Genomic DNA, 140,182 nt, shown 5'->3' with positions numbered 1-140,182 from the left:
TCTGCCAAGAGTCAAAGCCACCCCCAGGCAACAGCAGCTTTCTCATCCTGCCTGACCGATCCTGAGGTCACCTTGGACAGACCACACCTGATGGAGGCCACCTGCTTTGGAAGCTATGAAAAGCCTCTAGCTGTGCAAACCCTGACCCTGGCCCTCTTCCCCTTTCTATAAAACCTCAAAGTCATTGTCAGCCTCATGAGGACAGGGCTGAGAACACAGGTCCCGTGTCTTCCTGGTGTAGCTGCACGGATTAAAGTACCTTTCAGCTCTTCACCATGACCTTTTCTGTTTGCCATTTGTGGCAAGTGGCCTGACCTGACCTGTCAGATCCCCAGAGTCAGGCCTCTGGCCTAGGACAATGGTGACATCCAGCACTTCATAGGAAAACATGGCAAACATTTTTAAAAGCTGATACAGTACCAAAATTACAAGTAGGCCCCTGGCAAAACCAAAAACAACAGAAACCACCTCATCAGAGGTCTTTATTTCACTGCGACCTCTTCACAGAACCTAGTTTTGTTCTACAAACAACCTAAACCACCCGCGTCCTCCACACATAAGCTTATTCTGACCCCAGGTTCCACTTGGACTTCAGAAAATGCACTTTTCTGTTTGACAGGAGGCAGGTGGAGGTGTATTAAACCTTTGCATCCTCCTGGCTCAGAGCCCTGGAGAGGCAGGGCTGTCGAATGACTCCCAGGAGAGCAGAGGGTCTCAGGAACAAAGCCGCACCCGAGGCCCCCTCAGCCACCCCCGGAGACACAGGCTCCACCGGAAGCTCATTTCAATACCTGATGTGCTGAGTCTGGCTTCGCAAGACTTTCTCAGAGAAATCAACTTCAATCATGATTTTAAAACTGCTCACCATCTGCAACCAAAACCAAGCCCACGGATATTGAAGGCCTTTCTTCCTTTTCTTTTCTTCTATTTTAATCAGAAGCAGCCAGGAAACCCCCACTTCCTTCTGCTTAGTGGGATCACTTTTCCCTTTATTATTTAAATAAGAATTTCCTATGCTCCACTGGGAAACCCAGCGTTTCCCCAGGGAATCACTGAGACTTCCCAGGGGATTGTTTCCCACGATGGTCCTCCTGGTTCTCCGCTAGATTCTGCCCTTGCTTGAAGCTTTCTCTACCCTGTGCCCTGAATTAACCCACCCAAGACTTCACCCTAATTCCCTGCAACAAACACTACTTACCAAAGGGCAGCCGGCTTCCGTTGAAGATTTGGGGGTGGGGTTAAGCCCAGAGCAGAGATTTTTAAATTGAGTATCTGAATCTCCATTCTAGAAACTTTCTCAGGCCGAGTCAACAAACTTGAAATTCTTTTCTCTTTAATATGGGCAGTAATTTAGCTCAATCTCTTTTCTTAGTTCACACACCCAAGTCTGGGGCAATTTTTTTTTCCACAATAAAAAGGCTTTCTGAGCAGTTTGTTGAAGGAAATAAATTTCTTTTGCTAAAGAATTTCTGGGGCACGTTTTTAAACTCCCATCTTCACGTTTACAAGACTGCACAGAGAAACATCTGGGAAAACAGTCCCAGTGTCTTAGATGAATTCATCTTATTCCTCGACACATACAAAGGGGTGGGGGACATTTGGTGGGCAAATGGGGCTGTTATCCTTGGGGCAATGTTGGGGTCCAGGTCCTTGGTGTCCCCAACAAGGAGCAGAGCAAGACACGGAGACGTAACAGGCAGAGCACAGACTCCCCAGGGTGGAAGGGAGAGCGGCACTTGGTGAGGTGGAAGAGGGCCCAGCAAGCTGAAGGCTAGAGGCCCGGCCGGCCTCGTGCAGAGCTGTGAGGATTCCCTTGCCTACGCGGACCTGGTGGGGACCTTCCTCCCCTGCTCCCAGGGGCTATTTCGGATACCAGAGCTCTGGCAGGAGTTATCATGGGTGATAAGTCCTCAGTGGCAGGAGTTGCCATGGTAATGGTGTTAGGGGACACACAGACGTGAGTGGTGGAACCCAAGGTCAAGGGGATAATCCCACAAAACGTGCCCCCTGTGCTGAGCCCCCCATGCTTTCTTTCCCAAGAAGCACTTTACCTGCAGCCCTGCCTGGCCTAAGTGGACAGGACACGTCACATTCCTCAGCAAACTACCTGTTATCTGCAGGAGAAATGCAGATAAAGTCAATGAGAGGGACCCAAGTCACCCTGAAGGGGGAGATTTTGTGACCCTTTCCACAGACCAGACCCTGAAACTTAGGGAGATAAGGACAATTCCTTCTAATCACAAAATCTGTGAGAATTTATGGTTAAGAATCCAATTAGAGGCTGGGGTTGTGGCTCAGTGGTAGAGTACCTGCCTAGCACGTGTGAGGCACTAGGTTCAATCCTCAGCACCATATGTAAATAAATAAATAAAATAAAAGTAGTGTGTCCATCTACAACTAAAAAAAATTTTTTTAAGAATCCAATTGGAACTCATCAGCATGGGCTAAAGTAACCTAAGGGGTCACGGCAGTGGGGACTTGAAAATCTGATGTCATCCTGCTGTCAGTCAAAAGTTAAGAGGTGGACTTGGGCAGGACTCTCTGGAAACCTCTCTGGAATCCCCAATAAACAGGAGTACAGAGGCACACTGTCACTTCTTTCTAAGAGGACCTACTCTGTCCCTTGAGAGTATCCCATTTCCTTTTCCTATCCCTTCAATAAACTCATGCCAGTTACTCTGAGCAACATGTCTGAAATCCTTCTGACTTGATCGCAAGAATTGCAAGAATTCACTCTGCCTCAGTTTCTTGGAGTGCCCTATCCCTGTAACAGTGGGACTTACCGTAAACAGGGACATGAGGTCTCGTCTCCCTGTCTTGTCCCCTAGTGGCATTTTTCTTGTACCCTGCCTCTGCCATCTTGGTGTCCCTGAACTCCTACCTAACAGGGCAAAGTTGTTCTGTGTCCTAGGTGGTAGGCACTGGCCCATACTGTCTGCCTTCTGGGCACAGGGAAGGTGCAGGTCCAGGTCAGCTCAGGGTAGCAGGGCAGGAGACCAGTCCTGGCGGCCAGCGGTGACTGAAGTGCTTGGAGCAGTGCAGAGCCAAGTACCCCTTTCCAAGGTTGCTCTGCAGCAAACCCAGCGAACATGCACCTTCACTGGGACCCAGTAACAACACACCTTTGATGCTTGGAGTCTCGAGATGTGAGGGCTGTTGCCATAGCATCGTCTGGTCCACTTTGTCTGAAGTTCCTCCTAATTATGATCCCTGCAGTAGCCCTGCGACTGGTCACTTCACCTGGTTTCCTGGGGCGACACCCTCAGGCTGTTCTTTCGCCCACCTGTCCCACTGCTGCCTGAGTTCACTGCCTTTGCAGTTGCTTGACTTTTGTCGGGGCGCACGGCCAGGAGGAGGCAGCCTCTCCAGCTGAAGGCTGCCCACGGGCTGTCAGCTGCCAGCACTCCCTGCCTGCGGGGGAAGAGGGCTTTCCCCTGCGGGAGGGGACAAGAGATCCCTAGGGCACAGGAAGGCTTCCCAGGGTCTCCCGTAGGCCTCTCGGGATTCAGTGCCCGAGGAACGTCCTGGTGGGCCTGTGTTCCTGGGAGAACCTCAGAGAGGACGGGTGGGGCAAGCGGTGGCCTTCACTGACAGCTGGTCCCAAGGCTGTCGCAATGCCCTCTTCCACTGGTTATTCTGGGTTCCTCAACCAGGTGGCTGACTTGGTGGGGTGACCTAGACCCTTACCCCTGAGGAGGCTGGTCTCCTGGTCCCCTGGTCCCCTGGGTCCTGCCCAGGCCATGGCGACTGCATTTGCCATCAAAATTGGCAAGAGAGTGCTGAGCGATGCCCAGGTGGGTCCCCCGCACGCCAGATGTCCCTCTCTGCCCCATCATGTGGAGGCACACCTTCATGCCCCTAATGATCAGGTCTTTTCCTGCTGGTCTCACCATGAGAAAGGCAGGGTGACAGGCGAACCCAGAGCTCTAACCCTGTGGAGCCCAGAGCCTGGAGCAGGGAGCACCCACTCCCCAAGTGGACCATGCGGAGCACTGGCCGGCAGAGCTCTGGTGTCTGTCCCACCCAGGAGGACGCTGAACCACTCAGCAGTTGGTGACGGACAGGGCTGCTGTCTAGGAGCGGCCGCCGCTCCCACGCTCCTCAGCAGCCTTCCCGGCCTCCTGCTGTGGTCAGGGGGGTGCTTGCTGTGTAAAGGACTAGCCGGCCACTGCTGTGTGTCCTGCACTGCACAGCGGGGCCCTGGCCCAGTGCTACGTGAGGGAGGACCCCCTTCTGTGGCCGGGACCCTGGACTTCCACCGCCCATCAGGTGGGACGTTACTCTTCCCCGTCAGTCCCAATAAGTACAAGTAAAACCCTGACTGCGTGCACGCGCACACACACACACACACACACACACACACATTGAAAAAGAGCAAACATACTATTCTGAAAGGCGGAGAAAGGCGGCTGACTGGCTAGGGAGCCGGGACCCCGGGGAACAACACAGTGGTGAGCCCCTGGGTTTTCTCTTCGTCTTCTGTAGCCCAGACTAAAGAAGCAGGCAGCCCAGAAATGCCAATTGGCGCAGACAGAAAAAAACAAAAAAGCCTGTTCTCTTTCCCCCAGGCCAGGAGAGGGCCCTCCTAACAGGACAGAACACCTTTGGAAAATAGCCACTCCACTCCAGCCAGACACTCCAGAGAAATCTGAAGGCCGTCAGAGCTGGGAAGGGTGGGCGGAGGGCTTCCCACCTGCAGGCAGAACCTCCCCAGGGACGCAGTGGCGGAAGGGGGCCTGGCCACACCACTCCAGAACCAGCGCCCACATCCGGAGGGCTGATTCACTCTGGTGAAGAAGCGCGATGGAGGGCACTGCTTGGTGGAGCTGGTCGCAGCCGACCGACACCCTCGAGGGCGTCAGAATGACAAACTAAATGGCGTCATGGGGGGAGCCACCACCTCCAGGTCTGGAGCCCAGCAGGAAGGACAGCGTTTCCCCTGCGCTGTGACACCGGGTTCGACCTGCTACCTTGGATGGGCGGGGCAGTTTCAGAGGAACACAGGGGGACTTGCCCACCTCGACACCTCTCATGCCGTGGGCCAGCGGAACCACGTGAGGTTCCTGCCAACTCTCAAGTTCGTCTACTTCAGATCATATATTTGGTGACTAGCAAATGACCACTGGCTGAATCTACGGACCCCAGAGTACCGACAGAGACTGTGGGTGGGGCCTGGACCAGGACCATTCACCGTCTGGTGCCCTCTGACGCCCCCCTAAGAGAGGGCTGTAGCTCTCCAGGTGTCAGCATCAGCTTGCCTGTGTCCTCAGGCGGTCCTGGCCCCCTCCGCCCGGCGCACAGGACCTGAGTGAGCAGCGCTTAGCCCTCTGCAGCGGGGCGGGGGAATCCCTCCACTTCTGCTCCTCCTGCGTGGCGAGGCCTCCCTCCTGGCCACTCGGCTCCCCTCCAGCAGTTGGCTCTAGGTCTGAAACTGGCTCAGGTCTCAAAAGAGTTCTTCGCCGTGGATGGTGGCTGCCCTCAGCCGCCTGAGCAGCACTCTTGGTTGCTCCTGTTGTACAGATTGAGCAGGGGCCTGTCCGACTGCGGCCTTACCTCTAGGACGTCACAGGCTAGGCCCTGGCTCAGTGGCTCTCTCGGGCGGCCAAGGCTGCCACTCCGGCCTTGCTGCTCGGCACAGTAACTGCCCCCACCTGGCCTCCCCACTTCATGTGCTATCACCCCCACCCCTGCGGCAAGAGCCCCCCTCCGCCTCGGTCCTGAGACTGTTCTCCAGGCCCTCCCTCCTGACTGTTGGGCCCGCCTCTCACTTCTCTAAGCGTCCATGGTCATCCTAGAAGCAAGTTGGCCTCATGAGCTTGATAGGGTATTAAATCTACACTGCCATATTTATAAACCACCCCCGGTCAACTTTATTTCCCAGTCCCCTTGTCCTGGACCCTCCGAATCCAGTCCTTTATGACGTCCCAGCTCTGGCCAGCTGGCCTGGCATGCATGTGGGTCCTGCCGCTCCTTCTCGCTGAAGCCACGTTCCTCCCAGGGCAGGCCTGGCACGGTTGCCACGGTATTCATCTAGTGGCCAGGAGGGAGGCTGGCAGCATGTCCCTCAGGAGGAAGTGTGTAGGCAAGGGACTCGCATTGGCTTAAAGCCAGGGGTGGGGGAGGACAGGCACCAGAGTGCCCGCTTTTAATAGGAAGGGGTGGGTCACTTCTGCAGGTCCACAGGGTATAGGAGAAACTAGGAAGTCAAACTTTTCTTTTTCTTTTCGTTTTCATTATTAATCATTGTTATCTAATATGTATTTATGTGTTGTGATCAGATCGGTGTGGTTAGCCCTTAAACTTTGGACCTTTAAGACTATTGCATATTCTTTTTGATTGACATGTGTCAGCTATACGTGTTGATGGGGTCTGTGATACTTCAACACAGGTGTGCAGATCACCCTGGTCAAATCCAGCCCCACTTCACCCCTTATGCACCAGCGTCCCTGGTGATCATGGGTCCACATTCGGGTGGGCTTTCTGTGGCTCCCACGTGGGAGAAATCACGCAGTGCTTGCTGTTCCACGACCGACTTGTCTCACCGACCCCACACCCCAGGTCCAGCCACGTGGCTGCAGACACAGGAGTTGGTTCTTCAGAGCTGAGTTCTGTTTCACTGTGAATGCGCTCCATGTGTTCTTTATCCATTCATCCACTGAGGGACAAGACTGGAACTTTCCTGATGCCCAGGGTGGCCTTGGTGAGGTCGGCCCGTGGGACTGAAAGGCGACCTTCTCTGGGGCTCGGTCCTATGATGACTAAAGCCCGACTCTAACCCTCGCCTTTTCTGCACCCCAGCCACGGGAGGCGAGAGAACCTTTGCGCGTTCCTGGGTGTGCTCTGGATTTCACGCCTGGCCTTTAATTGGCACTTGATCACCTCTGGCCTTCCATTGCTTTTCTCCAAAGAGTGGGGTTTCCCTAACAGCAGTACCAAGGCTGCCGATCTGTGATTACCGTTTCCACTCTGCTCTCCAGTGTCTGATGCTGGCCCTGGCCGGCTGGTTCTGTTCCACCATCAGTCTGACTTCATCCACTGCTGGTGAAATCTTAAGTGGCACCCCTACAGCGGGTTGAGGCCATCGACCCGCCAGTCATAGGTCACCATTGCAAGCCGGCCAGTAGGTGCCCACACTCTCAAGTCCCAGTTTGTTAACTGTCTTCTTTCCTAGACCAATCCTGCCTCACAGACACAGCCCAGGTTCCCCGGCACCGGGCTCAAAGGTGGACAGATGGGAGTCCTCTCAGAAGCCACCCTGGGGCAGGGCAGGAGCAGGATGGGAGGTGGGGAAGGGGCCAGCGGTCCATTGTGAGCTGCCAGCACTCAGGGCAACTGAGGAGGAGCCTCTGTCTTGAGGGGCAAGGCAGGAGTCTGGGGCAAGCTAGGCTATGCCGTGCATGACGGCTTGGTGTGTTTCTTTTCTTGTCCTTTTTTTTTTTTTTTTTTTTTTTTTCTGGTACTGGGAGTTGAACCCAGGGGCGTTTAGCCACTGAGCCACATCCCCAGCCCTTTTTATTTTTTGTTTAGAGACAGGGTCTCACTAGATTTCTTAGGGCCTCACTAAGTTTCTGAGGCTGGCTTTGAATTGGGGATCCTCCTGCCTGAGCCTCCTGAGCCGCTGGGGTTCCAGGTGTGCACCACTGCGCCTAGCTCAGATCTTCCTGAAAAGAGCTGGGCACATCACCGATGATGCAAGTGAGGGTGGTGGTTTTGCCAATGAAGAGACAAAATCAATGAAGTTCATCTAACCCAAAGCTCATTACTGTATTATCATTACTGTGGGACGTACATTGGCTTCGCCTCCACGGTTTTGTCTCCCAGAGTTAAACAGACACATGCACCATCCTAGAAATCATGTCCTAGAGAAACTCTTCCTAGAAATCATGTCCTAGGAATCATGATCAGAGCAGCAATCTTTATGACACAAAAATAAAACAGGAGAGAAGCTACCTGAATCCCACCAACAGAGGACAAGTGGCTAACTTGTGAAGCACTCTCCTGTGGAATATGGCCCAACTACACAAACAGGTCTCCCAGCTGCCCACAGAAGCACAGATGCACCCGGGAAACATAAAGTGTAGTGGAACACAATCGAGTTGCAGAGAGCTGTCTCTAAATGCTCATTTGTAACCTCAAAAGGAAGTCAAATTAATATATAGTTTGTGCATATATGCATCTGTAGTATTACTATTTTAAAAAAAAGAGCTAAGACATAAAACTCAGGATGATGAACTCTGGTGGGAGGTGGAGAGAAGGGGGAGGTGTGCCGGTGGTGTCCATGGTGTCAGTAACAAACGGCTCCTCAGTCGGTGGTGGGTGCACAGGTATCACGGTGACCAGGCTGCATGAACATCTAAGTCCCACATCTGCCTTTGCATGAATCACATATTACAAAGTGAAGAAAATTCCTCAAGTCAGGTGGAAAATGAGACCACACTCAGTCTCATTTGCGCTTCAACATGGACTAAGAAATCATTGGGAGAATGCTTCCCAGTGTCCGAGCCCCTTTAGCTTTTCCACTCTGTGAATTTTGTTTCCACCATACCTTTCCCTGCGGTGAGTAGCAGTGGTGCCCACCCTAATGCCAAATGGGCAAAGCAGGAGTCAGGGAAGGGTGGGGTCTTCCTAGGCCCAGCACCAACTCTGGGCGGGGCACAGGTCTTGTTTGGAAAGACCTGAGATACTAAGCAAAGCAAGCCTTGGGGTGGGCCTGGGGGAGACACTGCCCTGGGAGGGGACCTGCACTGTTCACCCTTCTGGGTGGCTTGGGTCACTCCCAACAGCCTGGTTGTGTGGGTTTCAGAGCAGTCAGCCTGGAGGAGCGCTGGACGGTGATGCGTGGCCTGTCCAGTGAGCATCATGGACAGCTCTGCTCCCACAGGGGGACGGTGCATGCGTATCGGCTGCTGAGGTTGGAGAGGTGTTTTCCTGAGGGAAGTCCTGTGGTTTGATGCCACCCCGAGGCTTCCGCGGTGGCCTTGTGACCTAATCTGTGTCACTGATGGCCATGGCAGACAGGTGGGACATTTGTCCCCTTTTCCTTTTGTCATTTGCCTCTCTACTTAGCTGGGTATCTGGCCAGCCAACCCCAACCCCAACTTTTTGCAGCTAAATATGACTGTGAGACTACATTCTAGTTAATGAAATGTAAGCACATGTCCTGCTGCAAACCTGGGAAACGTCCTCCTTTCCTGCTAGCTGCAATGTGGAGGGAGGGTGGGCGCTCCAGCAACCATCCTGGGCATGAAGGAGAAGCTCTCTGCTGGAGCTCAGAGCCACAGAGGCAGCCTGGGCCCTGCTGCCGGAGGCGCACACTGCTCCTCCGCACTGCCAGTCTCTGAGCCACGTTTCTGCGAGACAGAGCGTCTGTACGTTTAAGCTGCTGTGGTTCTCCTGCCCCCTGTGGCCAATCCTTACCCGCCTGGTCTCATGGCTTCCACTCATCTACTCTAAAATTAAATCAATGCTGGCAGACACCCCCAGCACACGTTGACACGGGCAGCAATTGAACAGGGCGGGTCAAGCACTCAGTCACTCGTGCCTCCTGATCCTAACTAATTTGTCCTGGAGGATGTACCAAGAAACTATAAATTAGCATAAATCAGTGTTCCTTGAGAGAACTTATCCAAATGAACAATCGTGAGCATCTATTTTGATTGTTTTTTCTGCTTTAAGGTAGTGTCCCCATCCCCAGTCGTTTCTTCGGTGATTGTTTAAAGTGCAGGTTCACCGGCCTGGGCTACAGCACGGGAATTGAAATCTACTGGACTCTATTTTCAGCAAGCAGTAGGTCCTCCTGTGCACACTAACATCTGAGAATCCCCTGAATGCCCCTCTTTGTATCATAAGCCAGAGGCCCAAACTGCTTTCTAAATCTACCCGGGGACCGGATAGCAGCGCACGCCTAGAGCCCCAGCTATTGAGGAGGCAGAGGAGGAGGATGGTGTGAGCCCAGCAGCTTGGGGCCAGCTTGCCTCTGGCAGCACCCACATCTGCTCCGATGAAGTGGGCCTTGTGGTCACCTGTCTGGGTAAAACCCTTATGTCTCCTAAAGGACTTTATTCTTTTCTCTTCTAAGTATCAAAGACAAGACAATCTTCCCTTATATTGACAGTATTGCTTCTTCTTCTTTTTTTTTTTTTTTTGGTGCTGGGGATCGAACTCAGGGCCTTGTGCTTACAAGGCAAGCACTCTACCGACTGAGCTATCTCCCCAGCCCCAGTATTGCTTCTTTTTAGAGATTGCGAAGTCACATTCTGCCATGCTGAGTTTCATCAAAAGCCCAGTTAGGAGAAAGAATTCCTGCGATGGGTTTCCTGAGCGCATGCAGCTGCTAGTTGCTGGTTGGCTTGGTTGGTTGTTTTTAAACAGTGCTAAAAAATTTTCTCCTTGAGTGTGTTGTGACACCAGAGCTGCCTCCTTGGGTCGCACTGTTTGGCCCCTGTTTGGATGTACTTTTACTGGACTGTCCTTCAGAGTCACCCCAACAGCCTCACTGAACATTGTTTAAGAAAGAAATGTAGGAAATCTGTCATGGAGCCTCCCTGGGGAACATTTCCCACCCTAACCACGGTACTTCCTGCATAAAAACCCACGGAGAATTTGTCAGGGTCTGTCAGTCCACGTGATACTGCACGAGCACCGCTGGCTTGTTTGGCCTAAAGGAGGTGCTGAGTCCACGCCTGGCTGCTCTTCCTCCTGCCCTGATCCCCAGAGGTTGCACCCAGCCATCGGCTGCCTGCCTTGGCCCGCAGGGCGGGTTGGCCCTGCTGCGCTTCTCTGACCTCTCCACTGTTGCGCAGCCCTTCTCTTCCCGCTGTCTGCCTGTCCCGTCGCTGTGTGTTTTAATAGGCCATCGCCAACCTTTGTGGCATGGGCGGGGAGGGACGGAAGGGGAGACGAACCCAGATGCGGCGGGGCTTTCCGCCTTGATGCATCTCCGCCCGCCCGCGCCACCTGCCCGAGGGGCGAGTTTTAAAATCACATCAGAGACAATTTATAAGTAAGGGGACTATTTCTAAGATTGGGGGAAGAGGGGAGGGAAAGGGGGGGGAGAGCGAATAGAGAGGAAGAGAAAGCACAGAGGAAGGAAGGCAGGCGGAGGAGCGCGCTCCAGGCCAGCGGGCCCCACTGCTGGTCAGCGGACCCTGCTCCGGGCCATACGACGCCAAGCCCGGCCAGCCGACCCCGCTCCAGGCTCCAGGCCAGGCGACCCCCTCCGGGCCAGCCGACCCCCTCGGGTTCAGCCGACCCCGCTCCAGGCCAGCCGACCCCGCTCCGGGCCATACGACACGGCCGCGCCCCCGCGGGGCCTCGCGCGGGGATCGGCCCGCCCGGGGCGGCGTCTTCGGGTTGCGCAGATGTCCTCCCGCCTCCCCAGCACGAGGAAACAGCTCAAAGAGAAAATGAAAACGAACGAAGGGCAGAGGCGGTGCAGAGTCGCCGCCTAAGTTGTTCCTCCCGAGTCCGAGCGAGCCGCGCTGGACGCACGAGGGCGCCACTTCCCGCTGCGGGGCTCACGGCGGGAATTCTTGCGGGGCCCAGGCCGGGGGACTGCGGGTGGGGACAGGAAGCGGGGCCTCGCGGGCTGTTCCGGGCTCGGCACGCTTTCTGGAGCGACACTTGCCCCACGCACCACACCCACGGCCAGAGCCACGGTGAGAGCAGGACCTGGGCGCAGGGACGGCGCCGCCGCTGACGTCTGACCTGCAATCAGATGAATGCCTCAGCCCTTTGGGGCCTAAAAATGGAAGTTTTAGGTCCCAGAGCTGTGGGGAGACCTGCCGGGGCGCGGTCTACCCAAGCTGTGCACGGCCGGTTGGGGAAGCTCCGCAGTGCAGAAGAACAGCCATGGGCACAACCAGGTTTAAGAGAAGATTTGCACAGGTCTGAAGAAAACTAGTGGTTTTGCTTTAGACCCTTGAGGGATGAAGTCACCTCAGGGCGAAGCAGTCGGACATTGTGTACAAGCACCCTGAGATCTGTCTTCTCCCCACCTGGCCAGTGAGAAGAGGAGGTCAGAGGGAAAGGTGACATTAGAAGAGACCCCAAGTCTCCTTTGAGCCCTGGCACAAAACCTGATTGGGAGGGACCGACCTGACCCGGCCAGAAGGCGAGGTTAACATATTGAGGCTAGAACAGGCTTTGTGGTGGTTTGACTGTGCTTGTCAGGGGTGACCCACCCAAGTGTGGAAAGAGCCTCCAGCCTGCCCAGGGCCACCACCTCCCAGTGGAGGACATCCCCCAGAGCTCCCACTTCCCCAAATGTGGCTCTGGCGTGTCTCAAGGGACCTTGGGTCACTCCTGCCTTCATGCAACAAGATCAAAAGGGCAGTTCCCCACTCGGCCTCTTCTTTCCTGTCAACATGATCTTTGCCTTTCTGGGACCGACTCTCAGGACACAGTCCTAGTTGGCTCTTTCTAGCAGAAGGCCTCCCCAGTCTCCTGACCTAGCAGAACGCAGGGCATCTCTGGCTGATACTGCACAGGGCTGAACAGAGTCCTCCTCTCCAGTTTCCCCTCTGCTGGCAAGGAGGCCCTAGCACCTGCTGGCAGGGGTGTGGTGAGGGTGAAGGCTGTGCAGGCGGCCCCTCTGCCTTTGATCTACTGGCAGGAAGCAATAAAAGGGGCTTTTCACATGCCTGCCATAACCATGTTTTCCAAATTCATTCAGCCAGTACACATGACTGTGTGACTTCCCTCTCTTCCTTCCTCCATTCCTCCCTCCTTTTGTGGTACTAGAGAATGAACTCGGGGTGTACAACCCCAGCCTTTTCAAATTTTTATTCTAAAACAGGACTTGCTAAGATGTCCCAACTGGCCTCAAACTTGCCACCCCCCTGCCTCAGCCTCCTGAGCCTCTGGATTACAGGTGTGCACCACCGCCTGGCTCTACGTGCCACTTTCTAAGGACTCTGGATGTAAAACTGGACCACGCCAGGAAACCTGGGCTGGACGGCTGCCAAGTGCATGCCTGTGGGCAGCTCTCCCCTCTGGGGGATGCCCACTGGAAGTGCCACCTGCTCCCACCACAGGTTCGCGACTGAATGTGTGGGTCAGACTCCACCCCACAGACCCTCAGTTCACTCCTGCTCTGGTTCTGCCAGGAAGCTGGTGCCACGGTTCTGTCTAGGGCAGTTCTTCCCTGATTTCACCCGCACGTTGATCTGCACATGATCCTCCTTCCATGAGGGCTTAGCAAGGGCTCTCACCTTCAGCTCTTGAAATGGCTGTGGTTCTCCTTCACATACCAATCCAACAACCTCACACATCCAGGGAGACCCACACTGATCTGACCAGCTCGTCTGGGCACTGCCAGAGGAAAAAGGATGGAAAACTCCAGCACTTTGACTCTTGGAGTTCCTGCCGTGGGCATGAAATTGTTACTGCTAGGGAGCAAGACGACTGGAATCCTGGCTTCTACCCTTTCTAGCTCAACTATAATAAAAATAGTCACGGACTCAGAAGAAAACCAGACTTGGTGCCAGAGGTCCTGGATTCAAATCTCATGTCCTCTGGTTGGGGGCATATGGTACTGAGCAAGGTACTTGTGCAAACTCCAACTCCTCCTCTACTAGGGAAGCCCTAGTACCTGCGGGCAGCAGGCCTGGTTACGTGTTGCTGACCCAGACTTCCTGGATGCTGGCACGTTGTTTACATGCCCATGTTGATATAGGAGGTGCTGGGAGGCTCCTTCCTTCCTTAAGGAGCTCAGCAGCTACTGGAGAAAAAAACTGGTTCTCCTGAAACCAGCACACCCTCCTTGCAGAACGCACTCAGCTGCACGAGGCTGCGGGCAGGGAAGCCCTGTGTCTGTGGTCTGCTGCATGGGAGGTGGGGAGAAGCAGCACAGACCCACGGTGCTGGGGGACTGTCCACTGGTTTCCTTCCTGCCAGTCCTGGGTCAGTGTTCTGCACCCAAATCCCCTCTGCAAGGAGGAAGTTCCGGGGCTCCTCCACCACATGTGACCTGAGCTCAGGAGTAGGTGGGGCGGGTGGCCAGTGACTCTTGCCTGAGGGAGGGGTGGGCCAGGATGGGAGTGCTCTGGGGAGTTGGGGTCGCAGCGGGCAGGTGGGCCAGCAAGATGAGGATGCACTCAAGCATTAGCACACTGTGTTCCAGAGTGACACACAATGCAGGAGCCCTGAGCCAGCTGGTGAGTCCACGGGGTGTGCACCGTTTAACAAGGAAAACAAACACAAAAGGCCCTCTGGGCATTGCGCTGCCCCTTGCCCTCCCACAGACCTGGTGGCCTACACCGGGCTCTCGAAACATTAGTCCACTGGCCCCCGACATCCCAGTGAGATACCGGACTAATAGTGACCTTGTGCAGGGGAGAAACAGATTCAGAGAGGTCACACTTTCCAAGACCACATCGAAGTGGCAGAGCCGTGACTCTAAGCCTGGTAACGTGTTGCTGGCCCGGACTTCCTAAAGCAAGTGTAGTGGCCTCCCACCCCATGCCGTCCCCGAGTCGTTGTGGAAGTGGCTGCTACCTTTTCTTCCCAGGACTTTTCTCTCTCATAGCAACAGAAGTTTTACTGCATACATGCAGCTCAACAAAAGACTGCATTTCCCAACTTCCCTTGAGCTACAACCGTCCCTGTGATGATGTTTGGGTCAACACGAGATGGACGGTAGAAGTGGTATGTACAATCTTCCAGGCCAGACCCTGGGAAAGATGTCATGGCTCTCCTGCTCCCTCATGGCGTGGGTGCAGAATATGATGGATGGAGCCGAAGACGCCGTCACGGTGCACACCGGCTCTGAACTACTCACCTGGAGTTTTATGTGAGATAAAAATAAGCGTAAATTTAAGCCATCATATTTTGGATTTCTTTGTTATATCAGCCTAGCATTATTCAGCTAGTGTGAGTATATGTATCCAACTACAGTCACAAGGAAGGACACTGTAGGATTACAGATGTCTGGAGGTTGTACCACCAGTGTGCTCTGCTTGATGCAGAGTCGCCTGAGTTACGCCCACTGTGTTGGGCCTCAACTTCAGGCCCATGGAAGACACACGTTCACATTGAGCCAGCAAACACTATCCCTCAAAGCAGTTTTGAGTGGCACAATTCAAAGAGCGCCAGACAAGGGGCAGAGGGCCTGAGGTCTAATCCAGCTCTGCTCTCTCTGCCTTACCAAGTTACTTACGCTCTGAGTTTAGGTTGCCTCATCTTAGAGGTGGTGATGGTATCCGCCTCCAGGAAGGCACATGACAGACATTTAATACTCTCCCCCAGGCCCAGCCGCTGCCTTGCCCCCGCAGAACAGCTTGTGACCCGTGTCACAAGGTGTGACTTCTAGCACCTCCACTCTCAGCAACCCACCAGGGACAAGCACACAGGGAGTTGTGGGGAGGCACCAGCCCCCAGTAGGGAACTCGACTTCGATGAGCAGGGAGAGGCCCCGGGCAGTGCTGCCCCTGCCAGGAGGCCTTCTACCTCAGTGGATCTGTGACACGGGGGGAGAGGACAGCCTTCAGGCACTGGGAAACACCACAGTGGGGACCCTTGTGTGGACGAAGTGCCCAGATCATGATCAGAACCTCCGAACTCCGTGTGACCTCTGGGGTCCAAGGTGCCTGGGAAAGAATGGCTGATGGGTTCAAGTTCAGAGGGTTTGCAGTTCTGGTGGTTCCAGCCTACCCTGAGCAACCTGGGAAAACTTCTGCTGGACGGCCCAGGGCCGACATCAACCTGAACCGCTGCCAAGTATCGGGAGACGCTTTCTTAACAGATCAGTAACAATCAGACATTGTGGGAGCAGGTGGATCACAGTCTGTGTCCAAACCCCACAAGGAGCATTCTCGAATATCAGCTTACAGCCCTGGAGACAGGCGTTGTTCAGCTGGGGACTTAAACTCCTACCCACAGCCTCCAGCCACGGTCTTGGCCCTCACCAGACCCCCCAGGTCTCCTCTTGGATCCTAGGGCCCCAACCACATGTGTGGCCCCACTCTTCAGTGATCTGCACAGCCTGATTCCCACTTACCTGTCCTTGTCAGAGCCGACTGTCCCTCTCATGGCTGCCTCGCCCAGCCAAGCTCAGGGTCTGCAAGCAAGAGGGGCTGAGGCTCTGGGCTGAGGAGCCGAGTCAGCCCAGCCCAGCCCAGTCCTGCTGTCCCAGCTGCTTCCCCCAAAGCTCACATGCAGATTTTAGGTAAGACAGCAATGGTTTCTGCAGATCAGAGCTGCATTTCAAGAAGATGATTCTGAAGTAGGTTACCGGAAAAAAATACAGAGCACTCTATTCTATCTGAACTTTGGATTAATTATTGCACAGGACATATTTATCCTAAAAATTAGACATTCATGACCTAAAATTGGAAATTAGCCAGAAGACCATATTTTTATTTGATAGTCCTGGCAGTTCCACTCTGAAAGTTCAAGCTCTGCTCAGTCCTCCTCCCTGCCCTGCCCCCCAGTCCTGGCAAGTCGAGTTGTCCTGAGGTCTCAGACCCTCCTCCCCCAGCACGGCCCTCGGTGGGTCTCAGCCGAGGGACCGCGCTCTCCTCACTCGGTTTCCTGTCTGCAGTGGCACTGCCCCTGAGTCCCATCTTCCTGAAATGCAAATCTGACTCCCACAAAAGCCCCTGCATGGTGACCCCACTGCTGGGAGAAGCCCAGACTCCTCCACGTGTCCGTCGATCTCCATCCTCCTGACCATAGCGGCCATGCTGGTCTTTGCTCTTTCCTTTCACGTAGCCCCTGGAGAAATCTGATTTGGGTCTTTCCTTATAAATCCCAGCTATGCAGACCCAGTGTCCAGCGCTTTCTGCAACCGTGTCCCCTCAGCACACTGGCCATATCTGGTGGGTTGGAGCATGGCTTTCAGGGAGCACCTGCAGAATCCTGAGTGGGGTCCTGACCACAGCAATAGGGTCCGGGCACCCGGAGGTGAGAGGAACAGAACAGGAGCACACGGGTGCAGGCTGCCGCTCCCGGCTCTCAGGGAACTGACGACAAGAGGGGATGCCCCACTGGCCTGCAAACAGGGAGCTAGCCGGAGAAATGGCCTGACCCAGGACCTCGCCTCCCCGAAGGAAAGCCAGTCTAGAACCATGTGTCCCTCCACCCCAAACTCACCCCCTGTCCTCTCCCTGACCTTTGCCACTCAGGAAGAAGTCCTGGAAAACAAAACCCTTCTTATTTGCAGGCTGCATGCTTGTTATTCCACACACAGTAATTTCATTCGGCTTAGTGTGTCGGGTCGGTGATGATCAGGACTTTGTCCTGGATGTTTTTCAGATAAAACAAAATAGAAAAGAGAATGGATCCTTTAATTGCTACTGGGACAAATGGCTGGTTAAACAGGGTCAATGCATTTGCAAAAAGGAAAAAGGATGGAAGTCTAGGGTAGAACTGGAACCCCTTTCTGACCCTTGGACTCCAGAACATTCCAGGCAGCATTTTCCTAGCAAAGTGGCTTGCTGAGTTAAAAACACAAAGGCTGGGCTGGGGAGATAGCTCAGTTGGTAGAGTGCTTGCCTTGCAGGCCCTGGGTTCGATCCCCAGCACCACAAAAAAAAAAAAAAAAAAAAAGGCTTTTGTAGACCCTAAAAATATTATCTTAGGGCTGAGGATATGGCTCAGTGGTGGAACACTTGCCTAGCATACATGAGGCCCTGGCTTCAACCCTCAGCACTGCGAAAATAAGAAAAAAAAATGTGAAATTTTACAAGTCACTGACTTGAGTCTCTCTTAGAAATTCAAAATGCATCGCATCCAGCTCAGGAGTTCTTCATTTGTACAGACCAGCCCCCTTCTCTCCCAAGGCCCCGCACACCCTTCCCACCAATGCCACAGGCCAGGGCTGTTGTTCCACTGTCCATCACCCCAGGTAGACATGTCTGCCTTGAAGCAGGAGCTCCACCCATGCCTTCCACTCAGTGTTATGTCTTTAAATTCATCTGTCAATGTGTATGTCAGTAATTTCTTTTTATTGCTGACCAACGTTTTATTGTGTGAATATTACACAATTTGTTGGTCTTTTCTTTGCCATTTGGGTTGTTTCTTGTTTTACACTATTATGGATACAGGTGATTTGTGCCTGTAATCTCAGAACTCAGGAGGCTGAAACAGGTGGATCACACATTCGAGGACAGCCTCAGCAATTGAGACCCTTTTTTTAAAATAAAGTTAAATAAGGGCTGGGAGTGTAGTTCAGTGGTAGAGCCATTGCCTGGCATGTGAGAGGTCCTGGGTTCAATCCCAGCACACAGTTTATATGCTGCCATGATAAACCTGGGCACGCCTCTTGCTAGAGGAACCCATTCCTCTTGGGAGTTTGCCTAGGCGTGGCCCGCTGGGCCATGGAACAGATGCTCACATTTGAAAGGAAATGAATATAGTAACTCCTAATGCCACAGCTGCCAAGCCACGCAGCCAGTCTACTGGTCCCTGCCAGGAAGCAGCAGGGGAGCACTGCAGTGACAGTGGCAACCCAGAGGGTTGGGACACAGCACCAAGCACTGGTGGCATGGAGCCTGCCAGGCACTCAGGCAGTTCTGAGGCTCCCCGCAGGCCTGTCTCCCTTCAGCAGTCAGCACTGAGCCCGGGTGTGGCTGCCTGCTGAGAAGTCCACTCCAGCCAGCACGACAGCCTGGAACCTGCGACCACCGCCTGACCACAGCTGCCTGCGTCCTGACCTGCGGGCAGCAACTGGAAGTGGGGCTGAGCTAAATGGAAGTTGGGACTCGAGAGTCGACCAACAGCAGTTAGTACTTTTCCAAACCTTAATTAGCATAAGCTTGGACCAATAGCAGTGACCCAAGTGCTATGTGAACCTCGGACTGAGAAAACCTGTTATCAGATGTCCTCTTACATTGGAAGAGTTCTGTTTTTGCTCTATCTTTTTAATAAGTCTCTCTCTCTGTCTATGGATTTTATTCTTCAAATTGAGATAAGAACCTGGGGAGAAGAACTTGATGGTGAACTGCTGGGCCCGAGGCACTGGAGGGCAGAGCCCCGAAGCACAACCTGCAGCTCTTCTTGGTTACAGAGGCCTGCGTCTTACCCAGGCTCCACCTGCCAGCCCAAGAGAAACTTAGTCTTCCCTGCCAGGAGAAACAGGGGGTTAAGTTTCATCTCAGAAGTTTTTGGTTTGTCAACAACCCTAGGAAGAGACTGCTTTTAAGCAGTCCAGTAAAGTAAAATTGATCCTTTTCTATACCTAAAATCTGACTTGGGTGTCCAAAGGCCCTGAGGCTGGCTGTAAACTTTAGCCAGTATGAATACCCAGTATGCATCCCTGGCAGATAACACCTTTTATTTTCACATAATGATAGCATCACTATCATACCCAGGAAAAACAATGTGAACCTACCAACACTTACCTAAAACCCTGTGTTCAAATTTCCTGTTACATACTGGCATGGTTTAAAACAGAATCCAATGAAGGTCCACCCGTGAATTTTGCTAATGGTTCAGTCTCTTCAAACTTAGCAAGAATTTGAAACTTGATTCTCCCCTTCTGTTGGCAAGTCAGGTCTGAGCAAGACAGACCCTCTATGCACAGCTCTTAGCCATGGGCTATGCCCTCGGGTAGTGGTCCATTTCTTCTTCTTGGGTTGTTGTCTCCTGAATTTGAAGAGTGAAACCCAAGAACCAGAATAAGTAAGTGATACAAATTGCTGAAAAGAAACAAGACAAAGCTCCCACACTGCAAAACGTGACCCGACACAGTGGGCGAGTCTGAGAGTTTATGTAGCACCTGGGTTACCGCTATTGGTCCAAACTTATGCTAATTAGGGTGGGAAAGGCACTAATGCTGTTGGTCACCTCTCCTGTCCCGACCTCCGTCCAGGTCTGCCCCACTAGCACTTTTTCCCTGCAGGTCAGGAAGCAGGGGTCCAGGTCTTTGGATGGTCAAGGCTCGCTGGTTCATGGCTGCAGCGCTGCGTGGAGCCAGCTTCTGCCGCAGACGTCCACAGGTGCCCAGGCCTGGCCACAGAAGGATGACAGGTCGGTGCACCTTGGCTCGCTGCGCCTCAGGACGGCTATGCCTGCCTGTTAGGCTCCGCCAGGCCAGGCTTGCTCCCTGCGCTCCAGCCCACGGGGCCTTCTCGGCAGGGACCAGCCGGCCGGCTGGGATCCTGGCAGCCAGGAGCCCTGCCAGGTCCCTTCTCTCCCCCCACCCCCCTCGTCATTTAAGAATCAGTTCCTTAGAGCTGCCCAGGTGAACCCTCGAGGGTCCGACGTGGGCATGCGCCATCTTTCCTGCAAACCGGGAGTTGCAGCGAGGGGCTGGCGTACAGGCCGTTGGGTGTTTGCTCTTCTTACTTTGTAGGCGGCACTGTGCCCCTCTTAGTGCCTCACGCCCGGAGGGCCGCATGTCTTCCTGCCTCGCTTGGGAAGCTGCTAACACAGCTGCTGCCACCTCTGGGCCCTCCTCTCCCTCTCCGCTGGCCTGGCCGGGCGGCTGCTCCATTCCTACCCCTCCCACGGAGTCCACAGCCCAGCCCAGCACCTTGCAGCAGCCGCCCCACCCGGCACCCCCCGCGTGGCTTCGCTCTGTGGCTTCAGCAGTTCATCTGGGGCCTAATCAGAAGATAAGGCCAAAGCTGACTGGCCTCCGCTCTCCCGATGCCACTTCTCAGCCCACTTGTGTGGTTTCTAATCTCAAAATCTGCAGTCAGAACTACCTTGAAAGTCCAGCGGTTGGACTGTCAGAGCTCAGACGTTCCTGTGACCTCTCACCAGTGACTCCGGGGACTGGCCGAACAAGCCAGGGGCGTCCAGTACTGTAACTTGCTCCTTCATGAGGAGGAACACAGCAGGGTGGCTCGGCCTTGTAAAGGTGTTTTCGTTATTGACGCCAAATCTGCTTTCTGAGAATTTTTACCCAGGGAGTCGTTTGCCTGGCCTTTGACCCAGAGCAGTGCACTGATGGTGGCAATTTGTGACCAGGCATGTTCAAGTAGTTAAACATTTTCTTCTTTTCTTTATTTACTTTGAATTACTTTGAAACACACACACACACACACACACACACACACACACGTATATATAATTCACCTTCTGACCCAGTTTTGAGTTCAGTAGCATCGGCTGTATGCACACTGTTGTATAATAGATCTTTTGCCAGGTGCGGTGGTGCACGCCTGTCATCCCAGCTACTAGAGAGGCTGTGGCAAGAAGGGTCAATTGAGTCCATGTATTCAGGGCCAGTATGGGCAACATGAGACCCTGGCTCAGTAAAAGCAGATCTCTAGAAGTTTTCATCTTGCAAAATTGCAACTCTATACCTATCAAATATTCCCTCTCCCCTCTCCCAGCACTGGCAACCACGATTCTACTTCCTGTTTTGTAATTTTGACTGCTCAAAATAGAAGTATGCTGGGTGTGGTGGCACCCACCTGTAATTTCCACAACTCAGGAGGCTGAGGCAGGAGGATCACAAGTTCAAGGCCAGCCTCAGCCACTTAGAGAGGCCCTCAGCAACTTAGCTATTTTAACTTAGTTACTTTAGTTATTTATTTAGTTATTATTTTAACAAAATAAGAAAGTGTTGAGGATGTAGCTCAGTGGTAAAGCATCCATGGGTTAGATCTACAGTACCAAAATAACTAACTAAATAAATATAAGCAGAATCACATAGTTCTTGGTGACAAGCTTCTTTCACTCAGCATAAGGCTTATTCACGTTGTAGCATGTGGTAAGACTTCCTTCTGTTTCAAGGCGTCATAATATTCCACTACATGAATACAACGCATTTCTTTTTCAGATGTAAATGGTACTTGGGCCCCTTCCATCTCTGGGCTACTGTGAACAATGCTGCAATGAATGGAGGTTTGCAAATAGTTTTTGAGACTCTGCTTTCAGTACTTTTGGAGGTGTAGCCCAAAGTGGGATTGCAGGCCACAGGGTAATCCCATTTTGGGTCCCGGATAACCTCCAATTGTTTTCCACAGGGACCTTTCTGTTTCATAGTCACACCCATGGTGCACGGAGGTGCTGGGTTCTACACGTCCTTGCCAACACTTGTTATTTTCTGTTTTTCAATTATCTTGTTTTTGACAGCAGTCATTCTAAGTGGGTGTGAGGTAATATTGTGGTTTTGGTTTTCATCTCTAGGGAAGGGGACATTGAGCATCCTTTTGTGCACTGTAGGCCCTTTGTGCAACTTCTCTGGATGGTTGTCTGCTGGGTCCTTTCCTGTTTTGTTCACCGGGTGGCTCGCGGTTTCACAGTTGGGTGGTCGGAGACCTTTCTGTATTCTGGGTGTGGAGCTGCGCTGGAGATGCAAGGACATCGCCCCTGCTTGGCCTCTCCACTCCCTCATTTCCTTAAGTGTGACATGGCCCTTCTCTCCTCCTGCTTTTGTTACCCGTCCTGGGGGCCCACTGTCCAGGCATTACTGCCAAATCCATGCCTGGAAGATTTTTCCATTTTCTTTGAGAAGTTTTATGATTTTTGGTCTTAGGTTTAGGTCTTTAATCCATCTTGAGTTAATTTTTTATGCGATATAAGGTAAGGGTCCAACTTCATTCTTGTTTTTATTAGTGCTTTGTAGTTCATACACAGAGTGAGGTTCATTTTGATGTAATCATACATGCAGGGAATATAATTTGCTCCGTTCCAGTTCCTATATTGGATGTTTTTCTGACACTGTTCATTGAAGACATTTTTCTGTATGTGATCTTGGTAACCTTGTTGAAGATCATTTGGCCACATACATGGGGGTTAATTTCTAAACTCTATCCCGTGTGTCTGTCTTGGTGCCAGTTATCACATCGTTTTGATGACTCTAGCTTTATAATGTTTTGAATTCAGGAAGTATAAGACCTCTAACTTTGTTCTTCTTTTTCAAGGTAGTTTTGGCAATTTGGGATCCCTTGAAATTCTATATGAATTTTGGAGGTTTTTTTCCCTATTTTTGTAAAAAATACCATTGAGATTTTGATACTGATTACATCAAATCCATAGATAGCTTTGGAAATTAGGTAGTATGGAAATTTTAACACTACTATGCCTTCCAATCCATTAACACAAGATGTAGTTCTATTTATTTATTTATTTATTTATTTATTTTGCGGTACTGGGGATCGAACTCAGGGCCTTGTGCTTGCGAGGCAAGCACTCTACCAGCTGAGCTATCTCCCCAGCCCCAGTTCTATTTATTTTTGATTTCTCAAATTTTTCTTGGCAATGTTTTACAGTTTTTAGTGTAAGGTTTTTTACCTCCTTGGTTAAGTTTACTCCTAAGTATTTTACTCTTTTTGATGCTATGGTAAATGGGATTGCTTTCTTAACTTCCTTTCAAGATTGTTCATTGCTACTGTTTAGAAACACAACGTGACTTTACTGTTAATTTTGTGTCCTGAACTTTGCTGAACTCATTTATCAGTTCTAGCAGTTTTGTATGAATGTGTAATCTTTACTTGCCTGTATATTAGATCATGCCATATGCAAACAAAGATAATTGTGCTTCTCCCTTTCCAATCTGTGTGCTTTGTTTCTTTTTCTTGCCTAATTGCTCTGGCTAGGACTGCTGGTACCATGCTGAATTTAGTGACAGTGCTAGGCAAACTTGACTGTTCCTGATCTTAAGAGGAGAGATTTCAGGTTTCATAGCTGAATATGATGTTAACTATGAAACGTGCGTAGTTTTACTTTGTGATTTATTTTGGAGTACTAAATGTGACAGACTCTAGTCAGGCATTAAAAACGACAGCCCAGCTGGGGTTGTAACTCAGTAGAACACTTGCATAGCATGTGTGATGTCCCGGTTTTGATCCCCAGCTCCCAAAGGAAGGAGAAAGAGGAGGAGGAGGAGAAGAGAAAGGAAGGAAGGAAGAAATGCTAGCCTGCTAACCTAGGATAACTAACTGGCAACAGAAGATCTCCTTATGGGTTTTTCAGATATGGCTTTATAGAGACATGGGATATACCTGTCTTGTAAGCTATGTTCTCTCAAACTCAGGTTTCAAGAGACGTGAGTATTGTGCAGTACACAGGAAGCATATCCAACCCGTGTGACCAGCGATGAACCATCTGGTGGTCTTCCAAAGCCAACCCTGATGTTCAACGCACGGGAGCTCAACAGAGCAGCTGCTATAATGAACCAGGATGTTGAAGAAGGAGGACTTGGAAAGGAACTAATCACTTTTCTTCTAGGATCTTGGTGGCTTTAGAGACTCAGGACCTCCTAGTGTAGAGATCTTTCTGTCTGGACTTGAAGGGGAGGCAGTAGAAGGAGGAGCAACCAGGAAAGAGAAAGTCGTGCTCTGAAAAGTCTCAGAGCCACAAGAAAGGGTCCTTCAACCATCAAGGGGATGGAGCCATGACTGGAGCTCAGGAGAGCAGGAGACAGCACCTTGAGCAGGCCCCAGCTGCGTTCCAGAGCTGTGGTGTTTTGTTTCTGTCGTGCTCCATGTTCTAAGTGATAAGTCGACTTGGGTGAAAAGAGGAAGAGAGGCTTCACTCGTTTATTCACCAAGGGTTTCTTGCGGGTGAGAAGTGAACAGGCCACTGTGGCTTGGGTGCCCTGGGACACTGAAAAGTCACCCAGCACATCCTGCGCTAGAGAGCACACCTGTGGGAGTGGGGGACAAGGCACTCGTGCGTGGCGTAGGGATGCCTCTCAGCACTCTGGTCTGCTCAGCAGTGACCCTGAGCTGGAGGGCCATCCACAGCTATCACTTCCTCGCACTCTGCTTTCTCAACACTCACTTCCTTCTTACCAACCCCAGTTCTCCTTCTGGCCTTCTGGCCTTACCGTAAGCGTGGCTTTGAGAAAAAGCACCAAACAGACAGAGAGACAGACAGACCCAAGACACAGCCAGAGAGAGCGCGTGAGCCCTTCACAGCTGCAGAATTAAAACAAAAACGTCAGAGGAACAGAGTGTTCCAGCTGATGAACTTCCTGTCCATGTCTCTGGGGAGCAGGGGGAGGGCTGGATCTCAGACTGGGGGAGGGGGAGGGCAGGGGCCTGGCGGGGTGGGACTTGCCTTTCCCGCATGGTCACCCAGGTCGGGGCCCACCTGCAAGGCGGAGATGCACTCTCTGAGGCCGGCCGTGGTCAGAAGAGGCCTGGGGCCACTGGTGCACCCAACGTAGAGCAAAACAGGATGTTAGCTCAGCGTGACTGAGCCAGGAGATGCAAATTCCTCCCCTGCCCACCCTCCACCCCCAGCCGCTGCACCCACACCTCCCCACCCGCTGCAGAGCATGTCTGCCTCCGGTGACTCCATGTCCTTTGCTTTCCGGCCAGTCCTGTGGTGGGGGTCAGTTTAGTTCTCAACTCTTTTCATTCAGGTTTCAGACTTTGGGTCATTTTGACTAGGGGTCCCTTACCACATCCCTGGGACTGAGACCATTACCCAGTGAGGAAGTGAGGGTGGACGATTTGACTTCTGCAGGCGCGTGCGGTGGCCCCTGGGTGCCCACACTCACCGAGCCTTTGGCCACAGTGTCCACGGGCCAGCATCTGGTATCTCCCTCTCCTGCTCACTCTTGCCCCTTCTCTTGCTCTTCACTGCCACCAAAGAGCCCCTTCCTGTGCCTTGAAGGAAACAGAAATTGCAAACCAGAAGTGATTCTGCTCAAGTTCAATTACCTTCAAAATGCAAATATCACTTCTTTTTACGGGGTAAATGCCAAGCTTGAAACCCCCCAGAACAGCACTCTGGGTGTGGCCCCCTTTCCCGTGGAGGGAGGAGGGGCTGTGTTGACCACTGTGTGAAGGCCGCCTGTGCAGTAGGGGCAGGGGCTGTAGGCCAGGGACGCCGAGGCCGGCCCTCCCCACAGGCTCCGGAGGCTCCTGGCGCCTTTCTCATAGGCTCCTTCCACCCGGAGCCCCGCTGTCCACTGTCCACCTCGCCACCAAGCACACGGAGGTGGGCTTCCTCTGCCTCCTGCCCCTGGGTCTTCCTCGGCCACCCCTTCTCTGTGGACCTGGCCTTCCTCAGGACCAAGCCCCAGTCAGCTGTGCCTGGCCTCGGAACCCTTGGCAGTGTATCCAGGTCGCATTCTGCTTCGGACATCATGGACCTGTGGTCACCTTCTCAGATGAATGACATTCATAAGGTGGGGCTCCTGTGCGGCCTCAGGGAGCCAGCAGCACCTGGCACCTGCCAAGAATCCCCATATCAGGAAGCAGAAAAGTAAAGGACGGTGTCTGAGTTTAGGCAAGGTACTAATGATGCCGTCCAAAACAGCAAAACCACCGAGAAGGCTCAGGCACCAGGTGCTGTGGGAGACTGTGGGATGAGAGGAGGTGGACTGGCAGGCATGAGCTGAAGGGGGGCAGCGCTGGCACCTCCCTAGGAGTCCTGTACCTGGAGCCAGCCCAGGGCCTCACCACTGAGCCACATCCCAGCTCTTACGTTTTGTTTAGAGACAGGGTCTCACTAAGTTGCTCAGGGCCTCTCTAAGTCACTGAGACTGGCTTTGAACTTGCCATCCTCCTGCCTCAGCCTCCCAAGCTGCTGGGATCACAGGTGTGCACCACCATGCGGGGCTCTGTAGACCTTTATTGATGCACTAACTCTGGGTGACGTAAAATAGGTTTCCAAAATGAAGAGATACTCTTGAAGAAAGTGAGATCGAGGTATGAAAACTTCCCCTTCCTCCTCCTCCTCCACCTCTTTGGCAGGTGCGAGCAAAAAACACAGAATGGCCTCCAAACTTGGAATATCCAGGAACCGAAGAGAAAGGGACATCCAAGGACCATCCCACGGAATACAGGCGCGGAGAGGCAAGACAAAGACAAGTCCTTCCTTAGAGGCTGGGCTGCAGTCAAGCGACTCACTCATAGGAAGAAATGGGTCACAAGCAGGAGGCTGTCCTGAGAGGCGGACTTGGAGTCCCACGGTGGAGGAGGCTCTGCGTGCTGCCAGGACCTGCCCCTGGGTGTCACTTTTCCTTCCTGAGAGCGTGTGGCTGCCCTTCCTATTGCTGCGGCAACTGTGACCCGCGTCTGTCACACTTGCTGCATGCTGCACGTTCTCCCAGCAACCCTGTGTGGTGAACCCTTTATCCACATTTTACAGATGAAGAATCTGAGGTCACGGCTGGACCCAGGAAGCCTGGTGCCAGAGCTGACCCTAAGCGGCTGTGCTACGCTCCACGTTGCAACTCTCCGCTCTTACTACATTTTTAGGTGGGCATGCAAGAACTGGATTACAAAATGAATTATCTACCTTTTTGCAGGGGGATAGCGTACGAATATTGGTTCATCCAACATGTATTGATACCAAATTCGAACCCAGTACTGATCATGGAACTTTAAGACAGAATGGACTGGGGCCTCGTCAAGCGTGGAGTTTAGCGGAAGATACAGTAAACAGGTGATTTAAAAACCCTCACCATGACAGGAACAGGAGAGGCAGGAGTTGGCTCTTGGGCAGTGCCTCTCTCCCAGGTTCCAGGTGGTACCTCTTCCTAGGGGCCACGCGGAGAACTGAAGGACTGTGAGAGGCAGCTCTCTGCAAAGCAGGGGTGGACTGGGGGTGGGGGCTAGCCCATTGGGAGACCCAAAGGCTGCAGGGAGAAAGCCTGGGGGTTCTCTTGAGGGGAGATAAGCGCTGTCCCTCAGGGAAGGGCGTGAGTCCTGCAGAAAGTACTGGGGAGCCGAGGTGTTCCAGAGGAGAGCAGAGCAGGACCTGGGGGTGGTGGGAAGGTAGAGCTGGAGGCCCAAGGACGGTTAGGAGCTGCTCCGCCCAGAGGTGAGTTGCTTAGACTGCAGGAGGTGGCAGGGAGCTCCCAGCAGGATCACAGCCCCGACTGGCAGAGAGAAAGGAGGAGCCCAGAGACTCCCAGGTTTCTGCCCAGAGCAGAGGGATGCTTAGCAGGACCACCACAAGAGGGAAAAGGACACTAGCAGGTGAGGACAAAGGTTTTTAATGATTTTTGCAAATGAGCGCTTTTCCAGAGTCGCACACTGGAACACAGGGTGCAGAGGACTTCGCTCTGCCTGCTGTCCCGAGGGAAGACGGATGTGCGCAGGCTTCCTTATCAGTGTTGAATCGCTGGGGAGCCTGCCGCTGGGGCAGGTCCCTGCCCAGCACCAGAGGGCGACTGGGCTGGCAAACGCCCCGCTCTTCACCCTACTAACAAGGGCTTCAGTTGTGCGTGGCCTGGGTCCCTCAACAGATCCTCGTTTCTCTACGTGTCACCCCGCCTGCATTCTAGAAAAATCGGTTCCTTTTCTTTGTTGAGAATAAGACAGGAAATGGTGGTCCATATCACCTGCGGCTCTAACGTTAGACAGCAGCGAGGTCACTACAAATTCCAGTGATGACTCTAGTTTTTTCAATTTAATTCTTTTCCGTTCTCAAAGGACATTAGTTTCCAACTCCCTTTTCCGCCTGCCACACATTCTCCCTTCTCTCGGGGGTGTTTCTCTTTCTGACCTTCCCTGCCGATTTCCATCTCCCCATCTCTGCTGCTCGGTTTTTGCTTCTGTGTCTGATTTTGTCCTATTGTAAGTTTGTACCTATCTGGATCAGCTGTGTACCTTCAGCTGTAACAACAACAATAACAACAAAAATAACTCAACAAGCTTAAACTATAAAGAAATGTATCACTTCCCATACCAAAGCCCAAGGGAAAGTCCCTCCAGGGTTGGTCTAAATTTAGTACCTCAACAAAATTATTGAGTTCTTTATTAAATGAATATTTACTGAGTGCTTATTTGTGCTTGGCCTTGACTTTGGCACACAAAATACATACCAAGAAAAAAAGAAACAAAAGTATCTGTGTTCACAGAGTTTTGCCTCGTGGCAACAAAGTGGCTGCTTCAGTTCCAGTTATCAGGTAGGATAATATTCCTTCTTGCATACCTCTTTATCATAAAAGGTAAACATTTCCCCTGCACAGGGGAAATGGTATTTCCAGAGTTGGCTTAGACTGTTCAGGATTCACCTGTTTGTTGAAACTAAAAAAAGTAACAAACCAACCAACAAACAAACCCCACAAACACTCCCTCTTGGTCTGGGTGGGGCTCACGCACAGATGCTTTTTCAAAGTTCCCCTGGTCATCCCAATTGACAGCCAGAAGTGGAACTGGCGGGCAGGTGGCCGGCCGGGCACACTTTTTTAGGTCTGAGGTTTATACGTTTTTGATAGATCTGCCCACTTTCTCTCCTAAGCCTGGGATGATGCAGCAGACGGGGAGGTAGCCCTTGGGACCTCTGTCTGGTCCCTTGTGGTTTTTGCCAGCTCTTGGGCCTGGGGGGTGGGACCTGCGGCCCTGCCCTGGCTGAGCCTGCCCGGGCTCCCCAGAGCACCCAGCTGACTGCAGCCTCCATCCGCACGTCCAGCTTCCTCACTCCAGTTCGGGCCTCTTTTCCTTTTTTAAAGAATGAAATATCCCCCCAGAATTATAAAGGCCCATGGGTTTACTGCAACCACTGAACCAGCACAAAAATACTGTGGCAAAGAAGGATTTGGACAACACTGCCCACCCCTCCTCTGTCATCCCAGAAGGCTGCCCCTCTCTGCCCCCACCTCCTGACAGCGTTGCCAGCCTGGGTCCCCCCTGTGGAGGTGGAAAGGTGGGGAGGAAGGGTGCCCAAGGGGCAGGGCAGGGCAGTCCAGAGTCAGGAGGCCTGGGGCTCAGTTCTAGCCTCCTCCCCACCACCGTTTTTCTCAATTTCCTAGTTTGAAATAATTTTAAACTTTGAGAACAATCACAAGAGTAGTATAGAGTCCACCCAGGACTCCTGTTGGTTTTGCCAACTAACTTTGTAATTGTTTTAACACCCTCTATGGTCACAGGGCCCTACCCGCAGCCCTGCCTTAGCCCAGCCACCTCCCTCTCCAGACCTCCCGCCTGCCGGGCTTTCCTGACAGGACTCTTTGGAAGATTACAGACCAGTCACGCTGGGGAACGGCTTCCTATTTGGTTTTTCCAGCGTTTCCTCCTGATTAGATTCAGGTTATGCCCCTTTGGTCATCAGAGAGTAATGGGACCTTGCCCTTGTGTCCCATCAGGTAGCGTGTGACGTCCATCTGTCAGGTTGCTGGTAGCGTTCACTTTGATGGCTTGATGCATATGGTGCCTGTTACGTTTCGCCTCTGTAAAGTTATTTTTCCTCGGTTGTAATCAATGAGTAACTTGTGGGGAGAAATTCAGTGAAATCCCACGCCTCGCCCCCGCCCTCACCCCCTAGACGTAGCACCCAGTGTGGGTCCTCTTCTGAAGCACCGTGGCTGGGCAGTGGGCGCATGGCCGGTCCCCACCTCTCCCCCTTCGCTAGCTGGTGGAGTGCAGTTAGCTTCGCCTCCCACTTGGCGCACTTGCTCACACCCTGTGGCTGGTGGACTAATGCTGTGTCAGTTCTGACCCTCTGCTAGCACTGCTTACCTCAAAGGCTCTGCTGTTCCACGGTCCCGCGCAGGAACCCTGCAAACGGACTTCTGTTTGTTTCAGCACCTCCCATCACGCAGGGACTGTGTTCTGATGGTCTGGCGTGAGAGGTTCCAGGTTTTCTCACTCCATACCTGCCCCCCCCCCCGTAGCAGCCACACGCAGCCCACACCCCACTTTCTAAATAACATTCTCCATGCACAGAACAGGCCTCCTTGGGGAAAATAAAGGCCTGAAGCATCCACAGATTTTGGTATCCAAGGTGGTGGAGGGGTTCCTGGAGCCAACCCCTCCCCTAGATACCAAGGAACAAATGCATGTGTGTGTTAACATTTATAGTTATGAAAGAATCTTTGCTTTCTTGCTCTGAATTTTAAAAATAGATGATCAGCAGAACAGTGTGGCCACGTAAGAGCTGATGCAGCTGAGCTTTTACAGTTCTGATTGAAAACTGATTCTGTCACTGCTCGTCATGGCCTTTGATGATCTTTTCTCCCACTGGGCCCTTTCTCCCATGGAGCCCCCGCCTCAGAAAGGCTCTGTCTTGGATTTAAAGGTAAAGATTTTGCAAATTTGCTTCATTCATTCATTCTTCCAGGTATCTATTTATCAACTATTCGCTGGAAGCCTGGCAGGTGCCTGGGGAAGCCAGTGGTTATGGCCCTGGCAGGTACCTGAGGAAACCAGTGGTCATGTCCCTGGCAGGTGCCTGGGGAAGCCAGTGGTCATGTCCCTGGCAGGTGCCTGGAGAAGCCAGTGGTCATGTCCCTGGCAGGTGCCTGGAGCCCAGTGGTCATGGCCCTGGCAGGTGCCTGGAGCCCAGTGGTCATGGCCCTGGCAGGTGCCTGGAGCCCAGTGGTCATGGCCCTGGCAGGTGCCTGGAGCCCAGTGGTCATGGCCCCACACAGTCCCTCTCTGGTGTGCCTTACTCTTAGTCTGCACAGCCCTCCGTTTATTGCTTGGCTGGCTCAGACCATCAGGGCATGTGCAGGGAGGGCCCAGGGACTAAGAAGGAAGTGGACCCTTGTGAGCCCTCCAGACCCCACAGAAGGGAGGCACTGACTCCTTAGACAGCCACTTTCCCTTCCCCTAGTTGTCACCTCCTCCCACAGAACTGCTGCTCACCCAGCAAGCCCCAGCTGGGTCATCTCTGTTCTGGCTTCTGGGGGTCTCCTAGAAGTCAGTTCAGAGGAACACATACCCACAGCCACTCACCCACTCCCTGTCCCCGTCCCTCCTCTTCCCTCCCTATCTTCCGCTGCTTCCTTAGGCAAAGGTCTCCACCTGGGCCCAGATAGCGCTGGAGCAGCATTTGGGACCAGAAGCATGGGAGGCTCCGTATTTGCTTTGTGTTTCCCAGGGGGGCCTGCGCAGGGCGTAGAGAGCAGCAACAAGGCACCTTGGGTGGCTGTGGTGTGGTCGGAGCCTAACGGTTGGTTTCCTTTGGGTAGGCATTTCCTCCCTCCTGTTTGTGAAGCCAGACACCTGTACAGGGGCTGCCCATTGAGAGCTGAGAGCAGGACAGGTTGAGGAAGAAGGGAGAGGCCCAGGGTCAGAAGACATGGCTGATGATGACGCTCCAATTGCCAGCTCAGTCCCATGCCTTTAAAAAAGAAAGGGCAGAGTTATGAGCACGAGTGTGCATCGCAGCGCCCCTGCTCTCACGCTGCCGGCTCTGCACAGGCTTCCTCACCTCGGCAGCTGGAATGGGAGGGGCTTCCCATGAGTTCCTGGGATGAGGGTGCTTTTGCTCCAGAGTACCTGGCTCTAAGTCACAGGAGTACCAGGCTCTTATCCATTTGAAACTTATTATGAAGCTGAGTATAGCTACTCTTTCCAAAGCACCTATTACATCGTAAAGGTGAGGAAATGAGGATCAGAGGTTCAAGAGTTTAGGTGACCTGTCTAGGGAAACACAGGCAGAAAGCAGCAGGGTTGGGTTCAACCTTCCATCTGCCTGTTTCTGAAGTCGGGGTCTAACCCCGATGCTCAGCTGGATAAATGAACTGGAGACCACCCTGGCATGAGGGCTGCTAGCAGTTTAGAAGCCCAGACCTTAGGAGTTTCTATGACAGGAAGGTGGTCACGTCTCTAAGGCTGGCACCCAAAGTAGCAGCTGAGGCGTCTGAAGCCGGGTGCTGCTCGGAGAAGGGTAAGGGCTGGGGCGAGTTCTCAGCTCGTTCCTTCCCCAGTGTGTCCTGTCTCCCTTCACAGCACCACTGTCCACCTCTATGAGGGCCCCCTTCCCTGGCTGAGTTGAGATCAGGGCTTGGGGACAGGTTAGGGGTAAGAATGCTGCAGGAGGACATGGGCGCTGCTGCCAGCCAAGTCCCTTCTGCTGGCAAGCCTATGAAGGCATCTCCCCTTTCTGCCCTGGGAAGAGGGTCCCAGGATGGCGCCTAGAGCTGTGGCCAGCACATAAACGGGCAGCAGAGGATGACCTTGGCACTAGTTCCAGTCCTGTGTCCTCGCATGCTGCCTCTTGGCCACTCAGAGGGCTGGGCCGGCCCTGGGGGAGGGTTACTAAGCCGGGCCTTATGGGAATGGGATGTTTAGGATCTTGCCCTTGCTATATTTACTGGGAATGGAGGAAAGGCCCTTTGGAATTCCCACAGAACCCAGAACACGAATCGAACCAGCTTGGAGGAGAAGTTTTCCAACAGCAGGCTTGGAAAACTTTGCTCAGATTCCTTGGTTTTCTCCTCCTCCTCCTGAAACACAGGTCCATGGCAGATGGGCAGATGGATCGTGTGGTTCCCACAACTCGAGGATGCGGAGGCATGTCGGGGAAAGGTGGCCCTGTGCTGCACGCGCGGCCGCGGTCTGCACAGCTCCGGCAGAGAGAGCAGCCGCGGCCTCGGGGACCTCGGCCGAACCCCAGGTGTGACGGTAAATGCAAGGAGGAAAGAGGCCGGAAGGATGGGCATGAAGGAAGGAGAGGGACGCAGGGGAGGAAGAGCCGCCGGCGAGCCTCACCCCCAGGCGCGCGGGAGCCGCAGCGGGGCGGGACGCGGCCGGCGAGCGGGCGCGGCGGCTGCCACCTTGTTTGGGCAGCCCGTGGAGTCGCCGCGCCGAGTCCCGCCCGAGGAGGGACAGCGTCTGCTTAGATCTGCGTCTAAATTTAAACGCGCTCGCCGCGCTCCGCCCCGCCCTCCGCCTCGGGCCTCCTCCCCGCTGCGCTCGCCCGCTCGCGGCCAGTCCTGCGCCTCGCCTCGCCCGCCGCAGCGCGACCGCTGGGGACATGGAGGTAAGGAGCGCGGCCCGAGCCCGCGGGGCGACCTGCCGCACCCCCGGGCGGGCGCGGGCGCGCGGGGCCGCGGGAGGCGCCTCTGCGGGCGCGCGGGTCCCCGCCGGGCACTTCATGCTGGACGGAAAGTTGGGTGCGGCTACGGCTGGGGACAGGCTGAGCGTGCGGCGAAACACCGGCGGGCAGGCAGGAGCCCCGGGCTCGGAGGTGGCCTTGAAATGCAAACAGCTGGCGTGGAGGCTGGCCCCTCTGCTGGTGCGGGGCTTCCCTTTTGACTTGCAGAGTGGCCTTTCGGGAGTCCATCTGTCCTCTTCTTAAGTCCCTCTGTCCCTGTCACATCTTTCATAACTTTCTGAAAAGCACCCCTGACCTGGCGGCCGGATGACCTCATTTGTAGTGAGACTCCAGGCTCCCCGGATGCCCCTGTCTTCTGAGACCATGTCACATCCAAGGGGAGCTCCAGAGTCAGGCCCAGGCTCCTCTGACTGCTGGGAGGAGGGCTGGGGACTTTCTGTCCTGCTCCAGTCTTAGGGGGGTGCGGGGCCACCACCTTCCACAGGAGGAGTGGCTTCCTCTCTCTACTTCTGGAGACCTCTATAAGTCTCCCCCTGGGAACAGACACCTACCATTTCTCCTAAATCAACCTTAGCCAGACCTGGGGCTTTTGAAAAGAGCAAAGAAGAAGCTGCAAATGTCACACAGTTTTGAAGGTGGTTCCCACTGGTATTGAAAAGAAAAGTGTGCTCCCCACTGGGCTGGGGGCGGTTCTCTCACTAGCCAGGTGCTGAGCCTGAGCCCTGGCTCTTTCCTAAGCTGGAGTGCTGCTTGCCTTCTCTGAAGGGACCGTGGGTTTGTCCTGGACGTTCACCTCACCCAGTTGTCTTCAAGGAACAGGGATCACCTGGGAGACTTCAGGGACGGAGGGACCGTGGGATCCACTGGGTTCTGAGAAGGACACTCTGTAGACACATTGCAAAGCAGAGAAAATGAGATGTGTGTGTTGGGGTGCACACACAGCAGAGCTCAGTGGAGGGGGTTCCCAAGTCTATTCAAAGACCCTACTAGCTCAAAGCAACAGGATTCTTTTGGGGCTGGCTACTGCTGCAGGGCAGAGGAGGGACGTGGCCCCTGGGGCCTGGCTTGTTGGACTAGGGGCCGGCAACTAAAAAAGTTGTGGTAGATGCAAGCAACCTCCTCTTGGAGGAGTAGGATGCTCCCCATCCTCTTGGAGATGGGATGCGTTAAGCCTGGTGGAAGGTGTTCAGTAAGAATCATGCCCTTTCTAACCCCTTGCAGAATGAACTGGACTTGAGAGGAAAGCAAATTTATGCTTAAAGCAACTTTGAACTTCACTCTAGTAAAGACACTGAAGGGCTCCTTCCATTGGGGTACTTTCTCCCCCACTTATTTGAGGAAGGAGCAGTGGGTGGCGGAGACCCTGAAACAGTCAGCTCAGCAATTTCCTGTGCGGCTTGGGGCTGGGTGCATGAAAAGGGAAGACCCACCTCTGGGAACTGAGAGATGCAGAGAACTCCCTGGGGTGCTGGGGGCCATGAGGGACCGGGGGATCCCTCAGCCTGCCAGGAAGCCTGGCAGACCACCCAGCAGTTGGGAATGAGCGCCTTTGAAGTTTCTGTCAAAATCACCTGAAAAAATCCCCTGCAACTGCTCGCACTGGTGAAGGAAGTGAGGGGCAGGAAATGACAATGCTTAACCAGGAAGTCGGCTTGTCCTGGTGGGCATGGCATGTGGGGTGAGCTTGGGGATTCTGAAAATCTCAGGTTAAGCCCTCTTTTGAGAGGTGAAGTCAGCTCTTGAGACATGAAGGAACTGCTGTGTTGGGAAGAAGCTGAGTTATGTTCCTTCCATACTAGGAATTCAAACCAGACCTGTGAGGCTCACTCTGCCTCCCCCCCCCCCTAGAACTCTCTTACCTGGCAGAAGCCTTTGGGAATTTTTTTTTTTTTTAAGTCAGTTCTACCTCATTGGCAACATCGGTCCTTCTGTCAGCCTGCAGTTGGCCCTCTGGAATAAATAAGGTGGGGTGGCTGCTGTCTGACCCCTGCCTTTGACACCCACAGCCTAGTAGGATTCCCTGTGTCCCATCAAGTGTGTGCTCAATGAGTGGCTGCTCAGAGCAGGCGTTCCACAGGAGCTCAGAGCAGCTGAACCTCAAAGCAAGCCTTCGAGGACGGTGAGAGGAAAGCCTGAGGAACAGGTGCAGGCAGAACATGCCCCTCTGTTCAGGAGAGCTGGCCAGTGGCTAGAGGGGAGATCAGAGTAACCTGGGGCCACTGAGTCACACCAGGTGCTGGCCCTGCAGGTGAGTGAGGGCTGGAACCAACCCAGGCCACCTGGAGGAGGGAAAGTCCCCTTGCCTAGCTGTGTCCCCAAAATGTGCCTTTTTCTAATTTGTACAGAGATTGTCTTCTCTAGAAAAGTTTCCATGCGACGTTATTGTAGATTCCAGGTGTAAGCGTTATACTGTCCTCTCAGCCCAGAGGACAGAGGGGTATGGTGAAGAAGAAACTGGAGACTTAGCACCTCAAGTTTAAATTAATATCCTCAGTTCCTTATATGCAGCTTGCAGGCCAGCCGGTGTGTCTCGCCTTGGATTCTGCTCCCTGGGCAGTAGGAAACTTGCAAAGTGTTGCATCAGGAAGTGGCCATGAGGTGGCAGGGGTGAGAGGAGTGAGCAGGGCCTTCAGGTCAGGGAGCCCCTTCCAGGAGAGTCCAGGTATATTCTGACTTCTAGAGACACAAGAACAGAGGAGATGGCAAGGAGTAAAGCCCATGTGCTGCAAGCGACCGTAGAAACCACTTCTGGGTTTGAGCTCACCAAGGTACCCAAAAGCAGGGGCTGTGTGCAGATCTGCAGGTCTTCGGAGATTAGCACAGCGCACAGCCTCAAATCACAATGCTCAACCCAAGCTGGCTTGACAGTTAGCAGAAACTGGGAGCCCCTTCCCCTCCATCTGCAAGCCCTCCCAGATGTCCTCAGTCTCTAGTCTCAGGGTACTCTGGGCACCCCTGGGCACGCGCAGCACTGTGACTGTCTCCTGCCTGGCTTTCCCCGAGGCAGCTGGAGGCAGGGCCAGCCTGATGTAGTCCAGTGGCACCCTATAAAGACTTGCTGGATGAGTAAACTCGTTGCTGGAGGTGACACAAAGATCGGATTTTTTTTAATGCAGGGTTAGGTATGCTGGCTTTGATTGGTCTAGGCAGACATTCCCACTGCTCCATGAGAAATACAGACTCTTACAATACAAATGTGAGGCTTCTGTAGAAAAAATAATAGGTGAAGTTATCATAGATGGGAGCCCAGAAGACATAGGTATTTAGTAAGAACTGCTGGAAACGTTGAACACTGAGTTTAAATTAGTATTCTCAGTTGCTTATATACAAATTGTAGGCACTGCCAAATAGCCTGCGGGTGCTTGAAAAAAGTTTAATTTTCTCTGCCTAAATCCTTCACTTGTTCAACTAAAGAGTAGATAACGTGAAAATTAAACGTATCTCCCCACAACACGTGTCTGCTGTTTAGTTGAACAAATGAAGGGTTAAAATCAGTGAAAATTAAACTTTATCACCACTGAATAAATCAGGAATTTCTGGATGGGGACAGCGAATGAGCCTTTCTTCCCTGAGGCATGCCAGGCTCCTCCTGGATATTGTCTTCCCCTGCTTGTTCAATATTCGTTGAGCATTTATTATGTGCCAAATCTTTAAAATGTTACTTAAAAATATAGAGCCTGTCTTTTCATCCTCAAGGAGCAACAGTCCTGTAAGGACAAGGATGCGCGCTCAGGTTCACCTGACCTGTTCACTTTGCGATCTCTTTTCACTTGTGCCTTTTTACCTTAATAAACATTTCCTAACACGTGAAAACGCGTCTCTAGGAGAGGGGACTCCAGCCTTAGTGAACACGATGTGAGAGGCCCCTCAGGCCCCCACTCTCACTGCCGACCGCCATTCCTCCCCGGCTCCCCTCGGGGAGCTGGCTGCACCAGGGGAAGGCAGGAGGCGGGACCGCGGGGCGCCCTGGCTGGCGGGTGAGCCCGGGGACAGGTCGCAGAGCCCTCCGTGGGAAATCTGAGCGCCGGCGGCGTCTCTGCAGCGGGGGAATCTTATCAGGGCCGCAAGAGAAAGTATCTCGGTTCCAGAGGAATCTGAAGGCAGCTCCGCCTCTCTCCACTGATAACACCGGGGGTCTCAGAGCCAGCCAGCCCACCCCTGCCAACTCCCTGGAATGGAGAGGTCACAGAGCTCTGGGCGGAACAGGACGCTCTGACTGCCCCTGCCGCGTGGTAAGAGGCAGAGAGGTGTGCTGAGGCCGCAGTGGCGGCAGGGTGCAGCCGCCTCCCACGTGGGGAGAGGGTCAGCTGGGCCTGGAGAAGTGAGTCCCGGGCTGCACCTCAGGCCCAGCCTGCAGGGGCTCATGTGCAACTTCCCTCTCTGAGCCAAAGACCACACATTAATAATGCTGGCAAAGTAGGGACTTGGCCACCCTCAACCGCATAGCCCTGGGACCCTGCAGGAGCTCCTCTCCCAAGGCAGTCTACCTAGGCCAGACCTGAGAGGACATTGCCCTGTCCCTTGGTCTTTGGGCAGTGAGTGTCCCACCTATTTCCTCTTGGGTGCTCTGAATACTTCTCTCCTGGGAATCGTGGTAACACCCTGTAAAAGTGATGTCTGTGGATGGATCAAACCCTGTTCCAGGGAAAGGGCCTCACTGCCCACCCAAGCCTCAGAGTCTCCAGAGGAGAGGCAAGGTGACAGGCAGGGCCTTACCCTGGAAGGGACCCCTCCGAGATGCCAGTGAAGCTCGTCCCTAGTGCCTAGGGTAAGGGGCTCCCAGCCAGATGCTGAGAGGGGGACACTGAGAAGCTGGTCCTTGGAGCTGACATGATCCCCATCAGAGAAACGGGGATGGCATCAGAGATGTCCTTTCGAATGTGTTTGCACTGTCTGTATTCCTGCTGACGCTCCATCGGGGCCATCCCCCTGGCCTGCGGGTTGAGGTCACAGCTCTTTCCCAGGCTGGACTTTTCGTGGTCAGTTGGTGGCAATATGCAGGATGCCACACACCGGCATTAGTAGATTCAGCCAACACCAACACTCCCTGGGCCCTCCCCGCCTGCCAGGCTGGGCATCCAGACCAGAGTGTATCTGTCACCTTGCTGGCCATTGAAGAGCGTGCAGTCTAGGAGGGGAAGCACCTAAACAGGATGCGACCTACCCGCAGGGAGGAGGGGCATCCCAGCCAGCCTGGGGCCCACCCGTTAGCCATGGCTGCCCGTTGGGTGTTGAGGGAGGAAGAGGAGTCAGCCCGCACAGCCCTTCGAAGGGTGGAACTCCAGTCAGAGGGTGTGGCGAGAGCAGAGGCTTTGGTGCAAGCAGTGGCACACAGTGCTGGGGCACACAGCTCGTGCCTGGGAGGGGAGCCCCATAAGTGCATTTGCGGTGGGAGGACTGGATGGGGGACATGGAGAAGCATCAGGTGCTGTTGCTGCCATAAAAGGCTCTCTCTTCTATTTGGGGAAACAAAATATACGCACATGACATGACATAAGAAATACAAGGTACTATCTTGATGAACTCGGAGGTATGTGGGAGTTCAAAGCCAGCTGCTTCTGTAACCGGGTGGGGACACCCTGCCTCAGCTGGGGTTCCTCTGCCAGTGCTGCCCTCCCCTCCTGGCAGCCCTGAGGGGCTGTGCAGATGGGGGACGAAGTCCAAAAGTGAGCACACTCCTGCCGTGTCTGCACCCAAAGGCTTCTGGCTGAGAAGTCGATTTGAAGTAGGTTCTTGGCCCCACGGGTGTCCCAGCCGGGAGCTCTCAGGTGGGGACACTGAGAAGCTCTGGAAGTTGGAGCTGATGTTCAAGAAATGGGATTGCATCGGAGACGTCCCCAGCCTTTGTTTCTGGACTTTATGCAAACCCTGCAAAAGCACCCTTGGGCCCCTGAGCCAAGTAAACCACACACACACAAGCTCCTGTCCCCACTCACAGCCCCCGAAGCCCACTCATTCCTCCCAACCCAGGGCCTCACACAGGCTGCGCTCACGTCTACAGTCGAGCTCCCCGGCCCCCGCCTCTGCACTCTCTGAACAGCCAGCATGTCTCCTCTGTGCCCAAGGCAGCCCAGGCCTGAGCCAGGTGGACCGAGGAGCAGCAGGGACCACAGACATCAGCCCCCGCCCAACAGAGTGGAGCAACAGAAACAAGAAGCAGAGCCGCAGCTGCCATTGCACAACCAGGCACCCGCCCCACAGGGCACAGAGAATTTCATCACGCAAGGCTTCTGCCTCCTTGGGGCCTCCCTGCTAGACCCCCACCCAGTAGTGCACTCTAACAATGGGCTAGACGGATCCTTCTCCCCATCCCCATCTCGGCCTCCTGAACTACATTCCCAGACCCCGGCTTGTCGCGTGTTCGAGATATGCTCTGATGGATAGTGGATTTTCTTCTGAGCAGGCTCATGGACACCGTGGGAGAGACCTGAAAGCCTGTCATGGGGGTACTTCCTGTGGCTTGCTGAGTGCCCACCACACGATGTCTTGCACAGATTTATGGTTTTAATCTCTAGGTGAGGATGCTGAGGCTCAGAGGTTTGCCCAGACCTGGAAGGTGATTAGTGGAACCCTGTTCTTTCCCTGGCTCTTCTCTGAGGCCCTGTGGTCCCTGGGGAAACCACAGGCCCTGGCCTGGCCAGTCCTCCTCGGCTCACCCCAAGCTGTGGCGGAGGCTCGGGGCTGGAGCCTTCACATCTGGATTGACTCTTCACCCTCATCTGCACCTCTGTCAGCCCCCCGAGGGCCCTGTGCGTCTCTGGGGGCTCTGGTGCCACCACCTGAGGCAGGAAAGGAGGTGGGTCTATAAGGGGGTGTTAGGGTCCAAGCATTCTGAGAACGGGGGCAGGGACTTTAGCACCTTTTCCTCACCCCCTCTATCTTAATGAGGAGGATATGAATGAAGCCAGTGGCCCAGCCATAGTGACGGTCTTGTCCCCCACAGCATGCTACAGGATGCTGTGGACCCTGGTGCCTAAGTCGACCTCCCGGCTCTCTGTGTTGCCCTCTCCGGGTCCTCCGAAGCCCTCCACAAGCCTGGCGTTCAGCTCTGCAGGTCTCCCGTCCAGCACCACCCATGCGGGTGGACGGGGCGAGTGAACAGCTTTCATTGTCCTTTCTAAGCGAGTGTCAGGAGGGCTGGAGGGCCCAGCCCGGGCAGCCCGCACCTCCCTTTCTACCAAGGGCCTTTCTCAGGGCCCTGAGCCCCTCTGCCCAGTCATGCTGAGGCCCTCATGGAGGCCTTTGTCTGAGTGTGAGGAGGAAAAGAACCAGAATGGTTCCAGACGGATTTCCGTAGGGCAGACGGACGGGAGACTCGGGGAGATGTCCGTGCTCTGGCCAGGTGCCACAGTGCTGTGCAGAGGAGGATCCAAGCCAGCGGGGTTGGCAGGTGTGTGAGTTTGAACAAACAACCACCAGCTGGCTGGCTTAGAATGACGGAAGTTGATTCTCTCCATTCTGGAGGCCAGAGGTCAAGGCGTCGGCGGGGCCACGTGCCTACAGAGCTCGAGGGAAGACTCAAGCATGCGCCTCTTCTGGTTCCTGGTGGTTGCTGGCTCCTGGACTTATGGATGGTCACGTCACTCAGCCTTTGCCTGGTCTTCTCCTGTGTTCCTCATAGGGACATGTGTCACTGGAATAGAACGCTCACTGACAATTCAAGTTGATCCCCTTATCTCTAAATCTTTACGTGGGCAAAGACTTTCCAAATAAGGAGAGGAGGTCTCTGGGGTGATGTGGAGCAGCTCCACGGGGGGTGCAAGCAAATGGGAGGAGCTGCTCGAGATCACCTAGTGATCTGGTGAAGGACCAGGCCCGGTAATATTTTAAAGTTACGTTTTGACCTCATTCAATATGTTGTTCTCAAATACCTGATTCCCTCATTGATCAAACTTTCATGCACTTATTTAAAGATGTCTGCTGAGAAATTACCAAGTGTGGATGAATAAGTCACAATATTTACCCAGGAGACCCGTAGATTCTGGAGGCAGAGTGAGGAACTGAGATGAAAGGAAAGGTCACAAAACCAGAGGATTGTAAAGGTCTCCGTCACAGAAGGACAGGAGAGGCCCGAGCTGCCGTGACGTGCGACGCCATGGTTTTAGTAGCTGAAAGAGAGGGGTTATTTGCTTCTCGTATGCATGTCGTACGTCTGTTGGGGGCTGGGGGCTCTCTCCAGGTCACTGTTTGTCCTCCCTGTAGGACCCTAGTTGATGAAGCAGTTACCGCATGGAACACGCCTGTTTGCTGTGGCAGAAGGAAGTAAGTTCTGCAGGACATGTGGTGGCCATTAAGTGCTTTCTCCTGGAAGGGACAGAAGTGGCCACGCAGCTCCACTCAGTACAGGGCTGGGAGGACTTCACGAGCGTCTTTAGTGCCTGGCAGAGTCTGGGAAGACCTCGCAGAGCAGCCAGTCTCTGAGTTGGCCTGGACATGAGACTGTCTTTCTGACCGACCTGGGGGAGGCTGAGGAGGACACTCTGGCCTCGCTCCGCTGGCCCTGTGCTCTTGTGGGAGCACGTGATCTTCCTTATTGCCGTGAGAGCAGCTGCACAGGCACAGGGTGCTTTCAATGGCACAACGCCCACTGTTCTTCATGCTCGGGGGGATCTAGAGGCAGGTGGGCTTCACCGGGAAGCCAGGGGTGCACATATATCCCATTTCTACACCAAAACGCACCAGAGAATTACAAAGCCATTAGGTGCAGTCGTTGAGGCCACCTGTTGACCATCCTGGGCCACCAGCTCAAGGGCCATGCCATCAAGAGGTGCAGCTTCTAGCCCTGGCAGTGCCTGGGATTTGGAAATTTCTGCCTCTTGTGCTAAGTTATCCACAGGCCCTTCCTATGTAGAGGCTCCCCACGGTGAATGGGGACTCGGCGCCTGTTTCCCAGGTGGCATTACGTGGCTCTTACAGTCCCATCCTTTCCAGAAGCCTCATCATAAGTCCGGCCTCTTGTGCTCATGGGAGGGTTCGTGGAAGTCAATCTGCAGGCCATGTTGGAACCAGGCAGTAGTCAGAAGGACAGGGCAGCCACAGGCTGCCTGCTGCCTCTGCTCCCTTGGCTCACAGGTGGGCTCGTGAGAGGCCAAGGGGGACACTGTGAAGAAGAGAGATGGCAAGACCTGGGTTCAGGTCCAGAGTGGTGGTCAGTTCCTTCGTCTCTGAAACTGACACCTGCTTTGCTGACCTGACAGGCTGTGTTGATGAGAAACTAAGAGCACGTGTGCAATAAATTAGATAATTTATGAAATCACCTTGAGAAGTTAAGCTGTCTCACAAAACCATGGTACCGCTGTAAATTCCAATTAAACCAAAATTGTAAACAATTTCAACAGCCCTGAGGGAATCCTCTAGTGGGAGGCGGCAGAGGTGACGCTGATGACTGAGATCCAAGCAAGGGCCTGGGAGGCTTCAGATGCTGGACAGGGAGGCAGAGGCCTCAGATGCAGGACAGGGAGATGTTCTGCAGCAGAAGAGAAGCGCGGATCTGTGCAGTGGAACCAGGCACTGCTCTTCTACCACTCTGTCTCTTCAAAGCACTTTCCTGTACCGCCTCTGGACTCTAAGCTCTGAAGCCCCACTGCTGGCCATAGCGTCCTGTGATGACCGTAGTGTGCACTCCACATGCTTCAGGAATGAGGGTGGGATGCAGCTGCACAAGGCCACGTGGAGAGGCAACACGAGACTCTGCACAAAGGGAGCAGACCCCAGCCAGGCAGCTCCAGACCTGCTTGCATCTCGGTTTTCAGGTTGTGAAATGGAAATGCGGATAGCACCTACCTGGAGGGTCCTCACGAGGGTTGGCTGAGTCAGGGCTGGTGTAAAGTAGGTGGTCGAGTGGAGCCAGGCACACAGTAGGTATAGTAGGTTCATCGGCATTGGAGAGAACAGCCCAACCCCCAGCTGCTGTCGGTGCAGCTCTGCCTGGGACATGGGATGGACAAGAGGCCATCTGCGTCCTTTCCAGCCCAGGAGTCTGGTAGAGTGCTCAGTGCTGCTGGCAAGACTCTCTGCACTTCCATGGGACACTGGGCTTTGGGGCAGGGCTGGACCAGAGCTTGTGTCTCCTGCATCTGTCCAGACTGTATCCTGGGGAGCCCCGGCATGGAGTAGCCAGTCAAAGCTCAGCTCACAGGGCCTGGGCTTCCGACTTCTCACGTAAAGGAAGCACTTCATGTTTGCTTTGGCAGAGTTGAATCCCCTGCATCACTGCTCTTGCACTTTGGGGCCTTTCTTAAGTACAATGAGGGTTGTTTGAACACAGGCTGTGAAGCCTCCACAGCGGATCTGGGCCAAGACAGCTGCTGGGTAACCAGTAGGAGGGTAGCACACATAGTGTGGAAACGGTGGACAGAGAGGTGATCCACACGCTGGGCAGGCAGGAACACGGCATCATGAGATTCCTCGTGCTCCTCGGAAGGGAGTGCACCTTAAAACTGATAAGTTGTTTATTTCTGGAATTTTTCATTTCATATCTTCAGTCTGCGGCAGGCCATGGGTAACTGAAACTGCAGAAAGTGAAACCCTGGCTGAGGGGTGACCAGCATGCAGCTTCCCGGCTTCCCCCTGCGCCTGCTCACTGACCTGGTTTCCTGGGCCTTGACCTGTCTTCTTCCCCACGGAGGGTAGAGTCTGAGCTGGCCGAGATAGCTGCTGGGCCTGGAGAGTGAGGCGGGTTCACACCAGAGCCATGGCAGACGCAGCGGCAGCAGTCCCGAGCTTCCGGTGGGTTTAAGGGTCAGCATCCGCGTTCGCACAGGGCATTCTCCTTCCTCAAACAGTCACGCTGCTTGTACAACAAAGGATTTTTTTGCTAAGATGAATTCAGAGCCACCTTGCGCGAAGCCTTCTCATCAAGGACGCTGGGTCTTTCCTGAGGAAAGGAGTCTCTGGTGGCAGGCCACAGGGCTCTGTCCTTGGCCCTGATTCGTTAAAACATTTTTGTTAATGACTTGAATGAAAACTAGAAAGAATCCAGATGACCCGCAGCTGGAATTGTTAATATGATACATGACACACTCAAGTCAAAAATGATTTATGTCGGATGAGACACCGGGCCAAAACCAACAGAATGAAATTAAACAGGGATGAACGGGCTTTAGGAAAATTTCCTGCACCAGCGCCCGACCGGCCTGGCCTGGAAGTACCCGTGCATTTTCAACCACTCCACGGATGCAGGGGGCATACTGAACGCACGATGCTGGCTGCCCGAGAGTGAGAAATGAAGGCACGGTGTGAGGTGGAGGGGCGTGACCAGGCCCCAGAGACGCCAGTCGCAGGTCCCGCAGGCGCGGCGGGACAGCACCGCCTGGAGCGGGCATCCCCGCACCGCAGACAGCTAGCGACAGTGAAGGGGTCAGAATGGAGGGGCTCCTGAGTGTGGGCGCGTGCGCACACGTGTGCACGCGGAGGGATCGGGCGAGCAGGTGGCCTCGGCCCCAGCGTCCGCGGAGCAGGGCCGCAGAGGCCAGGAAGAGGCGGACGGCGCATGCTTTCCCCAGGCTGGAATGGGGTCCTGGAGGGCAGGGGTCAGGGATCACCGAGGGCGCCGCCTGACCCTGCGTACCGTGAGCGTGCCAAAAGGGAGGACGGCCCTGCGGCACCCCTCACGTCGGGGAGGCCCCAGGAGGACTCAGAACAGTGACAGAAAGCACCCTGCTTAGGTTCCCATGAAAAGGCCTGTGCGTTTTAGCTGACCACGAACTTTTTTTTTTTTTTTTTTTTTTTTGAGGTGCTGGGGATCCAGATGTAACCTCAGCCCAACATTTTTTGAAAAGGGACAAGAAAAGAACTCAATCTGAGACTTTATTTTCACACCCCAAATGCAGGATTTGAGTCTCTCTTCCTGCCCAGGCACCCCTGGACGCTCCTCGGGTCCTTTCCCCCAACTTTCTCTCCAGCTCTGAAAAGGATGCCCCAGGGACACGGGAGCCAGTGGACTCCGGGCTGTGACCTGAGGCTGGGGAGTGGGGTAGAGACACGTCCTTTGAGTGCTTTCAGTGGTCCCCAGGCTGTGGTCCTACAGAGATGACTTATGAGCCCCCCAGCCATCCACTGAGAAAGTCTAAACAAGGAATGTTCTGGTTCTTATTTCTTAAACAATGATCAAAGTGTAATCAAGAAAAAATCCTTGGCGCATGCCTATAATCTCAGCCACTTGGAGGCCGAGGCCAGAGGATGGAAAGTTTGAGGCCAGCCTGGGCAACTTCATAATCTTGTCTCTAAACGAAAAATGAAAAGGACTGGGAATGTGACGGTGGCAGAGCACTAGGCTGGCATGCATGAGGCCTCGGGTCCCCTACCCCGTAATATAAATACCGAAAACATTAATTTGTTATTAAGATAATCTTGAACATTTTCAATCATCCTAATGCAATGACTGTTTTCTTTTTCTCTCTTTCATTTAAGAAAAGGGAGAAATGGACAATTCCACTAGTGTAACTACTTTCAACTTTGTGCCTTTATTATTTTTAGCCACCCACGAGTCTTACATAATTTGAGTCAGTATATGCGTAAGTCTGCACTCTTTACTTCATGTTATTTCCAATATGACGTCCTTGTTCTGCATAGTCACCTTGTTGTTTTAAATGTCTTCTTGATATTCTATTATACATATACACCATCCTTTATTGAGTTGCTTTTCTATCTTGGGCCATGGCATTGGCTTCCACTTTCTCCTCGATATAAATAACCCAGCTATAAACAGTCCATGTGTCCTTTTCTTCTTTTGAATGATTTCTTTGGAAGCAATTCCCGGGAGTGGAATTATTAGGTCAGAGGATATGGATGTTTTTATGGCTCTCCATGAGTGTTGCCGATTCGGTCCTGGCTTCTTCCTTCCTTCCCCAGAGGCTCCCCGCACAAATTGCCAGCTCAGCGGGATGTACCAGGAAGGGAATGTGAGGTGAGAGGGGCCCAAGAGCCTTTTCCCCCGAGGCATTGCTGCCAGCTGGGAGGGGAGCGGAAGAACGGGTGTGGACACCCTGGGAAATGAAGCCATCCTCTGGCACTTCCCCCAAGCATGGGCCACTAGGGGGAAATGACATACCAGTGGGGGCAGGGACAGGCACTGACAGGACATGAGGACACAGGAGCCTCTAGTGGGGCAGGAATGGAGCAGAACCTGAGTGTTTGAGCTGGCTTTTAGGTGATGGCTTGCAGTCATGGGCAAGCATGGTCTGGGCTGGGAAGGAGAAGCAAATCCCTGGCTCACTGGCTTGCCTGAGAAACCTTTAACAAGCACCGACGACGTCAGGTTCTCTGCTGGGAACTGTGGACACCTCAGGGAATGAACCTTGGCTCCTGCCCACAGGGGCCTTGCAGCCTAGTAAGGAAGGCACACAGGCAATGGGTGATTGCAGCCAAGTACTGGGCAGACACAGATCTGCGCACGGTGACCTGGGCATCCTACCTGGAGTGGAGAGGAGTCGGGGAAGGGGAGGCCCCCAAGGAGGTGATCCTGGGCTCAATCTTCAAGGATGAGGAGGAGAGGTGTAGCAGAAGGATGTTCTAGCTGGCGGACAGAGAAAGTGTGTGTAAAATATGACCTGATTTAATGGGGGACCACGCCAGACCTCCAGAGCCTCTCTGGGGCTTGATTTGGAAGGAGTCGAGATTTCTACATAGCTGGCATTGGGGGACAGTCTAGCTACAAGGGAGTCACCTCTTGGTGTCACATTCATTTTATTCCTGGAGCAGGGGTGCTGGGAGTTACATGACCAGACTTACATTTTAGGAAGCTCACTCTGGCTATGGATTGGAGAGAGATGCCATGGAGGCTTTGTGGAGGCCGTTCAATCATCCACACCAAGACCAGGGGGCGGGGCTCCAGCGGGGACCAGGGAGGGAGGAGAAGAGGGAGTTCGAGAGGAGAATTCTCACCTAAAACCTGGCTGGACCAGGGCAGGCAGCATGGTTCCCAGGGGGCTGCTCTGATGGGGATGCCCAGAGCACCAGGACGTTTAAAAAGCAGACAGGCCAGGGTGGCGTTTCTCATGTCCACGGCGAGAAGCACCTGTGTCTCCCGGGCACCTGGGAAGGTGCATTGTGTGAGCATGGTGCAGGTTGCTGGAGGAGAGCCCCGGAGCCCTCAGGGCGCTGGGCCACACTCCATCGCTAAGGCGCTGTGCATCTTGGATCAATGGTGCAAGATTTGGGAGCCTCACCGGCTTGATAATTCCACCCCCGTCTGGCTCACAGGGAGCATTAAATGACATAATGTACTTACAATCAAGGACTTGGAAAATGTGTGTGTGTGTTGTCACCACTGCATCTTGGAAAATGCAAGGGATATGCCAAGGGCTCCTCAGAGCCAGTGCCTGGAGCCCACCCTGCCCTCCATGCCTGCGCCCGCTGGGTTTGTGTAGATGCGGCCTGGAAAGAGCCCCAGGCGCAGTGCTGCAGACCGGCTTCCTGCTCCCGCCCCTTCTTCAGGCTCCATGAGCCAACACGGGGTGCCGTGCGCCCTCCGGCCCCTCTGCTGGGACCCGGCCTCCACCTGTGGTCCTGCAGCTTTCTTCCTCTGGGGCTCTTACTCCCCAGGCGTGGTTCTTGGTGGGGAACCATGTCTGCCCAGCCCAGACAGAGAAGGGCCTGGCTGGAGCATGCTACATGGGCCAGCACGTCCTTATCAGGCCTCTGTCACCCCGGGGGACCAGGGGCCGGCTCCAGCAGGCTGCGCGCCCCCTCCTCTGGGGGTGGGCCCAGATGTTTCCTCTCAGCCAGGCTGCCCAGGCCTTTCTCACAGCAGGGCGGCCCCTTATCATCTGGACTAGGAGCTGGGCCCCTTTAAAACTGAAACTTCGCCCAGACGCTCGAGGGTATTTTCAGCCTGGCCCGGTGGGGGTGCAGCAGCAGCCAGACTGGAGCCAGGGGCTCCTTCCAGGTAGGCTGGTGGCATCCCTGCAGGGACGCGCGTTTTCCACTGACGCTGTCCGACTTCGAGGCTGGCGTGGCCCAGTCCTGGTCAGCGTGCGTGCCCGTGCGGTAGGGGTGGTTGGCCGCAGCCTCGCCGCGTGTCCAGCCACTCTTGCGGTTCCACAGGGACCTCGGCACTTTAGAAATGGAGCGTCTGTCACCTTCAGCAGGCACATGCTGGTGTGTTACCCCGGTGCTTGGGCCTGGCAGCGCTTCTCTAAGACCTCGTGCTCGGCCTCTGACTTGGGTTCTGTGCAGGCCGCCCTCCTCACTTCTGCAGGTGTTCTCTGGAAACAGAAGGGAGCCAGGCACGCCGTCTCGCCGGCCCGCGTGCCGTCTCTGGACAGGCAGAGTCCTCGGCGTGCCTACTGCGGCCATCCTGAGGGCTGGTTTCCCGGGGTGCCAGCAGCTTTGGCTTTCACCGTCGCACATGCCTGTGAAGTGGCCGTGCCACAGTGCCCGGGTCACCTTCCCTGTGCAGTGCCGCCAGGGTCACACACCCTCCTTCCCGGATGCAGACCCTGAGAGGGCTGTCTCCTCACTCCGGGACGCCCCTGCTTTTGCTCTCTGGCTGTGCACGAATTTCCTGCCTCTGGACCTGGGCTCTCCCTGGGCAAGTGTCCACCCTGGAGGACGTGGCCTCTGCTAACTTGTCTGTAGGTGAAGGCAGCAGGGCTAGCTGGGTGGATGTGGGGAGAGTTTCTAAAGCAGCCAAGCACGCCCCTGGTCCTGTGCTACCCACAGGGACACAAGGCCCAGCAGCATGGAGACATGGCCACAACACGAGCCCCCGCCGTTTTCCAGAGGCTGAGACTTGAAACCAGCAAACAGTCATTGCACACCTGTCACTTGCTGGGCACGCTGCTAGGAGTCTGGGGAAGCCGAGGTGAAGGCTGCGGTACCTCGGTCACAGAGGTCAGAGTCTGGCGAGAGGGACACACGGGTCATGTTAGCAAAGCAGATGCTACAGGAGAGGCTCTCAGGGGTGGTTGTGATTAATACCCAAGGAAGAGGTCCGTGGGGGCTTCCCAGAGGAGGCAGCAGGGAGCTGGGTCTTGGAGAGGAAGAACTATTTGGATGGAGGCGTAAGAACCCCGGCATGTGAGGTGGAAAATGCATGGTGTTCAGAGATCACACAGCGGGAGGGACCGGGCCTGGAGTCCGGCTGCCAGGGCTGAACCCCAGCCCCACCAAAGTTCAGAGGCCGCCGTCCACAGCCCGATGGTCAAAGCATCTGACTGACTTGAGGCAGGCCGTGAGGGTCGGAAAAGCTGGTGTCCGTCACATGCCCCGTGTGGCACATGGCAGGGAACACTCAGTAAGTGCTGTTGTTTGAGAAGGTGCGACCTCAGGGGAGGGAGAGGTCTAGAAGGTAGAGTCTGCCTTATCCCAAATACTTGGGACTGGAGTGTTTTTGATTTTGAAATTTTTTCAGATTCTGGAATATTTCATATACATACCTTGAGAGATCTTGGGGATGAGACCCAAGTATCAACATGAAATTCATTTGTTTCACATACACTAGGCCATAGGCAATTTTGTGTGATAACTTCTAGAGTTCCTTCGTCTTGGCTGTGGCCCATTATGCGAGGTCTTCCCTCAGGTGTTGTGTCTTGTGAGCATCAGAAAAGTTTCAGATTCTGGAGTTTCGGGATTTTCAGATTCCGGATGCTGAGCCAGTAGGAAGATGCTGTGCTTGTGTAGGAGGTACCACACAGCAGGTAGACCAGGAGAGGACATGACTGACTTCGAGTTGAGAAAGATCATTTGGACTGCAGAGGGGGGAATGGACACGAGAGAGAAGAGTGGAGACAAAGAAACCAGGGGGGGTGACCGTGATTTCCCCCACAATGGAAGGAGAGAGAATGGCAGCCTGAGGGTCAGTGGCCACAGTGAGGATGAAGAGGCCAGAGCAGAAATATACATGAAGGGTAGGACTAGGCTTGGTGACCTACTGGATGTGAGGAGCCAGGAGGCTAGATCTGATGTTTCCCAGCTGCTGTCCCCAATCTGCCCGTGAGCTTAGCCACGTCCCCCAACCTTGACCTCGCTGGGTGGGGTTGTCATCGCTGCTCTTCATGGCTCTGAGAGACAGACTTCCTGGGGTTGGGGAGACTGGAGGACAAACACAGGCCCCTTGTATCCAGAGCTGGATGGAGGATGCTCCTCTCCCCAGGGAAATGAGCTCAGCTTTCCTCACCCTCCCTCCCAAGCCTGGAGACTTGGCACCTGCTCCAAGACCCTCACTGACCACCACACTCAGGCATCCGGACGTCTTGAGCTGCTGAAGCGGGTGGTCCAGGCCCACCTCTGCCTGGGAGGGACGGCCCCAGGAGGGGTGTGTTTTGCAGAGAGGAAATGGCTCAAACCAGATACCACTTTGTTTGTTTTCCCTGTGAAAAAATAGAGACCATTTTTCCTCTCTTCTTTTTATTTATTTATTTTAGGGATCAGGCAGATATTTTTAATTCCTCTAATTTCCTGTTGTCTACAGGTGTTTCCTATGTACTGCTGTTGGGAAGGACAGAGCCCATGACATAATCAGCTCTGTTCCTGAGATTTCCAAAATCCTAGCTGTGGCCTGTGTGCCATCTCAGCTCCCCCGGGCTAGGCCATGAACATGCCAGCCACCTGTGGAGCAAAACAGGGCTCCCCTTAACACAGGTGGCAGGCCCCGACAGTGCGATTTGGAAGGTAGAAGTTCTCAGGCGCAGCAGTGTCCTGTGGCTGCTGAGTCCCTGGTGAATGTGGCGTTCATGACAGAGCAGAAGCATCATCTTTGCTTCTGACCCACCAGACAGCTCTCCCTTCTCCACCCAGTGGTAGCAGCCCTGCAGGACAGGCGGGGAGGATGGGTGCTGAAAAGATGGAATGCTCGTTCATTAAAAAAAAAAAAATGCTTTGCATAAGTGAAAACTAGGGAGAACAGTGTGTTCTCTGCGCCCCCAGAGAAGCCCATCATGGGAAATCCTTTTGTAAAGTGAAGAAACTATTAGGAAAACAGCAGTACTCTCTCCCAACTTATTTGTTTACCATCTGCGTGGATTTTTGGAGCCTCATGTCTGTCTCTTAGAAGGAGTGGAACAAATATTTACGGAGCATTTTTATTCCGCAGCTTATCTTTGAAAGCCTCATGGTCATTCTGCGAGCTGGTAATTCTGACTCATTCTGCTGATTAGGAAACTAACATCAAGGAGTCTGGTGGCTGCCTGGGACAGAGGATGCTAACCCAGGTCTTCTCACCCTGCCTGGGTTCTGTGTTAAGATTTGGTCCTCCTTGGATGTCAGTGAGAAGTGGGAGCTTATTTGATATTAAGAACAGAAATAAAATGATGGGTATAGAATAATTAGAAATGAACTCATAGAGTAAACCAGAAGCCACCACCTGGAATTGTCTAGAAAATGGCAGGGTGGGATGAAGGCATTCTTCCCAGAAATCAGGAGTCACCAGCAGGGCCCTGTGGTGACTGCCACCCACCCACTCAGATTCTCCCGTTTTTTAAACATCCAGCTGATTTTTTAAAATCTTCTCTTGAAACATCAGAGCATTTGGTGATGCTGGGCCTTGACCCATCTTTTGAAAAATGACCCACTGTGCACGTGCGGATGTGGGCTGGAGCTGGGGGTGTAGCGACTCAGGTCACCACCCACCCACTCCTCACGCTGCCCACCTGCCTCTGAGGACCCTGAGATGGCAGCATGCCCCCCAAGATGGCCAAGAGGGGAGTGGAAACAGCTGCACAGGGTCCACAGTGTGGACCCCACACTGGGGAGGCCCCTGCCCCATCCCCTCTGAGGGGCCGTGGCTCCCAGGTGTCCAGCAGCGATCTCAGACTGGCAGCTTCTGCTCGGAACTTACACCGCTGAGTCCTGGAGTGGAAATGGCGACTCCTGGGGACGCAGGCTGGGAAGTGCCCGGATGGGAGTCCACGCAGACCAGTCCAAGACCTACGGAGATCAGGCTGCGGCCTGGTGGAAAGCACCTGTGTGCCCGTGTCCTTCTGCTTGTCCTGGGATTTGCCTTTTCTGAGTCTGTGGTGAGGTGGAAGGGGCCGCTGGGCTTCACGTGGTCATTTTCTAGAGCAGAGGGCAATGGGAGTGGAGAAGGGACAGCGTTTCGGAAGGAGTCCGGGCCACTGCTAGTGGGGCCAGCTGGCCTGGGTTTTCATGAGCCTCGGACTTCCTCACGGAGCTTCAGGTGGCATAGATTTAAATTTAGCAACAAAATATCTCTGTAGAAGCATTAGTAACCCTCCTCTCCGCCTCCCTTCTGGGCATGCCTGCCCTCTCCCCAGGCCCCTGGGACTTGGTCTTGAGGTCCTGACATTTTGAGGACGTGGGGTGTTCCAAGTGTTTGTCCTCCTGCTCAAGCCAGGCTTCCCAGAGCAATTGGAGAGCAGAGCTTGAAACTCTCATTCCAGCCTTTCAAAAGCTTGACTTGGTATTTTTCATCTTGTAATATAGCTTAGCAACTTGCCTTATAAATCAGCTCTACCTAGTAGAGTAGGAAGGGGCAGGGGAGGGGGGAGGGAGGGAAAGGGGGGTCCTGGAGAGTGAGACGGACCGAATCGTGTTGTGTGCCTGTGTGAGTGTGTGACAGGGCATCCTGCTCATGTGTATAGCTGTCATGTGCCAGTGAAAAATAAAAAGTCAGACTACAGCTGAAAACCCAGAAGATGTGTGACATATAGCACAGACAAAGTGCAAAATATGACATGCTAAGAATTCTTAACTTTGGAAAGAATGAAAAGCCCAAAAACCTGAGAAAGAAAAGTATGCAAAAGAGAAGTAGCTGAGTCACAAAAACATGTAAAATCATCTTCAATCATATGAAAAGACTCCACTTATAACAAGACAAAACTAAATCCACCCTGAGGTACCGTGTCTTCCTACCTTCCAGACTGGCAAGAAGTTAGATAGTGTTCGACACACCCGGGGCAAGGCTGTGGGGACACAGGTTCACTCACACGTGGCTGGGGACTCGCAAAGGGCACCATCTCCGTGGCGGGCATCAGTCAACCCGCCCAGTGTACACACGCACACACTGGGGTTCCTAGCAAGCCCACCTGGGAGAACCCGCCCAAGAGCTGCGCATCCGTCAGTCTGGACGTACAGGAGCACAGGATTATCACGGCAGTGCCTTCGTAACTGTGAAGTGCTGCAAAACGGCCTAAGTGTCCGCACATCAGAGAACAGTGGTGTGCAGCGTGGTCCACCCCTCGGTGGATCAGCCAGTGGTGGAAGGAATCCCGGTGTAGTGGTGCGGGTTGATTTCCGGTGTAAGTGGAAGCGAGATGCTAAAGACTTTCTGCAGCGTGTTTCATGAACATGTGCACAGGGTAGATCTAAGAATGTGTCAAAAATGAAAGAAAAACAGGCCAATCGGCTCCGGCTTACTTGTGCACACGTTTAAGTTCCCCAGGTAGAGCCCGCGGCTGCGGCTGGGCCTTGACAGCAGTACTGTTCATTCAGCCGCTTCCCGACTGGCTCCGGCCCGCCCGCCTCCACCACGCTCTTCTGGTGCTCTTCTAACAGACATATTGACACAAGTGTGCACACTCGCGTGCTCACACACGCACACCTAAGGTCAGGTTCTTAGAGGTCGCTTCTCTAGCCAGCTGGCCTTATACTCCCTGCCCGCCTCTTACTGTTCTCACCAGGCTGGTGAAGTTGGTCGCTGTCATTCATTCTTCCTAACAGTCCATGATGGCCCATATGCAGATGCATGCAAGCCACTTCCTTCTGCTGGGTCTTCCTTTCTCTCCTGGGTCCTGCTGTGGTAAACAGCTGCCCACGGCCTCCTGCCCTTAAACCGCCAGCCTTAGAAGGCTGAGGGCAGGGCGGGAGGCGAGGCCTGAGGGTTGGGTGATCTCATTTCATAGATGCTGCGGGATTTCTTTCCCAGGAGGCTGTACCCCTCGCATCTCCTCCTGCAGTGCCGGAGGGCCCCTCCCCTGCTCCCAGGGCTCCTCCCCTCCTCCTCCCTCCCCTCCCCCTGCGGCCTGATAAGCACAGAGATCTCAGGGTTAGGTTAACTCTCATGTCCCTGGTGTATTGTTCTTGTCGTGGGAGAGTGCCTACGTGACAGATGCCACCTCTGCTTCCAGAGCTATTGTTTTCTTCTCATTTCATTTTTACCATAAAAAAACTCTTCATTTCCACCGAAAGAAATTTTACATTTTTAAATAGTGAGACAGGTATTTGTTTGGGTTTTTTTGGAGGAAAGTTCTGGAATTTCTTAGTTAAAAAGGGAAACATTTCACTTTTTTTCCTTTCGAATAGTTTATTGTTTAAGAATTTTATTGGTGCATTATAATCACACGTAATGGTGGGATTCGTTGTTACGTGTTGGCACGTGCACAGCTTGGAACAACATAATCTGGTCGATTTTGTTCCAGGTACCTCTGCTTCCCCTCCCTCACCCCCTCCCTCCCTCTGGTCCCCTTCCTTCTACTGGTCTCTTATCCTACAATCTGTTGTCACATGCTCTGTTTCAGCTAAGCAACCTCAGTTTGTCTTCAAAATGTCACGAACTCCAGAGCCCCGTGTGGGAAATCAGCAAAGCCACCGGTCCCCAGGACCACGCGCCCGTCCTCTGGTCAGATGCTGCCGCTGACGCCAGTCTGGAATGTTTCTGTCTCCAGCGCTTAGCCTCCTCTTGTCTTCTGTTCCCTGCTGCCCCTCCCCCGTTCGCTCCTTGGAGGGAAGGTTTCCTTCCATTTTCCCACCTCTCTTCTATATTTTGCCCTTTTCCTCCAGTGGAGTGGAGGTGGAATGTCCCTGCTCCAGGACCTCCCAGAGTGGCAGACCCCTTCCCTGTGGTCTCGCTGGGTTGCTCACTCTTCCCTGGACTTCCGGCCTCCCTCCAACAGGAGGGCGGCATCACCGAGGGTCTGGTTTGGGCCTCCTTTTTGCAGTCTTGGTTTGCATGGTAAGAATTCGGGACAAGTGTTTTCCCTTAAAATTCTCGCCACACTTACCCCTCAGGATAGATTGCAAATACCTTGACTTCGTGTTTAACAGCTTGGGTTTAACTGAGCACATGTTGTGCTAAACATCTCACCTGTGCCTCCTGTTGGATTCTATATGACCTGTGGGGGCAGGCAGTACTGTCCCCGCTGCACAGGAGAGGTTGCCTGCCCTGGTCACACAAGGATCTGAAGGAGCCCACAAGTCAGACTCTGTCCCCAGAGCACTGCCTGTCCGCCCCTTCCCTCCCCACTCTTCCCCCGGGTTCTCAGCGCGCTGAGGCCCGAGCTGCTGCGCGGCCAGGACCCCGCCTCACAGATGCGCCTTCACGTGCTCGTATTGAGTCCACCTTTGCTTCTGTCGGCTTCCACGGAGTGGGGGCCGTGGCTTCATTTCTCTGTAAACCCCGATCAAATGAGGCTCAGTCAAGACTCCTAGGGATCTCAAATCTTAAATCTCACTTGCTCTAAAATACGCACAACTGTGAACCTGCAGAAGTCCTGCCTAATTTAAGGTGATTAGCAGGTCCTAACCCCAACACCAGCCAGTTCCCGGTCATCTTAAGTAAAATCAGTGTGAAGAGAACAACAAATATGATTTTAAAGGCATTTCCATGCACAGTACTTCACTCATAATCATAATGATCTTCTGTGGTGGACACATCCTCCTGTGGCAGAGGACGAAAATAAAGTCCAGAGGAGACAGTTAGCTTGTCCTAGTCCCTGCTACAGGGGCAGATCCAGGATGCACTCCTGTGTGCGCCCACACACACGCGCACACCCTGCTGCATCAAGCCAGCCTGTGCCTCAGTGTCGGGCTGGCCACAGACAGTCAGCACGGCCAGTCCGGCCTCGTTGCCAGTGCTGTGCTAACCTTGCGTGGGTGTGAGCACATTTCTGTCCTCTGCTTTCTGTGGGGATCCAGAAGGTCCTTTTGCAATCCCGATCCTCTCTGTGAAGCCAACTGGAGGCCACTAAGAATGGAGCTTCCTCTCCTAGGAAAGCCACAGCAGCCGCCATCCTGGGCTCCCGGAGTCCACTCAGAAGGGTGGGGCAAGTGCTGCCTGGGCTGTCCACACCTCCACTATGGATTAAAACAGTTTTTTCAATCACCCTGTGGGGCCCTGTTCAAATAGCTGCATGAGGAGCAGTGATTTCTGCGGCTCGGTGGAGAGGGGACTGTTGGGACTGAGCATTAACTCCTGGGCTGGCGCCAGGGGACCTCCGGGCGCTCTCCTAGAGGACCCTTCCTGGCTGTCCTCCGAGCAGCACAATGTGCACATTGGGCACCATGCAGCTTAACCTCTGCTCAGAGCCTGGGAACCCCGCCCAGAGCGCTGCCCAGAGGTCAGTGGGGTCCGTGGAAAGCCCTCCCTGGAGGACCCCGGTCCCCTTGCAGTCCTGCCTTCTGTGCGGGTCCCTCCTGCTTCAGAACTGGGTTCTTCAGGGGCTCCGGCTGAGCGCGCCCTGGGTGCAGCCACTGCCGACGGTAACAGGAAAGCGAGCAAGATCTTCATTCCCTCTTTCATGACTTCTGATAAACAAGAAGTGAAGGGCCCTCTCCCCGCCCTGGGCAGCAGTGAGGCTGGACTCCCACCCAGCCTTCTCAGGGTCCCCCGCGCTCCCCCATCGCGTCCCCTTTACCATTGCTCTCCTGGCCTTGCACCCTACTCGGTTCTGATGTCCTTCGTTGCTCGTTCTGCCCGCTTTGTCTCCAGAGGCTCCTGGAGGCCCGAGCCTCCCTCCTGCCTTCTGAAAACGCCTTTCCAGAACAGTTACTGAGCCCAGCTCGCCACGCGGCGGAAGGCCCTGAAGCTGCCCATTTTATCTGGGTAGGGGAAGAGGCGAGGGCTCCCTCCTTGGGCTCGGGGCGGGGAGAGCCTGCACTTTGAAGGTGCTCTGGGATGTGCTGGCCTTTCCGCAGCACCCGTTGGTCCCAACCTGTCTGAACTTAATCGGGTCACCCAGCTCCGCTTTCTGCACAGAAGAGAAACCCAGTCTTTGCAGTTTTCTTCACATTGAGTTAAAGTTAAAGTATAAGCAGCCAGCGAGTAGAGGGGCCCCGGGAGCCTCCTCTGGGAGGCCATCTCGAAGGCACTGCATCTTCCCTGCCCTCCAAGAGAGACCGCGCTTGCCTGCCCAGGGACCGGCCCCGGTGGGCACAGGCAGTGTCCCGGAGGCCTGCTCGGCGCCTGCTCAGCAGCCCTTAGGCCCAGGCTCCCACGGGGCAACCATCCCCCTCAAGCTCAACGGGCAGGGGCAGGCTCCACCTCACCCAAACCCGGTCACACCCCCGGGCCCCTGCTGGGGGCTGTCCTTCTACGGCCCCTGGGGCAATAAGCCAAACTCCCCACCTGAGCAGGCTTCCCTCCCAGGGCTGGTCCTGCCCCTTTACCCCACCCGAGCCAGCATACACCCCGTGACCCCAGCACCAATGTCCCTGATAGCTGAGCAGAGTGGCCCCAGGCCAGAATCACACTCCACCTGGCCAGCTGCTCTTCACCTTGACTCAGAAGCCTCCAGTTTGTGAATTCCTCTGACGCTAAGAGGCAGTGCCAACCCCTCTGGTCTGCCGACTTGTTCTGCAAGTTGGGAATGAACAAAACTTGGCAGTAGCAGATCCCTACCACCCCCTGCAATTCTTCAGGGCCACACTGGCACCCGCCTGGCATCCCCACAAAGAGTGCAGGGGAGCCAGCTAACCGTACGGTGTGCCGGCGGGCACTTGCGACCTCGACGGCAGTCGCCGAGGTGGGGGAAGCTTCTGGGCACTGCACTGGGCATTTGCTGGAGTGGTGAGCAGGCTGCTTTAGGCTCAGAAAAGTCCTGCGGGAGAAGCGTGTTCTAAACTTGTCTCAGGAGTGGACGGCATTGAGTCTGGGGGAGGTCAAGTGTTTTGCCTGAGATCACAGGTGTAGGAAGGGGCAGGATTTGAGTGTGCACCCAAACCCTCCAATCAAACACCATCTCCCGGCATCCTCGTCCCTGGAGAGGGTGTTGTGACCCACATCTCAGGGACTCAAAGCCATTAAGTCAGTTGCCCAAGATCCCACAGCCCATAAGATGGAGAGCGGGATTCGAACTCTGGCTTGTCGAGTCACCCATTCTGTTCTCTCTGCTATGTTGCTGTGGGAGCCCCAGGCAGGATGGAAACGGCTAAATGTGGTCTGCTCCTGGCAGGTCTGGTCCCAGGTCTGCTCCCTGGGCTCCTGGGGCTAGCACACACGAGAGGGAGCACACCTCGCCTTTGTACGGACAGTGATCAGTGCTTTAAAATGCTTAGCTACCTTTACAGCCTGAAGCGGACATGCAGTAAGATTCGCCCGCTTTAGTGCACAGCGCTGTGAGTGCTGAGCATGTGCGGTCACACCACTGCTTCTAGACACCAGGCCCCGTTCCAGGTACTGAGCCTGTCCTCATGCCAAGTTCCTCCTGCCCCTGAGTCGACTCCCCACCCGGCTCCACCCAGGCCCAGGCGATCAGTGACCCGCTCTGTCGTTGCAGTTTTGCCTTTTTAAGGACGTTGAGTAAATGAAATCATGCGGGCAGTCTGTGGTGGCAGCTTCCTCCACTTGCCACAAAGCTTTCGGGGTTCGCCTGGGTGGGTGGGTCGGCCTCTGCCCTCTCACTTTGAGTGGCCTTCTGTGGTGCACATAACACAGTTGGCTTGTCCATTCCTGCCAGGTGACCTTAGTCCTGGGCTAGGAGTCGTGGAATTTTCCTGAAGATCTGTATGCCAGTCTTCATGTGCACATATGCCTTCTCTTCTTCTTGCACCTGCAAGTGCAATCGAGGGGTCCTTTTGAGGATGTCTGTTTAACTTCGGGTGAAGCTGCCAGAATATTTTTTTAAAGTGGCTGCACACTTAGCACTTCCACAAAGATGTCCTGCTGTAGGCCAGGCAGCAGACTGGGGCTGGGGACATGGATAAGACATGCCATCAGGGCTTCCGTAGGAGACAGGCTTGCAAACTGGGGACCTGGTGAGCGCTCTCCGAGTCCCAGCTACGCAGGCCCCCTTCTTCAGTTCCTCTTGTCCCCTCTGGCCAAGGCTTTGTGCAAACGCCTCGTGGGGTGCTCTCAGCCACCTCAGTCCCCTCACACGCACACTCCTGGCTTGGCTGGGGTCCCTTCTACTTGACTCAGTGTAAAGATCTCACCTTGGGGTTGGGCTCCCTTCTCGCATAACCTCCGAGTCCTTTCTGCCTGTGGCATTTGCTGCCCTAATAAGTGAGACTGAAGTTAAGGTGGCCGTGTTGGTGGCATGCCTCCCAATGGACAGTGACTAGTTAGGAAGGGACCTGGGGCAAGGCACGGGATCCAGGAAGAAGCAGTGGCTGAGTCAGAGGACCTCGAAGCACAAAGAGGGGCCAGCGGTTTTGCTGAGTGGGACGGGGGCACAGGGGCTCGGACCCCTCGGGTTTGCTGGAAGTATCAGCAGCACGACTCAGGTGGTCCGTTTCCCGGGCCATGTCCTCTGTACAGCCGGGATCCCAGAGATTCTTTCTACGGTGTCGTACGGGGTTTTCTGAATGTAGTTAAACAGGTTTGTGAACTTCATAACTCAGGTTTTCGTTCTTCTGATGTTATTTGAATCCAGTTATTTTCTTCTGCTTCCAAATTAGATGCTTTCACATGTGATTCCAAATATAATTGAGTATATATTCCAAATTGATTATATATTCCAAATATAATCATATGGTGCACATGAGGAAGTTTCTTCATGTTTGCTAATAACCTAATGACTCTGTGACAGCAGCCAGGGGTGGGAGTGCATGCCTCTACCTTAGCTACTTGGGAGGCCAAGGCAGGAGGATTGCAAATTCAAGGCCAACCTGGGCAACTTAGCCAGACCCTGTCCCAAAATAAAATAAGAAGGGTTGGGGATGTTGCTCAGTGATAGAGGGCTTTCCTGGTATGTATGCGGCCCTAAGTTCAATTCCCAGCCCTGGGGAAAATAATATTGGAAGAGCTTCCATCTGTGAGGTTAGGGCTTCTCATCTGGAGTTTTCAAGGACTTGTGGTCACTTTGATCACGTGGCCATATTCTGGAAAACCATCAATGCAGTACATATTGATTAAGTGGAAAACGTTCCTCTTCCTCCCTCGCCTCCTGCTCACATGACCTCAGTGGTGTGAGGAGGGCCTCAGTTGTGCCCTGGGCATCTGTCCTGCCTGACCTGTCCCCTCCAAGCCAGCCCGGGCCTCTGAAAGCAGGTGCACTGCAGCAGAGCCAGGCGCCCTCGTGGTCCTTGCCGGGCTCCTCCTTACGCTACACGTGACAGTCGTCATTCATGGGACAGATTTGCGGCTTCTGAGCAAATGTTCCTGCCACCACTCACTCGGTGAGGCTTTGGCAAAACCACCTAACTGCTCTGTGCCTCAGTTTCCTCAATCGATAGGGTGATTCAGTGACTCCCCTCTCGGGTACAGTTGTGTGAGTCAGGTGAGACCGCCCACGTAGAGGGCTGGCCTAATGGTGGCTCCTGGGATCCTATCGGGATTCCTTCTGCCTGTGACCTTCACCCTGGAGCCAGGTGTAAATGCCATGTCCTCATGATGCCCAGCGGCTCCTCCCCTGGCCCCTGTCCACCTCCTCCACAGCCTTCCCACCCTGCCAGTCTGCAAGCCCTCCCACCTTGTAACACGGCCAAGCTTCAACCTCAGGCTGCTCTTGTCCCCCGCTACAGTGTCACCTCCAGGGCAGGCACCCGGGGGCCTCCCGTCCTCCCCACTGAGCATCCGGCTCCAGAGCTGCTCTGCTCAGCCAGGAGGGAGGGCTGAAACAGGAGAGGCCACAGCTGACTGGGAGGCAGGCCTGGCCTTGGGGGCTTGCTCTAATCTTAGAAGGCAGGCCTCCTGTGGCTTGAAGGACGAACGTCCCAGACCCTGGACACACACACTGTCACCTGACTCCCGCTCAGGCAGCAGGAATGGCCCCAGCCAAGGGTGTTTGTGCAGGGGCTTCAGGTGTGCAGCACGCCCAGGACCCAGGCAGCCTGGCTCACCAGGCGTGTTACTGAGCTAACCAGCGTGAGGGCAGCACGGGGAGGGAGTTTCTGGACGTCCTCTGCACAGAAAGGAATTACACATTCCCTGCAGGTGCCAGCGAGGGGTCCGTCCAGATCACAAGTGCCCCTGTACTGGGCACTCCCCACTCTTCCTGTCTGCCCTCGACAAGCAGTCCAAAAGCTACCGGCCCACCAGACTGAAGTCGCCCTGCTTCTGCCTCTGGCAAGAGGAAGAAGAGAGAAATGTGGCCCAGATTCCTGGAGGCTGCCGGCCTCTCCTCCCCCGGCCCCTGTCCACCTCCTCTGCAGCCTGCAGGCTCGGCCACTTGTAACACAGCCAAGCTTCAACCATGGCCCTGACTCTGAAGTTCCCCAGCAGGTGCTCTGCCCGCCACCCCTCTGAGCTCTCATCCTGTGGCTTGCCATCTCTCCTCCCAGCCCTGCTCCTGCCTGGGCTCCTCTTCTATGCAAGTGACACTCCATCCTGCAGAAACAAGAGCTGGAAATTCAGGTGGCGGCTCGACTCTTCCCTGTACCTACTGGTCAGTCACCCAATCTGGCCAGTCTTTCCTCCTGACTTGCCCTGAGACCTTGCTAGTCGGCTTTCCAGCACTGTACTGGACACTTGAGATAATCAACTTACAAGGAGGAGCGTGTGTCTGGCTCACGGTTTAGGGTTTACCGTTCATGATTGGTGCCATCGCTCTTGGGCCTGTGGTGGAAGTCCATGGCAAAACGGCTCGCCCTGTGGCCCAGGACAAGAGAGAGGACAACACCAGGTCCCACGGTCCTTCCTAGAGCCCACCTCCCTGTGACCCACATAGTCCCCCATGTCCTGCCCTCTTAAAGCCTCTATAGCCTCCCAGGAGTGCCAGGCTGGGGACCAAGTCATTAACACATAGGCCTAAGGGACAGTCCACCTGTGGTGAGTTCTACTAAGGCCTCCATTTCCGTGACTCTTGGAGTCCTATTAATGACCTCTAGCTCCTCCGACCCCGTGCCAGTCAGTCTACCATCTGCTCTGATTCCTCAGACTCCTGAGGTCAACGGAATGTCGGCACCAACCTCGGCCCCAACCTCCACCTGAGGCCACCCTTAAGACCTCGACTCATTTCCAGATGGGCCGTGTGCCCGGGGTCACAGCTGGGCCAGTCTTCTGCCTCTGCTGACTCCTTGGTCTCCATTCCCCTGCAGCCTGTTAGACCATGGGGGGAGCCAGCCACACCTGGCCTGCTCTCTGGTCCCCAGACTGGACCAGGCCTGGCTGGTGGCTATTCCCTCCCCCTCGGAAGGCGGCCATAGACTCTTGAGTCTTGCTCTACGCACAGTGAAAGGGTCTGTGAACGGCGGGAGGTGTCCACACAGCAACGGGAGTTATGCATGAAGAGCAGCGACTCCAGGCCCTTGCGTCCCGGCCAGAGGCTTCCCTCCTGCCCTCACCCCAGAGGTGACCCACTCTGTTCACTTGCTCCCTCCCTCTCACCGGCCCTTCCACCCCCTCTTTCTAATGCAGCTCCCTGCTCGCCTAGACCCGGGCCAGCAGACTCGCCTCAGAGGGTCTGCGCTCAGAAGGCGGTGTGCTTGTCGGCTGGCTCACTTTTTATCTTCGGTTTCATCTTTATCTTCTGTGACAAGGGCTGTGGCCTCCAAATGGGCCTCCCTGCCTCATGCCTGCCTCCCCTGCCCCCAGCCCGCCCAGTCCCCACACTGCAGCCAGACAGTGCTGCAAAATAACCCGATGGCTCTGCTCTTTTGCTTCAAACCCTCCAGGGACTGTGGAGGCCCTCGGACCCGTCCCCTCCAGAGCCCTTGGCACTCCGCGCTCCGGCCTGTTTTCCTCCGCAGCCTGTCTTGCCCTCTGGCCTGGGAGCCCTGCTCCAGGCAGAGCTTCCTCCCCCTCCCAGTGATTCCCGGCCGTGAAGCCTTCCCGTGTGCCCCCGCTGGAGTGCCGGATCCGCACAGCTTCCCGTCCAGCTTGGCCCGGTTGCCCTTCCTCCCAGAAGCTGCTTGGTGCCCTGGCCAGGTCGGGAGCTCCCGTTGTGCATTTCACCCTGTGGCTCCAGATCACAGCAGCCTCCACTCTGTCTGTTCCTCCTCCCCTCCTCCCTGGCAGAGGGCAGTGGTTCCCAGCGCCATCTCTGCCGTCTCTGGGATCAGCCCTGCTGCCCGAATTCCTGGCTCTCAGTACTGCCTGCAGGCAACGCACTTGCAGGCTCCTTTGTCGCCATCTGTGTTCACATCCTGCTGGAGTGTGGGTGCCAGGGAAGAGCAGGGACTGTCTCTTCTTTCCTGCTGCACCGTTCCCGAGCTCAGAGCACCCGGGGCTTCCGAAGGCTCACAGAGGTATCAGTGCCCGTGGCTGCTGTAACAGGCTTTCACCCCTAGGGCTCACCCGATGCAGACTTAGCACCTGATGGCTCAGGAGGTCAGAGGCTCAAAGCAATTCTCAGGGAGCATGTTGCCTCTAGGGAGGAGCCCTCTGGCCTTGAACTTCTAGAAGCACCTATGTTTGGCAGGCTTCTGGCCTCTTCCTCAGGGTTCCAAGCCGACGGCAGTGGCCGAGTCTTTCTGACTTCCCTCACTCTGACCCTGACTCTTCTGCCACCTCTTGCACTCTAATGACCCTGTGATTATAAGGGGCCCACCAGACAACCTGGATGAACTGCCTGTTGGTTTTTTTTTTTCATTTTGTTTTGGTTTTGGTTTTGGTACCAGGGAGTGAATCCAAGGGTGCTTAACCATTGACCCACATCCCCAGTCCTTTTGTGTTTTATTTAGAGGCAGGTTCTCACTGAGTTACTTAGGACCTTGCCAAGTTGCTAAGGCTGGCTTTGAACATGCGATCATCCTGCCTCAGTCCCCGCCCCCAGCCTCTGGGAATACCGGCCAGTGCGTCTGCGCCCAGCGTGACCTGCCTGTTTTAAGGCCCGCTGCTAGAAATAATTCCATCCGCAACCTCAGTCGCCCTCAGCCACATAGCTTAACTAGTTGGCAGGTGCCAGGGTCACTGGAATGCACTGAAATACCCGTCCTTACGGTATCTGCCTCGAGTGGTCCTTCTGGAGCAGGTCCTGGGCCCCACCCCGTCGCCCCTGCCGGAGGAGAGAAGCCAGCCTGCAGCACGGCCTCAGCCACGGCCGTCACTGGGCACTCCTCACGTTCTGAGTGGGCACTTGAGGCAAGGCTGGCACGGAGGACACGTCCAGAAGTGCTGGCTGTCGACATTGCGACCGAGGTGCTTCTCACCGCTGCCTCTGTGAAGCTCCCTGACCCACCGCGATCCCTGGCCCAGAAGCCCCACAATCCCAGCCGGACACCCAGGAGTCATCCCGAAGCCCTGGGTCCTTTCCTCCCCCTGCACCAGGCGTTCCCGCACTTCCACCCCCAGGTCCTCCTCCCCACCCACCCCACCTGTGACAGCCTGGTCCCCTCCACTGTCACCTCTCAGCTGGACCTTTGCCAGGACATGCCTCCTGGTCTCTGCTTCTGCTCATCCATCCTCCACAGATGACCTCTTGATGGCAGGTCACGTCCCTCCTTGAAACCCCCAAGTGGCACCCCTTTGCTCTCACAGGGTTGGCAGATGCTTGTCTGTTCGGGGTGCACCTGTCTGCTGTGGGCTTCTCCCTGGAAGGGCGACTCTGGAAGGGCAGGATTTCTGTCTTGTCAGTGTCAGCCCCAGAGGCTGGAACAGCCCCAGAGACGGTTGGGATCAGTCTTCCGGGAAGCAGGAGAGCAGGTGCCGTGTGCGTTGACGAGGAGAGAGCCGGAGAGCCAGGCGCCAGGTGTCCCTGCGCCGGTACTTACTAACCTGAAGAGCAAGTTACCAGCCGCTCCGCTGCCTCCCTTCCAGAAGTGGTCAGCCTCAGGGGGACACACTCAGTCCAGCCACACGTGCCCTGGGTCAGCAGGGAGGGAGAGTGGACCCACATGGTCCAGTCCAGGGCCTTTCCTTTCACCTCCAATGGTGGTGCTCAGACCCTGGGATGACTCCGGAAGTTAGAGGAAAGGGAAGAGTTAAAGGAATTGGGAGCACCCAGAGAGACCCCGCGCTGGTCTGAAGTGACGACCTGGGGGCCTCAGAAGGGATGGCTGGCCATCTCAGAAGGGCGTGCACCTTGCAAGATTGACTTGAGGTCCTCAGCAGTCCTGGAGGACGGAAGGAGCACCCACCTTCTCTGTGGTCCTGGAGGACAGAAGGAGCACCCACCTTCTCTGTGGTCCTGGAGGACAGAAGGAGCACCCACCTTCTCTGTGGTCCTGGAGGACAGAAGGAGCACCCACCTTCTCTGCGGTCCTGGAGGACGGAAGGAGCACCCGCCTTGCAGGCTGTGGGTTCTCTGGCCTGCTTCTCATGAGCGAGAGAACCTTCCTTCTATCAGGGGCTCCGCGGCCCCAGCAGAGCCTCTCATTGCTGCCCAGGCCGAGGGCCCAGTGCCTCATTTCCCTAAGCGAAGGCCCAGAGGCTATAGACACCTGGACCCTGGAGGAGGCGGGTGGAGTAGCAGGGCAGAGGCGGGGACGGAGGAAGAGCGTCACTGGCTTCACAAAGGCCCTGCTGTGTGGATGGTCACAGCTTCCAGACCCTGTGTCCTCCACAGGCCAATGCGGGAGAGGTCCATGCCTCTAGTCACAGGGCCCCTCGATTCTTTCAGAAGAACGCGCGAGAGGAATGGAGAGAAAACCCTAGAGGCGATTTTCTTCTGGCCTGGGCACAGTGGGCAGCGCCCACCGGCATGGAGTCTAAGCCGGCCGGTGCAGCCAGGCTGGCGTGGGGAGAGAGCAGGCAAGGGGAGGAGTGTCGGGGACGCGGAGACTGGCCCAGGAGAAGGGACAAGCTGAGGTTGTGGGGGCACGAAGACCCAGAGTGCGGCTGCAGCGTTGGGGGCTGCAGTGGCCCCAGTGCCCAGACCCGAGCTGAGGGGGTGCTTGAGCATGAGGTCTGGAGTGCAGGCCCTGACCTGGCAGGCTGGCCGGAGGCAGGAGGGGCGGAGCCAGCCCTGATGAGCTCCTCCCACACCGGCCCGGGCTAGGTACCTTGTGGGCCAGGGGCTGGGGGTCTCGGGAAAGCCTGGAAGTAGATGGGGACCCTGAAGTCCTTCCCAGAACCAGGATGACAGTCCAGGTGAGAGTCTGGCCTTCCCAAGCCAGCTCAGGGCTGAGACAGCCACTGGCTGGGGACAGAACTGGACGGGCGAGGCTAGTGGTTTGCTGCCAGAATTGCTAGGCAGAGCCTTATGCAGGCGGAGCCGCCAGCCCCTGTCCATCCCCCAGGCCACGCGTCCTCCCCTGCACCTGTGCCGCCCAGTGGCTAATAACAATTTGAATCACATCGCGCTTTACAGTTTTCAAGGCGTGCTCCTTAGCTCTACTCCTAACTGATGTCCATCGCTGTGTTACCAGGTGTGAGGTTCAGCTGTTCCACAGCTTCCACGTGGCTTCTCCTATGTGACTAAGGCCAAGTTACTTGTCCTGTCCAGGCTCTAATGTGCCCAGTGGGCAGCAGGCAGTAATCAGTCTCCCGCAGCATGGCAAATGCCTGGGCTCACCAGACCTCACCCAGCTCTGGCGTCTGGGAGTCTAAAGAAGACCCAGTCCCTGGGCTCCGGGAAAATAAACTCAGAAGTGCTGGTCTTCCCTGCGACCCAGCTCTGCTGCTCTAAATGCATCCAGAAGCCTCACAGTCCTCCTGCCCAGCCCCTTGCCAAGCCTGGTTTCAAGACGGGGAGTTCCGGAGGAGATTGGTGCCGGCACTGCTCTATTTTTAACTGGAATGTGTGCTGCTGCGGCACCCGCGACGGGCGCCTGGGAAGCCGAGGTAGATTGCGCTGTCAGCAGGACCCGCGGAATAAATAGCCGTGGACAGAGGCTGATCCGCTATGTGGGCAGGAAGCTAGACAGATGGACCAGCCGGTGGGCCAAGAGTGGCTGGGTTCGCCACACCCCTCCATGGCTGTCCCCTGTTCCAGGAGGACGAGGTTTTGGTGTCTGATGTGGCAGGTGTGAAGTCCAAAGCGGTGTGAGCCCTGTGAGCCTGGCCCCGTGGGGCGCTGCCCGGGCGGGCCTTGGACGGTTTCCAGCGCTGGAGGAAGTCGGGCATCTTCAGGAGTCGTGAATCTTCTAACCTCTAGTGAAGTCAGCCTTCGGCATTTGGGTTGGAATGCAGGTGAACTGGAATCACGGCAGGCAGCAGGAACGAGGCACCTGCCTTTCCCCTAGCAGAGCCTCTCACGGGCCAGAAGTTCTGTGACCCCGTGGACGTTCCCACCTCTGAAGGAATCTTCTCCAAATCGCCCCATTTACTTAACTCACTGCCACAAGTTGGGGGTGGGGTTGGTGGGAGAAGCCTGAGAGCCTGCAACACTTGTAGCACACACAGTAGGACTGTGGAAATGTGTCGGCCCTGGGCAGCCGGTGTCTCCCGCTGCTGGAGGGGCCCTGTCATTAGGGCCAGAGGCCCATGCGCAGACAGAGAGGGACTTTCTCAAACTGCCGCCAGGTCCTCCCAGCTTCAGGCTCGACGTGGGAAGGGAAGTGGCAGAGGGAGTTTGCAGTCTGTAAGAAATGGCCCTGTGGGGACAAGAAAGGAGACGCCTAATCCTGGGACTGGACATGTAAACGTCATTGAAACCAGGCGTCCGAGGGCCGTGCGTACCGAGGTGGAGGCAAGGGCCTTCCTAGGGTGGCTGACTCGCCCTGCCTCAGGGACACAGCAAAGGGTGTCCTGGGCACCTCCTGGCCGCAGACATGACAGTGGTCAGTGACCGGAAACAGGCAGGCGCCATGACAAGAACCCTAAGGTACTTGCAGGGCTCCGGGCCTTGGCCTGACTTGCCCCCTGACCCACAGAGCGGCCCTGCGAGGGGCACACTGCTCTCCCTGTGGAGGCAGGAGGGGCACGACAGTGCAGGGGGCGGCCGGTTCTCCCCCTGCACGATACCCGCCTCTCAAGGCGTTTTCTTAATTCGGTGGGTGTCTACTGAACGACTCTTTGCCCAGGCACTCAGGTAGGTAGGGCAGTCAAGCCCCATGTGTGTTAAGATGCACACGAGGCATTTGCTCACCTGCTTCCTACAATCCCAGGCCCCTCTCTCTAGATGCACCGGGCCAGCCCCCATTTTTCAAAGTCGCTGAACAACGAAGGGAGACACTATGCAGACAGCCCTTTTCTGGGTCCTTGAGAATGAGAATCCCTGGCCTGTGTTACCTCCCCATCCCTGGGCCCCCCTCCGGGACAGGACCGAGCTTTATTTGCCCCCAGGTCCAGGGAGGCATATCCAGGGCGGAGTGCATTGCAGATATTCAGGGAACGTGTTGACTGCTTGCTTTGTAAGTTCCCGACCACAGGCGCAACCGCAGAGCCTGTACACGTGGTCACGGCATTCCTGCACGTGGCCACCAAACAAGTGCCTCTCGCAGCGCCGGGCGGACACTCTGCAGGGGCGAGTGCACACTTGCTGACCCACTCTTGCTTCTCTTTGGTTTGCCAGGAAAGGCCAGCAGAGACAAATGCCAATGTGGACAGCTCAGCGTCCCCGTCGGTGGCCCAGCTGGCCGGGCTGTTTCGGGAGCAGGCAGCTGCAGCCACGGAGGTGAGCTTCCCGCTTCTTATCTGGAGGGGCTGGAAGGGGGCGTCTGCTCAGGCGAGGAGGGAGAGGAGGAAGGCTTGCTGTTGCCAGATGAGGAAGAGAAGGCAGGGTCCCTCTGGACAGGAGGAGCGGGCCGTCAGGGAGCGGGCCGGTGCAGGGTGGCTTACGCTGGGCTGGACGCGGGCGGCCAAGGGGGCTGCTCTTCCTCTTGCTTCCCACTGATGCAGACTGAGCACCGGCCAGGCTCAGAGTGCCGACGTCCCCACCCCCAGGAATCAGGAGCAGGGCCCGGTCGCCCTTCTGAGCTGAGAAGGAAGAGAGAACTTGGGAGGAAGCCCTTCCCAGAGGAAGCCAGGGATGGGGAGGGGCCCGAGGAGGAAGCGTGGAGCGCACCTGGCTTGGGGCGAGCGGGCTCTGCCTCAGGAGAGCGAGGGCAGCAGGCAGTGTCCAGGCGGCCTGCTGGCCTTCTCACGGCCACTCTTTTGACCTTCGATTTTCTCAACTGAAACATGGAGCCAATGATTTCCAGAAGCCATAGTAATGTCCTAAAGGACAAAGGCGATGACCTCCGAACAGCCGAACAGGCTGGCTGTGGCTGTCCTCTCGAGATGCCCGTTCATCAGGGAGTCAGGGAAGCAGGGTGTTGTGCAGGGAAGGAGACGCTGACTCCACCCTGTGGGGAGAGTCCTGCAGCGCTAGGCAGCCCAAGGACTCCGGCCTCCTCCATCGCCTGCTCCAGGCCGCCTCGACTCTCCTGCCGGCCTCCTCCAGGCCTTCCTCTTCCTCCCTGTGGCCTGATGGGCTGTCTCTCTCTGTCTGTCTGTCCGTCTGTTGCCCTCCCTCTAGACACCAGCCTCTAAGCCAACAAGAAGGAAACCACCCTGCTCCCTCCCCTTGTTCCCCCCCAAGGCAGAGCTGGGCCAGAACGGTGAGCAGGTAAGTGCGGCTGGGCCTGGAGCAGGTCCCCAGGGGTGTCTTCCTCCTTTCAGGCCTCAGCAGTCTGTGCAGGGAAAGTCTCCATTCCATATCCGAGGAGGACTCTCTTTATTTTTTTTTTCCTGTTGTGTTTATTAGTAGTAGTGATGGTGTGGGGACTGAACCCAGGGCCTTGCACGTCCTGAGCTACAGCCCCACCCGGCATCCCTCTTCTTTCTGCTTCTCGGATCCTTTGCTCTGGAATCTAAGTGCCTGCTGAGCCCGATATGCTCTGTCAGGCAGGAACTCCACTTTTCACACTTAAGAACCTCAGCCACGGTGGCCACGTATCACCACCACACCAGGGTCAAGCTTCAGGAGAGCTGTGTCCTGGTCCCAGGACGGGCGGGCCTCAGGATAAGGTGTGGAGAAGGGGCTGTGCTGGCCTCAGGCAGAACTGCTGCGTGAGAGAAGCTCGCGGGTCCCCCACAGAGCAGGCCAGCCATTATTCTGGGCCACCGAAGAAAACCAGAGCACCAGGAGCACAACGCCACCAGCACAATGAAGGCTCGGGCGGACAGACCACGCGTGGGTCCCCAGCCCTGGTGCAGCGGGAGCTGTGAGGGGAGCCCTCGCGCCCTGTCCCACAGCACAAGGACCTTCACTGCTTCATGGCCCTGCCAGGAATGAATCCGCACCTGCCGCCGTCCAGCCTGAGAGGCCCCCAAACAGCCAGTGAGCGGAGGCAGTTCTGCTCCCGGCCCTCTTGGGCCACCTCTGCTGTCCTGCCCTCCTTCCTTGGGACCAGCACTTGGCGCACACCCTGAACACCTGTGTGAGCTGGGCAGGCCCCGAGGGCCTCGATTCAGTGCAACTGGCCTGGACGCTTTCCAGCCCTCTTGCCAGCCCAAGGCTGAGGAGCAGAAGTCCATCCCAAAAGCAGAAACTGGCTGCAGCAGCTCAGGAGCCGGAGGGCTGGGCCCAGCTGCTCTGAGGGGCCCGCCCTCCTCCAGTGCACGGGGTCTCGCTCAGGGATGGGGACCCTGAGGCGTGGTTTCTAAAACACAGGGTTTCTGCCGGGCTTCCAAGTGCTAGCGTTGGGTTCTTGGTTCCGTGGGGTTACTGGCCTAAGCTGTGACGAGATCCCTACGGCAGCTTCTCCTACAGAGCGCCAGCTTCCCCCGTGACCTTCCCCCTCGGGACTTGGTGTCTCTGCTGCTGTGCAGCAGGCTGGCCTACCAGTGTCAGTGGGTCCTCTGATGACCTGGGCTTGCCCCAGAGGTCACCACACCACACTGACTGTTTCTTTATTCACAAAGTGAGGACAAAAATGCTAACCAGAGAAATCCCATAGGCTGGGGAAGCGTTCGCCAGCGGGAACAAGAGCAGCACAGGTCGGGTTCACGTGTTGGATTTATCAGCTCCGTTTCGGTGACTCTGTAGAAGCAGGCCTAGAGGATCTGCCCCATGGGGCAACCATCTGGAAGTCAAAGGCATACCGCCAGGTGCTAGGGAATGTGAGGGCAGATTTGAGACTGGAAGTCCTGTTTGGAGTGACGGGCTTCTTGCACATAGGAAGGATACTGTTGCCAGGAATCAGCAACTTTTGTCACCTTGAAATTCATACTGAAATAAAATGGGTAGCTAGTTCTGCCCAACTAGATTGGGTGGAGGCTGCTGGCCACGCTTCTCCCGTGCTCTGGTAGATGCCAGAAAACTTGGGGTCTGCCGGAGGGGGACCCCATTAGGTGCCCTCCTTCCTGGGAAGTGCTGGGAAGGGCCACTGCATCCCTCCTTTTTTTTGAACTCGGGGTGCTTTACTACTGAGCGCCTTCTTATCTTCATTTCTGAGACAGGGTCTGGCCAAGTAGTCCATGCTGGCCTCAAGCTTGAGGTCCTCCTGCCTCAGCCTCCCAAGTCACTGGGATCACAGACACATGCCCTGATCCCTCTTCACCCCTGACCCCTCCCCATGCCTGTTGGGGCCCGAGGCCATGGGGTCAGCCCCTGGACAGGGTCTGCTGGCCACAGGGCCCCTCAGACAGGCAAGGTAACCAGGAGGCTCCCCTTGCTGCAAGAACCAGGAAGTTTAATGCAATCCCAGATCCAGCCTCATCTGCTCATAAAAAGGCTGAAAATCGCTCCCTTATGAAAAATTATGTCCACAACTTCTGGGCAGTATGGACATGATTGGCATGTAAGCACACACAATACACATGCGCCCATGTGAGGTGGTGTCCCCAACCTGTGTCCGCGGGCCTCTTGTCTGGAGCACCTTGTTAAACTGTGAGGGAAATGCTGCCTCCTGCTGTCGGTCGCAGGAACTGCAACAGCGACAGAATTTGGCTTTGGTTGGAATCACCAGTGCTTTTTGGCACATGGACGGGCCCCCAGTACTGTCCTGTGGCTAACAGCTAGCACTCATTGAGTTTCTTCTGCCTTCAGAATGCAATGTTCAGTCAGGGAAGCACGTATAGCATTACCTAGAGTGAGCTCTGAAGCAAAATTGCCGCAGTTCCTGAAACGGCACCTTCAGACACACATTGCACCACAAAGCACAGCCGCTAGGGACCTGCCTACTGGGACTGGGAGCTCCGTACCCACCATCCAAGGCTGCTCTGGAGCCCACCTGATGTGGAGGCAGAGGAGCAGGGAGAGTCCTCGGCCTCCTGCATTCCAACCGGCCTGTGCAGAGGAGCTGCGGCCAGTGGATTCACCTGGCTCGCGCAGTGCGAGGAGCAGAAGGGAGCGTGTCCCCAGCCCCAGTCGGGGATCGTCCCTCTTCAGCACGCTCCCCCTTGGCGATGGGCCTTAAAGGTGACAGGGGATCTGTTGAGTCAGTCTCCCTCCTGCCATCTCACTCCATGGCCGCTCAGACGCCCCTGAAGCCAGGCTTCATCCTCCTATGGATCAGGTAAACTAGTACCTGGGTGAGGGGCAGGCAGGACACCTTGGCCTGAGCTCTGGGAAAACCCCTTCCATAGCTTGGAGAGTCATCTTCTTCACCAGAGTGTCACACTACGGCCACCCCATCACCTGGCTGCAAGGAGTCGATCTTTCCAGAAATGTAGAATCCAAAGGCAGACAAGGTCCCTGACCTGTGACGGACAGCCCGGGGCCTGTGGTTAGAGTGCAGGTCAGCCTGGACGGCTGCCTCTGGGGCAGCAGCTGAGCCATCCTCACACCACCCACGAGGGGCTGGGGACACAGCAGACAGGCCACCGTGTCCTCTTGATTAAAATGTGCTTTGGGAAATGATGCCGTCTAAACAGTGGCCCCGCAGGAGCGGAGGAATCTCAGCAGTGGCTCTCTACTGAAATCCCATCCCTGGCCTGCAGTTCCTCAGCCCCCCAGCAGTGGATTCCCCTTGCTGGAGGTCACAGGTGCAGACTGGGTGCCCACAGATGCAATGCGGTCATTCTCCTGGCAGGGGAACCCCTGTGTTGGGACTCTGTGTTGTGCCTCTGCCCTGTCCTAGGTTCAGGTGCTCTTGCTGGTGCTGAGATGGGGGAGCTGGACTGGCCTGGCCTGTGAGCCGGGTGGGCGGTGGAAACTGAGCGGTGGGGTTGGGAAGGCAGCGTCTCCTCCTGGCTGCCTCCCCGGCTCTGGCCTCCACAGAACCCGCCCCCTTTCGCCTCTCTCACTTGCTTGTTTTGGTTCATTTGCTCCATAGAAATCGCCGCCCAGTGTCAGCCACCCTCCCAAGATCAAGGTGAAGAGCTCGCCCCTGATCGAGAAGCTCCAGGTAGGTGCAGGGTGCACGGCCTGCTGCTGGCTTTCTTCCAGCTCCTCCTGTCATCCAAAAGCTGCATGTCTTTGTCCTTATTGTCACCTGGATAGTTGGCCCCTGGAACCAGTTAATGACCAAATTGCCCTAAAGAAGGAGACTCACAGCCTTCACCCAGGGCAAAGGTCTGTCAAGGACCATGCCAGGCGTGGAGTGGCCAGGCAAGGGGGTGCCTTGAGAGTTTTGTGGGAAAGTATGTTTTAGCCTCAAGAAACACTCCGGGAGGACGGAGCCGTCCGCACGCCGCTTCAGCCCTCCTCAGGCTGCAACAGAGCTGCTCTGCACTGCGGCGGCCTGGCCAGAATCCAGAACCCTTGCAAACTGCACCCACGGCTGGGCTGGCCCGTGAGGTATCCAGGAAGCAGACGACTCTGCCCTGAGCTCAGAACCGCATTGGGGAGACAAGATTTTCACCCCTGATGCAGTAAAAGACACGGGAGAGAAACCAGAATCTCCGTGTGTTGTGGTCAGCTCCTGATGGCCCAGTCGGGGCTTCCAACCTTCCTTGGGGACCTGAACACCCTTGTTGCCGGGGACTGTCCTAAACTCTAGGAGGCTCGGGGCTCCCAGGTACCCTCCAGGGATCTCAGAAGGCCTCAGAACTCCAGCGTCCCTCCTGGCAGTCAGCTGAGGGGGTCACCAGGATCCCTGCCTCTGCCCTCTGCACCCCCACAGCGCTGGTCCGAGGGCCAGAGGTCAGCCCCCGAGTTCTGTACCCCACGGTACTGCTCGTTCCCCTTTCCAGTCACTAACACGGCAAGTTCATAATGAGGGCTGCACGGTTCATTGTTGAGCCCTGTTGAGAATATGTCAGCGAGAGTGTGGAGACTCAGCCAAAGCCCAGGGCCTCTGTCGGGAGCAGGCGCCTCGTCAGTGAGGGTTTCCTCTCAGGTCCTCCTGGATCAGTTAGAAACTCTGATTTTTCTGCACTAGAATGTCCTCTGTTCAAAGTTCAACTTTCTTCGTTGTTGTTGGTTAGTAAGAGCCACTTAACCTGCAAGCAGCCACAGGGGGGACTTTCCTGTGGGAGAGCGGAGGAGGGGAGCCCTCCTTAACAGCCAGGCCAAGCCGCTGTGCCCCGAAGTCCTGAGCTGGCACCCGCACTGATTCCATCGGCATCCATGGGCCAAGTCCCCAGCTGGGTACTGATTATGTGCTGCTTTTTTTTTTTTTCTTTTGGGACCGGGGATTGAACTCAGGGGTACTCCACCACGGAGCCACATCCCCAACCCCATTTTGTATTTTATTTAGAGTTGGGGTCTCACTGAGTTGCTTAGTGCCTCGCTGATTTTGAGGCTGGCTTTGAACTCACAATCCTCCTTCCTCAGCCTCCTGAGCCACTGGGATTACAGGTGTGCGCCACCATGCGGAGCTGTGCCGCTTTTTGACACGGCTTGGGCTCTTGGTGTTGCTTCTTCACTTCAATACTTTATCAATTTAACTATTCCCACGATTCATTCTTGCCTTTGACATTCTTTCTTACAATCACAACAACAACACTGCTCTCCGAAAGGTGTTTAGCGCTTTGTATTTTGCAAGTCCTAAGTGCACAGAGGGTTCTGCAGGGCAGTCAGCAGGGCGTGCCTGTGAGGTACGAGCCAGGAGCTAGAGGACCCAGCAAACAGGGTCCCTATAAAGACTGGAGCTGAGCCTAAAAGGCGTGGAGAGATGATGAACCTGAGTCTCAGAAAGGCTACTGGGCTTGCGGAAGGTCACACAGCTGCTGTGAAGTGGAGTCCAGTATTTGCAGTCAGGTGAGTCGTCATGGAGAACGCATGGACTTCCGGCTGCTCTGGCCTGTCCCTGCTCTGCGAGGTCTCACTGCTGCCTGGAGGACACACAGCACGGTGACCTGGAGAAGAGAGGATACTCCTCCGCTGGAGCCTCCTGCTCTGCTCCTCCTCGGGAGTGGGTGGACTGGGGTCCACCACCCTCCCTTACTGACTCAGACCCCCTTGGGCTTCAGATACCTGTGGATCACTCTCCCGTAGTGGTCCTCGGCAGGGTTTGGTCCAGACACACCTGCATCATGATGCCGGAGTGAGGCACGCGCCAGTGTGTTCTGCTGCGGTGGCCCCCACGCTGGCCGTCCACTGGCTCGGCTCTGGGAGCAGGTTCTTTGCTCTTGTCCCCAGTGTGCCCAGTGAGAACAGATCTGACGTGCCCAGCTGCGGCAGAGGTGGCTCTGCGTGTGCTCAGGGGGTCTTCCCTGCGTAGTCGCTGCTGCTAGTGGCCTGGCTGAGTGGGGACCAACCTGCTGTGAGGTCCTGGGACCTGCGGGCACTGCTGGCAGCTGCTATTTTGGCTACCAGTGGGTGTGGTCCGGCCCCTTGGCTGGGGCTGCGATGGCACTGCCTGAGCGTTCTGGAAGAGAGTGTGGCAAGCCCGGGCGCAGGAGAGGGCGGGCCATGCGCCAGGAGCGTTGGCCGGGAAGTGTCAGGAGAAGCGGGAGTCCCACCAGTTCTAAGCCCAGGTGGACGCTCTACTCTCCCCCACCCCCACTTGAAACCCCTCACCTTTTCTCAACAGGCCAATTTAGCCTTCGACCCAGCGGCTCTGCTGCCCGGGGCCTCACCCAAGAGTCCGGGACTCAAGGCCATGGTGTCGCCGTTTCACAGCCCCCCCTCCACCCCCAGCAGCCCAGGTGTGCGGCCCCGGCCTGGCGAGGCGGAGCAGGTGCCTGTCAGCTTCGACCAGCCGCCAGAAGGGAGTCACCTGCCCTGTTACAACAAGGTAAACTCCGGTTCCCAGGTGCTCCACCTGCCCAGTGACCCTGCATGTCCCCTCCCTGCTGTTGTCCTGGAGAGGAGGACCAACCCCTCCTTTGCTAGTGATTCCTGAACTAAGACCACCCTTCCTCCAGCCACCCCTGTCCTGTCCTCTCCTGGTCCTTGTCCCTGTGGCCTAACTGGCAGTCTGGGGATGGAGTGTGCTCTGCTGTCTGGAGAGAGCAGTGGGAATCCAGAGTGGACCCAGCTGCACAGAAAGGTAATGCCAGAAGCTGGAAACAGCAGTGAAGAGCCCACTGTGACTCACACAGAGGGTGTCAGGGTCCCTAGGACTCCAGGACACCCATTCTGACTGGTGAGGGGGCAGGCCTGAGCCCTGCTTGGGAGCAGAGTGGACGTCCCCCATCACAGGGTGCAGCCAGGCACCCAGTGGAGGGCTCTGTCCTCCGGCAGGACACCCGGCAGGGAGCAGCAGGGAGGCAGGGCTGCTTCGGGGTCACCACACCCAGGGGCTTCTGACAGCAGCAAGGGAGCGGGCCCAGGGAAGTCCCCCCGAAACAAGAACTGATTCCAAGCCTCTGAGAAAGAATGGGATTGACAAATACCAAAATGTGAATCATGGGAAACAAGATTTACAAAAAATTTAGTGTTAAAGGAGACATCACTTCAGCCAAGTAGGGATCCGATCCGAACTTTTCAGGCCAAGCCTGGGGGCCAGATGAAGCCTGATCCTGAGCCCCACATGCTTTTGACACAGGATCATTTCCGGCAGCTCAGTGGAGCTGCTGAGGAAGGGCTCCTGGCGGCAGGGGCCTGACGCCCAGGAAGCGGAGGACGGCTGCTCAGCTCTGCCAGAATGAGCCAGCTTTGAGGGACGGGGCAGACCCGGCAGGGCAAGAGGAAGCTCCTCGCAGCTGTCCAGCTCAGCAGGGCCAGGCCATCTCCAGACCTCAGCCCTCTTCTCTGGTGGCTCTCCTTTGTCTATCATTTTCAAAATGTTGAAGCGTGACTCTTACAAAATAGAGCTAGATGGTATTCGATCCGTCGATGTAGGAAGAAATCAGGAAATGATGAGGTTCACTCAGAGAGCATTTGAAGAACTTTTAAAAAACCTTCCAGTAAAACTGCTAAGTTACACACCAAACTGGTCAGCACCTCACAGTGGTGTTCAGTCACCTTGCTTCGCTTGACAGACAGCACCTGCAGCCTTGGGCCACAAAGGCCCCACAGCTTCCCCTAGGAAGCTGAGCGGGCCAGGTGAGTTCACGGAAGGATGAGCATCCTCCTCTGGGCCTTTGTCACAGGTTTTGGATGACTTTTCTTTATCCCTTTCTCCAGGTGCGGACAAGGGGCTCCATAAAAAGGCGCCCTCCCTCCAGGCGGTTCCGAAGGTCTCAGTCGGACTGCGGAGAGCTGGGAGATCTCAGGGCCCTGGAGGCATCTCAGGAGAATGGCACCAGGGAAGAGAACGGAGATGAAGTGTTCACAGCCTCGAGCAAGACCCCAGGGGCGCCCCCAGCCAGCGAGGGGGCAGAGGGCGAGGGATCCACGAGAGCCCCTGGACCGGCAGGGAAGCCTCCTCCAGGGACGTCCAGCAGGACAGAGAAGCAGGAGGAGAAGGCCAGCACCCCAGGGGAGGCCAAGCAAGGCGAGAAGGCCGGGCAGAATTCCAAAACCGCCAGCCAGGGCCCAGCACAGGAGGCCCCAGAACCTCCAGGAACAGCGAGCCCAGAGAGAGAGGCTGGAGGAGGGGGCCCAGTGCAGGAGGAAACAGCTGGCGAGGAGGAGAAGGCGACGTCCACAGAGGAGGAGGTGGAAAGGGCCGAAAACCAAGAGGACAGGCCTGGACACAAGAGCCAAGATGCCGAGGAGCCAGAGCAGGGTGCTGTCGGGGACCAGGCCCCACAACCTCCTCCTGAAGACCTGAAGGGTAGCGATGTCCCTGCGCAGGAGAAAGGCCCGGGAGAGCAAGAGAAGGGGGCAGCTCTGGAGCCAGGCTCCGGCCCTGGTACTCTCCAGGAGACCAGCAGCAAGATGCCCACGGTAGGTGGCCAGGCTTGTTGTTCACCTAGGGCCAGAGAGTGCCCGTCACATGCCCTGTGCTGTCAGTCCCGGGATAAATCAGCTCAGTATGCAGAAAAAAGGCGCCTGGCCCCCGCCTCGTGCCGGCTGAATTGAGACGGGCAGCGACGGTGGACAGACAGGTATGGGAAGTGAGTCTCCTTCCACTGGAGGGAGCCGCCCTGGCACCATCGGAAGCAGGCCCACCAGAGCCCAGCAAGGGTCGCTGAGGCAGAGCCCTGGGCTCACCGCTGTCGGGGGTCCAGAGGTGAAAACGGGGTGCTCCTCCAAAAAAGGGAAAAGAGAATAAGAAACTCAGTCTAGCAAGTCTGCCAGGGGCTCCTCGGCAGGTTGCAGGGAGAATGCGGAAGCGGGCGAGACACTCCCAGGGGACCCCAAAGCACCAGGGACCAAGGAAGGTAGGGGGCGGGCAGGGGCAGGAGCGGGGACCCTTGCAGTGAAGGCGGCATGTGAGTGGGCAGTTAGCAAGGGAGGCCCTCTGTGCCATCCACTGGCTCTCAGGCACCGGGCTCCTGCTGCTGGAGCAGGAGAGGGCGCCGTCCCCACCCTCCCGCGGGGGCCAGCACTTCCGGACCTTCCACCGTCCTCTGGCTGTTCCCCTCCCGACTCCCAGGAAGCCCATCTGGCACTCACCTGTCTATGCTTTAGGGACAGAACCAACCCTAAAAACTTGGGAAATTCCCCCCCAAAAGCTCACTGTGCTGAGGGAGTAGCGCCTGCCTCCTGTGTCCAGGCCCCTGGGTTCAATGCCCAGCGCCACAAAGACAAAGGAAAAGAAAAGTTTGGCAGGACCCCCGCCAGTTCTTGGCATCCCAGCAGCTGGGCACCCCGTGTCCCCCACTGCTGGCTGTGCGTCCTGGGCCCACTCATCCACCACGCATCCTCGTAGGAAGCCTCCCCTGGTTCTGCTCCCACCTTATGTCAGGCTTTATTTCTGTTCCGGTACAGCAGCAGGGGTGGATGCTGGGTGCGGGGTCAGTTTGGATCATCTAGTCTTGGCTGGAAATGTGGTGGCTTAAAACATTAGAAGATGCTTCCTCACTGTTCTGGGGGCAGGGCTCCAATATTAAGATGTCCACAGGGCCGCTCCCTCTGGAGGGCCTTGGGGCCGCTCCCCTCCCCTCCCCTTGGGCGCTCTGGCTGGCTGATGGCCGACAGTGTTCCTCAGACACAGGTGCACTCATTCCCACCTGTGAGCTCCATCTTCCCTTCCACGGCTCATCTGGAACACTCCACCTCCCGCCCCTGCATGGCCACTACCACCCGCCAGCTCCAGCTTAGCTGACCCCCCCTCGCTTAAACCTGTCTGGACCTCAATCTCAGAGGTGTCCACCCCGCCCATCAGTCACTCGGTCCCACTGTGTCATCATGGTGGGTATCACAATATGAGATTCTCATACCAGGGCATACCTGGTACTTTCTCCAAAACTTGGAATGTAAAAGGTTCCTAAAAAATATTTGTTGAGTGAATGAATGAACTTTAAAAGAGGTGAGAAAATTGCTCAGCTAGAGCGATGATCCCTTAGGACAGCACTGCAGGTGGAAGGGAAGCCGGTGGCTTTAGAGCTCCCCAGGAGCCCTTCCGCTCCATCACGCACACTAGAGGGGGACAGAGGCGGGACTAAGACCCCGAAGGTTCAGGTTCAGGGTTTCGGACTGTCCGTGAAGCAAAGATGCTTCAGATTTCCTTAGGCCTTTCATTCGAAGGGAAGTACCTTTAGATGAGATTTATAACGAACAATCTAGATTTAAAACCTCTGGAGCTCTGCAGAGGTTTTACCTCCAAACGGCAAGTAACTGCCCAGTCTTGGTCCTTCTCGGGTCCAAGCGGTCCCCAAGGTGCCCACATCTGATTATGCTCAGGTAGAGGCACCTGCCTCGCCAAGAGGCCTTCCCAGCTCACTGACAGCAGCTTCCCCCCCGAAGTGCTGAAAAGGTACGTCGGATTCAGAGCTAGCGGGGCAGGGGCTCGCCTCAGGGAGGTCTCAGGGAGGAGGCTTCTTGCAGCCTCCAGGAGCCTGGGCAGGCTCCAGGGTCTCTCTGAAGCCTTGGCACATGCCTGGCAAAGCTAGCAAAGCCCAGGCCAGGGGAAGAGTGGCCCCAGCACCCACCCAGGGGGCTGTCCCAGACAGCAGCTGCACTGACCACCAGGCTTCTCCTTTCCTTGTCCATCACTGAGATGCAAAACCTCGACGCCAGTTCACCCAGTCGCCTGGGTTTACAGAGACGAAAACCAAGGCTTCATGAGGGCCCAGGAGTTGCCCAATGTCACTGACTTCAATCAGTGTTGACAGATTGGGACCTGCTGTGGTCATCAGCGCAAACTACCTGCAAAGCACCTCTGCCCCCACGCAACTCTAATCCACGAGGGGCATCGCCTCCCACCTTCTCTCAACCCTTTCCACCTGGTCAAGGGCAGAATCAAAGGGCCCAGGCCCTAGTGCAGAGGCATCCACCCGTGAGGGCGGTGCTGAGGGAGGCCCTTGGAGCTCCCCCCGGCTCCCACTGCCCTGGGTCCTCCCTGGATCTGGCAGAGGCAGCACAGCCCACTAAGTGGTGCCTCCTGCAGAGACTCTAATCCTTGTCTTGCACCTTGATTGGCAGAAATAAATCGGTCAGATAAACTGGTTCTGATTGCATGAATGCAATCAGCATTTAACAGGCACCAGTCATCCGTACAGTCGTGGGGAGACAGGACGCAAAATGGAAAAGACAGGAAAGGCCTGCCGGTAGAGTCAAGGGGAGGCTACCCTCCCAGGGTGCTCTGCGGAGCCCCGGATGGAGCGCTTTGTTTTTCAAGAGAAAGCAGGGCAGGTTCACAAGAGACCAGAGGCCGAGATGTGAGAGGGTCTCCGAAGGGCCAGCTCCCTCTTGGGTCACCCCTCACGGGCATTTAATATCTCCTGCCAGAAGGAGCCTTCCTGGGGTTGCAGCCTGGGCTGCTGGGCCACTGGGGGAGCGCCGGAGGAAAGAGGTGCTGGGAGGAGCGTCCCCTGCCACGGAGCCGAGCGCGGGCCGCTGAGCGCGGGCCTCCGTGCCCACTGCCTCCGTGCCGGGTGGGGAGCCTAGCTTTGCCACAGACAGGCCTTGCCAGAGGACAAGCCGGAGGCTGGACAGGCTGGCGTGGGCCGCTTCCTCTCCCTGCTCCAGGCTTCGTGCTTTGCACTTCTGCCTGGAACCCTTCCTCCTCCGCTGAGAGACACTGCCCTCGAGCGCCCGCCTGCCTTCCGAGCTCTCTGGGCAGGTCCCTGGCTGCTCTTCCTCAGCCTCCCAGACACTGGGGCAGGTCGTGGGGACTCCACTGATGGCCCTGTCCCTTCAGTTCTCGGGCACATGCCCTGCACTCCCACTCCGCCCTCCTCAGCCACGGCCCTTCCCGGGGACCCTTCCCCTGCTCTCCCTCCCAGCACTGCCACAGGCTGGCCTGTCCTTCTCACCTCTGTGGTGGCCACAACTCCCACCAGAGCTCTTGGTCTCCAGACCAAACACGAGCTCCAAATTCATCTTCCTAAAATACCACCCCTGTTGTCCACGCTCCTGCCCCAGACCTTGTTACTGCTGCTGGGGAAATCGAGTCCTCTGCTCTCCACCTACTGAGCTGGAGTCCTCGCCCTTTTGTCTTCCCACTGCCTCACGGTGGGACCCAGGGCTGCAGCCAGCCAGCCTCTGCGCCCACCGTTCCCCACCGGCAGCTGGCCTCTCTCCCCTGCTCTGCTGTCCTTCGGCGGCAAAGCCTCCACCTCCACTGCAGCTGCTGCAGACCTACTGGGCCCAGCCCTGGCCACTGCACAGCTCTGTCCTCCCTCCTGGGCCTTCCTGATTGTCCCCAGGACAAACACCCTGGCTCCTGCTGCGTCTCCTTGGGCACATTCATTAAAGTCTCCATTTCTCAGCTAAGAGTTGATGCAGACGAGGCCTGGGTCCCAGTCCAGCTGCTGGCCTGGAGGAGTGAACAGGGACATTTTTGAAGAACAGCAAATGAATCGCTACTTGGTTGTCCTACTTGGTGTTTGCAGGGCTGGGCTTCAATCTCAGGGCCTTGCACAGGGCAGGCAAGCGCTCTACCGCTGAGCTGCACCCTCGGCCAAGCGATCTTTTCTTTTCAGTTCTCTGTGATCTTTTTCCATGTGTATGTTGTCACAGAACTTTGAGCGATAGTTCAGGAAAAGGAAATTGAATGGGAACCACCTCTTAGTGGAGGACTCAAGCTCTGGCCCCTGGATTTACTTACTAGCTGTGTGACCCAGGGGAATCCACTTGCCCTCTCTCTGCCCCGTTGTCGTGCCTACAACACAGAGTTGGTGGGAGTGCCCAGGTCATTGCTTTTGTGAGGACTGAAGGAGTGGGTGCCTGTAAGGATGGCATCATGGTCGCCATTGCCCCCACTCTCCATTCTGCACGGGGCATCCCCAGGAGGCCTGCCGAGTGTCCAGACTGCCTCTGGCTTCCAACTCATCCTTTTCCCCCTCGTTACAGGACGACAGCCCCTTCCAGGATACTAAAATGTGAAGAAGAGCTCGGGTCCCCAGGGCAAAGCTGCTAGAGACAGCTCTTTGGAAGTGACAGCAACAATGGTAGCAGCAGTGAATGAAGCCGTCACAGAAGCAGAAGGCACTGTGTCTGCAGCCGGCAGGGGACACAGGGTCCACTGCTTCCTGGCCCCCATGCTGAACGTTCCCTGGCAGGTGAAGAGTGACTCCAAGGGCAACAGGCCTATCAGCTTGAGTCTGTGTCATCTGATGGACTCAGTCGGTGCTTAAAGCAATTGACCCCGAGTGGTGACAGCCCCCAGCAGCCCACGGGGCCCTGGACACCACCCTTTCCCCCTCTCCTTGCAGCCCAAGCTGGCCAGATGCCACCTGTGTAAAGTTACAGCCTTTTCACTGTCCTAAGATTTTCATGGTTCTCAAATGTCAGTAAAAATTAATTTTAGGTGGACGGAAACAAAAGAAAATCGTCCAGCTGAAAATAGAATTACTGTAAGTCATAGAAAGCCTTAAATCGTGTCAAGGCCCTAGAGACGGCTCTTCGGCTTGCTGCAAGTGTGAGCTGGCCAGCCAAGTTTGAAAACATTGGACCCAAAGAGATAATTATTGAAACCTTAGAAAGCTTGCCGTTCCGAGCTCAGGAGCTTTCCTGTCCCTGATTCTCTAGCTGAGACTCCAGCAGGTGCTGGCTCCGTGCACTGCCTGCTGCCACCAGGAGGGGGCCAGAGGGCCTCCCACAGACAGGCAGGTGGCCGGAGGAGAGCCGCGTGGGCCGATTCCACCCTGCGAGGCTGTTGGTGACCCTCAAGTGCCCACTGGATGTCTGCAGGAGGAGCCTCGAGTGCCAGGATCACGTCCCCTGCGGAAACAGCCTTCCTGGCTTCCCTGTTCGGAGCCTTTCCAGAACCTCTGCCCACGCTTCTCCCTGACTCACGCAGTCGGGCAAGCCTGGTGGCGTTCGCTCCAGCCCTGTTGGAGAGAGTGTGAGGGCGCCAGGGCCTGGCCACCGCCTTTGACCTGTGCCCCCGCCTCTCACGCCTGCCAGCCTTGCTCCAGTTTGGTGGCTAGAGCCTCAGCTGCTGGCGTGTCAGCGGGAGCCCCTGTTCTGGAGGCCTGCAAGGCACCCAGCCCTGACGTCACAGGCCGTGCCAGACAGCAAGGCCCGATGTCACCAGCGGTACCTCAGTTTCCTCATCCAATTTAGAGTTCTTCTAAATCCAGCATAGTGTTAATATTTGGGATATATCTATTTTTTTCAAATTGTTTTTAAATAGTTTGTAACTTGTAACAAATTTGGAACCTGGCTGAGCCTCCTACTGTCATTGCTTCGATAAACTCTGGATTTTAACAGAACCGGGGAGGTGCATGTGTCCATTACTTTGAGGTCTCCATGCTGTCCATCCGTCTCTGTCACCTGTGACTGGGGTCTGCTCACACGTGGCCAGTTCCTGGGGGATGTGCACATGATCGTGCATGTGTGACCGGTGGCCTTGTCCTCTGGCCGAGATAGGTGTGGAAAGGAAGGTCTTGGTGGAGAAGGCGTTGTTCTTCTCAAGGGTCTAAACCTGGTGCAGAGGAGAAAGGAACCGGGGAACGGCAGGCGGGTGAGGCGCTAGAGCGGGCCTGACGGTGAGGCCCCTTCCCACCCTGGCCCTCGCCAGCCACAGCGTTTGGTCCACGTGGGAAAGCAGTGCCCCCTTCCCAGGGCACGCTGACTGTCGAGGGGCCTCTGGGCAGGGCTCCCCCAGGGGCAGAATGCCCCTTTCTGGTGCTGCCCAGAAGTGTCATCTCTACCTCCCAGAGCCCCCGTGACCAGAGCCCCCCTGACCAGGCCTTGGCCTGCCTGGCTGACGTGGGGATTTCCGACTGGGGATCACAGAAGCCCATCAGCGTCCAGGTGACACCAAGTCAGAGCCAGGCCAGGAAGACCTTTTCAGTTCCCTTAGAGGCTAAAAAAGGAAAACCGAATCTTCCACAGCAGGAAGGCAGGAGAGAAGAGTCGGAGTCCCCCTTCCACTCTCCTTGTAGTCTGCTCTGACTTCAAACAGGGGCCTTCCTTACTCCAGAGAGGGAGCAAGGAAAGAAATCCAGAGGCTGTGAACAGACATGCCGGTGATGACAAGGGCGCCTTGCTGCTGTTCGAGCCGCATGCGGGGCACAGCGACTCTGTGACCACCAGGAGCCGCAGGCCTCTGAGCCCCACGCTCTCACGTGGGAATCCAAAGTCCAGGCGGCTGTGCAGACTGGGACCGGGACTGGCCGGGTAGATCCTCCATAGATACCTGTCAGACAAAGAAGCGCCTGAGTGGGAAGGAAAGCGGTGGACGTCTTCTGACTGGGCTCTTCCGATCTGGAGAAGGTCTGATGCCACTGAACGCGTGGGGACAGGAGCCCAGCTCAGACTGGTGAGGAAGGCAGAGCTCCGTCCCGATCCCTCGCACACCTCTCCACCTCCGCGCACAGCTGGACGTTCGCTTGGGGCACATCGGGGATCTCTCTTGGGGCTCTGCTTTACTCTCTGTGGGGCAATGGCGTGGCTCTGGACTGTCCCTGAAAGCTCACACGTTGGCAACGCAGTCCCCAGCATGGGGAGGTTCCGGGTGCCTGAATAAACTAGCTCAAGGTGGGACCCAGTTAGGGGGCAGTAGGTCACTGGGCTGGTCTAGTCCCCAGCCCCTCCTCTCCCTTCCTCAGTTTCTGGGCTGCCGTGAGCTGAGCTGCTTTCCTCTCTGTGCCCTCGGCCGTGAAGTGTCTGCAATGGAGTCAGCTGACCATGGACCTAGACCCCACTGTGGTGTCTGCAATGGAGCCAGCTGACCATGGACTGAGACCCCACCGTGGTATCTGCAACGGAACCAGCTGGCCATGGACCTAGACCCCACCATGGTGTCTGCAATGGAGCCAGCTGACCATGGACTGAGCCCTCTGAAACCATAAGCCAAAATGCACATTTCTTCCTCTAAGATGTTCTTGTAAAGTATTTTGGTCACAGTGACAAAAAGCTGACTGACACAGACTCAGGCAGGCTCTTTGCAGCCTGCAAAGCCAAGGGCAAAGTCCACACGTTCCAGAACTGCAGAGGCCTCCGGTAGCCATGATGCTCGCGCGCCTGCACCTGAACCACCACATGACCAAGGAGAGGCAGGATGTGGTGTCCGCTCCTGCAGCCAGGCACAGGTGAGTTAGTCCTGTTCCTCTACACGGACTGTGACTGGGAACAGGTGGTTTGCAAAGTGTGGTTACCAAAGACACCATGGTGGGCAGGCAGAAAACGACTGGCCCCAGCCGGCCAGCACCCCAAGCGCTCTTCCATTGTTTGATTCAAAGTTAAATTTTGCTTCGTTCTAGGGAACTTTGGGCTTTATGATCCAGGTTAAAATGGCATGAGCAGAATGTCTCACAAAGTGGGATCAGCTGACCACGAAGACGTCACCAGCACTGGACCAAATCAAACGCCACTCAGATAAAACGGGACTAGGTTTCATGAGCCACCGAGGAAACCAGCCGTGTTGTCCTGTGTGATGATGTGCTGCTGTGTCAGTCACCTGAGCTCCAGGAGGCACAGGACCGTGCCACCATTACCCCTCACTGTGCCCCGTGCCTCTCACCTAGCAGGTGCTCCCTAGGGAGTTGCCAGATAGCGGACGGCTGAATGGGTCTCACGGCGGGAAGAGGGTGTCCTCAGACTCGCTGCCTCGCTGCGTCCCAAGGCCTCCCTTGTCTCAGCCCAGTCCTGTAAAATGTCAAAATTAGCAACTGACGTCCCTGGTGTCTTTCTTCCCAGTCAAAAGGCCAAATGGAGAGAGAGAGAGACAGAGACAGAGACAGAGAGAGAGTGTTAGTTTTGCACCTCCCTGTCATTCACCCCTTGGTGGGAAGAGCAAAGGGCACAGAAGTCTTGGGGAGGAGACCGCGTCTCTGGCTGCCCACTCTCCCCGTGGCCCTGGCTTCCAGCAGCCCTGGCCTCCCGACCACTGTGGAGGCTGAAGAAAGAGCATTATTCCGGTTCTGCCCTCACGTCCTGTCCAGGAAGCTGTGGGAACACTCCAGGGAGCCCCCTGTAGTCAAGCGGGCAGGAAGCTGTGGCTGTGCTCTGAGACTCAGAGGAGGAGCTAGTGACAAATGTGTGACAGGCCTGGCAGAAAAGGGGCGTCTGCAGAGTGAAACCTGCTCCTGCAAAGCAGGCAAACGGCTCTTACGCCCCTCCTGCTGCGGGCGGTGCCGTCTGTCCACCGGAGCTGGGAGGCCTTGGCTCTGGCCCAGCCAAGGAGATGCTGGGAGGGAAAGAGGGTGCAGGCGCACGAGGAGGCCGGCCAGGATCCCAGCTGGGTGCCCTGGTGAGGACTGGGACCTTTCACTGTGTAGTCCTACCTAGAAATTTAGGGGAATTCCTTGAAAGTGGGTGAACCTGTAAAAGTCATTGTCACACATATCGATTCCTTGGTTTTGTTTTTATTTTTTTGGTTTTGGTACCGGGGACTGAACCCAGGGTGCTTAACCTCTGAGTCACATCCCCAGTCCTTTTTTTAATATTTATTTAGAGACAGGGTCTTGCTGAGTTCCTTAGGGCCTGGCTAACTTGCTGAGACTGGCTTTGAACTCATGAAGGAATAGTGGAGTTACACCTGGCCAGCCTTCGAGAACAGGATTCTAGAATGGTTACATGGTCCGTACTCAAAGGGTGGGTGTCAGCAAGAGGCCGACGGTCCACCCTCCAAGAAAACAGTGCTCTTCAGATGCCAGGGCCTCTGGCCCTCCTTGTGCTGCTGGACTCCCCAGTCAGAGCTTCTGAGTGGTGTCAGGCTCTGCCCCTTCCTGACCACGCCTGGCCTTGCGGGAGCCACACACCCTTACTGACCTCTGGAAGCAGGGTCGGGAGAGCACACCAGGAAGGTTTTCCTCATGACCCAGACCTTATGTTCACATCACCTCTATTACCTCATGTGCTCCCCAAACTTAAATCAAGCAAAAATGTTTGAGTGAAAACTGTAGGGGCCACGGCAGTCCAACAAGGAAGGCAGCAATGGAGGCTCGCGGCAGGGTCAGGAACTGCAGAGGGAGGCATGAGGCACACCTCCGGAGAAGCACCACTGAGGGAGCCAGAAAGTGCGTTTAGTAAAACGTAGCTGAAGCAGTTTCAGAACAGTGGCGGGGAGCCGGAGAAGGCCACAGGTGTTCACCCAGATCTGTTTCCGGTAAGTTGGGACGAGGCCTGGAGGGGCGAGGCCAGTCTGCCCGGCGACTGCCCCTGGGGTCGGTAGCTCAGGGCTCCACAGCAGCAGGCTGGTCTGGGCACACAGGCCGCTCTCACCACCCACTGAGCAAGAACAGCAAACTTACTGCTGATTCTACTCTCACTCCCAAGGACTGGCCATTCCAAGCAGGCCAAGTCAGCGCCTCTGAAACCCAAGTTGGGGCCAAATTCAGCAAACATTAGTTGTGAAAGTCGCCAACTCCCCAAACAAACGATTGAACAGCCCGTTCTGAGCTTCAGTAACACCACCCAGAGTCATCCTCACCGTCCTCCCCTCCTGCCCTGGGACGGGGGCTCCACCAGCGGGCGACAGCCCCATCATCCTGTCTGTCTGATTTTAGAGTCTTGCCAGGCAGCAGAGGCTGACCCCCCACCTGTCCTCCTGCCGCTACTCTTGCCTGACCTCATCTGCGCCTCTCATATGTTTGGCCCCAAGCCAACATTATCTTCAGTAATTCCTTTTATAATATCACTGTTCTCGAAAGGTTGTTTGCCACCAAAACCCTTAAGTGGAATTAGAAGACTGAGTCATGGGTTTCAAAGTTCTCCAAGAGCCACTGATCCTCTTCCATGTTTTCGTCTTGCTTGCTAAACAACCGGGTCAAGCTCCTTGGTGATGAATTGCATCAAGAGCCAGTGCCAAAAAAAATAAATAAATAAAAATCACACTCACCAAAGTAGTCGAGGCTAAAGTGCCCATCCCTTTGACCATGCCAACTCGGGGAGTATAGCCTTGGGAAATGCCCAGACAATGGAAAAGGTCATACACAAATAGGCTAATTGGACCATGCCTATCTCAATGCAACTTTGGACACCAGTTGTTTACCAAATGCAATAGAAGAATAAAGAAAAGGACGCTCCCTTGTCCTGCTGGAATAGCTGGAAGCCATTACAAATAACGTTAAATGGATGGGAAAGCGGGCAGAACAGCAAAGGCACCGCAGGGATGCTCTGCGCAGCCGGACAGGCCTCCAGCTTGGCCTTGGTGCAGCTCAGGCAGGGCCCAGGCACCATGTCAGATGCAAGGCTGGGGGAGACTCGGGCTTGCCCTGAAGTGTCGCCTCTCTCCCCGCTCACACATCACCCAGCCAGCCCCAAACTACCAAAGCGAGGGCTAAGAACAATATCCTGCTTTCAAACCTCGGTCCAGTAGGAGGACAGAAGCGGAGAGGGGGTGGATGCTTTTACAGTCACTCAGGGTACGCAGGCTAGACAGGCCACAGTCCTCGCAGGCGTGGGCCCTGCACCAGGACCATCGGGTCTCTGCATCTCCTTGTTCTCAGGTGTCCTCACTTGTATTTCACACTGCCTGCGGGCTTGAGCACTGGCTCTGACCTCCTCTCATTAAGTGGTGCCCCAAGAGCCACATCATCGAGAGGGGAAGGAGGGCAGGCAGGGCAGGGAAGCTTCTGGTCAACAGGTGGGAGGGCAGCCCGGTGCAGTGGTGCACGCCTGTTATCCCAGCGATTCCGGAGGCCGAGGCAGGAGGATGGCAAATTCGAAACCAGTTAGCAAGCAGCTAAGGGAGGCCCTAAGCAACTTAGCGAGACCCTACCTCAAAATAAAAAGGGCTGAGGATGTGGCTCAGTGATAAAGTGCCCCTGAGATCAATCCCAAGTGCCCCATCCCCAAAGAAGTGAGAGGGCAAAAAGACCATCTGGATCCCCCGGCGACAGGCAAGGATTCCGTGCACCCAGTTAAAGGTAGTCTAAGGATGGAAGAGGACTTTGGAAGTCAGGGGCCTCTGCCACGCGGCTGTCCACCGCCAGGCGCAGGGGCAGGAAGCGGTCTTAGTAGGCTCAGATTTGTGCGCGGGTGGAGAAGACCGGCTCCTTCAAGCCACCAATCCTCCGCAGCCCCAGCCCCATCAACCGCCGCTGCCCACGTTCGCGCACCTACCCAGGTCGCCTCCGCTTCTGCTTCTTAGTTCTGTGACCTTAAGTGACCTACCGAACATCCCTAGGCCTCCCTTTCTTCCTCTGAGAAATGGGGCAATAGCAGAACCCACGGGTCGACCGGGCTAGCGGAGTGCACGGAGAGTGCAGTAGCCCGCGTGGGGCTGTCCCGTCCTCCGGCACTTCGCTCACCTCCCTCCCTCCCGACCAGGACACGGTGCTTTCCTGTCCTCGCCTGCCCTCACCGACACGCCCCGGTGCACCGGTTCACCCGGGGCCCCTGGCTCCAGGGGCGGCGAAGTCCCTGGCGAGAGTCGCCGCCAGAGTTGCGCGAAGCCCGGGTGCAGGGGTCCCGGCCGCTCCCCGGGGTGCAGCGCTGGCCCGGGTGGAGAGGTCCCGGCCCCTCCCCGGGGTGCAGCGAGGGGCCCGGGTGGAGAGGTCCCGGCCCCTCCCCGGGGTGCAGCGAGGGGCCCGGGTGGAGAGGTCCCGGCCCCTCCCCGGGGTGCAGCGCGGGCCCGGGTGGAGAGGTCCCGGCCCCTCCCCGGGGTGCAGCGCGGGGCCCGGGTGGAGAGGTCCCGGCCCCTCCCCGGGGTGCAGCGAGGGGCCCGGGTGGAGGGGTCTCGGCCCCTTTCCGGGGCGTCTCGGGCCCCGCGCGGTGGGAGGGCTTCCACCCTGGAGCTGAGCCTCCGCAAGCCCAGCATCGCGGGCCGGGAAGCGCGGCGAGTGATGAAGCTGAAGGGCGGCGCCGGGAGCGCTGCTGCCGAGAGCGGCTCGTTGGTCTAGGGGTATGATTCTCGCTTCGGGTGCGAGAGGTCCCGGGTTCAAATCCCGGACGAGCCCAGGCTTTTTCTCGAGCTCCAGTCCTGCATTGAGGACGATTTTATTTTCCTCGCACAGCCCGTTCCCGAGACTCTTGGGGCCCCACCAGCTCCGCGTCGGCCCCTTGCGAAGCTCGATCAAGAGCTGAGCTCGCACGGTGGCCGGAACCCTGGGGCCCAGCGCAGGGCCCAGCGAACAGGCGCCGCGCGCGCTCCGCGACCCGCGCCCCCTGCTGCGGCCCGGAAGGCCTGCGGGCCGCGGCGCCCCGGAGTCCGCGAGCCAGGGCGCGGCCCGCAAGGAGCACGAACAGGTCCGGCGGACCCCGCCGGGCGCGCCGCGCGCCGCGGCACTCGCGGGCGGAGGGCCGGGCTTCACGGAGCTGGAATCGCTAGCGAACTTCGCACGTTTTAGTCACTCGAGTTGAGGACGTGTCGGTTGTACGTTTCGCTCGACCCTGAATTCATTGCCTTTACCTACTTATTCCCCCAAAAGTCAATTCCGGTGTGCAAAAGAGGGCTCGTCCGGGATTTGAACCCGGGACCTCTCGCACCCTAAGCGAGAATCATACCCCTAGACCAACGAGCCGCCGCGAGTCTCGCCTTTCAGTCATCGTAAAGGAAGCTGCAGCAGTTTAGTTAACGCGCCCCCGCGCGGTCATGCGCGCTTATACTCTTTAACAGCTTTTTTTTTTTTTTTTTTTAATAGATCTCCAGTTTTTTATTTTCTTCTTCCCCTTTTGCTCTTCGAAAATAAGTAACAAAGAAAGCAACGATGTCATCACCAGTGTAATATTGACCTCATTTCGAAATCCATGATTCTATTTATATTCATGGCTAATAAATTGCACGAGTGGCCCAGTGGCAAACCCCTGACGCTCCGCTCGCTGAGTTTCGGGTGTTGCACTCGTTCTCTGTCCCTTTAGGTAAGATTGTTGATTTCTCCCAGATGCTTTTTAACGCTAGGGTTCTGAGTCTCACCTTCTTGCTTTGTGCATTGCCACGCCTACGTTCTTAGTGTTCTCTTCAGTAGGAGAACCTAGCTGCTTTTGGCCTCAGACTCGGACCTTCCCATAAAAAGATCTTTCAGCATATCAAAAACAATTTATGTGGCATATGATTGGGATGAACCTGGTCTCCTCTGATTTATCGGAGGGCAAGACACCCAGCACCGACACCGAATTTTATTGTATAACTTGCAACCAATTGTGTAATTTTTGCCTCTTGTCCCAATATCTTTAATCAGATGTAGAAGGCCTGGCTTCTTACCTATATTTTAAATCCTTAAATACTTTGCAATGAGGTTGACCATCATTACCAAAGATGGGACTCAATGAATAATTCTGAAGGACTTCAATTTGTCTCAAATTCCTTATCAATACTGAATCGTCAATTTACCACATCACTAACAAGAGAGGAAACAAGTTGGGTGACTATCCAACAAGTAGACTCATTTATTTCACCATTCATTCACTCATGTTTGTTCATTGTTCATTCATTCAACAAACATCTGGTATATTCTGTGCTGGACAGTGAATTGTTAACTTTCTTCTTATGGTCTGACCTCAGAAAATCACAGCTGGGGAGTTCTAACTTTCAGCCTCCACCCTGTTTTATTTGAAACTGACTTCAATTCTTGGGGCTCAAGGCAAGAAGGATAAAAATACCCTTTAAAATGTTAATGAGGTCTAGATGCCAAGAGAGTTTATCACCAACACCTAACTGGGAGAAAAATGTGCCCTGGATACCTAAGGCGCTTGTCCTTCTCCCTAAAATGAGGAAGCCACAGCGTGCAACTCATGAGGCAGAGTAACCGGCCACTCGGATTTCTGAAAGCCTCGTATCCACAAGCAAGGAGGACTCGGTGCTCTCTTCCTCACTGGAATCTAGAAGGGTTATTGTCCTTTTAGGGTTTTTTCCCCCTTTGTTCTTCTCTCTAGTGACTGAAAAGGCATTTTTACTCCACAGACTGGATACTCGCACGTCTCATTTGTCCCTCACAAAGATGCAGGATGCTGACAGTAACAAAACTCGGAATGTCCACTGCCCATTTTCAGTGGGAAGTGTCCATCTCTGGGTAGGCAGAATGTCTGACACAGGCCAGAGTGTGCTCTTCCCGAGAATCGGGTCCCGTGAGGCAGGAAAAGGGAATCTTGAGGAACCCTTCCTGCTGGCTGCACTGGTGGTACATCTGCTGTAACAGTGAACCCCCCTCCCCCCAGGACCTCATTACTCTTGTTGGCCTAATTTGCTGTCTTGAGCCCAGGAGAGGCAGAAGCTAGAACCCAAATTTTCAAATTCTTGAATATTTCCAACAAAGATGTTTCTCTGAACTCAGACCTTTCTATAGGATTGTTAATGAAATTGACTGGCGTCAGTCAAATCTTTCTCAGGGTGGCCTGGGATTTGTCTTTGACTGTGAAAGGCAACCATTGAGTCAAATTCTCAGTGTTCCTGCTATTGCCACCCACTGATCACACCATTCCAATTTTCTTGTGGCAACAGATCTTAAAGACAAGGATAGAAATTAGGACTGTTTTTCTCTTGATTGTACTTCCCACCCAATTTATATGCTGTCCTGTCGTTCTTTTGAAATGTCTCAAATCCTGTCTTCCTCTCTATTCCACGGCCAACACCTCTCTTCTCTTGCTCCGTCTCTTGTAGTGGTGACCATTTAAAAGTGCCACTCTGGACCACCTACAGAAGCTGTTGGAAGTCTGGCCACAGCCTCCTTTGCCACCACTCCCTCTCTGCCCTTTCTCCCCGCCCCCCAAGTTCCCAACCACACATGTATGTTTTCCTGTTTCTCTGAGTTTGCTTTTTCTGTTTCCCCGGTGAACTTCCGTCCATCCTCAAATGTCACCTTGAAAGTGACACTGGCGTGAACCTTCCCCAGACTCCCCTTGGGCCAGTGCTCCAAAGCAGAGGGCGGTCTGGGTGTGTTGGAGTACATCACAACCTGCAGCAAAGCTCCAACCCCAGGTGTCCTGGAGGACCGGGCTGGCCCTTGGAGGTCCCTGTTGGCCTTACATTCCCCCTTTATTCCTCCTCCTCTTCGAGCATCTTGGAAGGAAACCAAGTGCACAGGTAGAGTGCACACGATTAGGTGTCTTAATCCTCTGTTGACTCTCCCTTTGCATCCTTTCTGGTTTATTCCAGACACACTTCAGAAAGACCTTGCTGCGAGAAACAGGACAGAATGGATCGGTTTGATTTCGCAGTTTTCTCATTAATGATAAGGTAATTGTGAGTTTGAGTTTGCTGAAGTAGGAAAACCAGCAGAGACGGACTAGACAACACTCTCAAGTGAGAGGCTGCATTTGGGGTCTGTCACCACTCCTCCTGCGCTCCTCCTGGTGGGTTTCCCTCCCTCGCCCCCTGGGCCTCCACGCGGGTCTTGCCTTTGCTCCCTCCATTCTCATCCTTCCTGTGCCCGGTGCCTCCACCTCCCCTTTCGTAGGCTACTGCCTCAGGATTCTTCCAAATACCGCAGCGGAGGAAGTGGCGGATGCTGCTCCGAGGGGCTGGCCGAGTTGAGCAGGTCAGTAAGGCGGTTCAGAGCCCCTTCCCGGCTTGTGTCCACGTGCAGAAGCACAACGAAGCAAAGGCACGGCCGCGTGTGAGCTAGGTGGCCGGAAAGAGCTCCGATTCCCAGCCTGCCCTGCCGCGAAGGGGCCAGAGGAGAGGCTCCCCGGGGAGGCTAGGGCAAGAGGGAGGCTTCTTTCTAAGCGGGCAGGTCTCTCAAGTCACAGCACATACACTACCCAGTCCAGGCAAAGGGCAGACCTTGGGGGCAGGGCGGGGCGGGCAGAACCCGAAGGCCCGTATGGGAGGCCTGCAGCAGAGGTCTGCTGGCCCCCGCACTCCGACTCTTCCTTTTTTTAGCTAGGTGAACTGCCTCCACCCTAGCGCGGCCGGGAGAAGGCGAGCAGGGCGAAACGGCGCGGCCGGCCCGGGAGAAGCCCCGCGGCGCCGGAGACAATGGGGCGCTGGGCCAGCCCCGCGGGCAGCGGAGCGCTGGACCACGGCACTGGACTCCGGCCTGGCTCCTGGCCGCAGGGCCGCGGCGCCGGGGAGGGGCGGGGCGGGACGGGACGGGACGGGGCGGGGCCCGCCGTCGGGAGGGCTGACGGACCGACGGCTCTCCCAATAGGGAGCCGCGAGCGGCGCCGGCGGGCCAATGAGCGGGCAGCGGGGCGGGGCCGCGGCGGGACGGAGGCAGCGCCCACCCGAGCCCGGCGGGGAAGCAGGCGCTGGCCCCGGCGCGCGCTCTGAGTGGTCCCGGGGGCGGGGGCCCTGCGTCGCAGGCCGGCCCCGGGCCTCGCTGGGGACCGGTCATCTCCGCCCTGGGGAGGTGGCGGAAGGCGGCAGTCTCCCTGTGGGGCCTTCCGTTGGCTCGCGTCCTCGAGAGCCGGGCGGTGTTGGCCGTGCAAGGCCCTTTTCCAGCGCGCTCGCTTCCACCCTGGAGCCCGCGTGGTGGAGGAGCCCTGGGTCGCATCTCGGGTCTGCAAAGCACACGGAGAAACCTACCTTGCTTCTGGGCTAGAAGGAATTCCAGCGAGGTGACCTGGCTTAGCAGAGTGTGGTGGAATCCACGGCGATTCCAGAAATTGTCACCGTGACCTGACACCCTTAGAGCCTTTAAAACGCATACTTTTAAAAACAAACTCTCGGGGTTTTTTTGTTTGTTTGTTTTGTTTTTGTTTTTGTTTTTTTCTCATCAAATATCCGGACTCAGGTTTAGGGTAAGCCTCAGCCTCGGTTTAAGTGAATTGGATGAGTCGTTTTAGGAACATCTTAAGTAGTGTCTGCCCCAGATCTTTTCCTGTTTTGTTGTTCAAAGCAGAGTACTTGTTGCTGTCTCAGAATTTGGTGAAGTAATGTTTGTAAAGCTGGCCGACTGCTGAGAAGCCACAGGTCTTTCCATTCATTTTGTTTTGCCAAACATCAGTTGCATCACGGGATCTGAGTATGAGAGCTTAACAGTAATGTGTCTCACGGAAGGGTCCTTAGTGGGGTCCGTGGAGCCTGGGACAACAGATGGAATTCTGCTGGATTGCCAACTGCTCCTTTTCACCGCTGGCTCCAGGGGCTCCAGCGGCTGTGAAGTAGGAACTGAAGCCCCGGCCCTGCAGGGGTTGACAGATGGAGATGCCTGCTGTGTATGTAAGACAGGGGCCTTCTGTGTTTGCAGCTCTTCTGAGGAAGAGAAGATTAAGTGTTTGTGGTGGGGGGATGGATGTGGTGGTGGTGTTTAATCAAGGAAGTAAACTAGTAGATATGAACCGAAAACCAAGGCCTGTCAGAAACCTCGTGTGCTTCAGACAGAATTATTACCCACAGAAGCACTTACCACAATCTCAGCTAAAATGCAGGGTAACAAAAGTAGCAGAAGTGGAGAACACATGGAATGAAGTGTTGCCCGTTCTAGAGTAAGACATAAAGCCAACTAAGAGTTGTTGTTGTTGTTGTTGTTTGAAGCACAACTGAAAAGCAGTATTGAAAAAAATCACCAAAATAGTAGCCATCTATACATTGGACACATCTCTTCAGTTAGAGAGATGAATGCCAATATGTGGAAAGCAGCTACTGTTGCTGGTTAATTTTAGAAAACGGTTGAATTTTTCTTCTTGCCAAATCACTTTTTTCTGGTTGTGAACATTACACATAACAGTTCCTCTCTTACTGGAAGGCTAATGTTGTATCTCCACCTTTGAGATGGATTCTCACTGTCGCCCTGGCTGGCCTTGAACTCCTGGACTCAAGTGATCCTCTTGCTTCAGCCTCCCCAGTAACTGAGTCTATCGGCATGCATCACTGAGCTTGGCCAGAAAAAGCTTCTCAAGCCTGATCCATGCAGTTCCTCAGCAAACATTTATGAAGCACCTTTGTCTTCTAGTGACTTACAGTTCTGTGGGAGAAACACCGATAGCTACCATGAAAGTCTCTTGGTGCCGTTGCACAGTGGGAACTCGAAGGAGGGGCATCATCTCAGACTGAAGGTCCGGCTGCTGGAGGATGGAGTAGGCCCCCGGGAGGAAACTGCACCCACCCATAGTGGACTGACCTACGGGTGGGTCAGTGTGGTGAGAGGCCGAGGTGGGAGATCCAGCCAGAGGCCACACTCACCGGGAGCCTCACCTGCCACCCCTAAATCCAGTGAAGAGTGGTCAGAGTGGCGTGAGGCCAGAGGAACCAGAGGGCTGGTGTAGCTCTCCAGGGGAGTAGGATGAAGACCCCGGAGAAAGCTGTGGGATCTGGGAGAGGACGTACTGATGAGCCAGCGTGGATGTGGATCTGATAGGAAGTTGATTTGGAATGGACTTGAAATAGAAGGTGGATCACATGACTGTAGTTTTGGGCTTGGAAGCTGGATGTGTTCTGGAAAGGGGGACTTTTTGCAGATGAAGAATGTGAGATGGGGGCTGGGGAGATAGCTCAGTTGGTAGAGTGCTTGCCTTGTAAGCACAAGGCCCTGGGTTCGATCCCCAGCACCAAAAAGAAAAAAAAAAAAAAGAATGTGAGATGGAAGAACAGGAAGGTTGGGAGAAGCCCGTGGAGGTTCATGTGGCATGTTAAGTCTGAAATGCTGGCGAGTGGTCCAAATGGAGATGTGGGAGGCATTGGGTTCTGGAAGTGAGGAGAAAGCTCAGGTTGGAACTACAGATTTGGGAGGTTCATGTGATCAGCAGTTAAAGCTGGCATTGCTTGGACGAGGTCATCCAGGGAGAATGCGTGGAAAGAGATAGGGAGGGCCAAGGGTAGTCCAGGGCTCAGCAGAACCTGGGAAGGAGGCTCTGAGGAAGAGAGAAGCCGGGAGCGTCCGGTGTCAGACACCCAGAGAGAATGAGCATAGAGAAAAAGGAACTGGGTTTCCTAGGTGACCCTCAAAACTCTGTGTAATCTAGTTTCTGCCACTTGTGACTTCAGCTTGTGTCCCTTGCCCCCTGGTTCACTGGGTTCATGCTATCTTGCCCTTTGACACTCTCCACAGGGCCTTTGCACTTGCTGTTCTTACTGCCTGGTATATGCTTTCCCCAGCTGCCCAGGGCTGCCTCCTTTGCACATGGAGGTCTCAGTGTATCACTTCTGGACCACCCATCTCAGGAAAGTTACTGTTTACTAGCCCTTTTAGTTTACGTCTTTATTATTATTTCTATTTTATTTTTCTCCTTTTTCTCCATCAGAATCTAAGAGATAGTGTCTGTCTTCTTTATAGACAGTATCCTTAGTGCTTATCACAGTGGGTATAGTAAATGGTAATAAGTGTTTGTCAATGTGAGGCATAGACATAACGTGACAGTTGGTCTGTGACTTGTAACATGGTTAGAATTTAGTTTGACACATAGTACTCAGCAAACGTTTGTTGAAAGAATTTTTTCCAAGTGTGATTCCATGCAGTCTTTTCTTTTAATTTTGGTACAATGAATGCTGTACTACTGAGCTACATCTCCAGCCTTTTTAATTTTGAGACAGGGTCTCATGAAGTTGCCCAGGCTGGCCTCGGAACTGCCATCCTCTGGCCTCAGCCTCCCGAGGCATCAGGCATAATTATAGGTGTAATTTATTTTCACTCTTTAATTACCCTTTCATATTTCTTCAGAGATTTAAGGAATAAATTAACATTCATAGACCAAACACCATGATTTTGAAATTAATACATATTAAAATTATTTTTGTTGTTGTCCTTAAGTGTTTTTTGAATAGAATTCTTCAGTTTTTTGATGCTTCTTTACTGAATTTACACTTAGACTCTGCCTCTGCAGTTGAAAGACCCCAAGTCTTGTTACCATTTCCTTGGCCTTTTATGCCTACCATTTATGTGGGCGTAGCATAAATAGCCTTTACAATGTTCAGGTATGTTCCTACTATCCCTATTTTTTCTAGTGTTTTGAGCATGAAGGGGTGTTGTATTTTGTGGAACGCTTTTTCTGCGTCAATTGATATAACCATATGATTCTTATCCTTAAGTCTATTGACATGATGGATTATGTTTATTGATTTACGGATGTTCAACCATCCTTGCATTCCAGGGATGAACCCCACTTGATCACTTGATGGTAGTGCATGATTTTCTTAATATGTTTTTGGATATGGTTTGCCAATATTTTGTTAAGGATCTTTGCATCTATATTCATCAAGGATATTGGTCTAAAATTTTCTTTCCTTGATATGTCTTTTCCTGGTTTGGGTATAAGGGTGATATTAGCTTCATAGAATGAGTTTGGTAGGGTACCCTCCTTTTCTATTTCCTGGAATACTTTGAGAAGTATTGGAATGAGTTCTTCTTTGAAGGTCTTGTAGAACTTGGCTGAGAATCCGTCTGGTCCTGGGCTTTTCTTGGATGGTAGGTTTTTAATGGCTTCTTCTATTTCATTGTTTGATATTGATCTGTTTAAATTGTGTATGTCCTCCTGGTTCAGTTTGGGAGGAGCGTATGTCTCTAGAAATTTGTCAATGTCTTTGGTAGTTTCTATTTTGTTGGAATACAGATTTTCAAAGTAGCTTCTCATTATGTTCTGTATCTCAGTGGTGTCTGTCGTGATATTTCCTTTTTCATCACGAATTTTAGTCATTTGAGTTTTCTCTCTCCTTCTCTTTGTTAGTGTGGCTAAGGGTTTGTCTGTTTTGTTTACTTTTTCAAAGAACCAACTTTTTGTTTTGTCAATTTTTTGAATTGTTTCTTTTGTTTCAATTTCATTGATTTCAGCTCTGATTTTAATTATTTCCTGTCTTCTACTACTTTTGCTGTTATTCTATTCCTCTTTTTCTAGGGCTTTGAGCTGTAATGTTAGGTCATTTAGTTGTTGACTTTTCATTCTTTTCTGGAATGCGCTCTATGCAATGAATTTTCCTCTTAGTACCGCTTTCATAGTGTCCCAGAGATTTTGATATGTTGTATCATCATTCTCATTGACCTCTAAGAATTTTTTTATCTCCTCCCTGATGTTTTCTGTTATCCATGTTTCATTCAATAGCATATTATTTAGTCTTCAGGTATTGGAGTAATTTTTATTTTGTCATTGATTTCTACTCTCAGTCCATTATGATCTGATAGAACACAAGGCAGTATCTCTATTTTTTTGCATTTCCTAAGGGCTGCTTTGTGGCATAACACATGGTCTATTTTCGAGAAGGTTCCATGTGCTGCTGAGAAGAAAGTGAATCCACTCGTTGATAGATGGAATATTCTATATATGTCCATTAAGTGTAGGTTATTGATTGTGTTATTGAGTTCTATGATTTCTTTGGTTGGTTTTTGTTTGGAAGATCTACCTAGTGGTGACAGCGATGCATTAAAGTCACCCAGAATTATTGTGTTGTGGTCTATGTGATTCCTGAAATTGAGAAGAATTTGTTTGATGTACAGGGATGCACCACTGTTTGGGGCATAAATATTTACTATCGTTATGTCTTCCTGATTTATGGTTCCCTTAAGCAGTATGAAATGTCCTTCTTTATCCCTTCTGACTAACTTTGACTTGAAGTCCACTTTATCTGATATAAGGATGGAAACCCCCGCTTTTTTACTGAGTCCATGTGCCTGGTAGGTTTTTTCCCATCCTTTCACCTTTAGTCTGTGGATGTCTTTTTCTATGAGATGAGTCTCTTGCAGGCAGCATATTGTTGGGTCTTTCTTCTTAATTCATTCTGCCAGTCTATGTCTTTTGATTGATGAATTTAGGCCATTAACGTTCAGGGTTATTATTGAGATATGATTCGTATTCCCAGTCATTTGGGTTTATTTTTGGTTTTTAAGTTGGCTTGGTTTCTCCTTTGAGTGGTTTTTCTCTAAGGTAGTTCCTCCCTTTGCTGACCTACATTGTTGTTTTTCATTTCCTCCTCATGGAATATTTTGTTGAGAACATTCTATAGCACAGGCGTTCTATTTATAAATTCTTTTAACTTTTGTTTATCATGGAAGGATTTTATTTCATCTTCAAATCTGAAGGTTAGTTTTGCTGGGTAAGGATTCTTGGTTGGCAAACATGTTCTTTCAGAGCTTGAAATATGTTGTTCCAGACCCTTCTAGCTTTTAGAGTCTGGGTTGAGAAGTTGGCTGCTATTCATATTGGTCTCCCCCTATATGTAATCTGATGCTTTTCTCTCGCGACCTTCAAAATCCTATCTTTATTTTGAATTTTAGACATTTTCATTATAATGTGCCTTGGTGTGGATCTGTTGTGATTTTGTGCTTTTGGTGTTCTGTAAGCCTCTTGTACTTAATTTTCCATTTCATTCTTCAGGTTTGGGAAATTTTCTGATATTATTTCATTGAATAGGTTGTTCATTCCTTTGGTTTGTATCTCTGTGCCTTCCTCAATCCCGATAATTCTTAAATTTGGTCTTTTCATGATGTCCCATAGTTCTTGGAGATTCTGTTCATGATTCCTTACCATCTTCTCTGTTTAGGCCACTTTATTTTCAAGATTAAGTATTTTGTCTTCATTGTCTGGGGTTCTCACTTCCAAGTGGTCTAGTCTGTTGGTGATGCTTTCCATTGAGTTTTTTATTTGGTTTATTGTTTCCTTCATTTCAAGGATTTCCATTTGGGTTTCTTTGAGAATCTCTATCTCTTTGTTGAAATGATCTTTTGCTTCCTACAGTTGCTCTTTGAACTGCTTATTGAAGTGATCATTCATTGCCTGCATTTGCTCTCTTATCTCATGCTTTGCTTCATGAATCATTTTAACTATATATGTTCTGAACTCCTTTTCTGACATTTCTTCTACCATACTGTCACTGGATTCTATTAATATAGAATCTAGGTTTGTTTGGATCATTTCCTTCCCTTGTTTTTTCATGTTGTTCATGTATCTTCCCCTCTAGAAGTGCTGATCTGGGTATTGCAGATTTCCCCCTATAGCCTTATAGTGGCCCTATAGGTTTCCAAAACCCTTTCTTTAAGGGGAGATCAATATTAGCAGTGCCCAATTCAGACACTATGCAATCCTAGACCAAATAGCCCCTATGAGGACAATAACAAAATTGTCATAATAAAAGAATGAAAACAGAATGAGTTCAAATATTATCTTCAGTAAAATAAACAGATTTGCAATAAGGTCTGCAGTTTCTAATGGAGGACAAAGAGGATGCAGAGGGATGTAGAATGTGGCTGTATATATGGAAGTTCTAGATTAAAGAAAGGGTGAGAGTGAAATTAAAAGAAATTGGGTGTTAGCATGCAAAAAAGGGAGAAGGAGACTCTGAGGGAACAGGTAAACAAAAGGAAAAGAGAGCAAGAAAAGTAAAGAAATGAAAACTTAAAATTTTTCAATAAGGAGAAAAAAGAAAATCTACAGTGTAACATTCATATACTAATGAAACCTCCCAGTGTTCAGTAGCCTGATGCATGAGAGGTACCTGACAGTGAGCTTCAAGCCTCCAGCAGGCGTCTCAGGATGGGATTTGCCCCACCTAAAGATGGGAGCTACGGCTTCCAGGATTATCCAAGATGGCCTCTCTGGCTTCAAAATGTGTTGGCAAATGGGGAGCTGCAGCTCAGGGTGTGGATGTGGTGAGCTGGGGGTGCTGGGGGCGGGATGCGGTTGGTCAGGCAGGGTTCCTGGAGTTCGGGTGTGTTTGGTGTGTTTGGGGGATCCTGGAGGCTGGGTGCAGTTGGTCTGGGGTCCCGGAGATAGGACGCAGTCAGTTGGTCTGGGGGTCCTGGCGGCTGGGAGCAGTCAGTCAATTGAGGGCCCCAGAGGCAGGGAGTGATCGGTTGGGCTGAGGGATCCTGGAGAGGGGGCTCAGTCAGTCCGGCCAGGGGTCCTATGGGCCTGGCTGTTCATTTATTATCTTTTTAAATATATGTGATTGCTATGGTTTTTTAAATTCACTTAAAATTTCCCTTGGTCCTGTGAGACCTTGTAGAGAAAATGGAGTCTCGTTTAAGAGCGCTTTCAAAAAGTGAAACCAGGGCAAGGAGTGAGCAACTTGCAGGAGAAACTTAGGGGTCTGGCAGTGCCCCCGTTCAAGGACAGATAAGCTCTCTGCCCGAGAACAAAACAAAAACACTTAGAGACATCTGGTTTCTGCTCTCAAGGCCTGGCTCCTGGCCAGATCCAGGTCTGGAGACCAAACATACTGATGGCACTGAGCCCAGTGGCTCCAGACAATAACTTTACATGTTTACTCCAGTGTATTTAAGAGAGATGGGAAGAACTCAAAGGTGACAAGACTGCTTTCTTTGGTTCTGTATGCTGTGAAATGCCCGTGATGTCTCTCCAGTGCTGAGTTGGTATGCTACCTGGGATGGTTTTCTTTTGTATATACTTTATATGTCTTAATAAATACCATCTTTTCCTGTACGGCTTGTGTTGGTACATTCAGCGGATCAGCCCATATAAATTATAAGTCTGTGCACAGCCACGGGAAATATGTTCCCAGACAGGCCTTCATCCAAGATGATTTTTTTTTTTCATCCAAACCCAGAATCATTTTCAAAATGATGTTACTTGGTGACGACGCTGGTCTGTTGTCAGGCTTGTAGGTTAGATAGTTTCTTAGCAATGGCGACCCAACTGAACAGGCTCTGAACTTGCAATGCACATTTCCTCTGCTGGGAATCTGGTACTCCACATAGAAATCTGGGGAGTTATTATGTTATTGGAACCATCTACAAATTGGTTTTGTCAAAATTAATAGTGTATTTTTTTCTTCACACTTTAAGGACAACACACAGGATAGAGGTTTCTGGTCAATATTGTAGTGCTTGAGCTGGAGAATTTGAATCCCAGAGCTTATCCCTCCTGCCCCCCTTGTCCAGTGATAGGAGTGGCAACCGACTTCATTACACTCATCAGTTCCTCACAAATGTTCAAGGTTGACTGCAGAATGCTTGTTCATCAGGCATGAGACCCTGATAAATCCCCGGCACCGTGAGGGAGAGCTTTTGAGGAACTGGCCTGTACGACTGTAGACACTTGGAAGGCTAGAGTCTGCAAGGTGGGCTGGCAGTCTGCAGACCCAGGGAGGAGCTGCAGTTCAGTCCGAAGGCAGTCCTCCAGCAGAGGTCCTTGGGGAGGGCACACCCTTACATTTACTGATCGGATGAGGCCCACCCGCAGTGTGGAAGGTCATCTGCTTTACTTGAGGTTCACCAATTTCAATGTAAATCTCATTCAAAACTCAGCTCTGCAGAAACATCGAGAATAATGTGTAACCAGACATCTGGGCACTGTGACCTGGCCAAGTTGACACATAAATTAACCACCATACTAGAAATGAGTAATGAAAGTCAGGCCCTAAGTGTAGGTGTCCAGTTGTAGGTTTCTGGTGGTCTTTGCTGTCTCTATTTGAGCACCTCCTGTTCACCTCTATTAATCAACCTCTGTCACCAGCAAGATGCCTGCCATAATCAACTTAATAAGGGAGGGGGTTTGTTTTGGCTCAGGGTTTTAGACGTTCCAGTTGCTGGTTGCTTCCCTCTGTTGTTCTGGGCCCTCCGCAGTGGCCCAGTCGGTCAGGGCGGGAGTGCAGGGAGGAGGGAGGCCCTCACCTCCAGGTGGCCGGGAAGCGAGGAGACGGTGGAGAGCTGGCTCCCAGCCTCTCCTCCACGGGCACACCTTGTCCAGCTGCCCTTCTCCACCAGGCCTTGCCGCACAGCAGTCCCACCACCTCCCCATAGCACCAGAGGCTGGGGACCAGGCTGTCAGCACATGGACCGTCCAGGGACATCCCAGGTGGGAGCGGTGACTCCTCCACTCAGTGCCACCTGGCTCCTGCCCCCCTCACCTACTTGGCACTTTGCTAAAGGCAACCTGATATTGCCAACTGACCCGCCCCAAGCCGAGGTTGCCTGATTGTTTTCCTTGACCTTGTTGACCACGGATCTTAAGTGGTCCCCACCTGTGCCCAGTGTTGACCTACTGACTTTCTTGAGCCTGTCCTGCTTTCAGCCCTTGGCTTGCTGCCTGCACGTCTTTGCTGATCCCATTCAGTTTGCCTTAGAGGGCACATGGGCAGACACAGAGCCTCAGTTGGGATTTGTTGATAAACATGCCCCTGGTGCTCCGAACTGCAGGTTCCCAGCCAGCTGACATCATCTTCAGACACAGACAGCTGCGGGTCCAGAGCCACTAGGGCTCTGTGTTCAGACGCGCTCCTCATCGCCCTCTCCGGCTGTCCTCCAGTCCTCTCCCCTGGGTACCATCTCCTTTCCTGCGGTCTGCGTGCCTGTCTCCCAGTCACCTGAGCCCCAGACAGGGTCCATCCTAGAACGCTTTCCTTCCTTCCTTCGCCCGGCCTCCCTCATTTCATTAGCACCTTGCCAAATGTGCCTCCACCTCTCAGCCCACCCCTCCTGTCCCTTGGGCTTCGACAGCTGTCAGTCATTTTAAGTTCAGATTACTGTAGGAGCCCCCTAAATGGTCTCCCTGAAGCTGGTCATGTTCCCTTCAGATCTGCCCCTCTGCCTCTCTTGTGGGCAGCCTTACCTGGGCCACTCACTGAGCTCCACATCGGTCCCATTCCCCCAGGATGGACCTGGATCCTTAGCTCGACTCAGGTCCTGCCATGTTTCCTGTCGGCCACCCCCTCACACGTCTCTGACGTTTCCCACCTGCTCTGTGGGTTGTGCTGCTGCCTCCTTGCTCTTGTTCTCTCCTGGCTATCCTTCCCGTTGACCTTTCCCGTCAGCCATCGGGTGGAGTCTCAAGTGCGCTTGGCCTTGGGAGTCAGAGTGCACAGAGACGAGCTGAGCCCGCCTCACGCCCTCCACTGTCTTGTGGAACGGAGCGAAAGGGCCACACACAGATCCTGTTATTCGCTCACTTCCATTGCTATTTATAGCTGGAAGTATATTAATTTTTCTTACATTTATTCTTCTGTGGCTTTCCCACTAGAATATAAACCTCTAGTGAGCCCTCGGAAAGTGTCTGGGACACGGTGGGAATTCAGTAGGTACTTACTGGATGTGTTTATTGGTGGTGCTCAGTGTTGCCATGCTTTGTTGAAGTTGTTACAAGAAAGTTTTTCAGTGGGGAAGTTTTTGAATCTGTACTCATTTAAGCAGCCTTAGATTGTAAGGTGGGTGGTTCACCTTATGCAGGTGTGGAAACTGAGTTCTAGGCTGTGCCAGGGTACCCAGGAAGCCCCAGGGGGCTGGCTAGCATGCTGGCCTGGGAACCACAGCCAGGCCCTTGCTTGGTACCTCACTCAGTCTGGACTGACCCCTTCAATGGTCATCTCCCCCTTGACCACCATCACTTGCAGGCAGCCCTGGCCCCCGAGCACCTGCCTGACCACGCTGGCCCTCTCCCCGACCCCTCTTATCTCCTCTGACCCGTGTCATGACCAGGAAGTGTGCCAGCTCGAACTCCTGTCCCTCTCTCCAGCGCCAGCCCTGTCCCACCACAGCGGTTCCAGAGCTCTGGTGACTTCTGACCCCTCCCCACCCTCTTGTTTGCATCAGTCGCCTCCTGGCTGGTCCCCTCTGCCCAGCCCAGTGCACAGTGCATGTTCTGGTCACTCCCGGGCGTGCCTGTCCCCTGGCTGTGCTCTCCTGGCGGTGGGAGGCCAGCGCCTCTCTGCCCAGGGCTTTGCTGCTTTGCGCTGCCTCTGCCCTCGAGGCCCTTACTGTGGCACAGACGTGCGCTGGAGCTTCCCTCCGTCCCACAGTCCACCTTAGCCTCACTTCCAGGCTCCGGACCTCAGCACAGCGTCCCAGGCATCGTATGCACTCCAGCCTGGCACGCACCTCTCCGGTCAGGGTCGCCCGTGGACTCCAAGCCGTCTGACCCGTGGGTCCTTCTGTGTGGTCCCTCGGCCTGACCTCTCAGCCCTTCTCACCCCCTGGCTTCGGGACACCAGTCCTCTGCTCCTCCCCTCTCACCATCTGCTCCCTTGCGCCCGCCTGGCGCCTGGCGTGATCCCTCAGCCCTGACCTCTGCAGGCGGATGTGCTCCTGCTTCCTCCAGCTCCTGCCCTCAGCCTCCGCTCCAAGGGAGGGCATCTGCTCCTGCTCCTTCCTGCCACCGTGCAGGTAGCCTCCGGTGGGGCTGCCCCGACCTCTCCAAGCTCCACATCTGCACACCCACTTACTGCTTGACTTCGCTTGGATGTGTCATGATGTCATGGACACTTCAAACTTAGCACTTCCAAAAACTGCAGGTTGCTTTCCTTCTTTCCAGTTTTCTGGCCCTGTGCTCACCTGTATGTATCCTGTCACTCGGGCCGGAAGCCCAGGAGCTTTCCTTAAGATTCTTCTCTCGCATGACCCTCCACCTGAGAAGTCCTGTCTGACCCAGTTCTCTCTTGCCATTCCCTCCGGTCCAGTGGGCTCACCACCGCATTGCATGGTACTGGAACTCAGCCGTAGCTTCTTCTTCCCCTTCTTTAATTTAATTTAGTTTTTGAAACAGGTCTGACTCTTGCCTGGACTGGCCACAAACTCCTGGGCTCAGTCAATCCTCCAGCCTCAGCACCCCAGGTGCCTGGTGCGGTGGTTCCTAAGCTTCCTTTTTTATTGTAGCAGCAGGAACTGTTTAAAATCAGATCCTGTCACTTTTTTGTTTAAAACCCTGCAGTCCTCAAAATAAATGAATAACATCCTTCAGTCCTACCAGATTATTCTTGTCGTTCATAATATCAGAGCCCAACATAAGTGTGTGTACGTTGTTTAAATGCAAGATTATATGATTATATGCAGATGCTTATTTTTTTTTTTTGGACCAGGGATTGAACGCGGGTCACTTTACCACTGAGCCACATCCTGAACCCTTTTTATTTTTCACTTTGAGACAGGCTCACTAAGTTGCTCAGGGCCTCAGTAAGTTGCTGAGGCTGGCTTTGAACTTGCGTCCTCCTGCCTCAGCCTCCTGAGCCACAGGGATCACAGGCCTGTGCACCGTGCCCAGCCGTTTCTTCATTTCTGTCTCCATTTTTTGCTGTTTCACTTCCAGTCTTTGGTGTGTCCACCTCCAGCAGATGACAAGCAGCGTTGTGTTCTCACTGCCAAGACGCAGAGCAGCATGGGCTTATGTTCAAGAACTTCCCAGTTCATGGCTGTGGGTTCCCTACAGTGTCCCAGGCAGTGTCCAGATGGATGGTGCCCCTCCCCCTGCACCCCAGACAAGGGCATGAGAAGGGGCACCAGAGGCCTCAGTCCCCGGGGCAGCGGGGCGTGGGGGGCCAGCACCTGGGCCCATTCTGCAGGATCTTCTGCGGCTGCGCAGGCATGCAGCTAGTGGATCACGCAGGGCCTCACACTCGAAAGGCTCCTGAGCCAGCTCGGGTGTTGTCTTAAGCTTCTTCATGATTTTATCTCTGTGTTTTGCACGTGAGGTCTGAGGGGACCATGGAGCACGCGCGGGAACTTGGAGTGGCCCCGCCAAGCCGTGCATCCCAGGGATGAGTTTTGGGGTTTTCAGCCCGTGCTCTCTGCCCTTGGTTCCCTGGGCCCCACACAGCCTTCCACCCTAGGACTGCTGCCTTTCCCCTGGGCGAGCAGTCAGCCCACAGGAGGGAAACCCATGTCTGCCCCTGTCCTTTGCTCTGGGTTTGACACAGGCCCAGCAGGGGCCTGGGAGGATCAGGGTCGGGCGTGCCCGGAGCAGCACAGCAAGTTAGTGGCAGCTCACTCTCCAGGAGCTGTGCGCCCTGCTCTCCTCGGTGCCAAGCACTTTTCCCCTTCTGGCTTGGGCTCCGCAGATTATAGAGCCATAGACTGTTGGGCGACTGGTAGCACGTGCCTCGGGAAATTTGGGGGCAGAAGTCATATTGCCTTTGCTCTGGGGTCCAGAGTTGGGGTGTGGTCCATCCCTCGTGCTTTATTCTGGAGCAAGCCCCAGATCACTCTCTAAGGAGAGCGCTGCCCCTGCTACCAAGGGCCATCCCACCGCTCACTTCCCACCTGCCTGCCAGGGCCAGGCCATAGAGGTGGAAGGTGTGATTTGGCACCTGGGTGTTTACAACAGACTGTTACAATGTTGTATTGTTATGGGGCACAACTTAAGAACAGACCGACCACCACTGAGAAGTCCGAATTTGAGAGTCTTTATTAAGCTGGCCAGCTGACTGTCTCACTGACTGTCTCACACAATGCCCCAAAAAATGGCTATTGGGAGAACAGCCCCACAAGGTTGTAGGGTTTTTTATACCAAAAATCACATCAATCATAAGTGTCTGTTGCTCTGATTCAAAATTACAAACTAACATCAAGAGATCATCGACAGAGGGGGAAGTGGGTCAGAATGACCCTTACCTAGGTACAAACTAAAGAATGGTTACTAACATCCACACAATTACCGTTTACATGGTACATTGGTTACTACATAGGAGTTGCCATTGTATATTATTAAACATGTCATGCTAAGTAACTGATGATGGGCACAGAGGCGGGGTGTTCCCATGGGAGAAGCTTCTTTCCTAGATAACATGGAGTCTCAGAGCAAAATGGAGTCTGTTTAGTCATTTCCCTTAGAGTCTGGCCTAGAACATTCTCATGGAGCCAGATCTGTCAGCCCATCACAGTATCAGGATGCAGAGCAGCCCTTGGTAAGCCACGGACATCACGCAGGTAGAGAACACCACCGAAAATGTTTGCAAAACCGCGTTATCAGGAGCGCAGCTGCAGGCGTGGTTACCTGTGAAAGGTTGTGAAAGGTTGTTTCAGTGACGTGCTCTCAGTTCCCTGAGCTGCGCCCTGCTTTGCCCTTGGTTCAGCTTGACCAACCGTCAGGCTGAGTTCCTCACACAGGTGTTTCCTGTGCGGTCCGCTGTAGTGTTGTGTCAGCACTGAACACCTGTTGGACATTTCTCCCTCTGGATGGCTTTTGGCTCCTACCTTTGCAGGGAAGGTGGATCTCACTGGGCCGGGCGGCGGAGGCCTTCTGCCCTCTACTTACTGGCACCTAGCAGCCTGACTGAAGGCAGATGAGGACAGCCACTGCTGTGGCAGGTATCGCGAAGATGGGGCATGTCCTGAGTCCCTGTGGACTGCAGTGACCAGGACCCAAACTGCTGAACTCATCATGGAGTGCAGTAGTTGCTAGGAAGGAGGAGAAGCTGATGCCTGTCTCCGTAGACATTTTTTTGGTCCAGAACCACGCTGGCACACAAGTAGACCTAAATGTCATCGCAGCCACGTATTTATCAAATGTATATGGTAGAGCACTTGCCTAGCAAGGGGAAGGCCCTGGGTACCATCCGCAGTGCTGAAAAATAAATAAATAAATAAATAAAACAAAAAAACATATGTAGAGCCCCTACTGGGCCGGTACGATGCTAAGCCTTTGTGAACGTGAACTCATTTTGGTCCTGTAATTAGCTTATGAAGTAGGTACTACACGTGGCCCTTCCCTGATCTGAAATGCTTGGGGCCAGAAGTGTGACCAGAAGATTTCAGGTTTTTGTGTTTTGTTTGTTTTTGGATTTGGGGATATTTGCATATGCACAGTGAGATATCTTGGGATGTGCTCCCAGTACAGACATGAAGTCCACTTATGTTTCACATCCACCGTGTACATGTAGCTCGAAGTGATCTCACACAGTGCTTTTGAGCTCTGTGTTCTGACTCACCTGTCACTGGAGGTCTGACATAGGATTTTCCATTTGTAGTGTCATGTTTGTGCTCAAAAAAGTTTCACATTTTGGACCTTCTTGCATTTTGGATTTTTGAATCAGGGTTGCTTGACTTGTACTCGAATGCATTGACAGTAAGAGAAGAGGCTGAGGTGGGCAGGGGTTTTGCCCAAAGTCACAGGTCATGTTTTGTTGTCTCCGGTGGCCCTGTGTCTTCCCTACTTGCAACACTTGGAGTTTTCAGGAAAAACTTCTAGATTTTTTTTTCTTAAAACTTACCTTACCAGTGGGGCAACTTTTGATGTGCAAAACAAATAATATTCACTAGAAAGTATATCTACACACTCCCACACCCACGCTCCCCCTTCCTCAGTGCTTGGGCTGAACCCAGGGCTCTCTACCACTGCACTGTGTCCCCAGCCCTTTTTATTTTTCACTTGACTTAGTGGTAGTGTCCTGCAGAGCCTGGCCTAGAACTTGGAGTCCTCCCACCTCACCTTCCCAAGTCTCGGGATGACAGAGGTGCGCCCCTGCACCTGGCTCTTCCTCGTATATTTGGATACAAGTGCCTTACCAGATATTTTATTTGCAAATATTTTTGCTATTTTATGGAAAATTTTTCCAGTTTTCTTGATAGTTTGAAGCACAGAAGTTTTAAATTTAGATTAAGTCCAGTTGATCTGTTTTTTTCTTTGTTGCTATGCTTTTGGTATCATAACTAAGAAACCACTGCCTAAAACAATACCACAAAATTTTGCTCTTGTGTCTTCTAATTTTATAGTTATGGCTCATAACAGTAGCATCTATGATAATTTTTGTTATGTTGTCTACAGTTTGCTTTTTTCACTTAATACTACACCTTGGAGATCATTTCATACTGGTGCTAAACTTCCTTATTTCTTCTTCCTTCTTTGGATGCTTGGGATTCCCTTGAGGGAGTATACCATTAAGTTTCTTAAACAGACTGGGTGTGGTGGCACACACCTGTAATCCCAATGGCTTGGGAGACTGAGGCAGGAGGTTCACAAGTTCAAACCCAGCCTCAGCAACTTGGCAGTACCCTTAGTAGCTCAGCAAGACCCGGTCTGTAAAATAAAAAGGGCTGAAGATGTTGTTCAGTGGTTAAGCGCTCCAGGTTCAATCCCTGGTACTAAAAAAAAGGTTTCTTAAACAGCCCTCGTTAACAGTCATTTTTGTAAATATTTGGGTTTGAAAGTTATTTCAAAATGTCAGCGTGGCTTGAAAAGTTATTCCATTATAACCTCTTCAAAATGCAGTTTATACCACATGGCAGACTTGGTTGTTCTGACAGTTCTTGCCATCCAGAGACCTTTGGTAGGTGCCAGCCCTCGAGGGAGAACGACCCTGAGGAATTCAGGAGCTTCATTCCATTGAACATTCAGAGTGAGTCGGGTGCAGAACATCAGTATCTGAAAGCGCTGGGGACTTGCTTCTGGGGGATGGATGTGCCCTGCAGCGCTGTGGTTCTCGGACTGCAGTTCCGGATGACTGGACTCTGCACTGGTCTGTTGCCGACTCTGTGTGTAAATCAGATTGGTAACAATCTTGGCTTGGAGCAATACCTCCAGCCACATAGTGAGCCCTAAAATATCCAGAGAGTATGAAATGCGAGTTTCTTCATTAAGAGGAAGTTTGGGGGTGGATTTTGAAGTACGCCAACACTTGACTGATCTGCAGAGGCTCATCTGACCACGGGAAGTGGACAGAACAGGCCAATGGGAAGCTAAGATTAATGTGATAGGGTCCATCCCCTCAAGCCCTTGCGACTTGTAACAGTTCTTCACTGAGAGACTGCGAGCTCTTATTTTAGGCACTGGTTGTGTTAGCTTGATAACACACAAAAGAACTTTGGAATTCTTCAAATCTTATTCCCGTTCAGTAGATTAACCATTCAGGGCTAGAATTTTTTCATCTGTAAAATGAACATGCACTAAGTTCGTTTCCAAGCCTGTACAGATTAGAGAACTTACTTAGGAGGTCTGTGTGGTGCACACCTGTAATCCCAGCTGCTTAGGAGGCTGAGGCTGGAAGGTGGCTAGTTTGAGGCCAGCCTGGGCAATCTAGCCAGACTTTGATCTAAAAAAAAAAAAAAAAAATACTCGTTTTTAAATGTTTCACTCATTTATTTTGTGGTACTGGGGATTGAACCCAGGGGCGCTCTACCACTGAGCTACATCCCCACCTGTTTTTATTTTTTATTTTGAGACAGGGTCTTGCTGAGTTGTCCTGGCTGGACCGTCTTCCTACCTCTGCTTCCCGAGTTTCTAGGTTACAGGTGTGCGCCAGCCACCATGCCTGGCTAAAAAAGACAGATTTTAAAAATGAACATGAGGAGGTACCCAGGGGGCAGCTTGGGAGGGTGCTGCAGACCCAGTCCACATGCTGCAGATGGTAAGAAAGTGGAAAGCATTTCAAGAAACTCCGGACGCACAAGGCAGGGATAGCCAGAGAGGGGTAATGGCAGCCCCGGAGGGCTTCACTGAGTTCTGTAATGTTCCTGATGTCCTTGTAAGTTCCAGGTGACCAAATAAAGGTTAAATGAAAAACTATCATTTTTATTTTCTATTTTTATTTCAATTTAATTTCAGATTTAGAGAAAAGTCGTCCAAGAGTTGCAAAGGATGCCATCTGTGCTTCACTGATGCTGCACATGAACATCTTTTCCAGCGGCTCGGTCTCCCTCCTCCTCTCCCCTCTCTCCTTGCTCAGCTGCAGAGGGGCTGCCTTCTCCCAGATACTTAGTGTGTGTTTCCTGGAGACTAAGGACATGGTCTTTCTAACCGCAGGGTAGTGATGGAATTCAGGAGTGATACTGGAGCCGCGGTGCTAGCTCACATTGCCATGTCCTGACTGCTTCCTGGCAGCCCCACAAAGTCCAGAACACGTGCTTCCTCCCGTCCCGCACTCTCTAGTCTAGTCTGGGCGCTCCTCCATTCCATCAGCATGGCTGTGGTGTTGATAAAGTAGACCTTCCAGGAGCAGAGCCGTCATTTGATAAATATCAGCTGGAGTGCCTTCTCACTCATTATGTCAGAGAAATCAGCCTTTGTGATGCCCACGTTCAAACATCCTCCTACACCAAAAGCCGACCCACAGGCTCATACATTGTTATTTTATTTAAGATGAGTTTCTCCCACGACTTGTATTTGTCCTCTATCAAGGGTGTAATAAAAGAAGCAAAAAGGTTTTCAGAAGAGATCGATTCCAAGAGCCACTTCCTTTCCTCTTTTTTCTGTGTATCTTCCAGTCTCGAACAAAATCTCCACTTTTACTGTATTGCCTGCCTAAAAATCCCGAGGTTTCAATTCCAGCTTTTCATTTAAGCTTAGCCTCCCCCTTCAACTTAAGAGCTTTCCTCTCTTCAGCCAAATTAATCTACATAATTTGCTTTCAAACAACGTATGTTTCTCCGTCTCTGCAGAATGCCTTTCCAGTCTATCTTGATTCCTAGAACATTCCAGATAAAATCAAGTGCGTCTCCAGAAGGGATCCTGACCTCTTCATTTCTCGAGTGTGACTTCAGCTACATGTGGTCTACTTGCTACCTTAGGAACTTCCACAGGGAAGACAGTGTTCTATAAACAATAAGTAAAAGAGACCGGGCAGTCCAGGACCCCTCTCTCACAGGCTGTTTTCCTGTGTCCTGCATGTTGACCAGACCCTGCACACAGCATGGACACATTTTTCAGGATATGTTATGTATGTGCCCATGTGTGGTATCTAATGAGATTGCATCCCCCATAGAACCCAGCATTTGTTAGCTATTCAATTAAGAGAGATTTTATTGACATCTTTTATAAAAATATTTTTTGGTTGTCAATGGAACTTTATTTATTTATTCATCTGTTTATATGTGGTGCTGAGGATTGAACCCAGGGCCTCGCACATGCCAGGTAAGCACTCTACCACTGAACCACAAGCCTGGCCCTTTTTTTTAAATTGGGGATTGTACCCAGGGATGCTTTACCACTGAGCAACATCCCCAGCCCTTTTAAAAAATTATTATTTTAAATTTTAAGACAGGGTCTTGATAAGTTGCTAAGACTGGCCTTTGAAATTGTGATCCTCCTGCTTGGGCCTCCCCAGGTGCTGGGATTGCAGGCATGTGCCACACCTGGTTCATTATCCTTTTGTTCTGATGAAGCCTGTATCTCAATAGGATGGGGGACAGATGTTTCCATTCCTCGTATTTTACATCATGTCCAAGTGTGAGTGTTTACACTTTGAGTTCTGATGAAACTGGGTTCCTTTACCAGGTTTTTCTAGGAGCGAAAGAGCACTTCACTGGGATTAGGTGTCCATTTGAGGGCAAATTGTTTCTTTATTGTAGTAATACATGGGTGCTTATGTTTCAGTAACCGTAACTTCACGTCACAGGGATCCTCCACATCTGCCTGTCACTGTTCCATCTGTTTTAAATGCTCGAGAGCTGGCCGGTCATCAGCAGCTGGTGCTGGGACACAGGCCGAGTCAGGCTCCTCGCCTGGAGATGGGAGTCCTGGAGGAGTTTGAGTTAACTGCAGAACTAGTAACCAAGGGGAGTTAGCTGCAGTAGATGGTAGCCTTGTCCTGTGCACCAGGAGAGCCTGGTACGGAGGCAGAAGGGGCAGCCAGGCCGGGCTTCAGCAGCTAGGCAGGAGGAGTCTGGAGCTGCTGTGGGGTTTTAGAGGCCAGCGAAAATGAGCATCACGTGGCCAGAGGAATGTGGAGGGAGACAGCAAGTTGGTGCCAGCTCTGAAGAACCAGTGTTCTAGACTGAGACTGAACTCTGTGAAGCAGAGGAGGAGCTTTTCAGCTGGGCTTTGAATAAGAAAAGTGGTACCAACAGATTAGCATTAAATTGGAGTTCATTAAGGACCCGCTCCAAGGACAACCCAGCAGTGGACCAACTCCACGAGTGTCCGTAGCTCTGAGAGAGATGAAGTATCTCCTCCCCGTTTAAGTCACTTCGCCCTGTGTGGTGAGGGTGCCATTAGCTGTGTGTCGCCGTCAGGCTGCCAAGTAGAGGTGGCCGTCAGGCCCTCTTCAGGAGAGTCCTTGCGACTGTGCACGGTGCTCTGGGGCTTTGCGTGCTTGGTGCATACTACCTTTGCTTCCAGAGTACTTTGCTAACATTTCAGTCATGACGAAGAGCAACTTGTGGGATGGGGTTGTGTATGTCATTCAGGGACTTCGGAGACCGCTGCCACCTAACTCGGGACGCAGTGCATTCTTTAAAGCGGCAGATTTTCGTCCTTTCTCTGTAAATGTGTTACTGATTCAAAGGTAGTAGAGCACTGCTTTGGTCTTCGGAGAGCTCAGGTCCTCGGCTGCACTGAGGACTCACTGTGCGAAGCTCAGGTCCTCGGCTGCACTGAGGACTCACTGTGCGAAGCTCAGGTCCTCGGCTGCACTGAGGACTCACTGTGTGAGCGTGCCAGCTTAGCACCCCTGCTGCAGGCGTGGTCTTGTGCAGGAGCGTCGGAAGTTCCCACACCGCACTGGTGTGCTGGAGAGCGGTCATGGGTTTAGAATCACCCCAAGGCCTTAAAAAGATCCCAGTGCCCAGGCCAATCCCATACCAATTAAGTCAGGATGGGAGGAGGTGGGGGGGACCCGGCATTGGATTTTTAAAAATTGTTTTATTTTAGAGCAGTTTTAGGTTTACAGTAAAATTGAGAGGCAGGCACAGAGGTGACCCGTATTCCTTTGCCTATATGCATGCCGTCCCTCCCGGTACCAACACCGCACCAGGACAGGACATTCAGTACAACTGGCACGTGCTGACTCCCAGAGACTGTAGGGGCCCACACTTGCTGCTGCGTATTTCATGGATGCGGACCACCGAGTCGTGATGCTTCCGCCGTTACTGCCGTTACAGGTATCACAGAGAATGGCTCATTTTTCAGTGGCTTCAGTAGGCATCAGTACTTTGAAGGTTTTCTCTTTGTTCTTGGCCATGTTTTGGAGGTGAGGAATGACCTGTCAGTCTTGGGTGTGCTCTCCCGTCTCCTCTTCTGTCATCTGGTAGTGGTTTGCACTGACCTCTTCTGACCCGCTGTACGCCCAGGATCTGGGAGCTCGGGGAGACAGGTGTCGGGTGCCGTGGTTGGTTTGAGGAGTCTTGTGTTGCCGCTCCAGCCCTGGCAGGTGTGAAGTGCGACACGTGCTCAGCATATGCTGCGGCGGCTTATCATAGTAAGATAATCTGATTTCATACCCAAAGTGCCTTACTTTCATCTGCTAAGATGAGAAAACGCTTGGGTGCCTGGTGCAGACGGTTGGGCCGTGCCACCGGCGACCCTGACACCCGATTGCCACTGACATGTGGGGCCCCTAGTCTTGTGCGCAGCCCCGTCCCGTGTAACTGCCCCGCAGCCAGGGCCAGGACCCAGCTGCTGAGACTGCACTGTAGGAGTCTGTCCCCTCTGGGCTGTCAGGACATGAGGGCTGAGGCTGAGTCCCAGCTGGTGTTGAAAGAATGAATGGTTGATGGAGAAAAGGGAGTCACAGGAGAGCTGAACAGAACAGACACGAGGCCAGGAAGAAACACCAGGACTTCACAGAGCCAACTGCTCAGCTCCGTGACTGGCCCAATCCAGGACCTTTGGACATTTCTCATTTCAGAAACAGAAAGGTCTTTGTTGGTGCAGAAGAGGTTGAGGCTGGAGCCGTGACCAGCAGTCACGGGAAGGAGTTGGTCTGGGCTCGGTGACCCTGTATGCGAGACTTCAGGAGATAACCCCCCTTGGCAGTCTCCTCAGAGGACCTGTCCGTGCCTCCCCCACGACACGCAGCTGCGTTGCTGCTGGCACTGTGCCGAAGCCTCTCGTGGGGGAGCAGGAGTGGTGTTTCAGGGCTGAGCTTATCTGAGTTTAGTTTGATAAGTTTTATTCTGCTTAATTTTTTTCATTCATTTGTTCAGTTTTCCCAGAATTCCCAGCTATTTGTTGAACACGTCAGGAAAGGCCAGTGTTCGTCCAGCAGTAAGGGTACACACACTGGTGAGCGGGGACACGGTCCCTGCCCGTGGATGGCCACAGACGGCGGTCCTTCCTGCAGAGTGTGAGCCGACAGGGAAGGACGGGGTCGGGGAGCACAGGGTGGGGGCTCAGGGCGGACGCCAGGAGGGACTCGCTTTGCAGTTGAGTCTGAAGCTGATTTCAGACAAGAGTGCAGCGGAGCCGGTGCAGAGTTGGTTTATTGATCCGCCGGCCTCACGGGACGGGGTGTATTTTGTAGCCCCCTCCTTGTGCCGGTCAGCCTGGGGAGGTGGGAAACGGCAGAAAGGAGCCTGCGTCAGCTGCAGGGTGGGCCAGCTCCCGGGAGCAGGGCTGCAGATCCCATGCTGTGACTGGAGCTTCCTGGAGTTCTAAAGGAGCTCTCTTGTCACCTCACTACAGTCTTCCCTCTCTCTTTGAAAAGTTCTTATCTTAAAAAGAATATGCACATGCCGGGCGTGGTGGTGCACGCCTGTAATCCCAGCAACTGGGGAGGCTGAGGCAGGAGGACCACAAGTTCAGACCCAGCCTCAGCAACTTAGTGAGGCCCTAAGCAAGTCTGAGAGACCCTGTCTCTAATAGAATCTAAAAAAAGGGCTGGGGATGTGGCTCAGTGGGTAAACCCCCCTGGGTTCAATTCCTGCTTCCAAAACAAAACAAAAAAAAAGAATATACTCATGAGAGACAGACAGGCTTACAGAGTGGACCTTGAGGTGAGCACTGTGCACTCCCTGCTGGCCTGGGAAATAAGCCCTGCCAGTCTGTCCTTCACACCCGGCCCCCGGCCCCCAAATCTGTGTTCAGGGTCTCCTCCATTCCTCTCTTTTAGTGTGTTTTAAAAGGCCACGTCTGCACTCGCTGGAGATATCAATGTCAGACCATCACAGAGTGCCAGTGGACTGGGCCGGGGTTCATAAATGGCTCCCTCATGCAGTTTTAAACAGCGACCACCTCAGAGTGCTTCGAACCATTTTCCAAACAACATCCTCTTTCAGTTTCAAGGAAGTAACAGGACCTGTTAAAAAGAGAAGGTCTTAGGGCTGGGGAGATAGCTCAGTTGGTAGAGTGCTTGCCTCTCAAGCACAAGGCCCCGAGTTCGATCCCCAGCACCGCAAAAAAAAAAAAAAAAAAAAAAAAAAAAAAAAAAAAAAAAAAAAAAAAGAGAAGGTCTTCACAGAGCAGCCCACTGCAGGTGGACCAGGCCACGAGTGACAGGGCATCGGCTCAGCCAGCTGGCGGGAGGTCCTGCCTCAGCTGTGGAGGTTGGAGGTGTGATTTCCTCACGGCCGTGCTGCTCCAGCACATTTCCAGTGACCTCACGGTGTGAACGCAGCATTACTTGGAGGAAGCTCTTCCCGCGGGTAGCTGGGAGCCACATTGCCTTGGTATGACTTACCCATTCAGGGTATTGGAATGGGTCACGTCAGGAGGAAGCCTCTTGGGCGGATCATTCTTGAATTTGCTTTCTTATGATGGATATGGTTTTGTGTCCATGTTTTCTTCATCCTCTTTTTTCTCTTGAATGTTCTGCTTCTCCATCCACTGTGTAGGAACATCAAGCTCTGGGTAGCATCTGGTCGTGATGGGAAGCCCTGCCAGCTGGCCCTGTGGACCTGTTGCCTGCTTCTTGGATGGCTTTGCAGGTGACTCTGGTTGGGCTGAGTCCTAGCTTGGGTGGCACTGTCACTAAATGCTTCCTGTTGGCCATGGAGTACACTTCAGAAACCCTGCTGTCTGGACAGCGCTAAGAGCGGGGTTGTTTTGGCTTTGTGTTCCTGCTCTAAACTCTGGCCTGACTCAGCAGGCTTCTGCTCCTGGGACAAGCTTACCCAGGGAGAGAGAAAGCCACCCACGTTCCCTGCGGAGGTTCACCTGTGAGCTCATGAGTGAGCAGGACCCACAGCTGGCAGGTACGCACTTCCCTGACCCTTCAGTTGTCATTTCATTTCATTTCATTTCCAAGGCAGTTGGTTCTCCCACAAGTCAAAGGAAGCTTGCTTCTTCCATTGTGAGGTTCTGGGCCACGGTTCTAATCCGCGTCACAGCCATTTTTGCAGCTATGCCATAACTCAAATCCTAGGCTTGAAAAGAATCCATTTTGTGTCTTATTCAGGCTGGGATTCCAGCCTTTAGTGACACGGAATGTGGATTAGAACAATACTTTCTGTATACCTCAGTTTCTTTATATCTGCATTTTAGTCATTTTAACTAGCCCCTAAACCTCCCTTTTGTGGCTCTGAGAGGAGCTGAATCCACAACAATTTTACTATGTATTTCCATAATACTCAGTCACTTAAGAAGGTGGGGCGGGGCTGGACCAAGCACACCATTCCCCAGTGTTTCAGAAGCCAGTGAAACCATCCCTTAACGCAGGCTGAGAGGGAGACCTGCTGGCAGTTTCTCTTTCCCGCGCAGGAGAACATCTCTACGGAGATGCCATTCACGCTCATGCACACCCGGTCAGAAGTGTCGCAGTGAGCTCAGGGAAAGCACTTTGGACTCTAGAAACTGCTGGGTGCGGGAGACCACGTGCACCTTGAAGCAGGACTTTCGGCCAGCACCTCTCCTCCCAAGGCCCCCAGTCTCCCTGACCACAGCATTCTCTGTCCTGAGGTACCTTTGCCACTTCATCACTGGTCACCTTCATCACATCAAGCTGACCAACATGGCTGTTGGAGCCCGCGTGAGGGGTGACGGTGGGAGATGAGGTCTGAGAGGTGCGGAGGACTTGGCCACAGAACGTAAGGACTGAGCCCATCCCGATACGGGAGCCCTGGGAGGGCTTGGAGCAGAGAGATAGGGTCTAACTGTATTCCACGTGGTCCTCTGGCCTCCTGGCGGACCATTGCTGTGAAGTGGGCAGCACTCGAAGCAACAACACCCTCGGGAGCTACTGAAGCAGTCCAAGAGCAAGATGGTGGCAGTGTGGACACGATGCTGGCCCTGGGGGCAGGGAGTGGGCAGGCTCCAGTTAGGGTTCTAAGTAGAGAGCATCTGTTTTGCAGGTACCTGTGAGAAAGAGGAGTCAGGAACGGGTTCCAGCCCGTGGAAGGTGGGTCGCTGTTTGCTGAGAGGGAAGATGGTGGGAAGGCACGCTCAGGGCCGGAATCAGGAGAAGAGTTTGAACTTAAGTCTGAGCTGCGTCAGTCCATCCAGGTGAAGCTGCTGAGGGGCGGGGCGGTGCGCAGCACGTGGGAGCGCTCCGGAGTGTGCAGCTGGATGAGGAGAGGACTTTAGTTTAGTGGTCAGGGAGTGATGGGATCTCGGACACGAAGTGGTCAGGAAGACCCGGGAAGGAGCGGCCGTGGGTCAGAGAATTGGGGGAGTGGGATGCAGAAGCCAGACTGGGGAAGGATGTTTCAAGCAGCGAACGTCGGGTTCCGTCAGCTGTGGCAGGTGGGTAGTACGACGAGCTTTGGGAATTGACCTTTGCTCTAACCACCTGGGGGTCGTCACAGCCCCTAACAAGGAGAGCCTCAGTGTCATGGTCAAGTGAAAGCTCAGGAGAAGACAGGAGACTGGCACAGTGAGCCGCTCTCGGTTCTTCTAAGATGTGTAAATAGGGCGCTGTAGCTGCGGGGTAAGATGTTTACCCTAAAACTGGAGTGAAATTGTGACTATGGTACTTAAATGGCTGGCAGTGCTGATTCCATAGCCAAAGAAAAGTTCAGGAGCAAGAGGGGATTGCTGGACCAGTGTCCTCAGTGGCAGGGGCAGAGGCTGCAGGTGGCTCCGCAGACGCCACCGGGGTGCCCGCGGAGGGAAGGAGGACCTGGGCAGATGCTGGGAGGTGGGCAGAGGTGGTGTGGGGCGTGGAGAAGTTCTCTTCCAGGTGTTTGGTTTCCGCAGTGAAACAGGAAGTGCAGTCGTTAGCTTTGCATGAGAAGCTGGAAGAGGTGGAGATTTAGAGGGAAAGCTACAGAGTAGTCCTCCAGGCCTTGATCTTTCCCCGAGAAAGGTTGCCTATGGACTTCAGAGACTGGCAGCCCATGGAGAACGCTAGTCAACCTGGCAGGGAGAGCCAGGGCTGGTAACCGGCTCCTTCCTGCGGTGAGCTGGTGAACTATGGTCTTGTGCGTCCTGCCTGGTTCTGAACTCCAGTGCCTGGGGCTGCTTTTCTGCCTGCCCACAATGGCAAGGAACTTCTTTTGTTTGCTTCTGGTTTGAAAGAAGGGCTTGTTTTGAGATTTGGACCACAAGTAATAATCTGTTGTTCCCTAGAATAATAATCCACCCTCTTTTAGCAGAAAAAGATCTGCTTGATGCAGTGTTGCTATCAGTTCATTCAAAAGATCAGCCAAAAGTGCCCATTGTGTCCTGAGAATAAACATTTGGAAGAGGGTTGGGAGGACTGGGGGTGCCCTGTTCTCCCTGGACAGAATCATCCTTAAGGCCCCAAGAAGATTCTGAAACTGACCGTTGACCCGGTGACAATACCCCTCCTTTTCTGCCTGTTACATTCTAAGAATAATCAGAACACTGTGGATATTTTTTACAAACAGTTTCTTTGAAAATATCTTATTTTGAAGGGATGGGTGTTTTTAAGAATTTTAAGGCCAAATACGTTTCTTTCTAATCATCTAGTCTGTGCGTCTGTCTTTGAGTGACGATTCTCACTTTAGCAGCAATCCACAATATTTCCTGCAGTGCCTCCGACTGCAGATCCTGAAGGAGAGCCGTTTTCAAGCAGCAGGGGCTGGACGTTGTCCTCACTGGGTCCTGGGCTCAGGCTGCCTGAGAAGCCTCCGTGGGCAAAACGCACGGCTGGCACATTGAGCTGAGCTGCGCCTGCAGGACCTGTGTGCCTAACGGGAGCTCCAAGGCCAAGGATGCTGTGTACCTTTCTGCCTCAGGCCCTTCATGGTCAGGACCAGCAAGTAGCAAACACCCGTAAAACGGAGTGCTGTCTTAGAATAGTCCAGCGCTCTCAGTGGGCGGTGCACCAGGCAGGTCCGAGGCTGCCGAGAGGAGCAGTGTGCCCTTGCCTCACCACGACAGGCCGCGGGGCAGCTGCAGCCCCGAGTGGGTGAAGGAGAACTCTGGACGCCGTGCGCCCCGGCCTGCCTTTCCCAGCCTCCCTTTCCTTATTCATGAAGTTCCAGGTGTCTGCAGGAGTGAGCGGGCGAGCTGGCTTCCCACGCGTCTCAGGGTCTGCGCGTTTGAGCAGAGCACGCCAACTTTGTTCCACAGTTTCTTGGTAAGTTTCTTGGTAAGGTAGCTTTGGAAGACAGCGGACGGTCCCCTCTGGAAGAGAGGACACACTTGCTTATCGTCCAGTGTCGTAAAGGCAAGAGTTGGGCGTGCCTTCAGCCCATTAGAGAAGACTTGGACTGGTCAGGCGTGGAGGTGCACACCTACGGGCGCAGCTGCTCAGGAGGCTGTGACGGGGGTCACTTGACCAGCTCAGGACCAGCTGAGCAACAGCAAGAGCCTGTTCACAGACAAAGACCTGGCTTCCCTCCTGGGCTCCTCAGCAGTGACGCAGGCTCTGCCTGTGCAGCATCCGCCCGACCCTCCAGGCCATCCCTGGGGTCTTGGAGGCAAGGGGAGCAGATCAGAGCAGGCTTCCTGCTGCCTCCTAAGTAATAAGGCCTTGTCTCTGAGTCTTCCTCGTGGGGTGAAGTCTTCCCTAGAAGGGCCTCCCATGCCCCACCCGGAAATGTGTTCGTTTGGAAGTGGGTGGAAACCTCAGACCCCTCACAGTTCTGACAAGCATTAGGTCATCTTAAATGTAGGGTGTGTAGTGACTAAGTGGCAGTAATAGTTGTTTCATTACTCCGTGGTGGTGATCGTTCGGGCCTTATAGAAGGTGGGCAGCCTCCAAACTGAGGCTGGAGTCAAGCCAGTGGAGAGGCCCCAGGGTGAGCATGACTCAGGTGTCGCTGTGGAACCGCAGGACGGGGAGCAACGTGTGGAGCAGGTCGCAGCAGCCATCGTGCGTTGCCTGGGAAGCTCTTGCTGTGCAGCTCGTGGCAGAGGGCGCAAGGGTAGGAGCACAAGCTGTCTTCGCCGACCCCTTGTCATGCATGGGTCCATCCTGAGGGCGAGCCCTCACTTCCTGAGGCCTCCACGGCCCCTCCTCACACTGTTGCGATGGGAGTTGAGTCTCAGGCAAGGGTCTTGGTGAGGACAGAACCGTTCAACAGCAGCCTCGGTCGAGACCAGCGGGTAGAAGAGGTTTACAGGAGGGAACAGGCTTGTGGACAAACAGCCCCGCCTGGTGAAGTGGCGATCGGGTGGGAAGGTGGCACGCGTGGGCGCTCACGGAGTGGAGGTGGTCGTGAGGTCAGGATGCAAAGGGTGACCTGCCATGTCCCCGTGCCCAGCACCCCATCCAGGTTCCTCACCCCGTCTCGTTCCTCACCCCGTCCAGGAACGAGAACGAAGGCTGAGCGGCACCTGGCCTCCCGCAGGCCTTGCCTTTCTTCCAGCACTGGGTTTGAAGGTTTCCTTTGAGAAAGTTCTGTGCTAAAGCAGAGAGCGTGAAGAAGGCTAGAGAAGCGGCTCCGGCGGACCCTCCGAGGCCGGCGCGCGCTCTGCTGCGTGGACTCCCTGGCCTGAGACCCGTGCTGCCATCTGCATTCCTCTGGGTGGGAATTTTGGGTGTGTGGTGAGGAGGATGGAACCCAGGACCTCCTGCGTGCCAGGCAAGCACTCTGCCACCAGCCCGTCCCCAGCCCAAGTGAAGTCTCCTCCCGAGCCTCTCACCACGGGCCTGTCCCAGACTCCAGGGGTTCTCCCTGAGTGCGCCCCACCGTTCTCTGTTCCGATTGCAGTTCTTCTAGTCCCAAGGACAAGTGTACCTCGGCAACTGCCCACCTGTGAAGGAGAGAGTCAGCTGGGCTGGAGGCCTCGGCAAGACCCAAGCGTCGATCAACACAGAACATGTGAGTTTATTCCCAATGGCGCCTCCTTCAGAAACGTCAGGAGCCCTCCCAACGTCGCTGTCCAGCCTGGGCACCTCAGGCTCTGTGTGGTGGAGAAAGGTCCGACTCCCCATGTTGGCGATCACGCTCCTGGTAGATGCTCAGAGCCCTCCGAGGAAAGGGAGGGTTGGGGCTGTGGCTCGGTGGTGGAGCAGTGTGCAGCATGTGTGGGCCTGAGTTCAGTCCTCAGCACCAAAAACTAAATAAAGTAGAGATGGTCAGATTGGGCAGAAGTCACCTTTGTCAGCCGAGTAGATGGTGCACACCTGTAATCCCAGGCACTCGGGCAGGAGGCTGGGGAAGGAGGATGGCAAGTTTGAGGCCAGCCTAGGTGTCTTAGACACTATCTCAAAATAAAAAATAAAGATTGAAAAAAGGCAGCAGCACCCTTTGCCTTCCCTGGTTATCTTCCAGGTCGTGTTTGTGCCCTTTCCTTTAGATTTTCAGAGGGTAAGTTATTTGTGGAATCTGTGTGTCCTTGGCCAGTGGCGTGAGACTTTGGGGTGGGTTCCCTCGCGAAGTCTGCGGTGTCACACATACTACTGAGGAGGGCAATGTCCCGGGCTAGAGCTTTTGCCTCAGATGCTCCTCCAAGTTCCTGAGCCCTCGGAGGTCACAGGTGACCCAGTGTCACCACGGTGCCGCTTTGCTCAGGATGGGAGATGCTCCACTTCCAGAAGCCCCGGGCCTATCCAGTGCTGCTCTCGCCATAGCCCACGGGAGAGGCTCTGTCTTCAGCCTATTCAGAGAGGAGGGTCTCAGGGATTCAGAGAGCGGCCTTGAGCTGAGGTGTTCACCTTCTTGTGTCCACTGTGTCCTCTTGATCACCTCCATGGACATCTGAGTGCTTACGCATTGCTGGGTGGCTGGCCTCGGGTGGCAAATGCAGAGACCAGCACCCAGTGCTGCCCCCAGAGACTGTCTCTCAGGTGTTCAGGTGACTTCAGGCTCTGCCTTCAGGTAGAGAGGGTGTCTGTGGGTATTCTGGCAAACAGCCCTGGGATGTTCACGTCGACAAGCCCCACCGTAGGGGTGAGCAGCTGTCACAAGCTGGCGCTGACTTGGGACCGGCTGATGGTGTCAGCCTGGAGAGGGTTTCTCACGTGGACGTCTGGTCTCTAGTCTCAGATGACAGGTTGATCTTTCCCCGTTTCTGACTCTAAGGGCTCTGATTGCTGTCCTCATAGCTTTGTGACAGAGCTGTGAGCGGGGACACGGAATCTTTGTAAACCATCCCATGGGTTCTGTGACCTACAGGCATCATCTGAGAATTGAGCAGTATTATAATTACTCTGGATGAGTAAGTGACTCGTGTTATTTCACCAGAAGAAGAAAAGGACACGAGCTCTCCAAGAAGGAGATTTTAAACAGAGGCTCCCCAGTGCCAGGCATGTGCCTTTGGTCAGCGCTGTTGTGAGCACTGAAGACTGAGTAACAGGAACCCCGTGAACAGTAACCGGCAGCAAGCAGCTGGTCAGCTGGTTGTCCGGGGCTCCAGCGACGACGTCCTTGCAGGCACAGATTCTTCCCCTTTTGCTATTGGCCCGTCCTCAGCACGGAGCCGGAACAGGCTCCATCCCCCAGCCCCATTGTCGGAGTGTCAGGCACATGCTGGTAACCCCACCCAGTCACCCGCAAGGGGAGGGAATTTTGACTGGCTTAGACGTCACCCTGCTTCTCCCTGAGGGGCAGGGGAAGCAAAGGGAGGGTGAACCACAGAACCAAAAGCCCTCCCAGCACAGGGTGGGCGGCCAGGAGGTGGAGGCGGGAGGGGCTGCGTGGGGAGGAGGTGAGCCAGAAATCTCCCGTGAAGCTTAGTTTTGACAAGGATTGGTTTAAAATGATTTTTGTGCAAGTACTTGGTTGGTAATTGGTTTTCTAGATCCTTTCCTGGACATGGTTTTGCAAATGACAGGTAATTTTGGAGAACGGTGATTGGGATTTTTACAAATTTGCCAAGCCTCATACACAGACAGGGTAATGTCTCCAGAACCTTGGGTGCATTCTCTCCTCTCGGCCTCACGGAGTTGAATGGGCTGTGCTCTTTGTTGCCCCTGTAGAGCTGAGGCTATGGCCCGGTCACTGAAGGAGGTCAGTCTTTAGGGGCAGGGCTGATGTCACTCATCCGTCTGGTCCAGACGTGCTGGTTCTGTCCTGCTTACCACCCAGCTCTCCTCAGTCCCGTGTTGATTAGTGTCAGTCCCTTCGCCTCAGAGAGAACCACGGTGTGTGCCCCGAGACCTCGGCTCAGTGACCCCGCCAGGCACGGGGAGCCAGCCCCTCGGGGCCCAGAGTCAGACCGGGGAGCTCCCTACCCAGCTAGCCGCGGTGCCGGCTCAGGCGTCAGTGTGTTTGCAGACTGGTCTCTGCTCTTCCAGAAAGAACCCTTTCTTCCTGGACCTTCTCCACTGTGTTTGTACTTGGGAATAAGTTTGATACAAATAGAATTCAGAGGTGCTTTTATCTCCAGTTGTCACTTAAAGGATAGATCTATGTGGGGCCGTTCGTTTCTTGAAACATTTCCCGTACGTAAGGCCTGTTTGTGTGGGGTCCATATTTGAGGGAAATATTGAAACAGCATGTGAAGGACAGTTAGGGGTGTCTGTCTGCGGGGCTCGGCGGGGGAGCCCTTGCCTAGCACACACCAGGCCCAGGCAGGCCCGCTGCCAAAAGAAGAGATTCACCCCTAAAACAGGTAGGCTAATGTGGGACTTGTCGTGGTCCCTCTCCTTATTTATTCTTGCATACCCAAACCGCCATGTCTCAGCAATGGCAGGTTCATTTCCAAGTTGATCTTGTTTCATGGGATCCTCCACCGTCCTGAGCAGTCTTATCAGCCCTCAAAAGCCAGGTCCATGGGGGGCCGCGGTACCTTCAGCTTCTCAGCACTTGGAACCAGACCTCCCAGAGCTCTGTAGATCCAGCAGGACCCCCGCAGAGCCCAAGCTCACACACACCCCTCCCTTCCTCTGGCCCCGGGCCGAGCCGTCCCCACCCTGCCGAGTTGTAGGCAGTCAGCTGACCTCAGTTGACAGGTCCCTCACCTGAGGCCTGTTATGGACATCCCCAGGGAGCAGAGGGAGTGACCTCAGACAGCTGAGCAGCCTGAAGGACTCCTCCCCAGGGGTCCCCAGCACTCTGCAGAGGCCTGGGAGCCGAGTCCTCTCCTGAGAAAGGCCTCCGGCTCCTGGCGCCTGCTGGTGGTCAGGTGCCTCTACCGCTCTTCTGGCGGCCTCTGCTTTCCTGCGTTCCACTCCCGAGTGCCAGGCACCCACTGTGGCTGAGGCCGCCATTTATTTGGCTCAGGCTGTCCTGTCGATTGGGCAGGACTTCCGTCTGGCCAGCTGACCCGTGCATCTGCGGTGGGCTGGCGGTCTGTGGTGGTCTCTCGTGCAGTGTGACAGTTGGGCCACGTGTCTCGGGTCACCGGCAGGCTGGCCTAGGCTTGTTCGCATGGTGCTGGTGGCTGTGCGTGTCCCAGGAGCAGTGAGGGAGTGGAGGCCACGAGACGTGGAGGTCCCGCTGTGACAGTGGCGATGTCACTTGGGGCTCATTCTGTGGGTCAGAACAGGCCACAAGACTGACCTGGATTCCAGGGGTGGAGAAATAGATTCCTGCGCTGGTCACAGTGCAGAGGGTGCAGAGGGTGCGGCTGCAGGGAGCGCCACCCTCCCGCGGGCACACCCCACACCTCGCGTGAGTTTTGCGCAGGGCCCTGTCGAGTCCGCGGGGCTCAGCGGTGGGAGCCCTCTCCTCCCCGCCTCCTTCCCTGTCAGTGGATCGGCTTCTGTGCTCCGCGCGGCTCTAGGGTGCAGAGAAGGTCTCTGTGGCTTGGTGTGGCCCGGGGTCTGTTCAGCAGGCACCGCCCGGAGCAGCGGCACCTGGGCTTTGACCGGGGCTCCTCCGTCACTCGCTCAGCGTGTTTAGATTGTGTCTGTGTAAGGAGACGCCCGGGTGAGGACAGCTCGTGGTGACTAGCGTGTGTGGAGTGCTGCTGGACAGACGGACAGACAGACGCCACCGGGGTGCTCATAGTTCCCCATCCGCGCCCGTGTTAGAGATGGAGAAACGGATGCCCGGAGCCACACGCGGTGCCAGGGCCGATCCGTGAGCTCACCAGGCCTGGTCACGTTACAGGTCCTCAGCCCTGATGGGCCTGCCCCTCCCGGGGACATCGGAGAGTCCAAGCTCCACAGGTCCCCTGCTCACACACGCCCTGGGGACATCGGAGGGCCCGAGCCCCACAGGACCCCGGCTCACACACGCTCGGGGCCGCCGTCGGGGCTCGGGGTGGGCGTGAGTGTGTGCGTCGTACACTGAGTGCTCTTCAGGCGGAGGCCCGAGTCTTCCCCAGGATGTTCCCGGGTCGGGGGAAGAGCCGCCTCTGGGCGATAATTGAGTTTTCTTTTAAAGCTAGGGCTGTTTCATTGCTATTGCTGCTTCCGTGTGAGAATCTCTGTGTTGAAAGGGACTGGAAATCAGAAGTGCAGCCAGCCAGCTGGTGAGGCCCTGCCTGGGCCCAGCTTCGTCGCCGCAGAGGCAGCCTGCTCCTCACGTGCTCCTGGCTGGCCCAGGTGAGCTGCGCTCTGCTGCGGAGGCTGCCTTAGGTCACCACCTCACCACCGTGGAGGTGGTCGAAGTGGAAAGGCAGGCTCAGCCCCAAGTGCTGCACCTTTGGGGCGGAAGGTGTCCGTTCTGGTCTTTGCCAGGTCCCTCCTCCTCGGGTCAGAGTGGCCGTAACACAAGAAGCCAAGAGGAGTCGGCACCCTCCCCTGGGAGAACGGGACCAGGCTGGCTGATCAGTCCCGACGCTCTGCACCAGGTGACCAGATGACCAAGTGACCGTCCTCTGGAATCCTTAGGCTCCCGCATGGGCAGTCAGGTCTGGCTTTCCCGAAGCTTCCCTCCTCCGGGAGGTTGAGGTCCTGGGGTCAAGACCTCAGGAGTCCAGTAGGAGTAGGTTTGCTGGGTGGAGACTCCTCCGCCCCCTCTGGCTTTGCCCTTGCTTTTGTCTTTCTTTCCCCATTACTCGAAAGATGGGTGACTTGTTTTCCCCTCAGGTCCCCTTTGCCCCCTGGCCGCCTGCGCCCCTCTGACCTGAGTCTCCTGTCCTCCTGGGAGGCAGGTTCCTGGTGAAGAGCGTCACGCCCTGGTGTGGGCTGTCCTTTCCCTCCTTCCCAGGCTGCTTGGCTTTCAAAGAAACCTTTTTCTCTTTAAAACTGTCTGGAACCCTGGGTTATGGGAAGAGGTCACCTGGAAGGAGGGACTGGGCGCTCTGCCCAGGAGTCCCCAGGAGCCGCTTCCCCTCCCTCGCACCTGGTTCCCTGGGGGAAGGTGGGGTCAAAGGTGATAAAATGGAGAGAGGACTGCTTCCCAGCCGCTGGTGATCTCCGGCCACCATCTCCTGGGCGGGTGCCCGCTGGCCTGCTCCTCAGCCCCCTGTGCTGTTTTCAAGCCCAGGGAGCCCAAGGCTCTGGCCTGAGCGTGTTGGACGGGGAATCGTGCAGCTGGCCAGGGCGGAGGGAGGGCGGGAGGGCGGGTGGGCACCCTGCCTCGGCCAGAGCCTGGCCCTCCCCCTGGCAGAGCCCCTGCCCGCCTTCCAGCTGGGTCCACCACCACCTTCTGGTTGTTCGGCCCTTGCCAGACGCATGCAGAACGAGACCTCTTGGAATTACCTGTGGATGTGGGGCTGGGGTTGTGACTCCGTGGTGGAGCCCTCACCCGCCTGGCACATGTGAGACGCCAGGTCATCTCAGCGCCATGCAAGAAATAAACCAAATGAAGGTACTGTGTCCATCTGCAACTAAGTAAAATTTCTTTAAATACCCATGAATTTTGTAACAGAACACCTGAAAGGGATTGCATAAGAAATTAAAATTCTTAATTATCGAGTTTCTCAATGGAAATGTATCCAGCTAGGGAAAAGAAATGTCAAATTTATTGTTATTTTTTAACCTTTTCTTTTTAAATTGTACTTCTGTGAATCTTTTAATACATCCTTTTCAATTGCTGAATGTTATTGTGTGGTCATTTTTAATCAAACAGAAGGAGAGATAAAATCTTTTCATTTCTTCCACCCCAGCCACACCTGCCTCTTTATTCTTCAGCCACCTTCCTCAGGGCCTTTGCACAGCCCCTCCCTCAGCTGTTCATGCTTATTGACTGGGTGAGCTGATGGGTAAATGGATTTATCCATTCAACAGTCTATACCAAGAACTCTTCTGAGCCAGGCACTGTGCTGAGCACAAAGAAACAAGAGTCACAAACAAGAGCAAGCTCCTAGAACCTATTTTAAAGGAGACCACAGACATAGGAAGGAACAACAGACATATCAGAAGTAGTTACTCGGTGCTTGGCTTGTACCAGGCACTTTGCGTCTTACTGTTCCAGCACTGTGAGCTGTGGTGGTCGTACTGATCTTGTACCCATTTTCAGAAAGACAGTGTCAGGCTTAGATTCCGTGACTTGCCCAGCCAGGGTCACTTAGCCACTGTGGGGAGCGGTGGGGTGGGCCTTCCTGTTTGAGGAGAACCCCTGGCTTCTGTGTTTAACAGCTGTGCTGCCTGCCTGATGCGCCCCTCTGCAGCTGGTGCAGGAGACACAGGGAGGTGGTAGCAGGGCTCATCTGCCAAGAGCTGTGTCCTGAAGGATGTGTTACTCCTGACGTGCGGCACACACCTGAGATCCCAGCAACACAGGAGGCTGGCAGGAGGATGGCAAGTTCGAGACCAGCCTCAACAACTTAGTGAGACCCTGTTTCAAAAGAAAAAATAAGAAGGGCTGGGATGTGGCTCAGTGGTAAAGTGCCCTGGGTTCAGTCCCCAGTACCAAAAAATTAAAAATTAAAAAAAATAAAAAGGTCTTACAGGCGGGGATTACAAATAGCTGTTACTATTACACAGTGATGTTTTCTGGTGCCGTATTGATTTTATAGATTGCAAGGATCCATGATGAGCCCCAGGTTCTACAATCTCTTGAGTGAGAGAGAAGAGTTAGAGGTGTCAGGAACGTCCCCCGGGGTGCCTCTCCCTTGCGGGGAGGACCCCAGAGGCTTGTCTTGCAGGAGACAGCCCTTAGGAAGAAACCTGCCCTCTCCGTCCCACGGGCTCCTTCCCAACCCTCCCGTGGCAGGCCAGGGGCTAGAGGGCACCCGTGCTGGAACCTGGGATAGGGGTTCTCCAGTGGGCCCCCCTGTACTTTCTGGACAAGACTTTTCATCATGAAGAATGTAACAGACACAAAGAGGAAAGTGGTGTCTACCCTTGGTGCGCTCCTGGGGCCCTTTCTTTCTCCTCTGTTCTGAATTGCTTTAAAACAAATCCCCAGATCATCCAGTTCACCCTGCATCCTTTACTGTGTCTCTTTAAACTTATGGACATTGTCTTACATAACTAAAATCTTGCCATACTTAGCAAAATCAGTTTGGTGGGTGGGTACAGAAGATTGAACCCCGCCCGCGCCTCTACCTGGAGTTACAACCCCCGACCTTTGTTTTTTTTTTTTTTTTTTTTTTTTGAGACAGGTTGCTGAGGCTGGCTTCCACCTTGAGAGACTCCCGCCAGCACCCCACTCGCCAGTGACTTGGGATCACACGAACAAAAGCATTTTAAAAACACATTTTAAAAGCCACATCTTTGGTGTCCTCTATGACTCGGTTTGTAGTCAGATTCCTTTGCCTCAAAAATGGTTTCTTTGAGTCCGGACCCCACATGACTCTAATGAAGATTCATTTTGATCTGTTTGAAAACCAAAACTGGAGCGTGCGCAGGCCCTGGGTGTGGCCCCAGCACCACGATATAAGAAGAAGGAGCCCAGGGGTCAGGGAGCCGTGCGGTCGCCTTTCCCAGCATTGTGCCCAGAAGTTTCCGGTGTGTGACGGACAGGGCCAAGCGTTGCCCACACCTACGTGATGGTTCTGGACTAGGGACACTTAGAGTATAACTGAGGTGCCATAACTGCCCTTAGTCCTGAGGGACTATTAAAAACGGAGGCCAGGCTAAGCCATCTGCCCCCAGGGGAAGGCAGTGGGACCAGCCCCCGCCCCGCCCGCAGCCTTCCCCAAGCCTGTGGCTGCCTGGGGGCCGCAGCTGAAGGCCCGAGGGCTCCAGAGTTGCGGGAGGCCTGGCTGATCACAGGGAAGGAAGCCCGGCCTTTCAGTCTCAAAGGAGTCCGCTTCCCGGGAGCTGCCGCTTCCGGCCTCCCCTCCTGCCAGAGGATGTGGGGCTGTGGGGATCCTGCTCAGCTCTGGCCCCCGGGTTTCATGCCCGATCTCGGCTGGGTGCTTTGTGAATCTGACCTTTGGTCTTCCAGACTATAGAAGGGCTGGTTGGGTGGTGTTTTGTTAATTTCCCTGCCTCTGGGAGGAGGAAATCTGGCAGGTTGGACATTCTCACATGTGCTTTGGGGTCCGGTTGCTTTGCCTTGCGGGGCAGTCAGTAATTCTGGGAGCAGGACGGGCAAAGCCGTGCCCGACAGGCTCCAAGGAGACATAGAGACCGAAGTTCAAATCTAGAACACGTTATTTTTTCTTTCTCTGCCTTTAAATAGAGTTTTTTTATTACAGAGATTTTTTTTTAACTAAATAAAAGAAGCAAAATTTGCATTTACTTTTCAGGGACTCTTTCAGAGTGCGCGTGAGTCCAGAGGCAGAGGAATGCGGAGCACTTTACAGGACCTGCCCGCCCTACTGGCCAGCAGAGCCCTGGGGTTGGCTTATGTGTCTGGTGTTCCTAGCCATTTCTCAAGGATGTCGCCCTGGTGGAGGGGAGACTTCTGAAGCTTGCCCAAGGACCTCCGTCTCAAGTAGGGCAGCATGTGTGGAACAGGGGCCACCAGGAAAGCCAGCCCAAGCTCATGGGCTAAAGGGCACGGTCCCCTTCAATGAGCACTTCACGCTGGAGGCTCTGGGGAGCTCTGGGCTGGAGGTTGAGCTAATAATAATGAACTGTGAACTAACCCAGGTGGGACAAGAGAAGCAGCCCCCCGGGAGAGAAGGGAGGAGAGGAGGGTTTGGCAGCAGTAATGGGCCTCCTTCCAGATCCGAGAAAAGCAGCTCCGGGCTTGGCTCCTAGCATAAATCTGGATTCTCCCTGGCTGGGCCTCACGCCTCCCCGTCAGTAGCCGCTCCATGATCATCACGGAAATGGGTCCCTTCCCGTGGAATCTTCAATCACAGTGATGCTAATTTATGATCATTCTTGTCCTCAAGTCAATAAAGCCACAAAGCCAAGCAGTTCCTTTTATTTCCCAGATTTAAGAAAAGATAGTTCATTGACTATAAATTTTGGAGAGTCAGCCTTTGATAAAATAAAACATGAAGTCTTTTCCGTGCTCTTTGCTAAAAGGGAAATTTCACCTTCAAAAACAAATGGCCAGAGCGCCTGACCTCGTAAGTAAGGATTTGCAAATGACCTTGACTTGACCGTCCGATGTGCTCAGTCCCAGTCCAGCTCAGCGCGCTAGACTGATGTCCAGCCTGCTGGGCAATGGGGTCAGGAGGGCAGACCCGGGCGCCGAGGGGCCTGGGTGCGGGGGCGCGGGCAGAGAGGCCGGCCTCTTCAGCAAGAGTGGCACGTGCAGAGGCTGGCCACGGCAGGCCCCCCTCACCTGCTTCTCTGTTCCCCTGAGCGCCTCCTGGAAAGCCGCGGATTCCAGAGCGCTCTGCCTCCCCAGTGCCTCTTGGTTCCACGCCCTCTCTACTGCCACTTCCTGGTTCCAGGCCACCCTAACTCCAGGCTGGCATTGCTGCTTACCTCCCGCCTTCGTCTTGGCCAGCCCACTTCTAGTCCACCCTCCCTGAGTAGAGGTGGCTGCGGGTGTGGCTCAGGGTACAGAACCTGCTCCCCGTGCCCAGGGCCCTGTGCCATCCTCAGCACCCAGGGGCACGGAGAAGAGTGGAGGCAGACCTGGACGGATTCAGAGAAGCCGTCATTCCTTCACGGACAGACTCGGGCGCCGTGGGGGCCCATCTTCTGGATGGGAGAATGGCCGTCAGTTACAAAGGGGACTCTGGTTTTATGGGGCACAGTGAGGATGACGTCATCATTGGAAACCCTGCAGTGCCGTCTTGACCCTCAGGGGCCAGTTGTAAGGTTAAAACCAGACCCCAGGGGTGAGTACTCAGATCTTGGGGCTGTTATGCTGTGCTTCCAGTTTAGGATGACTTTGCCATGAGGAAGGTCCAGGTTTAGGGTCGCATTCCGTATCCACCCCTTTCCTTTAAAGAACGTGCTGGGAGAGGTTGAATGCTTGGCCAGTCTCTCCCTCCTCCCGAGCCACGCCGTCCCCCCATTTTTCTTGGGGAGCTGTCTCACAGGGACATTGTTCCCCATGGTCCTTCAGGCGGTCTCTCTACAGCACCTCCTCATACACGCACCTCCTCAGTGAAGCCATTCCGTGGCTGCTGCCAGGGCAGGAGGTGCCCTGAGGCCCAGCCCAGAGACAAGGCTGTGTCCCGTGGCATTGCCTGCTCTGCAGGCCCCTCCAGACCAAGCAGACGGTCTCCAGGACGCCCAGACTGCTCTGGTGCCAAGTCTGTGTCCTGGCCTGGAAGGACCGTCCCTGGCCGAGTCTCTGCTCTTCGCTGGCTTTCTCCAGCCTTCCTAGGCCACAGAGGGGCCTGGGCCAGGCTGCGCCGCTCTGGACGCTGTTGCGCGCACCTCTCCCCTGCATTCTGATGCTCTGTTTCATCCCACCGCCACCTGTGAGTGTCCCTGCCAGTATGCTGCTATCATCCCCTTTTACCAGCAAGGGAACAGACACAGGGGTTTCACCCAAGGACACACTGCCTGTGACTGGATCCGACCCACAGAGGTGGTGCCCAAGGCCTACCTCTGCCTACCATGCAGCCTCTTTCTTATTTGTCCTTGTGACCCAGAGCCTGGCTAGTACAACTGATGACAGTACCTTCGGTGGGTCCCTGTGAGGGACCAGGTGCTTTACTCGCTCGGTAAGTGTTAAGTCCCTGAGGCGGCCGGGAAGAACTGGCTGCAAACAGTCACATGAAAGTGACTCGATTCATCAGCAACGCGTGCTTTCTGAGCACTTGCGGTGTGTCCAGGCACTGGGCTCAGCGCTGGAGACGGAATGGAACAGGACCTCTGTCCTGCCCTCCGGGAGCCCACGGGTGTGGGAAGCATTCAAAGGCTCCTGAAAAATGACAGAAAACCATCCCGAAGGCACTTGCCGGGGTGCCCCTGAGACAGGCCCTGGGGTGCTGTGGGGTGCCAGGAGCCGGGGAGGCAGGCCCAAAGAAGGTTCTTGCCCAAGAGTCCCTGGCTGCGGCCACCACCAGAGCCAGTGCTGCCACCTGCTGTCCGCACAGGAGACGCACCACACCCAGCCCCAAGCAGGCCGAGTCCTGGGAGGGATTCGCCCAAGATGGCCTCACTGGTCTGGGGCTGTCGGGACCAGACACCACGTTCAGAGTTCCTGTAAAAGTGGAGGCATGTGGATTCAGACATGCGGACGATGCAGGCTCCAAACTAGCATCCAGTCTTTTCCCACCTCTGCCTGTCTCACTTTCCTTCCTTAAAAAGAAATTTTCGTGGACACAACACAACTATAGATCTTTATGAGGTCTACGGAGCCACCCCAATACATGGGCAGTGTGTACGACCTTGGTAAGTGGCATATCCCTCCCTCAGGCATGCATGATTTCTTCATTAGGTAATGTTCAAAGTGCTCTCTACTAGCTATTTTGAACTTTTCAATCAACCGTCTTACCCCATTGGGCAACAGAACACGGGAAGTTCCTCCTGCTCTCTTCCTGTGTCCCTGAACCTGTCCATCATCCTCTCTCTGACACCCCCAGCCTCTGGCAACCACCGTACTATTCTCCACCTCTATGGGATCGCCTTGTTTTAGCTTCCGCATGTGAGAACATGCAGTATTCGCCTTTCTGTGCCTAAGTTAGTTCACCTCATGTCCTCCAGTTCCACCTCTGTTGCTGCAAATGACAGAATTTCCTTCTGCTTTAGGGCTGAAGAACATTTCCTTTTCTTTATCCACTCATCCGCTGGGGGAGACCTCGGCTGATTCCGCATCTCGGCTGTCATGAGTACTTCCCACGTTTGTGGTCAGTCCTCGGGGAATCGCACCACCGTGCTTCCAGCGAGGACCCGCCTGTCCCTGTCTTCTCCAGGTTCGCCCAGCCCGGCTGCGCCTCCATCAGAAGGACGTAGAATGTGAGGGAAGCGTTCGGAGTCCGGAGGGCGGGTGTCGGCGGGGCGCAAGATGTGCTCTCCTGGGATGCTGGTCGTCTTCTTGGGAGCCTGACACGTGCTCTTCCCAGTGCTGGGGTGGGAGGAGGGCGCACTTCCCAGGCAGAGTGGCCCGTGCACGGTGGACTCGCCTGTCTCCCAGGACACCAGGGAAGCCGGAGGTCAAGCCCGCTCTCCTCTGGCAAGCGCTGTCGGGAGCCGGACCCCTTCCATGCCCGTCCATCTTCTCCCTCGCCTGCCTCGGCCGCAGTGGCAGAGAAAGCTGTAGGAGGAACGCCTTCGCTTTGCCCCAGGAACCAGTGGCAAATGGGAGACCTGGAGGGCCAGGTGGACATGCTCAGGTGACATGGTCCACTCCAGCAGGGCCAGGACTGCCCGAGCCCACAGGAAGTGAGCCAAAGAAAGAACTCCTCCTTCACCCCACAGAGCACCTTCTAGCGGTGGCCCATAGGGGCCGGGGTACAGCTCAGTTGGTAGCGTACTTGCCAAGGCCCTGGGTTCAATCCCCAGCACCGCAAAAAGAGAAAAAAAGAAAGAAAAAGAAAGGTGGTCCATGCAGACAGCTAACCTCGGCCCACCTCTAAAATCCATAGATGTGGAGGCCCAGAAAGAGGGCAGAAACCAAAGAAGGACCTTTCCTGGCTTCCGAAGATGCCCAGCAGGCTGGAGGCCAGGGACAGTCCTCTGAGCAGTGGTTGGAGGGTGGGCTGGGTGGACGGCACCGGCCTCACGCCCACGGGAAATCCTCTGAGTCTTTGTCCAATTATTCAGTGTCCTGGGAAGACCTTGGAGGATTTTAAGTAGGGAGGATGACGAGATGCGACTTTCAGGCCCACTCTGCCCTCTGGGTGGAGGTGGTTCTGAGGGGCAGGAATGGACACAGGAAGACCAGTTCATCTGTTGCCGTGGCCCAATGAGAAGTCATGGCCTGGCCTACGGTGGCATGCAGGGGACCATGGGCAGGTGCTGTACCCAGGGTACTCCGGAGGCTGGGTGATTTGCTGAGGGGCTGGGAGGGTGTTGGAGAAACAGAAGAGCCAGGGCTGACCAGATGCTGAATGGCGGTGTCCGTTCCCAAGCAGGAGGATGGTGGGAGAGGCTGGCCGGGACTGGGCTCTGAGAAGGGGAGGCGGCGGCCGCGTCTTTGTTTCAATTTGGTATAGAGCCAAATGGCGGAAGGCCTGGGGTTCCCACACTCCCTGACCCCTGGTCAGCATCTCCCGCCAGAGGGGTGCGTCTGTGGTGGTAGCTGATGAACCTGTATCAGCACATCACCGCCCAGAGGCCAAGGCTGGTCGGGGCTCACTCCTGCCGCAGTGCGTCGCAGACTTGGACAACTGTGCAGGGAGGCATCCTACCCTTGAGGTCGCCTTCAGAGCCGTTGACTGCTTTAAACTCCTCCCCGCGCCTTCCCTCCACCCTCCTTCTCCTCAACCCTGACAACCCCTCACCTCTGACTTTCTTCATAGTTCTGCCTTTTCCAGAATGTCCCATAGTAGCCTTTTCAGATGGGCTTCTTTCACTTAGTGACATTTATTTAGGTTTCCCCCTGTCTTTCTTATAGCTGGATGACCACTTCTTTTTATCACTGAATAATATTCCATTATGTAGATGCACCAGAGTTTACTTATGGATTCAACTACCAAAGGACATCTTGGTTGCTTCCAAGTTTTGGCAATCAGGATTCAGCTGCTGTGAACATCTATGTGCACCTTTTCTCGTGAACAAAAGTTTTCCACTCCTGTGGGTAAGTGCCCAGGATGATTGCTGGATTGTATGGTGTGGTGGTCAGTTTTTCCTCACTGACCAAACATACCTGACAAGAACACCTTAGAGGAGGAAAAGTCTATTTTGGCTCACAACAATTTTGAAGGTCTCAGTCCTGTATTGGCCAGCTCCCAGGAGGGCATGGCAGAAGAAAGATGCTCAGCTCATTAGAGAGCAAGCCAGGAACCAGGGACAAGACGCAGCTCCCAAGGGCACGCCACAGTGACCTACCCCCTCCAGTCACACCCCACCTGCCTGCAGTTACTACCCAGTAGTCCAGTCAGCTATCCATGGATTAATCCAGCAGGCGAATTAATCCACTGATGAGATCAGAGTCCTGATCGTTGCCTAAAATCCCACCTCCAACCTTGCCGTGTTGGGCACCATGCTCCAACACGTGCCCCTTGGGGGACACTCCTGATCCAAACCCTAACACACAGTAAGAGCATGTCTAGTTGTGTAAGGAACTGCTGAGATGTCCTGCTACGTGGCTCCACAGTCCCACGTTCCCACCAGCAGTGAGACCGAGTTCCTTCTGCTGTGTGCCTTGCCCAGGTTCCATGTGGTCAGTGTTTGGGATCTTGGTCATTCTGCTAGGTACGGAATACACTTCAGTGTCTTAGTGACTTAGGAGACAATTATTCCCAGCAATTCTCGTTCATTAGCACTGTCTGTCTTAGAGCCAAAATCACAGGACAGCCTGGCGCAGCTGAGCTGGGAACACTCGGAATTCTTGCCTGCTGCTCTCAGGGGCGCCGGCGGAGGCTGACGCTCACCTTGGGAGGCTGGGCACCAGCTGAGGACCGGAGAGCAGAAGCCCAGAGTACTGTCCCCCGACCCTCCACTCAGCTAGTGCCGAGTGGCAAGCAGGACATTAGACCCCCAGAAGCTGGCCTGATGCTAGAATGGTCACACCTACGGCTACAAGCAGGAGGGCTGGCAACAAGCTGAGGACATTCGAAGAGAAGGAAAAGGCATTGCCCAGTAAGGAAGGCAGGCACTGGACACCCAGGCCACTACCAGGAGAGCTCCTGGCGCCTCCCCTTACCCAGCGGCATGCACACACACGTTTCATGTCACAGTGGCCGTCTCTGCATCCTGTGCACCATCTGATCACTATAAAGAACAAAAGCAAGCTGCAGGAGTAGGAGGGGGAGCCCTTGGAATCTGTGGCGCGTTGAGGGCTGACCTTCTCAGTCTGTCTATACGCGGGGCAATGCTTTAAACTCTTTACACGTTGGTCTATGTGATCCTCAAAAGACAAGAAGAACACCTTAGAGTACCCTGTGCAGATTGAGTACCCCTCATCCAAAGTGCTTGGGATCAGCAGTGCTTTAAATTTTGGAGTGTTTCAGATTTTGACAATTTGCATAGACTACCAGTTGAGCATCGTGTCAACATCAAAGTTTCTGATTTGGAACCTTATGGATTTCAGGTGTTTGGGATTAGGGATATTTAACCTTTTTATGGTTTTGATCTGAAAGGTCCCCAAGGACACATGTCCTTGCCAGCCTATGGATCTGCCAGGAGGTGGGGCGTCCGTAAGGAGGTGGGGCCTTGGGAAAGGAGGGAGTCATGGACTCTTTCCCCTTTTGCTCCGCCCGTGCTCCCTCCTTGCCGGAGGCTCAGGGTGACGGGCGAGTGCCTTGGA

General features: G+C 54.3%; 1 protein-coding gene and 2 non-coding genes across 6 annotated transcripts; 2 read left to right on the top strand and 1 right to left on the bottom strand.

Moving 5' to 3' along the window:
- The first annotated feature begins 32,969 nt into the window (after nt 1-32,969).
- Rcsd1 (RCSD domain containing 1) lies at nt 32,970-84,481 on the top strand. Of its 4 annotated transcripts, none has more exons than XM_047521064.1 (7): nt 32,977-33,201; nt 69,030-69,131; nt 69,975-70,064; nt 73,717-73,788; nt 76,360-76,563; nt 77,898-78,602; nt 83,118-84,481. In XM_047521064.1, the coding sequence occupies exons 1-7, from the start codon at nt 33,091-33,093 to the stop codon at nt 83,148-83,150; spliced, it is 1,317 nt and encodes a 438-aa protein (XP_047377020.1). In that variant the 5' UTR covers nt 32,977-33,090; the 3' UTR covers nt 83,151-84,481. The 4 variants fall into 4 exon arrangements, with proteins under 4 accessions (XP_047377021.1, XP_047377020.1, XP_047377022.1 ...); XM_047521066.1 differs by lacking the exon at nt 32,977-33,201 and adding an exon at nt 33,273-33,567; XM_047521065.1 differs by lacking the exon at nt 69,975-70,064 and having other exon boundaries at nt 32,970-33,201.
- Nucleotides 84,482-91,045: 6,564 nt separating this feature from the next.
- Trnap-cgg (transfer RNA proline (anticodon CGG)) lies at nt 91,046-91,117 on the top strand. Its single transcript has one exon. It is a non-coding gene; the product is annotated as a tRNA-Pro (tRNA).
- Nucleotides 91,118-91,609: 492 nt separating this feature from the next.
- Trnap-agg (transfer RNA proline (anticodon AGG)) lies at nt 91,610-91,681 on the bottom strand. The gene has a single exon. It is a non-coding gene; the product is annotated as a tRNA-Pro (tRNA).
- Nucleotides 91,682-140,182: the final 48,501 nt, after the last annotated feature.

Source organism: Sciurus carolinensis, chromosome 12 (genome assembly GCF_902686445.1).
Source record: "Sciurus carolinensis chromosome 12, mSciCar1.2, whole genome shotgun sequence".
In the NCBI taxonomy this organism is placed as follows: Eukaryota; Metazoa; Chordata; class Mammalia; order Rodentia; family Sciuridae; genus Sciurus; species Sciurus carolinensis.
This window is presented reverse-complemented; position numbering and strand designations above follow the sequence as displayed.

What these genes read in the sequence shown, in the direction of transcription:
- Rcsd1 (XM_047521064.1), top strand. Translation starts at nt 33,091, where the DNA reads ATGCGGAGGCATGTCGGGGAAAGGTGGCCCTGTGCTGCACGCGCGGCC. An exon ending in GGACCTCGGCCGAACCCCAG is followed by an intron (nt 33,202 to 69,029) that starts GTGTGACGGTAA and finishes TTGGTTTGCCAG; the next exon opens with GAAAGGCCAGCAGAGACAAA. An exon ending in ACCTGCCCTGTTACAACAAG is followed by an intron (nt 76,564 to 77,897) that starts GTAAACTCCGGT and finishes CCCTTTCTCCAG; the next exon opens with GTGCGGACAAGGGGCTCCAT.